This window comes from Bacillus rossius, chromosome 15 (genome assembly GCF_032445375.1).
Source record: "Bacillus rossius redtenbacheri isolate Brsri chromosome 15, Brsri_v3, whole genome shotgun sequence".
Taxonomy (NCBI): Eukaryota; Metazoa; Arthropoda; class Insecta; order Phasmatodea; family Bacillidae; genus Bacillus; species Bacillus rossius.
In genome coordinates, this window is record NC_086342.1 from 9,409,235 (window position 1) to 9,553,413 (window position 144,179).

General features: G+C 38.4%; 6 protein-coding genes across 9 annotated transcripts in view; 5 read left to right on the plus strand and 1 right to left on the minus strand.

Annotated features, from left to right (window-relative positions):
* Positions 1-9,613: 9,613 nt before the first annotated feature.
* Positions 9,614-25,417, minus strand: LOC134539601 (chromatin assembly factor 1 subunit B). The gene is made up of 8 exons (XM_063381773.1): positions 25,304-25,417; positions 25,095-25,222; positions 22,415-22,547; positions 20,403-20,618; positions 18,561-18,657; positions 17,098-17,367; positions 16,680-16,901; positions 9,614-14,401 (listed from the first exon to the last, which is right to left on the minus strand). The coding sequence occupies exons 2-8, from the start codon at positions 25,218-25,220 to the stop codon at positions 12,709-12,711; spliced, it is 2,757 nt and encodes a 918-aa protein (XP_063237843.1). The 5' UTR covers positions 25,221-25,222; positions 25,304-25,417; the 3' UTR covers positions 9,614-12,708.
* Positions 25,418-29,888: 4,471 nt separating this feature from the next.
* On the plus strand, positions 29,889-42,749 carry LOC134539603 (dnaJ homolog subfamily C member 8). Its single transcript, XM_063381778.1, has 6 exons — positions 29,889-30,135; positions 31,886-32,044; positions 32,649-32,715; positions 36,226-36,320; positions 38,937-39,176; positions 40,292-42,749. The coding sequence occupies exons 1-6, from the start codon at positions 30,076-30,078 to the stop codon at positions 40,439-40,441; spliced, it is 771 nt and encodes a 256-aa protein (XP_063237848.1). The 5' UTR covers positions 29,889-30,075; the 3' UTR covers positions 40,442-42,749.
* An 8,503-nt stretch (positions 42,750-51,252) lies between these two features.
* LOC134539232 (sialin-like) lies at positions 51,253-80,388 on the plus strand. Of its 2 annotated transcripts, none has more exons than XM_063381032.1 (10): positions 51,253-51,673; positions 54,913-55,145; positions 59,289-59,522; positions 62,177-62,261; positions 64,380-64,513; positions 66,210-66,356; positions 67,917-68,049; positions 69,310-69,465; positions 74,933-75,018; positions 77,974-80,388. In XM_063381032.1, the coding sequence occupies exons 1-10, from the start codon at positions 51,661-51,663 to the stop codon at positions 78,208-78,210; spliced, it is 1,458 nt and encodes a 485-aa protein (XP_063237102.1). In that variant the 5' UTR covers positions 51,253-51,660; the 3' UTR covers positions 78,211-80,388. The 2 variants fall into 2 exon arrangements, with proteins under 2 accessions (XP_063237102.1, XP_063237101.1); XM_063381031.1 differs by having other exon boundaries at positions 51,257-51,673; positions 64,293-64,513.
* Positions 80,389-80,484: 96 nt separating this feature from the next.
* On the plus strand, positions 80,485-103,396 carry LOC134539233 (putative inorganic phosphate cotransporter). Of its 2 annotated transcripts, none has more exons than XM_063381034.1 (10): positions 80,485-81,327; positions 88,799-89,040; positions 89,999-90,235; positions 91,883-91,967; positions 93,557-93,777; positions 96,611-96,757; positions 98,716-98,848; positions 99,881-100,036; positions 101,544-101,629; positions 103,031-103,396. In XM_063381034.1, exons 1-10 carry the CDS (start codon positions 81,318-81,320, stop codon positions 103,241-103,243), a joined length of 1,530 nt encoding a protein of 509 aa, XP_063237104.1. In that variant the 5' UTR covers positions 80,485-81,317; the 3' UTR covers positions 103,244-103,396. The 2 variants fall into 2 exon arrangements, with proteins under 2 accessions (XP_063237104.1, XP_063237103.1); XM_063381033.1 differs by lacking the exon at positions 80,485-81,327 and adding an exon at positions 86,767-86,968.
* Positions 103,397-121,126: 17,730 nt separating this feature from the next.
* LOC134539719 (forkhead box protein O) overlaps positions 121,127-144,179 on the plus strand; it is a 382,038-nt gene continuing 358,985 nt past the window's right edge. For both annotated transcript variants that reach the window (XM_063381957.1, XM_063381958.1), the window contains exon 1: positions 121,127-122,196. In XM_063381957.1, coding sequence (XP_063238027.1) covers positions 121,678-122,196 — 519 coding nt within the window. In that variant the 5' untranslated portion in view covers positions 121,127-121,677. The remainder of the gene's footprint in view (positions 122,197-144,179) is intronic.
* LOC134539332 (myb/SANT-like DNA-binding domain-containing protein 3) overlaps positions 142,756-144,179 on the plus strand; it is a 5,022-nt gene continuing 3,598 nt past the window's right edge. Inside the window, exons 1-2 of the mRNA XM_063381265.1 lie at positions 142,756-143,873; positions 144,154-144,179. The exon at positions 144,154-144,179 is cut by the window's right edge and continues 195 nt beyond it. Of these exons, the coding sequence (XP_063237335.1) occupies positions 143,573-143,873; positions 144,154-144,179 (327 nt within the window). The 5' untranslated portion in view covers positions 142,756-143,572. The remainder of the gene's footprint in view (positions 143,874-144,153) is intronic.

Genomic DNA, 144,179 nt, shown 5'->3' on the forward strand with positions numbered 1-144,179 from the left:
CAGCCGCTGGTCATTGCCGAAGCTCTAATACCTTCCCGATCAAACAACAGGGAGCGATCCCTAACAGTTCTGTTTTAAATAAGCTCTGGAATGTATAAACGAACTGGAATGCTACTCTCACCCTACCCTGATTGGGCGCACATGTGGGAGGGGAACGTGAGAATGCCGGCCGTAAGGTCGGAACAATCTGGTGCTTCTAGCGCCGTGTCTCCTCCTGAACTTGCGCGCAGTCTTCTCGTCGTGCAACTATGAGTTCTGATTGGTGACAATAACCAAAGTTTGTAAAAAGTAAGGAAGGGGGGTGACTAGACCTGGTGATATGGAATATTTTTTTAATTTTTGAAAGACGAATGGTGACTTTTAAGTGGCCATAAAAACTGTTCCAGTTCCGACGCTGTTAAAAACTCATAAAAAAATATTTTAGCGTTGAACCACTTCTACATAATAGGTGCAGACTTCAAATTCATTATCTGGAATAATAAACACCTGCCTGCATTATATAAATATTTCCTATCCCTGAAAGTGAGTTGGGGGGAGGGGAGGTGCCCTTGACTGTTACATTTTACTTTGCCCGTGCTGTGGTCTTGAAACATAACATATATATTTTTTTGAATTAATTAATTTTTCGAAACCTTGAAATGCAATCTCATTGGTTGCCATTTTTAAATTTCCGTGCACGCGGCAGTAACAGAAACGCGATAATGAAATCCGTCTCCGATTCTTGTCAGTGTAGAACAGACCTGTGAGATCAGAGACATATAAAGACAGTTATGCAGTTATTCCATGAAAACAAAAGGATAGTTTAGTTCTTTATTGCACATGAAAAATCATAACGAACAGCAAGACCATAATAAAAATAATAGCGTTCAAACTAAAAAAAAAAATGGAATTAGCTCGATTGGTAAAAAAAATTATGCAAACTTAGATCGTTTATTTTTAGGTAATAATAATATTTATACTTGAGACCTCATGATAAGGTTTCATATACGCTACCTTTACTGTTTTATAAATGAAATTCTTAATATATACATATATGTATATATTTTCAACTCCACGGAAATTTACTTTTTTTAATTTAGCTTATTTAGTTTGGCCAATCTTCAATTTCGCCGAATTATCATCATTAGAGAGACAATTTTTCACACGCTTTAATAAACTTCTTGAATATCCGTTGAAAATATTTGTGAAATAAAAAAAATGGGAGGGAGGTTTTGTGTTAAAATCTACAGAACGGACCCTAAATAAAAGCAGTTGTTAGAAAATGAAGAAAACGACACGGCATGTGCAACGAGCAATGAGTTTAATTTATATTGCATACCTATAGCTGTATCTTTGGGAGCAAAGCAGCTCCTATTCCTTAAACGGCCTATTCAGGGGCGTATTTGTGTCGGCGAGGCAGTATATCAGGCTGAAGTGTGAGCTCGCTGGTGCTTCTAGCGCAGGATGACAGGCTGAAGTGTGAGCTCGCTGGTGCTTCTAGCGCAGGATGACAGGCTGAAGTGTGAGCTCGCTGGTGCTTCTAGCGCAGGATAACCGGCTGAAGTGTGAGCTCACTGGTGCTTCTAGCGCAGGGTAAAACAGGCTGAAGTGTGAGCTCGCTGGTGCTTCTAGCGCAGGATGACAGGCTGAAGTGTGAGCTCGCTGGTGCTTCTAGCGCAGGATAACCGGCTGAAGTGTGAGCTCACTGGTGCTTTTAGCGCAGGTTAAAAGACTAATGTGTGAGCTCGCTGGTGCTTCTAGTGCAGGATAAAACAGGCTGAAGTGTGAGCTCGCTGGTGCTTCTAGCGCAGGATGACAGGCTGAAGTGTGAGCTCGCTGGTGCTTCTAGCGCAGGGTAAAACAGGCTGAAGTGTGAGCTCGCTGGTGCTTCTAGCGCAGGATGACAGGCTGAAGTGTGAGCTCGCTGGTGCTTCTAGCGCAGGATAACCGGCTGAAGTGTGAGCTCACTGGTGCTTTTAGCGCAGGTTAAAAGACTAATGTGTGAGCTCGCTGGTGCTTCTAGTGCAGGATAACAGGCTGAAGTGTGAGCTCGCTGGTGCTTCTAGCGCAGGATAACCGGCTGAAGTGTGAGCTCACTGGTGCTTTTAGCGCAGGTTAAAAGGCTAATGTGTGAGCTCGCTGGTGCTTCTAGTGCAGGATAACAGGCTGAAGTGTGAGCTCGCTGGTGCTTCTAGCGCAGGATAACAGGCTGAAGTGTGAGCACTCTGGTGCTTCTAGCGCAGGATAACCGGATGAAGTGTGAGCTCACTGGTGCTTTTAGCTCAGGTTAAAAGGCTAATGTGTGAGCTCGCTGGTGCTTCTAGTGCAGGATAAAACAGGCTGAAGTGTGAGCTCGCTGGTGCTTCTAGCGCAGGATAACCGGCTGAAGTGTGAGCTCACTGGTGCTTTTAGTGCAGGTTAAAAGGCTAATGTGTGAGCTCGCTGGTGCTTCTAGCGCAGGATAACAGGCTGAAGTGTGAGCTCGCTGGTGCTTCTAGCGCAGGATAACAGGCTGAAGTGTGAGCACTCTGGTGCTTCTAGCGCAGGATAACCGGATGAAGTGTGAGCTCACTGGTGCTTTTAGCTCAGGTTAAAAGGCTAATGTGTGAGCTCGCTGGTGCTTCTAGTGCAGGATAAAACAGGCTGAAGTGTGAGCTCGCTGGTGCTTCTAGCGCAGGATAACCGGCTGAAGTGTGAGCTCACTGGTGCTTTTAGTGCAGGTTAAAAGGCTAATGTGTGAGCTCGCTGGTGCTTCTAGCGCAGGATGACAGGCTGAAGTGTGAGCTCGCTGGTGCTTCTAGCGAAGGATGACAGGCTGAAGTGTGAGCTCGCTGGTGCTTCTAGCGCAGGATGACAGGCTGAAGTGTGAGCTCGCTGGTGCTTCTAGCGCAGGATATCAGGTTGAAGTGTGAGCTCGCTGGTGCTTCTAGCGCAGGATGACAGGCTGAAGTGTGAGCTCGCTGGTGCTTCTAGCGCAGGATAACCGGCTGAAGTGTAAGCTCGCTGGTACTTCTAGCGCAGGATGACAGGCTGAAGTGTGAGCTCGCTTGTGCTTCTATAGCGCAGGATAACAGGCTAAAGTGTGAGCTCGCTGGTGCTTTTAGCGCAGGTTAAAAGGCTAATGTGTGAGCTCGCTGGTGCTTTTAGCGCAGGATATCAGGTTGAAGTGTGAGCTCGCTGGTGCTTCTAGCGTAGGATAACAGGCTAAAGTGTGAGCTCGCTGGTGCTTTTAGCGCAGGATGACAGGCTAAAGTGTGAGCTCGCTGGTGCTTCTAGCGCAGGATGACAGGCTGAAGTGTGAGCTCGCTGGTGCTTCTAGCGCAGGATATCAGGTTGAAGTGTGAGCTCGCTGGTGCTTCTAGCGCAGGATAACAGGCTAAAATGTGAGCTCGCTGGTGCTTTTAGCGCAGGTTAAAAGGCTAATGTGTGAGCTCGCTGGTGCTTTTAGCGCAGGATATCAGGTTGAAGTGTGAGCTCGCTGGTGCTTCTAGCGTAGGATAACAGGCTAAAGTGTGAGCTCGCTGGTGCTTCTAGCGCAGGATAACAGGCTAAAGTGTGAGCTCGCTGGTGCTTTTAGCGCAGGATGAAAGGCTAAAGTGTGAGCTCGCTGGTGCTTTTAGCGCAGGATGACAGGCTGAAGTGTGAGCTCTCTGGTGCTTCTAGCGTAGGATAACAGGCTAAAGTGTGAGCTCGCTGGTGCTTCTAGCGCAGGATGACAGGCTGAAGTGTGAGCTCGCTGGTGCTTCTAGCGCAGGATATCAGGCTGAAGTGTGAGCTCGCTGGTGCTTCTAGCGCATGATAACAGGCTGAAGTGTGAGCTCTCTGGTGCTTCTATAGCGCAGGATAACAGGCTGAAGTGTGAGCTCGCTGGTGCTTCTAGCGCAGGATAACAGGCTAAAGTGTGAGCTCGCTGGTTCTTTTAGCGCAGGATGACAGGCTAAAGTGTGAGCTCGCTGGTGCTTCTAGCGCAGGATGACAGGCTGAAGTGTGAGCTCGCTGGTGCTTCTAGCGCAGGATATCAGGCTGAAGTGTGAGCTCGCTGGTGCTTCTAGCGCATGATAACAGGCTGAAGTGTGAGCTCTCTGGTGCTTCTATAGCGCAGGATAACAGGCTGAAGTGTGAGCTCGCTGGTGCTTCTAGCGCAGGATATCAGGCTGAAGTGTGAGCTCGCTGGTGCTTCTAGCGCAGGATAACAGGCTGAAGTGTGAGCTCGCTGGTGCTTCTAGCGCATGATAACAGGCTGAAGTGTGAGCTCTCTGGTGCTTCTATAGCGCAGGATAACAGGCTGAAGTGTGAGCTCGCTGGTGCTTCTAGCACCGGATAACAGGCTGAAGTGTGAGCTCGCTGGTGCTTCTAGCGCCGGACAACAGGCTGAAGTGTGAGCTCGCTGGTGCTTCTAGCGCAGGATGACAGGCTAAAGTGTGAGCTCGCTGGTGCTTCTAGCGCAGGATATCAGGCTGAAGTGTGAGCTCGCTGGTGCTTCTAGCGCAGGATATCAGGCTGAAGTGTGAGCTCGCTGGTGCTTCTAGCGCAGGATATCAGGCTGAAGTGTGAGCTCGCTGGTGCTTCTAGCGCATGATAACAGGCTGAAGTGTGAGCTCTCTGGTGCTTCTATAGCGCAGGATAACAGGCTGAAGTGTGAGCTCGCTGGTGCTTCTAGCGCAGGATATCAGGCTGAAGTGTGAGCTCGCTGGTGCTTCTAGCGCAGGATAACAGGCTGAAGTGTGAGCTCGCTGGTGCTTCTAGCGCAGGATAACAGGCTGAAGTGTGAGCTCGCTGGTGCTTCTAGCGCATGATAACAGGCTGAAGTGTGAGCTCGCTGGTGCTTTTAGCGCAGGTTAAAAGGCTAATGTGTGAGCTCGCTGGTGCTTTTAGCGCAGGATATCAGGTTGAAGTGTGAGCTCGCTGGTGCTTCTAGCGTAGGATAACAGGCTAAAGTGTGAGCTCGCTGGTGCTTTTAGCGCAGGATGACAGGCTAAAGTGTGAGCTCGCTGGTGCTTCTAGCGCAGGATAACAGGCTAAAATGTGAGCTCGCTGGTGCTTTTAGCGCAGGTTAAAAGGCTAATGTGTGAGCTCGCTGGTGCTTTTAGCGCAGGATATCAGGTTGAAGTGTGAGCTCGCTGGTGCTTCTAGCGTAGGATAACAGGCTAAAGTGTGAGCTCGCTGGTGCTTTTAGCGCAGGATGACAGGCTAAAGTGTGAGCTCGCTGGTGCTTCTAGCGCAGGATGACAGGCTGAAGTGTGAGCTCGCTGGTGCTTCTAGCGCAGGATATCAGGTTGAAGTGTGAGCTCACTGGTGCTTCTAGCGCAGGATATCAGGTTGAAGTGTGAGCTCGCTGGTGCTTCTAGCGCAGGATAACAGGCTAAAATGTGAGCTCGCTGGTGCTTTTAGCGCAGGTTAAAAGGCTAATGTGTGAGCTCGCTGGTGCTTTTAGCGCAGGATAACAGGCTAAAGTGTGAGCTCGCTGGTGCTTTTAGCGCAGGATGACAGGCTGAAGTGTGAGCTCGCTGGTGCTTTTAGCGCAGGATATCAGGTTGAAGTGTGAGCTCGCTGGTGCTTCTAGCGTAGGATAACAGGCTAAAGTGTGAGCTCGCTGGTGCTTTTAGCGCAGGATGACAGGCTAAAGTGTGAGCTCGCTGGTGCTTCTAGCGCAGGATATCAGGTTGAAGTGTGAGCTCGCTGGTGCTTTTAGCGCAGGATAACAGGCTAAAGTGTGAGCTCGCTGGTGCTTTTAGCGCAGGATAACAGGCTAAAGTGTGAGCTCGCTGGTGCTTTTAGCGCAGGATGACAGGCTGAAGTGTGAGCTCGCTGGTGCTTTTAGCGCAGGATATCAGGTTGAAGTGTGAGCTCGCTGGTGCTTCTAGCGTAGGATAACAGGCTAAAGTGTGAGCTCGCTGGTGCTTTTAGCGCAGGATAACAGGCTAAAGTGTGAGCTCGCTGGTGCTTTTAGCGCAGGATAACAGGCTAAAGTGTGAGCTCGCTGGTGCTTCTAGCGCAGGATATCAGGTTGAAGTGTGAGCTCGCTGGTGCTTCTAGCGTAGGATAACAGGCTAAAGTGTGAGCTCGCTGGTGCTTTTAGCGCAGGATGACAGGCTAAAGTGTGAGCTCGCTGGTGCTTTTAGCGCAGGATATCAGGTTGAAGTGTGAGCTCGCTGGTGCTTCTAGCGTAGGATAACAGGCTAAAGTGTGAGCTCGCTGGTGCTTTTAGCGCAGGATGACAGGCTGAAGTGTGAGCTCGCTGGTGCTTCTAGCGCAGGATATCAGGCTGAAGTGTGAGCTCGCTGGTGCTTCTAGCGCATGATAACAGGCTGAAGTGTGAGCTCTCTGGTGCTTCTATAGCGCAGGATAACAGGCTGAAGTGTGAGCTCGCTGGTGCTTCTAGCGCAGGATAACAGGCTGAAGTGTGAGCTCGCTGGTGCTTCTAGCGCATGATAACAGGCTGAAGTGTGAGCTCGCTGGTGCTTTTAGCGCAGGTTAAAAGGCTAATGTGTGAGCTCGCTGGTGCTTTTAGCGCAGGATATCAGGTTGAAGTGTGAGCTCGCTGGTGCTTCTAGCGTAGGATAACAGGCTGAAGTGTGAGCACTCTGGTGCTTCTAGCGCAGGATAACAGGCTGAAGTGTGAGCTCGCTGGTGCTTCTAGCGCAGGATGACAGGCTGAAGTGTGAGCTCGCTGGTGCTTCTAGCGCAGGATATCAGGCTGAAGTGTGAGCTCGCTGGTGCTTCTAGCGCATGATAACAGGCTGAAGTGTGAGCTCTCTGGTGCTTCTATAGCGCAGGATAACAGGCTGAAGTGTGAGCTCGCTGGTGCTTCTAGCGCATGATAACAGGCTGAAGTGTGAGCTCTCTGGTGCTTCTATAGCGCAGGATAACAGGCTGAAGTGTGAGCTCGCTGGTGCTTCTAGCACCGGATAACAGGCTGAAGTGTGAGCTCGCTGGTGCTACTATAGCGCAGGATAACAGGCTGAAGTGTGAGCTCGCTGGTGCTTCTAGCGCAGGATAACAGGCTGAAGTGTGAGCTCGCTGGTGCTTCTAGCGCAGGATAACAGGCTGAAGTGTGAGCTCGCTTGTGCTTCTAGCGCCGGATAACAGGCTGAAGTGTGAGCTCGCTGGTGCTTCTAGCGCCGGATAACAGGCTGAAGTGTGAGCTCGCTGGTGCTTCTATAGCGCAGGATAACAGGCTGAAGTGTGAGCTCGCTGGTGCTTCTAGCGCGGCGGCGTCTCCAATAAGTCGCAAGGCTCCGAAATAGTGCGCGTTCTTTTAAGTGGCGCATAGGGAAATTATGAGATTTGTGTGGAGACCGTAACGTTATACGGCTGAGAAATGAAGATGAAGGTTCTTTCAAGAACGGGCGTTTTCGCAGTTTTAAAAATAAAAACGAGATGCGGAAACGGGAACCAACTCGTCCGCCCTGGGAGTATTCTTAAGATGCTCGTCGCAAACAAAGACACCACTCGGATATCTAGAAAGTGCTTTCCCCCCACCCGCCCTCCAACAACCATGAATCTCTGCGCACTTCATGTGTGCCCGGGTAAACTGCAAACACGTCGACAGCGCATCGGACGGACGGACGCTGCCAAAAAAGAAAAAATTAAATAAAAAAAACGTTCATCCCCAGTGTGTTGACTTTGCCCGGTAACACCCAGCGCCTGTTTACACTGCATTTTTTTATTTTTTTGACAACGGCATCGCTCGCACATACGCGTTCCCATTTCTGGCCGCCGCTCGGAAGCACGGTAAATTTTTTTTCTTCCCCTTTTCCCCCTGAAATTTCCAATCAGGATGCGAGTTCGGGCGCGGATCCCCCCGGTATCATCCTCTCTCTCTCTCTTTGTTATTATTATCTGGCGGCTGTTTTCGACGCTCTGCCGCCTGCCTCTCTTTGACCAGGTAACGCTGCATGCTAATCCCCGCGTCGCCGACACTGCGGATTACTGGCCTAGCGCCCCGCCCCCGCGCAACATCGGCCCATGTGCCCGCCCTGGCCCCACCGCAACTGGACATTCGTATAGATACCGCGATTCTGAACTGACTACGTGCAACTTTTGGCACGACCAACTTTCCAACAGATGGTGCAGGCAGTGAAAGTATCTACCATTGCAAGGGGTTAAAGACACAAGGGTATACTTAAAAAAAAAAAAAAAACAATTGGTTGTCTGTAAAGTCTGTTTACGGTCGATAGTTTATAACGTTACGTCATAACAAAACATTGATGAAATGATTGCATACTTTTATGAATAAAATTGAATCATTTTTAATTGAATAATCACTATTTTGTATGGATACAAAGAAGGAGTGAAATGAAATCTAAAATTTAATTGATAAATTTACTTTTATTTGCACTCATTAATTCAAATATGTTTATTACTTTAACGAAGAGATTATTTTAACTATAACTTATATACATGTTTGCTATTTAACTTGTTCCAATCTGTGTTATTCTGTTAAGGATAGGACGATGATAGGAAAAGTAGGAAACACAGCGTAACGGGACAATGTGCGTTACGGGACACTTTTTCGTGCGTGCAGCCGGCGTTCATCGATTAGACGTTGTCACGTCAAAAAAATAATAATTCCTGTACAAAGTACACTATTCAATTCGTTTTAAATTTATTGTACAACTATAAATTGTTTGCCTACAACTGTCGTTTGAAATTAGGCTATTATTACTATACGACCAATCATTACTGCAACGGTTGGAATAAAAATGGTTTTAATGACCAAAAAAAAAAATTCACAACTCCCTTAGTAGGCACACTATCAAATCCGTTCAAAACTGCTTGTAAATCCTACAAATATTATCTAAAACTCTTGTCTGAAACAATTTCTGATAAAAATCAAACTATTTCAAAAGGGTGGATAAAGAGGGTTTAAAATACAAAAATAAATTGTTTACGCCCTTATTGGGCACCTCATCAAATCCGTTCAAATTGTTTGTAAATCATGACTCAATAGGCATAACACACTTCACAATTGCAGCAGGCAACTATTAATTATTATTTCATTATTTTGTTGCACTTCACTCAGTAACACTTAAGTAAATGCAGAATGTTGAAATGAGCAAAAAGGAATAGTAGGAAATCTTTTTGTAACATTTGGAAAGGAGGAAGTAGTACAAATAAAAATAACTTTTATTACTTTAATATTTCATTAACCTAGTGATTGAAAAAAAAAAATAGCCTAAGTAATTCTCTGGCTTTTCTATTTCTTCCCTGTTGCTGCCTACTCTGAATTGTAAACGTGATTTTATAAATAACGCTAAAAACTAAATAGAAAATGTCTGGTTTAATTTTGCACATTTAAAGAGGGAAGTCAAAGGCAGTAGGACCTTGAAGATTATAATGAGCTATTGTCAACACGGTACAAACTTGGCACTCTTAAATTGAAGTATGATTTCGAGGCATGGGCAGGAACCGAACACAAGACCTTAAAACATAAATATGATGCCCGATTGAACAAAGCCAATAAATAAATGCCATAATAGGAGAATATTTAAACACACAACTGTTTAACTTGTTTTAATAAACATTTTTACTTGTACTGCGAAAGTCTATAAAAAAAAAAAAAAAAAACACAATTGTCAACTAAAAGAATATATTTATTAATTTTTCATAGACATTTTTATAATTTTTTTTTACAAAAAAAATAATTCAAACACCAATAACATGTTTGGTTTCGACAAGTCGCACAACAGTACTTTAATTTGTATTTAGTGTACTTACGAAAATCATAATAAATGACGTCCAAAACTGTACTAAAAGAATTACAGGATGAAAAATTAAGGAGCAATTGAGTAGGGGAGAAAAAAGAAAAAAGATCAAGGCTTAACAAATGACGTAGGTATCGTAATTTCAGTTTACAGAGAGCTCTGTGAAACATCACGACCACTCCTGGCCCCATTCACAGCTCCGCTCACATTTACTTGCTTCTCCACTTCAACTACCCACGTCAACACTTCAAGGAAAGAAATGCCTAACCCAACCAGTAGTGCTGTACATATTCCTCAAAAAAGCTCTGCAGAGAAAAAAAAAAAACCCACAGCGAAACACAAAGGCCGCATGGTGTCCACACACTACAAAAGTGAAACTTCTTGTTTATTATATATAGACAGTTAAAATAATAGTATTTTTTTTTTTAAATTGAACAAGAGATAATAATTGAGTACAGTACGAATATGAGTGTATCAAGTGAAAAAAAAAATTTTTAACGTCGATAATAGTCAGTTGTTATGTAAAACTGAGTGGTAGACAAACAGCTTTGAGCCTTCACATTCGATCGCTAGCGCATGCGTTGAGTGGCGTCGCCACTAACCCACTCTCCTCTAACTATTCCCCTCTTGCTATCTGAATTTTTTTTTTAACCCTCAAAAACTGATGTTCCCTCAGAAAAAAAAAACATGAAGAAAAATAATGACCTACCTTGGAATCATGCAAGTGTACTTGTTCACGATACAGGAGGATAAAATTACAGCAAATTCAACTATATCCCGTAATGCACCTTCCTTATAGTCTTATAGTAAAAAATTTGTATGTAAAGTAAAATGATATTAAGATCACAGAATTTGAATTTAGTGTGGTCTTTTTCTGATAGTATGAAAATTAAACTCAGTTAAACAATTTAAGTATTCATTAGTAAACCTTGCAAGTTATGTATAGGAACAGGATTATATGGTAAATTGCTATAAAGCTGAAAAGCATGTCCTAACACTGTGTAACACAAAATACAAGTTAATTAACTATTTAGCACTAAAATGCAAGTTAAATCATGGAATTAAGTAGCATTTGACCAAAACATAATACAAATCATAAAAAAAAGGAATCTCTTAAAAGGACTGTCATTAGTTCCGGACAAAAAGCGTACCAAAGTGCTTTCTGAAAAATCAATATATATTGTTTTATTGTGCATCTCTTATTCAAACACTTTCAAACCATAAATGCTAGCTAATCAATTTTTATTGTTCTGAATATATCTGTTTTAAATCAATTTGACACAAATTATTTTATTGTAACAATGCAGCGTATAAATTTTATCACTATTTTGGTGTAGTAATTATTATAAAACTTCTTTTATAAAAATAAAACTATAAATCATATCTCTAGTTATTAGTTCATTTTTAAATTGAGACCTTAGAACATTTATCAAACACAGAAGTACATAGTTAACAGATTTATTTTATTTAGAAATACTTATTACAAATCATTTTAGTGAAAAATTGCATCATGTATCAGTCAAAATGACAATATTTTGGTGAAATTAGTATCATGTGGACATTGAAGTTTCATATTTCTTCAGTAATATACTAGGTATCTTCTTTAATAAACATATTTCATAAAATATAAAAACACAGAAATCTCTTGTTTGAGAAATGAAATTGGCTTGAAATTAAAACCTTAAAATCTTGTCTCTTTTTATGTTATGCACATAGATTGTAAATTTTTGGACAAGGTATCATACAGATAGTGTAAAAACACATGGTGCCACTGAATTGCAAACAAATATTTTACAAGTTGTAATTCTTTGCCACCAAAACTATGCTTAAAGGAGGCTATCAGAATGCCGGGAAGTGAGAAACCATATCTATCCAAGGCAGTAGGAATAAAGTTTCTGGGGAGTAAGTTACAGGATTTTGCAAACATATTCAGTAAATCAATCTAGATCAGAACATCCTGAACATTCATTTTCAATCTCAATACGAAATTTTATAAATTAATGTCAACTAAACAAGAATTTTCGAGTTATGTATTTGAATATTTTAGACCCCACGAATGTTCACTTGGTTAAGTGAATTTATTTTACTAGTCTGGATTCCAACATTTATTTTCCAATGAAGAAATGTAATATTTGAAATATCTATATCAACTGTTTAGCATGAATCATGTACACAGATCACCTTTTCAGTTCAACAGTGACAAAGAGGATAATGGTTTCAAATGCAAACTACACAAGAAATTTTTTTTTGTAAAACATACTCCATTCGCTACGATTATGAATTACAGCACCAAGATAAAATTTTTTTCAACAGCTAAATAATTTTCACTATCAAAAAACACCTGGAAGAAAAAAATTAGTAATGAAAGTAACGTCTCCTCCTAATCGTTTCTCGTCAAGCCATTTAACTGCTGACAAAACAGCCACATTAAAGCAGTCTAACAAAGGTTGTCAGATAAATACATGTTTTAATACGTACATACCTATCACTAACTACAGTGGATAATTTTTTTACACTTTTATAGAGATTAACAAAAAATATTAAAAACACATGTGTAAAATAAAAAGGGATATAATATGAAATTTGTTCAAAGTTACTCAATGGTGGAAACATTGAGTTAAAAATAGGCATAATAATTTCACTGCATGGAAAATGAGCACATATATAACATAACCTATCATTTGTAATATTGGAGAACATAAATATGTTATGTACACTAAAATTCTTAAAATGTTCCAGAAGTACTGACGTCGACCGGACCTACGGTAGCAGCACAGAATGTGGGGGGGAAAAGAGTCTACAAGTTAATATTTTATGACAAAGTGTTTTTTTCCTGTATCTTGCACACAGTCCACACTTAGTATACATATATAAAAAAAGGCGAAGTGGCGATTCAAAAGGAAGGCCAAAGCTAGCACATCCTGCAGGCAAACGTTTACAGGTGGATACAATACACTGGTCCTGACCATGAAGACTTTAATCTCTCGAGGCTGGGTTTGAAGGCGTCGACCCGCGAGAACTCTCACGACTGGAGCAGGCTACGCTTGCTCTTCGGGCTGGACAGGGTGATTAGCTGGACTCTCCTGGGGGTCTTCTTGGCTTTCGGGGCCGGGGACTTGGTTGGTGTCGCGGCGTCGCCCCCCACCGCCGGTCCCGGGGGGGTTTCCGGTCCCGCAGGGTGCTCCGAGGCCGCTCCCGCGGTTTTCCTCGGGGTTTTGTGGCCCTGCTCAGGAACAGCGTCCGCTTCGCGGGAGCCCGAATCTGCCACACTACCGCCGGTATCTTCACTACGCTCGGGTTTCTCTGAACCATCCGCAACACTTCCGTCTGAACACTCAGACTTCTCACCGACTGTGCTGGAACCACAGAGAACTTTGTCCGAAGCTGAGGTTTTGTGACTTGTTCCGCCATCAGCCTCCACGACCTCATCGACGTCCATCCGCTCGACGCTTCCCGCTTTGGCCGAAGAGACATCTTCACTCGCCACACGAAGGCATTTCTGCTCGGGAACTTTATCACAAGCAGCAACACCGTCCGGTTGCACTTGTTCCGGAGTCTGCGAACCGGCGACCGAAGATGTCTCCGACGGAAACGCACCAGACTGTACTCTTTCAGCACACGAATCTTTTGGTTTGCTGTCAGGCGAAGAGCTAACTGCATTTGTCGTAGATTTCTCGCACGTCGTCTCGACGGAAGCTAGATTTTTTTCGATGTCGGCTGAAGTGTCCAACAGCTTCGGGGCAGCACCTTCCGAACTAATCTTCACTAAGGTACTGTCACTATAAACATCCATAACCCCATTCTCACCAGGACCATCATGCTTCACTACAGGTGACTCACCAGATGAAATATCAGTTTTGCTCGCTTCACCGTTTTCGATTTTATCACAGGACGTTGAAAGACTTTTGCTCGGCTGACATGATGTCGCATTCTTCAGTTTTGGTGGACTGTTATTTTCTGTCTGTTTAATAGGCTGAATTCTTCTGATAGCCTTTTCCTCTGCGATTTTTCCTCCAACTTCAGAATCCTGATGAACCACTTTGTCATTGGCTGATTCCAACGAATGCACTCCTGTTTCATTGTCAGTCTGAGCTTGCAACTGGTTGGAAGTCTCTTTATTTGAAATAATTTCCACTATGTCATCATCACAATCAACATCCATACCTCCCCCGTCATCTGGACTACTGTCCTCTACAACAGATGATTGATGAGACAGGGTTTCGTCTTTACTCTTTTCACAATTTTTCAGTTTGTCACAGGATGTCGAAATGCTTTTGTTCTGTGGTGATCCTGGTACGTTAGACTGACCCGCTGTTTCACCCTTTGATTTCGAAGGACTGTTTCTGCTAGTGAGTGTGATGGGCTGGATTCTTCTTGCAGGTTTCTTCTTTGGTTGGTCACTAGCTTTCGACTCCTGAGGTACTGCTTTACCACGGGTCGACTCCGGTGAACACGTTTCGGGCTTGGTTCTAACTCCCCCGTTCTGAGTTTCCTTCGCTGCCTGCACCACAGGAGGTGCAGCGACACTGCTGCCAACCCTGCTATCATCCGACGTGGTGACAACTGGTTTGACAACAGTTGTGTCCTCCGTGGCAGTAGTAACTGCACTGCTTTTTACAGGAACATATTCTTCGCCCAGTTCCCCTTTCGAGAACGTCACGATGGAGCAGAAACCATCTGTCGAAGCCACCACCAGCACTCGCCCATCAGAGGACCTGGAAGTATCACCAACATATAAACAAAAAAATCTCAAACCCTCCATAAGAAAAAAAAACCTACATCATAAGAAACCAGGCTTTCGCTGCCATTATCTAACGCTTTTTTTGCTTCTGGGTTGTAGCTGCGTCCAAGGCGAAGATATCACCGACGTTGCAGTCGCCATCATCAGGGTAGAGTTACGTACTAAGGTTATTACAAGTTCTCCTGCCTTTTTAATGCTCTCGCCTGAGGGGAGTATTTCCTAATTGGCTGCAGCTGTGGGCCAATCATAGTCTTCCTTTCGTCTGGTTGGCCTGTTGGTTTGGCTAATCGGAGCTAAGCCTCTGTGATGAGCTGGGGGTGCTGGCAAATCGTTGGCCTCTTCTCTTTTGATCGGTTGGGCCGTTTGGCCAACCAGTGGTGACCTGTTTTTTTGTTAGATGCAGAGCTAGGTTCTTGAGGTTTTCTGAAGAGTGGATCGCATATTCTACAAAAGAAAGGTTATCACTGGTTGGCCAAACAGCCCGGCCAATTAGAAGAGAACAGGCTACCAATCTGCTAGCACCCCCAACCCATCATAAGAGCCTAGCTCTGATTGGTCAAACCAACATGCCAACCAGACAAAAGGAAGACTATGATTTGCCCACAGCTGCAGCCAATCGGGAAACACTCCCCTCTCAGGCGAGAGTATTAAAAGGCAGGAGAACTTATAACCTCAGTAGGTAACTATACCCTGATGATGGCGAATGCGATGTCGACCGAAACATTGGTGATATATTCATCTTGAACACGGCTACAATACAGAATCCAAGCAACTTCAAACCTACATCATGTTCCATACTCTCTTGAGCAACCAAAAATTAAGGAGTTTTTATATCATCACCCTCATCACTATCAAAGGGTAGAAAACATTTTTTAATATCACAAAAGTACCTAAAGCAAATAACAATGCCAATTAAAATGCATAACAAATAATACCATTGATTGGTTCAATTCTTACAGATAAGCTCCTATTGTCCAGAATTATCTCTGGAACATACCTAACACCAGCATTATATCTGAATTTTATATCCCAACCTTTACTATGATGACTAATCATATTTACTTTAAAAGTTCACTGTAAGACAATAAAATATTTTGATAACTCAAGACCTTAGAGTTGAGGGAGACTGGGGTCAGAGAGAGGGTCAAAAACTCTTATTTCGAGCTATAAGTAATAACTAAGCTTTACGTGTTCCCATGAGGTCGGGGCATTGTGGGAATTTGCCCCAGGGTCGACTGTGCCCCTACGAGGTGGGTTAAAAACCTAAAGTTTTGAAAATTTTAAAAATCAATGCTTTTTCAATTTGGAGTGTTTAAGATCCAAAAGGTTGGATCATGGTAGAAAATGAGCCTGAAGAATGGGGGATGGGGGGGGGGGGGGGGGGTAAGGCCCCTAAATTAAATTTAAAAAATTCTAAAAATATATTCTTTTTGATTTGGTGTGTTTCCGATGTCAGGGCACGGAGGGAAATGTGCCCTAGGTTACCCCTCGAAGGGGAAAAGGCGTTAATACCCCATATTTTCAAGAATTTTAAAAATGTAAGTTTGAATGACACTAATTTGGTGAAATAGCTATTATTTAACAGTAACACTGAGGTCTCTTGTTATTAAGACGAAATTGGCTTGAAAATAACACCATATTCACTTGTCTCTTTTAACCCTCTGAGGCACACAGATATATATCAAAAATAAATTAGAATCTATCGTGTAACTTTCAACAGACGTGGCGGAAGGAAAAAATTAAAGCAGCCAATGTTGCTTGCTCTTTTTAGGATCGCCAGACAGCAGCACAAGGCTTACTCAAGCGAGGTATTTGGGCAATACCGCTGAAACATTGCGAATAGTAACATTTTTTTTTCAAAGTGGTGTCATAGAAATACCACTACAAAACATCGGCAATACCACTGAAACATTGCGAATAGTAACATTTTATCAAAGTGGTATCATAGATATACCACTACAAAACATCGGCAATACCACTGAAACATTGCGAATAGTAACATTTTATCAAAGTGGTATCATAGAAATACCACTACAAAACATTGGCAATACCACTGCAACATTGCGAATAGTAACATTTTATCAAAGTGGTATCACAGAAATACCACTACAAAACATCAGCAATACCACTGAAACATTGCGAATAGTAACATTTTTTTCAAAGTGGCATCATAGAAATACCACTACAGAACAAATGGTTTTAATCGCGTGCGGAAACACGACACTCTAGCTGCGGAGGTCTCAAGGTCTCACCAGGCGAGGTCCGTCAGCCGGGTGTAGTGGATGTTGGAGACAATGCCGAACGGCTCCGGCTGCTGCGTGTCGTACAGCACGACGGAGCTCTGCGTCGCCACGGCCAGCACCACGCGGTAGGGCAGCGCGAACATGGACTCCCCGTCACGCAGCGCGAATAGCACGGGGCAGCAGCGCACCGCGATCGTGTAGTGGTCGGGCGACGGCAGGTACATCACGGGCCTGCCGACACACGCCACAGCCCTCGATTCCTCCAGCGCTAGCCGCATCGCCGTCAATGACCAAACAGGCACAAAGGGATACCTCGCATGCTAACTTCGTAAGTAACTGTTGGATCAGGGGCGCAACAACAGGGGTGGGAGGTGGGGGAAAGGGGAGGAGGGAAAGGGGGGGGCGGGGGAAGGGGGGGACGCCGCACCTGTTGAGCCGGCGGCGCACGAAGACGTGGGTGGCGTTGCCGTGCCTGCCCGTGTCCGGCGACTCGACGATACCGGACGGCGCGAACAGCAGCTCCCCGTCGGGGGAGAAGGCCAGGCGTCGGAAGAACGACTTGAGGGTGTCGTCGTGGAAGAGCCGGAGGGGCCGAGCCTCGGGCCCCGCCTCGCGGCCCTCGGCCGCCGCGGGAAGGACGGCCTTGCTGATCCGGCACGCCACCTTCCTCGTCTGCAGGTTGAACACCCTGCACGTCCTGCCCGTGACAGAACGAACAACCGCTGCACGTCACTCCCGCGCGTCAACTCTAGATCACACCGGCCAACAGGCCTCCGCGAAACTTTCACTAAGCTAGGGGTCGGCAGACTACCGAGTGAGATCAGCCAAATATTAAGTAAACAAATTCTCCAATTTTTTTTTAGAGAGCTGCAACATGTATTTTAATAGTTCTATTGTGGTAAGAATGAAGAGTTCTTAAAACAACAATTGGCAGACATCAACACCGGTACCTGGAATTATATTACGTTTACCAGGGGCGTAGCCAGGGGGGGGGGGGGATTTTAGGGGTTCAAACCACCCCCTTAGCACCAAATCTTTATTTAAATTTCGTATTTATCACTGAAACAAATTTCATATTAAAAATTAATAAAATTTTTACCATTACAATATTTAAATTTAAGTACCGAAACCTGCTAAAATAGCACTATTTTACACCTTAACATCCAAATTTTCCCGGGGGAGGACCCGCTTTAATACAGGGGTGGGGGGGGGCCATGCTTCTTAACACCCCCCCATACACAAATCCTGGCTATGCCACTGATGTTTACAGAAAAACCTTAAAGGCAATTATAGTACATATAAGTTTAATATTTGCTAAAGTCCTGAACCGACATTTACTACGAACTTGAAATATGGTCACAAGTACTGTTTGAAAGTTTGGTGCAAGGCTCATTTTAAAACGACAAAAATATTTTTGGTTGTGGTCAAAATAATATCCGAGGGTGCGACACATTCAGGTAGGTACAGTAACTAGGAAAACAAAAATTTATGGATATTAACCATGCAATAATGTGTAACCTATGTTTACGTTTGTTCCCATCTAGGTTTACTTAAAAATAAACAAAGCAAAAATAATCAAGCCTTTTTTTATTAATTTGCATGTAGCAGTCATACTATTAGGCTTTTCAGATGTTAATTTCTCTCTTTTACTTGGGCTTACTTTAATAAAAAAAAAAATTAGCTTGTTTTACTTTCAAATGTTTGTCAGCATTTTTTTAAATATTGTACCGGCTTGTGTTATTTTACGGTGCTGTCTCTCACCATTTATAGATATTAAATATCCAAACTGGATATCATCTGTTTGTGTGCATGTAACACCTCAACCCATTAAATGTCAGTCAGTTAATCTTTATAGTTCTTGATATGGGAAATTTACTAAGATATACTAACCTGTCGCTGCTTAACGTAGCAACGTACTGGTTCTTGGGGTCCCACGCCACACCTTGTACAAAACCTTTGTGATCTGAAAGAATTGCAGTGTGTCTACCTGCGAAAACAAAACCACAAAAAAAAGTTAGTCAACTTCTTTAAATTTTTCAAACAGGAACAAAATTTTCCTCTTTCTACGTAGGAGATTCAATTTCCCAACTGATGTAATCCCTAAAATAACCTTTGGACAGATTTACACAGCTAAACATCTGTAAAGAAATTCACATGAGCGCACACTTTTTATGACGAAAAAGGCGGAAACCTACCTGTCCTTACACCAGTGCACCTTATATGTTAATGAACTAAGAGTTGTGTAGTCATAGTCAAATTCAGCCATCATACAATAGTCAGTAGACTATTTTTTTTTTTAATTGAGTCCTTAAAAAGTCAAGTTGGGTTAGGGAAAAAAAAGTAGTTCTTATTTGAGGTGCAATAAAATGAACATTAGAATGAGTTAAGCTACATTACTAACTGTCAAAATAAATATTACATACAGAAACATATCTTTTTTTTTTAATTCAGAGTTACAGACTATATTTTTCACTATCTAATATCCTAATCAGTATTTTAAAAAAACACTTGATGGACATATTAAAAATCATTTGATGTTACTATGGTATGGATATTTGTATGTTGTGTTGTCTTGTATTTTTGTCCTACTATTTATTTTGTTCTTGTATTAATAATGTTACTGTATTTGTTTTGTACTTGTCCTAAATGTTGTGCCCACCGTTGGAGCCTTGTGCTGTTGGTGTGGCATGTTACAAATCAAATAAATAAATAGACACAAACATATGTAAAAAAAAATAGCACCATTTCCAACCAACATTGAGAACAACTGAAGCAAAAAGGGCTGTGGAAGCAAGCCATAATCCACATTAATGCATACAACTTTGCTCATGATAAGTAGAGCCCCAGAAATTTCGCGGATTCCTCTGGCCTCAGGATAGAATTCAAAGTTACAGGTGTGCTGACCCATGTTTGCTTTTCCCATTGGTTGATTTCTTAGCGAGAACATTTTTATCCTTGTCATTTGGCACTACCCGATTCGCTTACTTCTCTCCTGGCTGGACATCGCTGGCTCACGGTCGTAGAGGGGCGTGTCCAGATAACTGCGTGTCCAATCGTGAACACAGTGAGGGAGTGTGGAGGTTTGCATTCTAGCTCGCGACTAGACGAACGCGCGAAAATTCCGCGGCTCTAGTGATGAGCGAGCCCAGTAAAAGATTCATCGAGCAATAGATACTGCAAGCCAATGCATGCTTGGATGATGGTATTTGTGCTAATTTTGAGTATGATATAATAAAGAAAATTATTGCTTTATCTACATTAAGACAGTTGGGTTTTAATAATATCTATTTTGTCATTTGGTTAAATATTTATTTAGCCTTTTCTTCATTTATTAACTCATGCTTTATTTGGACGTAGTAATGCAAAAAGGAACCAACCCACATGAAACCTATTCTGAGTATTTCGAAGTTTAAGTTAATTATAAATTGTAATTCTCAAATTGATAACATAATGTGGGTATAATTTTAATGGTCTAGTATAAATACTGATATAATAATAGCAACGATGGTACGATCAACCTAGTACTATTTTTTAATTTATTTTCAAATAAAATATAACAAAACTGTGGGTTGGTTCCTTTTTGCATAACTACGTCCATTTAAGACTTTATTGTTCATATGTTCAAGTTGTTACTATTCATTCATTTAAGGATTGTCAATATATTCGTTGTATAGGTAATTTATTTGATCAATATTGTGGGGAGATGAGCGGGAACGGGACAGCGGGGCCCACCTCTGTGGACGTCCCAGAGGATGGCGGTGTTGTCAACGGATCCCGACACGAGGCAAGTCGAGTCGGCGGACCAGCTCAGGTCGTACACGTCCTCGACGTGCCCGCGAAGGATCCGCACCAGCAGCCACTGCTCCGCCCCGCCCTCGGGCCCCGCGCCCGCCGTCGCCTCGGGTCCGTCCTGCTCCGTCTTCTGCTTCCACACGATGATGGCCGACTCTGCCCGCGGGGGGACAACGCCACGTCAGGTCTCAGCACATCGCTCTGCCCCGAGGGCCCGTTCCTGCCCGTTCCTCCCTCGACAGTAGTCGCTCTGTGCCGTAGGCGTACCCAGGATTTTTTTTCAATTGGGGGGGGGGGGGGGGGGGTTCCTTCCAGATATTTTTCGGGGGGTTGGGGAAGGGGGCTTCTGATTTTTTTTTTAAGAAAAAACTCCATAAACACATAAACACCAAAAAAATAATTGTTTATAATAAACTTTTTTAAGCTTACAAACATTTTACAGAAGAATTTTTTTTTGTGGCAAAATTCAGTAACCACATTCTCCGGGTCGATGTGGATGTCATAGTGGACATTCCAGTAAGGCCAATCCATATTCAGTCTGTCCCGAGATATGGTGTTCCGCAGATAGGAGAGATGTTTTAATCTTCTTAAAGCAAGAAAATGTCCTCCCTCTCCGGAGTTGCCGTCGAGACGGGAATGGTCGCCAAGACTTTTCGGGGGAGGGGAGGGGGGGTTGAACCCCCAAAACACCCCCCCTGGGTACGCCTATGGCTCTGTCCTCTGTCACATTTACATTTCCAACAGATGTTCACCAAGTGTGATATGATAGTGTAGGGTCAATATGACATCTTCGCTTAAAAAACAAATCCGCCTACGCAACATATCTTTATAATTTGCTTTCAGTTTCACAGTCTATGAAACGTAAGCATTTAGAATCTTCTCACAACATTGAGAACTTTCTACTGATATAAAACAAACACAACATTTTGTGTTATGTTTGCAATTGGCAAGGTTTTTTTTTTTTAGTTCTCCCGAAAAATTTGCTTTTTGTCACATAGGCCATGTTGTTTCTTAAGCGACGATATGTTGAATTTTTATGAAACCGAAATAACACCGAAATGCGAGTTAATGCACCACGTAACACCAAAATTCAAGTTAGATCATGGAGTTAAGCAAACTTTAAACAAAAGTTAATAATAATCATAAGCAAATATATTCTTTTAATGTTTGAAATTATCAGATCAGAAACATTAATTCAATTTGTTCTACTGTGCATCTCCAATTGAATCACATTCAAACCACAAAATAACTTATTTATTTTTATAGTTTTTGAATGTATAGTGAAAATGTTCAATCACGTTAGGTTAGCTGGATTAAAAATACTGTCATGTGGTCAGGATAGCTAGGTACATTTTAAATTCATAATTCCTAAGCAACCATTAAAAATATTTTTACATATTTTTTTTTTTTAAATGTAGCTACACTAACCCAACCAACCATCCATCCAAAATGTTTAGAAGGATTATTTAATGTAGCTAACCCAAAATATGAGACTCTAGTTCTCCAAATCACATACACATAAGGCTCGCGCGAAAAATGGTGACGGCCGCGACAATGCACACGCATTACAATATGTGTCATAAATTGTGATTTCTCATAAACCAATAAGAATTCAAAAAATGCCGTTTTCAGGGTAAAAACCAGGAGCGTCTCTAGTGTTTTTTTTTTTTTTCAGAATTTTATTATTATATCGAGGAAAAGTTGTGCTGTAACAATATTACTGCAGCTATTAGTTTGAAGAGGGGGGGGGGTGGGGGGGTTGGGGGGTTTGGAGTTGGGGGGGTCGGGTTTGGGGGGGTTGGGTTTGAGGGGGGTGGGAGGTTGGGTTTGAGGGGGGGGGGGGGATGTGCTAAGTGATAAATCTTTTGTTTAAACACAACTGAGCGAAACTTGCATGCGCAATTGGCCTTCCCTACACCTGACTCCGACCCCGGGAGGTGCCCTGTACCCACCGTCATCCCCGGAGGCCAGGAGCTCCCCCGACGGGGAGAAGCGCACCGTGTTGACTGCCCTCTGGTGGCGCTGCAGATCCGCCGCGAAGCTCACCTCGGCCATGCCGTTCTCCTTCACGCGGAGGTGCCACACCTTCGGAACACACACCCGCCCGTCACTGGGGCCTGCGGCGGACACTAGGGAAGCCTATAACCCTCGTAGTTTCAGGTTCCCTGCAAGAATTTCCCAAAATTTCCGAAGTTTTGCGTTCCGGCACCAACGCCACCTCAGCCGCTAAATCAGAAGTTTCCGATGAAAACAAGCATGTAGTGACTGGCCTGACCTAACCCAACCTAACCCTTAGATTTTTTTTTTAATTTCAATTTTTGAGAGAAATCCGAAGTTGCACGAACGTGGTAGGGAACCGAAACTACGTGAGTTGTAGGCTTCCCGATTGGACACTAGCTTTCTGAGGCGACGTGAATACTGTTCTTCGTTATTTTATAATACATGGGATTGAAGTTAAAAAAAAAAAAAAAAAAAAAAAAGAGGGTGGTGGTGGGGGGTAGTCTGTAAAGCCGGTTTACGAATGATAATTTTACGTGATAACGTCATGAGAAAACATTGATGAAAAATTTGCATACTTTTTAATTTTGAAATATCATTTACAGTTTTTTTTTAAATTTAATTAAAATAATTTGTTTAAATATAATCACTAACAATTAGTTATAGAAATAAACAATGTCAATAAATTGTTAATTTGAAATGACAAAATTGGACAAATATATCAAAATTTTAAATTGCCACTTTAAAAAAAGCCCGCCTTAACCTGCACGGTGGTAAGCCGGTTCTTGCACGCTCGGATCAGGCGGAACGTGAAAATGAGTCATGCTTTTTCGTGAGTGCAGCCGACGTTCATCGATTTATAAGACATTATCACGACAAAAATAATACCTGTTTAACATTTTGAATGTTTTAACTGATTGGGTCCTAAGTATAATATCGTTAAATAAAATTATTAAATTATACCATGCATAACTTTAATATTGAGCATTCATAAAAGCAAAACGGAGAGCCTTCTTTCGATTTTTTTAGGTAACCCAATTCATTCTAGCAAATATAATGAAACGCACACAAAAAAAAAAATATTTTCATGAGTAAATCTTAGGCTTCGCAACAATTGTTAAGTTTCACATCAGTTGCAAAGCTTTGCATCAAAACCGGAGCTTCAAATAAAATGAATAGCAAGTTTCCTGGCAAAGTCAAATCGAACATTGAAAAGATCTTTGATTGGTTTGCTTGGTCCAAGCTTCGCACCGTCCTACCCGTTACTCCTCCGCCCACAAGAGCAGAGTCCTGGGAGGTCAACGCCGAGAGAATGAAACCACAAGAATTCGGTCTGAACGTTTTCAGTATTGTATTGCGTAATAGAAATAACTGAAGTCCCTGGCATTTCCCTGGATCCACACAGAGTGAAGAGGCTTCATTTAGGGGAATGGTGGTTGTTTTGTTCTTTTAGTAAATATTCCATGTCGCACATCTACGTCCATGGATTGATCCTGATGGCATGATCCTGCACACACTGATCCTGAGGTAAATAATGCATGCTGTTTTAGTTTAGTATGTCAAAAAAAGATCCTAGAAGTTACAAAACCTTGTGACCTATCAACGCTAAATGATCTTAAGTTGAATACGAAAGAGAAAATTTTCTCAGCATACAACATAATTTTTTTGTATTGTGATATTTTAGTTTTTGTTGTGGCCAGAAACTTTTGACACAATAACAAGCATCATGTACCTACCACAGGATCAATGTATTAACTTGAATACGTGATACAGGACAGTTAGTTTTTACCCCCCCCCCCCCCCCCCTCAAAATATGAGGTAGACATTTTTTTTTAAATACAATAACTTCATATTTAATTAAGTATTAAAATCTACAGCCACAAGGAAGAAACACGTGATAAGCCCAGGCAATAAAAGGGTTTAGGGTTAGAAAAAAGGGTTGGGGTAAAGTTTTATTGCTGTCTAAATAAGATGAAGACAGCAACTTTCATTTTATTTTGAAAGTTAACTGTCATCTAGAACAAATAACGCTGAAAACATAGAACAAGTGGAGTAAAATGAAGAGCATGATCAGACTAAAATAAGTATCTAATCAATCACATTCGACACATCCATGACATTAGAAGGAAAAATTCGTGGGCACAGACTTTTCAGTAAGATTTTTTATATTACTCCACAGGCACGTCATTTGAAATTAGTAGTCAGTTTTATTTTTGAAAGATGAATTACACAGGTGCATTGTTAATTTATTATTGATGTATTTTTAAGGTCTTCTTTACTTCATTTATATGTGATTCTTCAAAATGTGATCGAGTGTAGTGGTTATTCTATCTGAATGTTAAGTTATTTTTGTTAGTTGGGCAGGAATATACCAAATGTTTACAACACTACTATGATTTGTTCTCATATCACGTTCTTTGTTTACTGTGCTATTAAGATTACAGCACATCATTTGTATTGCACCCACTGCACTATTGAGATCTTAGCACAAAATTTAAGTATAAATGCTAATGCGCTGAAATTAAGGAACCATACATTATTCAGCAAAATTTATTGGGCATCTTAAGCTAAATTAACTAACTACAATTATATATAAAACATCAAAATTTTTGGAATGATAAAAAAATTACAAACCACAACATGGGAATCAGTTCCACCTGAAGCAAGCCTGTAAAAATCATCTTCTTTACCACTCTGAACATCGACACTCAAAACTGGATCTCTGTTGTGCCACGAAATTTCTGGGATGGTGCACTTCATTTCTGCAAACGAAATAACACTGCACCTACATACATACATCTAAAAACAAACTTAACCCAACAAACGTGATTCACAACTCTTACCTAGTTATTTAAATTCGATATCACAAGGACTTACACGAAAACTTTCTTTTTGCTATACAAATTACTTTATAAAACACGACATATATATATATATAAATAAAACTTTTTTCTACCAAATTACACTTTTCGCGCGAAAAGCACAGTGGAGAGTTGGCAAACATTACAGAAATAAATACAAAAAATGTAAAGAAAATTAAATACGTATAAACTAATAATATTAAAATGTTAAATTAAAACTTATTTAATTTTTTGGAATATATTAAGTACTGGCATAAATGCCCGGAGCGCTGACTAACGTATTTAACATGTGCTAGTGTACGGGATACCTCAAGAGGGTGACTGACCATGTGGCTAGAGATAGCGGATGGACAGATCCGGCAAGGACCCTCCCGAGTTATTGGCCACTCATGACGCCATTAACTGCGTAACTTAACGAGGAATAAGATCACTGATTTGGTTATAATGCAGACACCTCCTTTACATGGTGTTGTCTCAGTACCTTGCCTGTTCCACACGAGTGTCGATGGCATGTCCCGGCACACCTAATACAAACTGGTCATGGTGAGTCGCAGAATCGCCTGACGTTTTATCTATTTGATTGCACAGACAGTTCGGATCGCCCCGACAGCAAGTGCACAGTGCGGGATGATGCGGAAAACAAAAACAGTGGATGATAAAATGAACCATGTATGGTGTGGTCCGAGGTTGACACAGTTTGTGGAATCACAATTTTACCAAAACACGACATGAAGTTTAAGTACAGTACACACTACGATACGGGCTTGGATCCCACCGAAATCATAAGTTTCATCAATACAAGAAATAGTTAAACAATTCTCACGGCGACCGTACATGCTGAGAAGTTGGTGACAGTTACACAAGGGGAACCCATCAGTACGAAACCCACTGCAGTCTTCCAAAATGAAAGTTACAAGTTGTATTAAAGAGTTCGTACACTTAGTCCGTAGGTGAAGTTTAGTGTCTCGTGGCTAGACTACACTACCCAAGGATGGGTCCACACTTTGCGGTCAATTTACTATAAAAATAATGCATCGAACCCGACACGTGTTTCAGAGAACTGAAAACGTTAGGCGAAACGACTAGTTGTTTCGGACCTCGCTGTTTGGAGTCTGGTCACAGAGCGAGAAGAAAAACAGATTAAGTAAACTCACTATTATAGCTAGTTGCAGTGGATCCAAGAAGTGAAGGCTCAATGGTGCATAGATCCGACCGGCCTCGGCGCCAGGTTAATGACGACTGCTGCGGCCGCGAAAGGCGCTGCACCACCCGGGGTCGTGTTCCCATGCAAAATACACTGGAAGAGGAAGACGAATCACGAATCAGCCTAAACTTTGAGATGTAGTCGCATGTTGAATGTTGGTTTTAATTTACAAAAACATAAGGCTGAGTAAAAGCTGTTTCACAATTACTTTACTGCACAGTTACGTAGATTAATAATTCACAATCTTATGTAGTGTAATCATTGGCGACTTTGATATGATACTAGGCGATAACCGCACTGGTAGCTGTCGAATAATCGGACCTGATCGGGGTGCTGCCCCACACAACTTTACACTCAATTTTGACATTCATGTTCACACCCTATTCCTAGTGTGGGACGGCAATGGGCACAGCAGACTGTCCGAGTTGGGTGACCCCTAACGGCCGTCGTCAGTACTACCAAGAACAAAAACAAAAAAAATCAAAATCATCTCTAACTTGTTGAGTGAGATATATATTGGGGACAATTGTATGGACAATTGATTTGAAAAAAAAAATGCCTTAAGTTATAAATTATACTATTATTTCAATAATAAAGTTTTTGTTTTTACATAGGGCCGTATTCGCTCCTCTTTGTAGCTAACTTCCATCAAATACTGTAGAGGGAGAATACAGGACAGCTCGCTCGTTTTCGCGAGAAACCGACGGTGCTGCGCTCTCGCGGCTCGGCGTGATGACTACCCCTAGCTGCCGCGACCACGGCCGCGCCATACGAAAACCTCAGAAACTAAACTCGCTGAAGTACAAAGATTAACCGTCAGAATTGAAAGGAATTATTATTAAAAATTTTTTTTTTAAATTCTATTGCCTTATAGAACGTAAAAATTTTCCCCAAGTCAAAATATTTATTTTAGAAAAACATACTATCGTGAGTTGTAATATTTCCCATTTCCCGCTTTCATTGTTAACTAAATATGCCTTATTTCTTGGTTTGTTGATATTATAGTGATTTTATGCTTTGTTTTTTCTTCTTATTTTCACACAATTCCTTTTCAGATAATGTATTTCCTCGCAAAAGCATCGTTTACACCTTTTATAAAACAATTGATTATGACATAAATATATTTGTTTTACGATGAATGTGGGAGAACCCGCAGTAAAGAAAAAAAAAAGAAAAAAAAGTCATGCACATGTAAATTGTATGGAATATCTAGCATAGCAGTGGTTATAAGGTATGATCGGGGAAAATAAACTTCTTGCTACCTATTTAGGTACAGCTGGATAAAATTTTACAAGCATATTTGTCTCTTGTATATTATTTGCCTTTTTCATTTACAATGGAAGTGAATCTTGTAAAACTTGTTCTAGCTCTGGTACCATTGTAATAATGCATTAATTTAAATATTATTATTTTTAAGTAACGAGGTATTAATACATATTTAATATTTATGATAGCTTAAGATGGTGCAATTGTAAGTTCTAATTTAAGGATTATATTGTTTTTTTTTTACATTGTGTCAAACGCTATGTACTTCTACATATTTATGTCATACTGAAATTACGTATTTTTTCATCTCCCTTTTATTTTCAATATTATTTAAATGTACTGACGCCACTCCCGCTGCCTGTCTTTAGCTTTTAAATTTATTATTAATAATGTGAAATATCTCAGGGTTTTTAACGGGGGTTCGGCCTCGTGGCTGCAGGCAGGAGTGCGTCTCGGAGTTTGGAAATTACGTTCAGAAATTACCCGGGCTGTTTAGGCCACCCAGGACGCCTTGAAAATAATTAATGAACAGATTATCAGAACACTGCACTTTATTCAACGTCGATACACTGGATGGTCCTTTTACTGGCCGCGTCCGTTGTCGTACCGCTGTGACACACGTAAACGCCGGCGAATAATATGCGCGACCAGGATAGATTGCAAAGTGGATCGACGGGTTGAAGCTGTGGCTACGTGTCTCTGAGTAAGATTTGACATACAGTCACGGAGTTGCGGATGCAACAAATTATACAGCAAAGTTAACGAATAGGGGAGTCCCTGTGATTAGGGTGGTTTGCAGTCTAGCCTGCGACAAAACTAAAGACTCGAAAAGTTATGCAATCCCGTCAGTGAGCGACGTACGCGTAAAGTCTCAATGCGTGGCAAGATAGTCACTTAAAACACACGTTACCAATTACACTAAAGCATGAAGAAAGTTACAATATGAAAGTTATTCAATCTTTCACAAGATTCTCGATGATAACAATTAATTGGCTACTGGAGCCTAAACTGCGTGCCAATATTACGCGGTCCTTAAACTGGACATGGCCCTACGTATTACGTTAAAACAAAATCACTAACGGGAATTAAATATTAAGTTAAGTGTCGCACGAAGTATCGTGCGACTTAAGTGGGGTCGGCGCCGAGCTAAATGAAGGTTTGTAGAAACTTACACTATTGCTGAAATGTTGAAGAGAAAACTAGAAGTGCTGGCCCGACGTTCGCGGAGCGTCCGACCCCTGGGAGCCCGAGTTCAAGACTGGGCGCGAGACCGCCCGGCGGCCTCGCGCCTAAACGCGTGGAACGCGGGAAAACCGACCCGACCAGTTTTGGACTTAGAAACAAATTACACAACCTATGCTTATAAGACAATTAGACATAATTACCCTTACATGAACCCTTCTTTTAAATTGTTATTAATTTGGTTGTTTTAATTACAAAATAATCAAGTGTTTAATTAGGCGCATTGCCACACCCGGCCGGGCGCTGTCGTCGTCGCGGCGTTCGTTGCGGTGCACTTTCTTACACTTTGTGAAGATCGCGCTCGGGCGTGTTCGTCGCACTTCGGAGCCAGTGTTGCTGTGGCATAACGACCTTTGCGGACCAGAGGGAGCACCGGCGGTTGGCGTCAGTACATGTTATTTAATTTCATAATATCGTGCTCAAATCTCTGTTAACTGTACATATAATTATTATATACGTATTATACACTATATGAACAACTGTACTCATTATATTGCACATATTCATAAAAAAAACTTTTAACCAATATGCTGTTGAACGATAGCAAATAAATAGTATTTAGTGGCTAAAAAATTTGGATAATTTAATTAATTCATTAGATAATTCCCTAAATGAACGATGATTAGCAATAGAATGCTTTGAAAATTTCTACTTCAATTTTCCTTGAAAATATGCTGTTCATTGTTAACTATTTTTTACATCGAAAGCAACTAACTTTTAAGCAAATAAATTTACATCTGCATGGCCGCAAAGAATACGAAGGTTCAACACAATTTTTTTCAAAAGAATCTGTTTATTAGTCTAGGTGCAATGACGAGTTGAATTTAATACATTTTAGGCTTGGAATGCATGGCCGTGGGTGCTGTTATCACGCCGAGCCGCTAGGTAGCAGCGCTGACGCTCTTCGCCCGCGCGGCTGTGCTATTAGTATAGAGCTGTCCTGTATTCTCCCTCTACAGTATTTGCTTCCATCTCCATGACCTCATGTTTTGAAAAGAGTAAATGGTAGACCGTAGACGCCATTCGGGTTTCTCAACAGACAATGAATTCAGATGCTACTTTAGCCCCCAAGGAGGAGGCGTTTAAAGAGTTTTATACAGAAGTGAGTTAAAAATTATTCTGTAACTTTTTTTTTCACTTCGATATTGATTTTTTTTTGTTTTAATGGGTTACGTTTAATTTGAGGTTATGAGGTACTATTTGTAATTTTGTTTTGAAAGTATTACAAGATAAACTGTATTAATTTAAAAACTTGTCATAAATGTTGGAATTAATTATTAATTGTATTAAATCAATGAAGTGTGGGATATGAGAAGATAATCTTAACTAGTTGTATATGGTGGGAGTTTAATGGAGTGTAAAAGCCTTTGGAACGATTAACCAATGTGCCTGCCGACCTCTGTGTCTATCGGTACCACTTATGCTAAACCACAATGAGACTGCTGATGCCCTGTAGACAAACTTGGTATGTTGGACGACTTAATGTACCCGCTCACTGATGCCAGTGGCCCGATATAGCCTAAAAAGTTAGTAATTATTCTTTGCAAAATACTAACTTCCAATAATAATGCAGTATATTGAATTATTTGAATTGATATTTAATCATCGAATCAGCTACCTAGTTACTGGGATAAAATTGTAAAATAAAACTACATTTATAGTTTATTTTAAATAATTACTTTGTTGTTCATTTTTTAGGAAAAGAATTATCAGGTTCTTACGTGTCTCATGTGACACGTGGAGAGGGGAGGGACTGTGGGATAAAGAGCAGTCGTTGCCTAATGCTGCATGTTATCGCAAGGAAGCAGTTGATATTATTTTAATTTAAGCCTTCAAATAATGGTGCACTTTTACAATATAATGATTTGTATTGCATGTCTAACTACTGGGAATACAATAAAAATAAATCGGCATGTGTATGTGCATTTGAAAAATGTACCAACATGACATAATGTAAAAATTAGTTGCTAATAACAGTTGCAAAAGAAAAAAATAAATTAAAACTGTTTAGTAACATTTTAGTACTAATTCTATGTTAAATAATTTACATTCATTGAATTAAATATAGGTACTAAAAATTTAAGTTTTTGGAATCTGAGTTGAGTTTTAATTATTTATGCTAATTAATTTCATGATTTTTATGTTGCATTTGGGTGCTTTATGGTGTAATAACTTGTATTTTGGTGTTATCTGGTGTATTGACTTTTTTTTTGTGTTTTTTTGGCCCTGTCGCCATTCATTGTATAATCTTGTCCGTATTTATTGGGTAACCAGTTAATAACAAAGTTATATATATAATTCATATTTTGAAAATAAAATATATTGTGTCAATGGTACAGTTTTACATCTGAAACAAATTTGACTGCATACTTTATTTTAATATTTTACATTAAGATACATTTGTATATGTTTCGTGGAACAATTGCTCCTGTGGATAGCGTTCCTTATCACATATATTCGAAACCAAAAAATGTTTTGGTAATTGTAAAGTTTAAAATCACACACGTATATTCAACTTCGTACTTTAGTTGAAATTTTTTTATGTTAAAATTCAATTGGATATGTTACACAGAAAAATTGCTCCCGGGGACAATGTTTCTAGAAGTTTTGGACATATTTAAAAATCAAATAATTTTTGTTAATGCTGCAACTTTGCATCACAAATACAACCAATTCCTCTATTTTATATTTTATTTTAAAATAGAACTGGATACACAATAAGGAATAATTACTGGCTGATGATACAGGGAAAAAAAATTTAGACCAAATAGGGAAAACAATAGGGAAATCGGCTAAAGGAAAGGAGTAGGAATCCTGATTTGTTTTTAAAAAGAGGCATACCTTTTTTTCAGGTGAAGGAAATAGAAAAACGTGACTCTGTCTTGACATCAGAGCAGCAAATCCATCGATTGCTCCGTCCTGGCTCTACTTACTTCAACTTGAATCCGTTTGAGGTGCTTCAGGTTGACCCTGACGTTTCGTTGGATGAAATCAAGAAGAAGTATCGAAGGGTTCGTTTGTGTTTGTTAAATGACTTGTTACCATTTACTGTCTTGTCTCACAGGAACCCAACCCAAAGCTAGTTGGCTTGTACCAGCCAGAACTCATTTTTTGAATATACATTGTGAAATAAGCAAACCATGTATCCTCTGCTGAAGTAGATTTAATCAAAACACCTCTTCAAGGGGCCTATGAATATGTATGTTACCTACAAGTACTAGCAATGGGCGAAATAAGGTTATTATTAACTATAGAAACAACATAGATTTGGTCTGCTATCTCAGAGCACTGTTTAAAATTTGAAAATGTTATAATTATGCTCTACACTAATATTAAATCACCTTAAAAAAATTATTTTAATATTTTAAATAATCACTTCATATATATCAAAATACATATTTTTCTTATATTTTATTGTTCAGTGTCAATTGCTTTGCTGAGCAATGTCAACCAGTTTTTTTTTGTTTGCGCAAGTTTTGTTTTGAAACTTGCTAAGTAAAAAGATTTGAACTTGAGTATAAATATCTGTGTGTGTGTTGTGTATATGTGTATGCTTTTATAAATGTGTTTTAGAAAAATATATATTTTAATTTTTTTTTTTTTTTTTTTTGTTAGCTGTCCATCTTGGTGCATCCTGACAAGAACCAAGATGATTCGGAGAGGGCACAGCAAGCATTTGAAAGTGAGTTGATCACATAATTAAAAAATATATATATAGATATATTTTTTAAATGGTTAATATATTTTGCTAACTGTTGTAACCACTTTGTAGTATTTAACTTGGTTTGTAAAATTGCAAGAAGGTTTAGTGTTTGCATTACTTTTTTCCTATAATTAGTCTGTAACACAGTCAACTAGTTGAATATTTTTTTAAACCCTGATTCACAACTAGGTACAGTAAGTCCTCGGTTTACGTCGGGGTTACGTTCCTGAAAACCGCGACGTAAATAGAAACGACGCAAAATGAGCCATGTTTCATGCCACTGGCCGACCACGGCCTAAGGTCGGCCGGAAGCGCTGGCATACAGACGTGACAACGGGCAATTTTATCAGCAAATGACAACCGACAGCGTGGGAAACAAGTCCAACTAGTACTTCTCAGCTTTATAGAATGGTTATTTAACCAGCTGCTTTATTACCTTTATTGATTGAAATATAAAAACAGATATATAGTCGTTTGGAAAATATCTTATGAAGAAAAAATCATAAATTGCAGTTGCAGTGAGCTGATACTGTAGGCCTACTACAAACGCATTTAATCACGATAAAGTTAACAACGGCACGTTTAAAACTCCGGCCAACTCAATGATATCATAGCGACTGAAGTGTAGAGCTGTAGAAAACCGTATGTATTCGTTACTGAGTAACGGGTGCGGCATCTAGTAACGAGTAACGAAACGTTACACACGAATGCATTTCGTTACTCGCATTTTTCGTATGTTTTACGCATGCGCGCGCTTATTCGTTACAAAGAACGATGTTTGTTTATTAAGAAAAGTATAATTTGGAAATTCGTCGTCCAAGTTTTTTACTGTTTATTAAAGGTATTGTGTGTGTAGACAAAGTTTGAGATTGGAACAGAAACAACATAAGAAAGTATTTTTTACAAATTATAAATATGTATGTTTTTGTTTTTTATTATCGCGTATTTTCACGTTTTTTGTTCTTATCGTAAAAGAGATATTATAATAAAGCTGCTCTAATGAGATTTTATTGTTTCTTGGTTAACAAAAGCTGTTAATTATCAAATACTTTTAATTGTTTATATTCGATTTATTATTATTTACGCGACGTCTAACTGTACGTGTACGAAATACGACTCGATTCGTTGCTGTTACATAACATAGCATGTTATGTGGTATCAGAAGTAACGAGTAACGATACGAAAGTAACGAGTACTAATTGTTATAGTAACGAATGCATACGGGTACACTTTTTTTAGTTACTTTTACACCTCTACTGAAGTGCCAAGGAGTTGGACGAAAAGGGGTAGGAGAAAATGCTGTGTCGTTGCGGGAAGTAGATAACACTTCTACGTGCGAGATACGTGGGTGGCCGAGCGGGCGGGCTGGTAGTATTGCATCACCGCGCGGAGAGCAGCGGAGAGCAGGAAGCGTCCCTCATGATGTATGATAAGATAAGGCGGTGAACGTGTAGCTTACGCTACATAGCATAAATTATCTACCGAAGGAAACAAAGAATTATAAACAAATTATATACGGTGTTTTGGTTAAAATAAAGATTTACGGTCATTGTAAACGACGTTATTGTGAATCGGCGACAACTTAAATTGAAACATGAGTACTCAAACATTAGCGACGTTAATCCAAAACGACGTAAATCGGTACGACGTAAATAGAGGACTTACTGTACATAAATTAATACAAATTTTCATTTAATCATAATAATGCAAACTTTAATCGTAGGTATTTCCAATTTCCATGAAAATATTATAATTTTTATAGTGGTACTAGTTGTAGTTATTTAAAGAAATAATTTTTGCTTTTCATCTCTGAGGCATATTTTCTCAGAGCAATAAAAATAAATATGCTAGCAGAAGTGTGTTTTGAAGAATGTGTATGTACCTTCATTGGTTGTGGAATAATGTGAAGTTTATTTAATAAGAATTTGTCAAAGAAACAAAAAAAAATTTTTTTCCCCCATCCACGTTAGCAATAAAATATTAATACATATTAGTAAAATAACAATAGTTTTTAAATGTCCAAGGATAACATTGTACATGCTGTGATGTCCATTGTGGGAAACCCAGGGTTCTTTACATAAGGAGATCAGGAGGTGAGCGAAAAACGTGGTCGATAAAATGTTTGACACTGGTTTTCTGGTCGGACTTCAGTTGCATTCAAACTCTTGGAAACGCACTCACTGAGTCACCAGTTGCGTGTTTTGCAGCACCGACTCTCCACTCGACCGCTCTGATCAGTCGCCAGACACTTTATACTCCAGCCTGGGCCGGTGGAACCCGCTGGGTCAACCTCCTGGGGTGCTTGGGCGAAAGGCTGCTCGCACACAGGCCTGGCCATAAATCCCTGGAACAATAACCCATGTACTACTGGCTCGCTGTAGGAAAGGTTTTGATGGAGATTAAAAACTGACGAAAACTAGCTTCTACTGCGCAGCTTAGGTTCCCCCCCCCCCCCCCCCCCCCCCCCCTTCCCGTCTTTGCGACAGAGAATTTCCGTCACTCCCCTCTCTGTCGCAAAGGAGGGAGGGGGGAACCTAAGCTGCGCAGTAGAAGCTAGTTTTCGTCAGTTTTTAATCTCCATCAAAACCTTTCCTACAGCGAGCCAGTAGTACAGCACTCGCCACAATTGCATGCTGGCACCAGACATTTAGGCTGTACAATCCAAATATTTAATTTTATTATTGAAGTTATATACTTCTTTAGGTGCTACGAAAAATTTATGAGACTGAATTTTTACGATGTGCGCAGCAAAATTTTCACAGGATGTAGAAAAAAGGCTACATACAAATTAAAAATTATATACGTATGTGCTTTTAAATCTTATACTCTAGTGATTAATATTAAATAAAGGTCCAAAAATTTTTTAAAAAAATTATTTATTTTAAATATTAGTGATAGTATTTGCATTTTTTAAACTTTTTCAAGTATATTTATAAGTTCCAAAATGTATAATTAATCTGAATTATATAATATAATTCTTATATTATTATTTAATAAATAATTATAATTAATAAATTGGAATAAACATTCAGCTATAATTAATTTTCATTATTAATTAAAATTTATAAGTATTATTGCACTAGATGAAATAATTAATTATACTTATACGTGATTTATATCAATATTGAATATTTATTTAATTTTTAATTTGATTGAATTTCTACTTTGTTGACCGTATTTATAATATCAATCCAGTCTTTTTATTTTATTTCTATTAATTATTTGCATGCAGGATTATAGTTAGTATTTTCTCACGCCAAGTACATAAGTATAACTTCTAAAGGGTGTAAATAAGAACATGGACCCATTTTTTTGTTTCATGATTTAAATTTCTTGTCATTGTTGCAGTGTATTAACTCACATCAAAATATTTTGCAGTTTTTTTTTTTATTTGTCATTTTTCGTCGTAAAATCATGTTCCTAGCAATAGGTTTTTTTCTGTGTGAAGTTTTTGGCTGACTAACGTATTGTGGTTTCTGTGTTGTGCAGTCATCAACAAGGCCTGGAAGACCCTGGAGAACGAAGAGACGAGAGCCAAGTGCTTGGACGTGGTAGAGGAGGCCCGGGCCAGGACGGATCAGATGGTGAGGGGATGTTCGTGGAGGGGGGTAGAAACGTAGTGAACTCAACGCGGGACTGCTGTCAGATTTGTCAGACTCGAGAGGCATTGCACCGGTCGTTTGCCAGACCAGAGATTTGGTTTAGTTTGGTCATGCACGTCGTCTTGACACTTTGTCGACGTGCGCGCTCTCGTTGTTCTTGCCCGTTTGTTCTTGTACCTACAGCACAATAAGTCTCGTCACGAAATCCAACCACGAAAAATTATTGTCTGGCCTGCCATTTGGGCATCTTTCAAGCGTGAATACAGTAAAACACAGTTTTAAAGAACTTCATTAGAACGAACAATTCATTACTACGAACTATGCCTTTGGTCCCGTCAGACGTCCATATAACATAATGAAAAAAAATTTCACTAGTACGAATTTTCTCGCTCAAATTTTTAAAATATTCTATAAATATTCATTTAAACGAACACTTTTCTGCCTGGCACGGTAAACGATAAACGGATAAAATCGTCGCCATTCACCCACAAACTGCCATCTTATTTATTTTGATACGCGCCATAGATGACTGCAATGGACTAGTGTTGAAATTAATGCACAAAACTGGTGTAGCGACTAAAGCGTTGCATTGTGGTGTTCGCTGACATTACTCTTTGTTCTATGCTCGCACAATGTGTTTAACCGATGCGAAGTTCTACATTGTACAGTATTGCTACACACACATCTCTGGTCGTTTCCTTGTTTATTGTTTGAGAAATGTGGCTATACTATGAGTATAACATATTTTTACTTGTGTCGGGTCCATTTGTTTTTATAGTTTAAAAAAACAGTACTACTGAACATGTCTTCTAGGAAACGAAAGGCGATTGATGTGAAAATGAAACTTGAAATGATAAAAGCAGTAGATGAAGGATTTTTTTCTCAACAATTTAAAAGTGTAAAAATTGTTTCCTAACTTTTAAATTTCATATTTATGATTTATTACAGCATTTTTGCAAACAGCTTGTCTTGATTCCAAAGGTAGGCTTACTGTTTTGGCAAACAACTTGCGTATTTCTGTATATTACATATACATATACATACATGTATGTATGTATGTATGTATGTAGTATGTATTTTGATTCCAAAGTATAGCTGTTAAAGTAATTGATGCTTGTACCACTCATATTGGTATTAGATTTTCTACTTTGTTAATTTAACAAGATCGAGTTATGTTAAAAAAAACCCAAATCAGGCAATCATTGTGATTTCGATATAAAGAACTTCATGTTCTTTATAATGAAGCTCTACTGTACGTAGATGCTTTACGGTGGATGAGCAATGCCGGTCTTGGTGTTCATCTTGCCTCCCACCAACGCGATCAAGGTTCGACTCCCATTGAGGTCACCCCTGAACTTTCACAAATGGGAAATGATGGCGAACATTGCTGTTAGTCGGTGGGGTTTTCTCAGGTTTGCGGCGCCCGCACATTCCTTCAGTGCTCCGTTCATGTCATAAGTCATTTTCTAGAGGGAATTATTTATTAAATAATGTTAAGAATCGGGAAGCAGGTCCGAAATGGTTAGCCCAGTCAATTAAATACAATTTTATTTACTAATATTTACACTGTTGATAAAATTACAACAGTTGAAATTTCTGTCCACAAGTTGATTGTTTAGTTCAAAGTTTACTCTCCCCACTGGAGTTCGGCTCGACAGTGGCTCTTCCTGCTGCTGGTCTCTTACCTCGCACCTCTGTCCCGACACACTACCTCGCACACACAGCACAGTCCCGATGCACCAGCCTCTGGACACAAGGCCCGTCGCTCGTCGTCCGAATTTGCTCACCAAGAGGTCACGTGTCCCCTTCACTTCACTCTGCCTCAGATGTCGGCGTCACTGTTTTTATACCCTAGAATGGTTTTGCACCCCTAATAATTAATAATAATCGTTCGTAAATATCTATAGTAAGAACATTTCTGACCCAATGACAAATCCAAGAGAGCTGTGGGAATAAATGCTTAGGAAAATCCCTAAAAAAGTAATAACATCAAGGTAATTAAATAAGAAATCAAGTCAGTGTGTGAGACAGAGCTTTAAGTGGAGCATATTAAGGGCCCGCCTACCGCCAGTGTGTAGAGCTTTTTTTTTTTTTTTTTTTTTTTTTTTAACATGTGATTTGAAACTGCTGAAGATATTCAAATGGGGTCTCTTTACAAAAAAGCATTTAAAAATACGGTGAGGGCAGACGAGTATTTTTGTTTCCGTATTTCATTTTCAAACTCTAAATTTTAGGAGAGTTGAAAGGGCTAGATAGAATGTGTGGTTTTCAGACATGAAACACCTGGTATAGATTTTTTTTGAAAGCACTCTAGGGATTCGCATTACATCGTTGTCTTCGTATCTCCGCCATCTGATGTTGCAGTTACCACACTCGGATCTCGCACTGACGAGAGGACTGCGCACCAGTTCAGAGGCGATTCCGCGCCAGAAGCACCGGCGAGCGTTGCACTCATAGCACAGAGATACATCCCTGACTAGGTGTGGTCCCCTTAGAAAGAGAGCTGTCGTTTCCATGTTGGAGTGGGTTTTGATGGGGGGAGGGTTCCGTTGGTGATTCGACTGTGACCGACTGCCGGTTGTGTCCCGTGGCGCGCAGATCGTGGAGAAGCGCAAGAAGCAGAAGAAGGAGGGTAAGGAGGCGCTGGTGGACGAGGACAACCCGACGAGCTACAAGCACGCCGTGTACGTCATGACGATGAAGCTGTTTGCGGACATGGAGCGCAAGAGGCGGGACATGGAGCAGCGGGAGATGGAGGAGAGGAAGCGCAAGCGTGAGCAGGAGATAGAGGAGGAGGAGAAGGCCAGCATCGAGAAGGAGTGGCTGAAGAACTTCGAGGTAAGGTTTCCTTACGCCTCGGTAGACTGTTGGATTCGGGTGGGACAAACCAAGGGGACGTCGAAATATGGCAAGTGAGGTTTTTTTTTTTTTTTTTTTTTTTTTTTTTGCACCTGTGAAGGTTGTAACAGTTGCAGCTTGTGGGCAATAAGTAGAATAATTACTTACTGAAAGGTCAGTTATACATATTATGTTAACAACGTACAATCTTTGTTTGAATTGTAGTTTGTGTGTTATTACAATGTAGCTGACCTAATGTAACCAACCCTGTTTTACTCTTGGCCTTAATTTTAAGAAGCAGCAATTTATAACCTTCATAAGTAACAAGATTACTTGTTATTTTTTAATGCCCCTTCAGCAAAAAAAAAAGTGGTATTAAGCCTGGATTTTCTATCAAAAACCTAAGCTAAGCTAAATACTATCTCATATAAAAAAAATTATAAAGATCTGAAGACATCATGGTTCGACTATTGGTTAATTTGGTATAATTTAATTTGTAAAGTCCAGTAATCTGTTATTAAAAAAGTAAAACAATTTTTTTACAAGGTACAAGGGTTGAACCATATCAAAAATTACCTCTTGAGCATTTAATTGTGTGTTCTATCATCACGCCATCGGGAATATTGGGGTTTGGAAAGGAGACTATGTATTATCAACAGTGTAATGCCAGTTGAGTTTTTTTGAAACTTGGGATTATGTTTTACTATGACTATTTTAGTTTACCAAATATATTCCAAGGTAGTTTCGCTATCATAATATTTCATTTGACACACCAATACGTTTGGCTAGTACTGTAACGTTTACGAAAGTGACTACATATATATGGGTTTATGTTGCTACACTATGGGTCCGACATCTTTGTGTCACATTGACTTCCGTTCCAGTTCACGATATTGCTCCTACCGAGTGATGTATACAGAGGAGCTAAGATGTTTACATACCGATAAATAAGTAAAATTCGGGATCCCCCCTTCCCATTTGCGCCATCATGCTTGTTAATACTAGATTTTTTTAGTTACTGTGTGCTTGATCCTAACTTGTGGAAGGTCGCCCTTAAGTGGTGTTGTGGCCGTGCACTCGAGATGCTGCAGTGTGCGACTGGCGTGTTTCGGCAGGAGTCGCGGCAGAACCGGGTCAACAGCTGGAAGGCGTTCCAGGAGGGAGGGGCCAGCGGCAGCAAGGCCCCCAAGGCCCCCAAGGCCCCCAAGGCCAAGAAGATGAAGACGGCGTTCAAGCCTCCCAAGCACAAGGCCGAGTCCAGGTAACCGGGGCCCACCGCCGCCCCGAGGAGGTCTCTGCGTCGCTCTCGCGTGCAGCCCCGCCCCCCCCACACACAAGCAACGGACAAGGAGGAACAGTGACCGTCTTCTAGCCCCCCTTACCTGCCCCCTCTCTCCCCCCACCCCCACCGCCTGTTTCCCTCGGAAGCCGTGTGCGTGGCCCGTCTCGAATCCAGCAGTCGTGTCCCGGGACACCCAGCGAGGCGGAAGGAAGGACCGCTCAGGCGCTTGCCGCGTGCCAACATTTGAGTTGTTCCTCTTTCGTCGGCTGGAGACCCAAACACTCAACCTTCAACCCCCGCAGTGTAACAACCTTTATCCATCAAGTTGTCGGCATTGATTAGACGAAATGGCGTTTGTTTTTAAAGATCTATAAATGTTTGTGTCACATTTCAAAATTGTCTTGTGTGGATATGTAATTTGTTTCACTGTTGCAGTTACTATGGAACGAAGATGTAAATGTATTTATTGTGCTAGGTTAAAAAAAAAATAGTGTTTTGCATGTATTAGAGTTTAAATTTACATTATTCTCTGCAAATATTTTTTTTTTTTTTAGTGAAGTGTGTTCGATTTTTATCTGCTTTGAAAATACCACTACTGGGACTTAGAGTATGTAGTATAGTGCCAAATATTTTATTTTGATTTACTGATACACTGAATGTTTGGTGATTCTATTAATTGTTTTGCATGTTAATTGAAATAAATACTAAATTAGGGAACAAATGTGAATTGACCCCAAATTGAATCTGATAATAATCTTTAAATTCAGCTGTATTTTTCATTTGGTTCCATAAGGATCATAACCAAGTGATGAAAATTTAAGTAAAGTTTAGAAAAAAAATTCAGAACTATGACAATGGCCTGCATCAAGGATGTGACAATTGTAACTTAAACAAACATTTTCTGGCCACATTCTGGCTGGGTTTATGAACTACGCAAGGAATTTTATGCCACATGCAACCGGCATAAGAAAATCATGGTCATTTGTAAAGCACAAAAGTCGCAAGACGGCACCAACAGTACAACATTAAGTATAATGTAATGAACAATATTGTAGCTGTCCGTATACATTGTGTCTGTGTCTTGGAAAGTTTTTCGAAGATTCCACTTCAAGTATGGAGGGCGGAAACGCAAGCCGAAATCGAGAAGATAAAATTTGGTACGTAGAGGAGTTTTTGGAAATTCTTTATTTAACTTTTTACATTTTGTATTTTTTGCGTATTTCAAAAACCCATCCTTTGTGTCCTCGTAGTACTTGGCAGCAGAATGCATAACACTTAAGATGTCAGATGCTCCCTAGGAACATGTGAAGACCAACCATGGTATTTTTAGAGGTTCAGCATTGACATACCATAGTTTCCAGTATGAAAGATGATATGGCATGTAAGGCAACACTACATATAACATGAGATCAGCTTTTAAGTAATGATAAAGTCATGATATGAAGTAAACACGTCATCATTCCACAAAATTTCTGTTTTAGAAGAAATATTTTTCACTTCAGTTTCATTGACAACTAGATTCAGCTGTATGTTGTGTACATGAAGTAAAAGAAAATGGTGATAGCTGTATGTAGATAGTTTTGATTGCTCATTTCTAAAAAGCGGGGAAAAATTGCTTCTGAAACAGATACCAATACTGCAAAACCAATTTTGTCATTCGATTTTTTGTGTATATGTATATTTTATACAGAGGTTTTGCTTTGAAATATAAGATGGCAGTCCCTAATGAAATGATTAATGAAAAATCAATTATTTAATATATAATAGTAACTGTACTGTGACCTTTCCCATTATTACCTTCCACATTCTACAAAAATAGTTATGCCTTACTGAATATACAGAAAACATTTTATTTCTGTTAGAAGCGTGTGTTTCTTTTTAAAAGCTAACTGCATTCAACACTGAATTTTTGCTGTGACTCTTTCACCTGGCCCAACAAAAGATGTAGTACAACACAGCCACAAAAATCATTTTCCCGTTGTAAATTTACTTTGTTCCATTTTTCCCGCTCTCTGTAGGGTACAAGTTTCTCTGTAGCTTAAGTCTCTGTCCTAGATTGTGACACTCGATTGTCAGACATTTTTACTGCTACAGTATTCAAAAAAAATTATTGTGTCTAGATTTTCATGCCCTCTATAAAAACGAGCATGAAGTCGACTAAGTAAGTGTGCTAGTTCTGACCCCAGGTATTTTAATTTTTCCAGTTTGTAGGCAAGCATTGTAACCAAAATTATTTTTTTTTTTAGTGTAAAATAGCTTAACAGATTGCAATAAATTTATTTTGTAAGTAAGTTTTCAGCCTTCTGATTTTTTTTATAAGTAGTAGTTCCCCCCCCCCCCCCCCCCCCTCCAATTTGATTGGCAAAAGCACAGATAAATACTTAGTAGTATCTGCGCTTTGGCCAGAACGGTTCCTCACCCCCTCCCCCTCCCTCAATCCTGCAGATGTGAGGTGGACAGCCAAGCGAGGACTTATTACCTGGATGCAGCCATTTAACTCATTTTCCTACATCAGGGTGGTCACATTCTAGAAATTCAGGGAAATTTACTTGAAAACCTGGGAAAGTAATGGAAATTCCTCAGTGACAGTAATTTGAGGGGAAATGTCTTTGCAGGCGAAGCACGAGAACAGTAAGAGAATAACTACTACGATCAAACGTTAACCTACAAACTATGTCTGTGTTTTAGTGCATAGTCATGCACACTGTAAAATTGCTTGTGCAAGGTATGAACTAGTATAGCTATAGGGGTGGTGGAAGCAGGATTGTCTTTATTTCTTTCAGAAAATTGTAAAATAGGTGAATTTTTCTAACAAAAATTCACCAAGAAAATTGTGTAATTTGGGTCATGGAAAGTCAGGGAAAAGTCAGGGAAATTTTTCTACAGATTTGTGAGGACACCTTGGAATAGCAAATAAAAGTTAATATTTAGGGCGGTATTCCAAGACGTTCTTGTAAGGTAGCGAATAGGCACTAAGTTCTTTTTAAGTTGTGATTATTTCTTTTTATGACCATTAAAGTCTAGAAAATGTATTGCAGGATAGTTTCGCTATCATAAAGTTTCATTTGGCTCACCAACACGCTTTGTACATCCCCTGATTATCACAAAAATAATTATATACGAGTTAATGGCACCAGATGCGTGTCTGCCATCTGAACGAAATCAAAGGAAAAGTGAGCTCTGCGCATGCACGGAATTTGGGTAACAGATAAGCCCTGAATAAGACACTGAAATCCATTCTCTAAAAATAAGGAACTGGCCGTGTCCTATTGTGCACTAGGAACACAGTTAGAGAACAGGTGTAGCGTATTGAACACCTAAACCCTTATTTTCGTGTCTTGGAATACTGGCCCGAATACAATGATACTTAAAAAGTACTTTTAATTATCTGCTCCATGGTCAAAAAAATGCATAAGCAATAATAATTAAAAAAGTATCTGATAACATGTTAACGCCTTTGATTATGGTTTCTTTTAACTCCTGAATCCATCCAAAAAAAAATCTAAACATGATGTTGCTTAGTGGTTGCCAGAGTACAGAATCTGCCGTACAGAAGATAGTCGTGTTAATAACGACAAGATTTATGGTTTTATTTGCCTAGCCAATTTAGTTTTTTAAATAAGATATTTGGACTTGGTTTTTATTTTGAAAGATTCTGTTTTATTTTAAAATGTAGTGTGTTTTAGCCAATATTACATTAAAATGTTCTTTAACCTTAATGTAATGTTGACATTGATACATGATACCTTTTAATGATAAAGTAGTTATGTAATAAAGCATGTTAAGTCAAGGACATATTTACTCACACGATAAAAATATTTCAGCAAGCATTAGTGTGTTCAGAAAAGTATGTCAGCAATGTAAAAATAATTTAATAAAAGATGCAAGGTCATGAAACAAAGTAAATAATATTTTTATTCATTTGGGTTTATACAATTTAGATTTTAGTGGTAAACAAAATTACATTAATTGATTAAAAGATAAAATTTTTGTGTTGTGAGTTGACATTTGTTAAAATGTTGGTTGAATTCATTATTTTAGGTGCTTTTTAGTGCTATTTAGTGTATTAACTTGTATTTAAGTATTATTTGGTGTAATGAATGACATGCTTTTCTGCATCATTTTGGTTTTAACGCAATTCACCTTAAAATCTTATTCCTGTGGTATTTAATATTACCAACTGCTTTGGGGCAAATTATTGCTTTGAGTTGGGATTTCTTCTCTTCCAGGATTGAATTTTTCTCCCAGCATTTTTCTGTTTCTGCTCCAACTATCCCCTCACTCTTCACTAGCTGTGTGAATAGTAGTTTTTTTGAAGTAAAGCAAATTCAAATTGAATTTTTAAAATAATCACCTAGTTGAATCGAATTGCGAATATTGTTCTTGTTGAAGCCATATTACACTTATCTTATAAAATGAAAGATTGAAGTAAAAAAAAAAAATTGTGTAACGTTGTAATGTTCAAACTGATTTAGTGATTAACCAGTTATGCCCTATGTGTGATATTCAATAAAAATTATAAAATAACCATGCATAATGTTAGTATTGAGCATTTATAAAAGCAAATGGAGTCCCACGTTTTGATTTTTTTTTATGTTCAACTTTATTCAAGCATAACATATACAACACAAAAAAAAAACTAAATATTTTTACTAGTGAATCTTAGGCTTCCGTAGTTTTAAAGCTTTGCAACAATAGCGAAGTGTCACATCAGGTGCGAAACTTTGCACCACAACCGAAGTTTCAAATTAAAATGAATAGCAACTTTCCTGGTGAAGTCAAATTGGATAGTAAAAAGAGCATCGGTTGATTTGCTCAGTTGAAGCTTCACGCAGGGCTACCAACTCTTCAAACTTTCCTCATCTCATCCCATCCATGTTGACCCTGACTGGGACGGACTGTAGGTTTTCAGATGTTGTTTGACATGCAACCTGAAATGATTTGCCGTTCCCTTGGGAGCAGTTGGCTGTTGTTTGTCTCTCCGCGACGCTTGTTTCCAACTCTTGGCAACAACCACTCTGCCCTTGGGTTAGGTAATGTTCGCAGCAGAAACAATGGTGGAGTTTTATCTGACACCTGTGTGCGTGCTGGCTCATGTGTGTAAATACAACACAATTTTCTCGGAACTCCGTGAGTGACAAGGCCGTTAACGCTAACTTTCCTACTGCCCAAGCTATTTTTGATGTGATTCATCTTAGCTCTCTGCTCACGGCATTTGCTAGGAATTGTAGTTTCCTGAATGGAATGAAGTCCCATGGTATGGAAATATGTAACAACGGTGCTGCCGTCTGTGGCAAAGTTCACAAAGTCAGAATAAAACTTCATAGTACATATTAACTGTTTAATTCACGCAGATCAAATTAGTTGATAACTCAAGTTTTGTAAGTTTATCACACTCTGCATTATTTTTTAAGAATTCTACACTTTAACTTTGGTTTTTGAATTATTAGTGTATTTGCAACATGAGAAAACGATACAGAGGTTAGATGTTGCACATTTTTTGCTAGTATCGAAAGACTCGCTCACAGTTTTTTTATAACTAAGATGTCATGTTCAATTTCGTTTTCTTCTGTGTGATCCCGGGTTTACTAAATAAAGGCTCTTTAATCTCACATGTTTGGGACCACAGTGGTGTGGTATTATCCATTTTGGCACATTATTGAACATCAATATAGTTTTAACGGGAATAGTACCCAAGAAATATTAATGCAGTGTAGTGATATTTAAAACCTGTCTTTCGCAAGAAAAAATTATACATGAACATTAAAATTAGAAAAAAAAATTAAAATAACACATTGATATTTTCACATCTTCAACCAAGGACCTGAAAAAATCCAAACAGTAGCAGCTACTTCGACGTTGGATGAAAAGAATGAGTTGAGCGGAAGAAATCCAGATTGAGTGCAGACCGTAGCTGGAAGATTTTTGTGTGATTTGGAAGATCCAAGCAAACTATGAATTTCTAAACATATGCTTATTTATTTTTATCATCAGCTGTATGCATTCATGCATTTTAAAAATACCTCTCCAATTTCATGTCAGTTTGGTAGTACTTAGGCCACATATTAAGCAAGGATTTTTTACTAGTGCTATTTGATGGTTACAGTAGATCCCTCTTAAGAAAATTTCCTGAATAAAAAAATTTAAAAATTTTTGCACTGGGCCTTCAAGTACATCAAGATTTCCTCTGTTAATAAGTCTATATTTTCTAAGTACTTTGAGAAACTTCATAAAAGGGATTTACTGCATTCGTGGTTATTGGTGAAGCCAGGAAGCCAGCCGAGAAGGTTCCATTTTTGTTCTGCTAAGGGGACACTTAATTTTTTTCCTTAAAGTGGAGAGGACACTGGGAAATTTAGCAGGCCAGCTCTGCCTTTGCTGACCAAAGGCATTCCTTCCTAGTCGAACAATGAATTGCCTATGCCCATCCACAAATATAAATAAACACTCCGTCGTTAAAACTTCTCATCTCTGAAATGATATGGAACAGAACATAAGAAATTATCATAGATGTATGCAATTTCAAAAAATTTGTGGGTGTGATTCAGATGCAACGTTTGAAACAATTGTGAAGTATTCTTTTCATATATGTACATGCATAATTTTTTTAGTTGTATTGTGTGGGGTTCATTGCGTGTATGCATGAATTTGTTTAATGTATAAATTGTTCTTTTGGGCAAATGTTTTCGGTAAATTTTGTAGTTCATATCTATGTTCAACAAAATGTGTGAAGCAGTAGGGTAAAAATGCTCAGTATTAAACAGTGTTAGTGTCAGTGTTAAAAAATATTTAAAGAAAATTATTTACACTTGAAATAAATCATATGCAATATTAAATTTTTTTTTGTAATACTATTACATTGTTTCATTAGAAGTAGAATAAAACCTGTTTACATTAAGAGATGTTACCATACATGAAGAAAGACTTAAATGTTTAATTAACTGAGGAGCTGTGGTATATTATTGCATTCATTATCAGGCAATTCTTTTAAACAAGACATTTTGGTGTTCTTCAAAAACAGTTTTTTTTTTTCCCCCTTTGCTTGAGATGAACATTAGTAACCGAGATATAGTTTGAGAAGTCATGCTTTTTTATGACCCATTGAAAGGTTTTTTTTTCTCTTTCCAGATTGTATTTTTTTAGTGCGTAGTCATACAAACTGTAATATGAGATAGGCAAGGTTCTCTTTGAACTAAGCCAGCTATGGGGATGGTAGAAATTTAATTTCCTTAATTTCATTCATAATATTGCAAAATATGCATGCATAATAATAAAAAAAAAGTCAGGGAGTTCTGTTATTTTAGTGATGGAAAGTCAGAGACATTTTATTAAAGGTTTGTGTCGACACTGTTGAAATTGACTCCATTATAAGATTATATTTGACAGCATATACGTAAAGATTTCATCAACTCAGTGGGTTTCTTTTATTTGAAAAAGAAACTTTAATGGCCAGTTTGTTTTTTAACCCTAGCAAGAGAACCAAGGGAATGTAGTCATGTAGTGTGCAGCTTTGAATTAACAGTTTGTACGTAGACGTTATTGTAAAACATTTTACTTTTAGAAAACGTTCATAAATATAAAAAAAAATTGGTTTCTGAAAATCCTGAAATCACAATTTTTGAGGTCATTGGTGAAACCGCATATTTTGATACATATTTATAAATGATTGCAAAATAAATAATGATATTTTTTTTATTAAGTTTTGAATCATATGCTTCCTGATGGATAGGGACATGGGGAGGTCAAAATAAAATTACTCATTAACCAAAGATTGCAAGTAAACAATTAAACATTGAAAAATTGTAACAATTTCTGACTAGAGTACGTATGTAAAAAGTAATTTTTACAGGTAGATTGATTTACTTGTGATTAATTACTCCACAGAACTGTTTATTAATTAATTATAAATCCACACCAATAACACAAAAATACAGAAGTAAAATACAGTGTGATACTACCTTTTAACAAGCCTCTGTGTCCCACTCCAAGTTGCTCCCGACTTTTTTTTTTGTTATTAATATTAATTTAGGAATTTCCGTAGGAAATTATTCCTGTAGCTTTCTAGCATTAAATTTTCTCACCAAATATGTATTGCAATGAATAAAAATATTTTAGCTATAAAAAGTCAAGCTAGTGATTTTAATTATGAACACTTGCATGTCTTCTTACCGCTATTAGTAGAGACAAGATTATATGGTTGTATTTTTAGGCCAGTTTCGTTTTTTGAAACAGGATATTTCGGTGTCATTGTTTTTATTTTTTATGAGCTCTGTTTGTTCATAAACAAATGCAACACTTGTTCAATGATACTTAACTTAACTAAAACAGTGTCATGACTGATACAGGATAAACTTTTACATTGTAATAATTTGTAATAAGCATGTCAAACTTCTGGGAACCATACAAATAAATCAGAAAGTATAATATGTGTGTTTGAATAATATATGTAAAAATAAGAAGAAAATAACACACATTTCCCCCAATTTCTTAATTACATATATTTTGGCACTAACTTTATGCTGAATAATTTATATTCATTTAATTTAATATATTAAAAGATTATTTTTTGTAATTTGAGTTTAGTTTTGATAAGTATGCTAATTAATTTAATTATTTTTGTTGCATTTTGGTGTTATATGGTTTCCTTGGCGTGCTTTTTGGTGTTATTTATATTTTATCGCAATTCATCATATAATTTTTTCCCTAGCTATTAGCTAACCCTTGGGGGGGAAAAATCTGTTTAAAAAATTGTAGACAAACAATTAAGTGCAAGGGAGCTAGTGTGATAAATTTACAAGATCAGCCTTTAAATGGTAGTAATGACAAGGAAATGAGCTAAGTAGAGCCAAGATTTTATGGTGTATAAAAAAGCAGATTTAATCATTAAAAGTAGTAGGTTTTATCTTTATCATCTTAAAAAATTAAAACGCATGTAATAATAGATACATATGAAGCACAGATATGTTGATCAACTGCTTCAACAATTTGTGGTGAGACACTTAAATGTGTTCATGAAACAATGCTACGTATATTATTGAGAGTAAGTGAAGAAAAAAGCTGCAACTAAAACAGTTTCAAGGACTTTTCAGGGAAGTTTCCAATTGCTGCATCCATCACTCCCAATCAATAATTCTGATTTTTTTATAAAAAAAAATAATTATGTATTAGTCTATTGCAGTGTTTACTGTTGAAGAGTAGATTTGAGTAAATTTTTCTTGGGTTGAGTGGCAATCAAGACCTACTTTTGCTTTCTAAAGATGGACATTCTCCCTCTTAACTGCCTCCCTGTGTCTGTAAACAAAGTAGTTTCGATGCTAATGACTAAACCATTCTTTCTTTGGACTGTGTCACGAGGCGAGGCACAGCTAGAGCGACGGCGAAGGAAATGTCAGCCAGCCAAGGTTCTGGATGCTTGCGTCCACAAAATGACGAAGGTAATGTATCAAACTGTGTGAATTTCAACGCAAAAAAAAATGCATAGATGTTTGGTAAAATACCTATACTTACACTCGCTGTAACTAGATATATAAAATTGTGACTTTATTCAATTTCATGATGCAATATTTTCTACAAGTGATGAACCATTCCTCAGTAGGTCACTAAGCTCTTGAATCGTATTATAAGCGTAGCATGTATGTGTTATTTATATATTTTTAGCATTCCGAAATAGCTAGCATGTTTGGAACTTTCGTTGGAATTTTTTACAAGGAACCTTTATGTTTGTCTCTTAATATCAATTCATTATTTATACTTGCAAGTCATACCCAGAGAATTGCATGCTGCATCTACTGAAAATAAAAATTATTTTTTGTAATGCAGGGGGATATAAATATTTACAATAATTTTGGCCACATATAAACAAGTCATTTTATGGTAGTAACGAAAAATTTTGTACTGAGACATATTCATTTTCAGTTAATTGGGCCAACCTAAGTGCATTTAGAGGATGAGTCCAGGGGCTCAGTTTGGACTGCTCAGTCCTAACTGACAGTTTGGACTGAACTGAAGCCTTTCCCACACACGAGCAGTTTTGTGGTTGCTGTTGCTGTTGCTGTTGGAAGTATCGTTTCATCGTAGAATATGGAAGCAACTTTGGATGTTGCAGTTTGCGGTTGCACTTTCGGTTAGAAAAAAAAGAAGCAAAGCTACCAAATAGTACAAACAAAGATGTCTGCCATGACACTTAGCTGATGGACTGACGGTTTGGACTGGCTGAACTCTGTTTCCACACACACCAGTTCGGACTGAGGACCTAGAGTCGGGTTTGATGGGAAGCCATCAGTTGGTTAGTCTGTCAGCTCCGACTGATCAATCCACACGCTGCAGTTCTGACTGTTAAGTTCCGACTGGGATGTCTGAACTGTCAGCTTGGACTAATCGTGTGTGGGGAGACTTATATTTTCTTGACTGCTTCTACAAGCATGGTCATGCCACAAAACCGAAATCACAGTTGTTAACTAATTTTTTCCTTTTTCACCATGTAGCTAACAGAATCCATTGCTACCAACGCTAATGTGCAAGTTCCTGTATCTTCTAGATTGCTTAGTTGATACCAATGGTACAATCATGTTAATGTCTCATTTTAGTACGTACTAGCAGTATGTACTTGTTTATGACTCAGCTAACACACGTATCCTTGTGGACTTTCAACTGCATTAAAATTTTACGTAAAAGCAGAAGCAAATGAACTTTTATGCCAGATAACAATGACTTGTAAGAAATGTTTTTGTACGTAAGTGGCTCTCTATCAAACATAATCTCTGTTTTACAACCAGTCAGCTGTGTTCCGATAAAGATGAATTCACTTCGCCCAGATAAGAGGGTCACGAAACGCATCAGATAGGTATAATCTCGTAGGACGTTGTAATCGCTTAAAGAGCGTGATAGGAAGGAGTAGAAAGAGAAGGGGGGGGGGGAGATATCAAGACAAGAGGTGATGTGTTATTGCCCTCCTTGTTCTACTTAAGCATCTACCTGTCCCCCTCCTCCCCTAACCACCATGCCCACGCACGTGAACACCTTCATTTCGATATTGCCGTTACAGACTTGATACGAGCTCTGTGTACATATGAGCAGAGTTTGGACCAACAATTAAGCGACTATTTTCGTTCTGATAAGGAGAGAGCGAGGCTCATGAAGCCACTAACCTTCGCTCCTGTACGTGAGCAGCTTCAGGGATAGGAGAGAGTTCTGCTGCTAGCAATGGCTTTAAGTGGTAAGAATATAATATTTATGTAAACATAGGCAACTTTTATTTAATTTTGTAACCTGTTAAAATTTTTCATGATAAATATGTGCATGTATAAACTAAAAGGTTTGAAACAGGAAATGTTTCTGTTTTAAATAAAACGATTTATGTAGGAAAAAAAGTTCAAACACCCCTTAATTTTATGCTAAGAAAAATTAATTTTGCTGTTTTTGCAAGATTGCTTGCATGATGCAATTTGTGACGGTGAAATTTCTTTTAAGTGTATGCCAATGAAGTATATCTGTGACTTTCAAGCTAAACATGTAAAGAAAACTCAACTTCATTCACATCAGTGTAGGGTCGTGATACCTTGGAGACACACAACCATCACTGCTTCACTGTATGTGAGAGATGAGAGCAGGAAAAGATTATTTTGTTTGCCTTCACTCTGCCCGACTGTAGCTGACTCACTGCAGTGTGTTGTCAGACTGACCGCTCATTTGTTTGCCGGCCAAGTGATTGCAGATGACAGTCGTTGCAGAATCAAACATTAATTAGAGAAGGCAAAGTTCATGTAATCACACAAACATGATAAGTGGAAATTGGTTTTAGCTGCAATGACAAGAAAGAATTTTAGTCAACATGAAACCCGGTGTCTGAATTTTTCTTTTTTTTCAGTTGTAATTATAGCTATGAAAGATATATTTTAAGCTACCCTACTGCATGCAGGAGAAATATAAATAGATTTTTTTATAAATAAAATTGGATAACACAGCAGGACTGATGAGTGCATCAATAATGGTTGGGGTTTGGAGAAGGAGCATTTTCGCCCCAATGAAAGTTATTATTAACTGGTAATGTACTGGATGATATTAACATAACTATCAATAGTTGAATGGCAGTGTCTGATTTATCTCTGTTTGTGATTGGTAAAAAATCTCATTGATTTTAATCTAGACAAAAAATCATAAATGTACACCATGAGAGAGAAATCTGGAAAAAAAAAAAATGTAAATTATACACTTAAAGTATAGCGTGCATTCCGGAACTTATGAACGGAACTTATGAACACTTGGAATCATTATCGGACAATCATTTCTGTCCAATACTTCTTATAATTCTAACTTAAACATAGCTTTTTTTGCATCTTATCCGACTGAAAATATAGGGTGATGAGCAGTTTAAAGTTTTAAAGTGTTAATGATTGGAAGTGATCACTTTGCAAAGTGTCATTAATGTTCTTAGATGCATTGTACTATGCTTGATCGAGTTTATTTGATACTCTAATTGTACTAGGTAATCTGAGGAGAATTAAAGCAGGAGGGGAATTGTTTGAAGAAATTCAGCGGACGTATCGCACTTGTGTGGTGAAGCATAGGTCGTAAGTTAGACCCCGGTCTCTCGGGCAATTCGTACCTGGTTTATGGGCACCAAGTTGTTTAGTCCCCACGTTAACCGTATGTCCCGTGATACAGTCGGATAGAAATATGAAGATATTTCCTAGGCTGTTGCACATCAATCATTTCCGATTTGAAATTAAAAGAGATTAAAGCGAGTGTAAAGGTCCCCAATGATTGACGGGGAAAAACACTAAATAATAATTTTCCTAAAGCAGCATTGAGAAGCCATTTCGAAAGGCAATAAAGATAAAAACTGTGTGCGTATCTTAATTAAGTCTTCATAGTTAATGTATTCAGTACTTAAGTTATGTGTACTAATTTTTGTACTGTTATTCTCCATTGATACATGTTCATTACGTACAACAACAACAAACAATCGTTCATATTGCCACTGCTCAATTGTTGTCCTATCCAAATCACGCTGGCTATACCATGTCAAATCCTTTTGCAATCATTTGTTTTATCAGTTTATAGTGCTTTGCGAGCAAGGTGATTGGTGTGAGGTCGGTGATATACGAATACTGATCAATGAATTGTAGTGAGCATGATTAAAAGTGATTTATGACTTGCTATTGAAAGGAAGGTTCAGTAATGTAGCTTAGATACGGTAGGGAATCAAAGAATAGTCGTGAATGTGATCGAAATTGATTGGCTTGCTGTCGAACGAAAGGAAGGTATGGTAATTTAGATGAATACAGTTTCTGTAAACAAGCGACGGAATGCATCATAACTAGCAATGGGTCAAATCCTAATTTTCTCTAATCAAAATCTTGAATTTGAATCCTCCCAAAGAGTACCTCGAATATACCCCAAGAAAGTCTCAAGGGTCCAAAATAAAATAATATTAAAGAAGTTAAAAATATTAACTATGTTGTTAACTCTGCAAATGTTTAATTCATGAACAAAGTTTCCAGAATCAATGCTTGTAATTATATTTATATAAGCACATGTAAAAAGTACAATATCTTGGGGAATGGTTACAGGATAGCTATGAAGAAAACAATTTACCTAGTAAATTTCAGAGGTTATCAGTGTTGAATTTTTTTAATTGACTTAATTTCCAATAATATTTTTCTTCATATCTTTTTTCCTCGAATATTGAATCTTTCAAATACTAAGGATTTGATGGTACAATTAAACCTCATTAATAAAAACCCTGTTAATACAAAAAATTCATTAATACGAACAATGTTCACAGTCCCTACAAATTACTTAGGAGGTATAGTTATAAGTAATTTGTTTAGTACAAAAGTATATAACACAAATTATTTTTTTACAAATGTATATAATTTTATGTGGTAAAGGATGGTAAATACGTATATTCCAGGATAAGATAAAGAAAATATGTGAGGTTTCACCTAAAATAATCCTGGTGGCATTGCTTTTGTTCAGTGTAGATCGGAGGAAAAAAAGGTTAGAAAGTACATATTCTTCCAAAATGGTGGTATGTCATTTTGTAGGTAGTTTATAAATGTTTTCCTTATTCTTCTGCTATCAATCCTGTAAAAATTTGTATAATAAATTTTTTTTGATCCACAGATTTAATTTTACAATCCCTAAATAAAAAGAACATTTTTTTTTTGCTAAATAAAATAGTGTTAAATTTTCCTTATATATTTTAGGTGTGTTAATTTTAACTTTATTTGAATATGATTTAGAAATTATATATAAAAGTTGTGATTATAATTTTTAGTAGTTTGGTTAATGCAATCCTAATTATTGCAAAGTGACAAAATTATGGTCCGTTCGGGTTTGTGTCATCGAGTTTTGACTGTGTGTGAGGATTTAAAGATCTGATCACAACGTTTGCCGTTGCGCGACCGCACGTCGCGAAAGTGAGCCTCCCCCCCCTCCCTCCCCCTGAAGGCTGCAGGCCGAGAGTCAGCAGTGTGCTGTGGTACGTGGTGTTCTTCGGCTTCTCCATCAACTACATGCTGCGGGTCAACATCAACATCGCCATCGTGTCGATGGTGCTGCCGCGGCTCGGCAAGGCCGGCGACGCGGGCGTCCACGTCAGCGAGTGCTTCGCGGCCCGGCCCGCTGCCGCCAACCTCTCCGGCGACGGCAACTCGACTGCCGCCTCGCGGGACGACGAGGAGGTACGGCCGACCCGACGCCCGAATCAACCGTTACGAATTTAATTACGATTTCTCGCAAATGCGCCGTTCCAGTTTTCCGCTGTTTGTCGTGGGAAAAAAAAAAATTTCAAGTATGCAAATTAAGAAATAAAATTTGAAAACATGAAACCAGCGTAGAACAAGCCGAAATCGGCTACGTCAAACAACGATGAACCTAAACAGGTATCATGGACAACACAACAACGTAACACAGACGAACACATTCTAACTTAAATATCAGACAGCACAAGAATTCCGAGGAAGGAATTTATTTATTTATTTATTTATTTATTTATTTATTTTTATTTATTTAATATTTGTTGCATGCCTACCTACAGCTTATGGCCTTGGGTGTTAGGCACGATACAAACAACACAGATACATGCAGACAGAACAAAACAATACAAAATGCAAGACAACAAAACAAAAACAATACACACAACATGCAACATTTAACAACTAGTAAATAATTTCTTTACAAATTTATAATTTACTAGCTAAACCCGGCCACGCTTTGCTGTGGCACAGTTTAATATTAATTCATTGTTTAATTTAATATTTTACTGTGCATGGCTGTGGAATGTAATAGAAGAAATAAAAATGTGTTTGGCTTAAATATTTTTATTGTAAAGCTAATGGAAGGACTACATTCCTTGTTTTCCCATTTTTTGCATAAACATATAGATCAGATGGTTTACCGACTCTGGAGCACCCGACATATAACTGTCCATGAGAGAAGCATTCATTTTCTAAATTCAAACCGCACACTTGCAAAGATTGTCCTTGTGCTTTATTGATGGTCATAGCGAACGCAAGGTGTATTGGAAATTGAAGTCGTTTGAACTCGAACGCCATATCTGTCGGAATAAGTGGCATTCGTGGAAGTAATACGTCTTCACCTTTATGAAGTCCAATCAAAATTGTTGCTTTAATAAGATTATCCATTAATTTTTTAACTACTAATCGTGTACCATTACATAATTTAGGCTGACAGATATTTCGAAGCAATATAATTGGCACACCAATTTTCAAATTCAAAATATGTGGTGGTAATCCTGGAACATCGAGTGAATTGAGAAATTCCGTTGGAAAGTTCACTGCTTCATTTTGGTGCACTACTGAATCAATAGATTTGTATGTCATTGTTTCACCTTCGATTCTGTTTATAATACTTTTGTTCATATCGTGTACGTCAACATTTTTAGCCGCTAGAATGGCTCTTTCGCTCAACCATGCATGATTTTTGAATTTTGTTTCGATGTTTTGGAATACCTTGTCTACTAATTCCTCTTTTGAATCTACGATGTTGCATAAATCAGATGATAAGCTGATTTTTCCTGTTTCTGGATTTGTAGGTACAGTGCCGTTACCAACTTCAATCAATTGTCTTGAAAATATGACTGCTGTTGGATCGTTCTGAAGTTTAACTCGCATATTCGTGGTTAAATGCATTTTTTTTACTGTGCTCCAAAAATTTGAATATTTTTTAATTTAAACGTATTTTTATCAATAGAGTCGAAAGAATATACTTTCAAATTAAATAAAGTTTTTTATTCTTTCTTGAAATATATATATATATATATTTGTGTAAAATATAGTCGTCAAGGCACAATGGTCGAGTAGCCTGATGTGCTTGAACTTCGACAAAATGGTACAGCATCGTCGAGCGTGGTCACAACTATGTTGGGTGACCATGATATTTAGTTATAGAAACTTTTTTTTCCGACTTTTCCGGTGGATTTTCCCAAACTTTTATTTCATATAAACACTCTTCTGTTAAGATGCAATGTTCTGTAAAAATTTCAATCCAACCCATCGTATACTTTCCGAGTTTTGCGGCCAAATACATACGGAAGCTAAATTTTTATATATAGATAATGTAGGAAATAAAAAAAATTAAGTTAGGTATAGTTGTATTTTTTTAAATTTTATGTTGCTATCTAATACAGGAAAGAACCTTGCATATTTATTGTAAGTTTTAGTGATTCTGAATAATAGATCATTTGTTTTACTTAACGTACAAATTAAAGATTGCTTACGACTATTGTAAGTAGGTATTCTAATTCCAGTATTGTGAAGAAAATAATTACAATTAATTGTATTTTTGTAACAATTGTGTACAAATAATGCATCTAATATTTCTCTTCTTAATAATAAGGAACCAAGAAGGGAGTGTAAATCTATATTTAGATTAATGTTACTTTTTAGGTTTATAATTTTAGTTGTGAAAAAAATAATAACAGCACAGACACACACAGTGGGATAGCGACGACAAGATAGTTTCAACAATAACAGTAAATGCAAGCAGTCAACGAAACCTGGATAATGCAGCAAACGTACAAACACAACAAGGTAGATAGACAGATGTTGTGGACAGCACAAGGATGACAGCATCAACTAACCCGGTAGGTTTCCCGTGACAAACAGTGCAGAACTGCAATGGTGTTTGTTCGGGAAATTGTATTAAATCAAAATAACCCCATTGTATGATACATTTAAAGATCTATCTTGTAGTCTTCTGTGGCCGTGAAAGCTAGCGTGTCGCGCTAATGTAGCGGGGGTCACGGGTTCGATCCCAACACTCACGTGCATGAGCAAGGTTGCAGCAGGCTGGGAAGAATATATATATAAAAATAAAAAATAAATAAAAAAATTTTAAAACCTAGAAAACACAGGGATATTGTCAATACTGATCACAAAACAGTATCTGTCAGTAATTTTTTGTACTATGCAGTAACTTAAGATCTTAAAACCAAATGTATTTTAATCAATGATTCGTATCCGATATTACTAACATTAATTTAACGTTAAGGATGTAAACAACTGTGCATTATTTTGAGGTGTAATGAAATATCTATAGTCTAATTTGATCCAATTGATTAATGTATAATTTCAAAGTTATATCAAACAAATACATTTGTTATCTTTTGTCGGACTGGCACTGCTGGTTACGTAGCATTGATGGAAATGTTAAAAGTGCTAACTGTATATTGGGCAGAAAAAATTTTGTAGTCAATTTTGCATGTTATGAATGTGTGTCGAAACTTTTCCTGATAGTAGGCCTGTGGGAAGCTTCAACTAATGAATTAATCAAAACAATTCTTAATGTTCGATTTGACTTAGCATGGAAATTTGCTATTCGTTTTATTTGAAGCTTCGGTTCTGATGCAAAGCTTCGTGTCATGTGAAGCAGAGCTAAGATTTGCTTATTAAATTATTTTAAAAAATTTTTTGTCTTGTATATGTGTTACTGATCATAATGAAACAAAAGACTGCAAAAAATTCTTCTTCTATTAAAAAATTCTAGCAGAAAAATCTTAGAATAACTTATCCGAACATTTGTGAAAAGGCTGACTTCGAAAAAAAAAATCATAAATATTTTCAAGTGAATCATGAACGTGGTTGCTCAGCTGGGCCGACCTGGAATGTAACAACATCACTGGAACGGGGCGACTGAATTGTTGCCCATTGGAATGGCAGCCCTTCAGGATTTTTCTGACAGTGGTTTATTTGTACAGAGACTGGAAGGGCAGCCCATCCAATTTCTGAAAACACACTCCTTTAAGAGTTTAAATAATCCTGAAAACTTGCCCCTTGGATGGGCAGCCCATCAGGATTTTTCTGACAGTGGTGTTTTTGAAAAGTTGTCTGAATTGTTGCCCCTTGGAAGGGCAGCCCATCAGGATTTTTCTGACAGTGGTGTTTTTAAAAGCTTGTCTGAATTGTTGCCCCTTGGAAGGGCAGCCCATCAGGATTTTTCTGACATTGGTGTTTTTGAAAAGTTATCTGAATTGTTGCCCCTTGGAAGGGCAGCCCATCATGATTTTTCTGACAGTGGTTTTTTTTTGAAAGCTTGTCTGAATTGTTGCCCCTTGGATGGGCAGCCCTTCAGGATTGTTCTGACAGTGGTTAGTTTGTAGTGACCTGACCTAACCTAACCTAACCTTACCTAATCTAACCTAACCTAAATTAACCACTGTCAGAAAAATCCTGAAGGGCTGCCCATCCAAGGGGCAACAGTTCAGCTCCCCCACCAGGACGCTAGCTCGCAGGTCGCGTTGAAACGGCGAAGGGTGGATCGGGGCCCGCCCTCGCTCCGAGAGAGTGTGCCCCTCCCGTGCGCAGGGGCTGCGGTTCGACTGGGACGAGCGCCAGCAGGGGCTGGTGCTGGGAGCCTTCTTCTGGTTCCACTGGCTGACCCAGGTGCCCGGCGGAATGCTGGCGCGCCGCTTCGGCACCAAGCTGGTGTTCGGCCTCAGCAACTGGGTGCCGTGCCTGCTGTGCTTCCTCGTGCCGCTCGGGGCGCGGGCCGACTTCCGCCTGCTCGTCGCCCTGCGCTTCCTGCAGGGGGTCGTCGCGGTGAGGCGTCGCAGTCCGCCCCCTTGTTGGCTCTCTCGTTCCCTCGTCCGTGCCTCCGTGCGGTGACCTGAACCAGTGGACGTGGAGATTCCAAACTTCGGAGTACCCCAGGGGCAGGATTAGAAAAAATAAAACCATGTTTAAAAAAAAAAAAATTGGTCGTCTGTAAAGTCGGTTTACGAACGATGGTTTAACGTGACAAACGTCACAACAAAACATCGATGAAATTATTGCATTCTTTTGCGAATGAAATTTGAATCATTTTTTATTGAATCATCACTATTTTGTATGGATGCAAAGAAGGAGCGAAATGAAATCTACGATTTAAATTGATAAATTTACTTTTTTATTTGCACTCATTAATTCAGATATTTTCATTACTTCTAACTAAGAGATTATTTTAACAGTAACTTTTGTACGTGTTTGCCATTTAACTTCTTCCAATCTGTGTTATTCTGTTGAGGATAGGACGATGATGGGAAAAGTAGGAAACGGATGGGAGTTTTTCAAGTTTAACATGCCTCGAAATAGTCAAATCGATGGTTGTTCCAATCGAGTGGAAGAGAGATAGATGCGGCGCAAGCGTACAATGAGCGTAACGGGACACAACGTAATGGGACAATTTGCGTTACAGAACACTTTTTCGTGCGTGCAGCCGGCGTTCATCGATTTATTAGACGTCACATTAAAAGCCAAAAACCAGGTTTTTTTTTTTTAAACTAAACAACCTTTTTTTTGTTTTGAACAAAACCAGCTTTTTTTTATCATGTTAGTTATTTTAATTCTCAGCATGTTAAAACGAGAGCCACACAACATCCCGCTTTCTGCCGGTCATGTGTGTGAACCAGAAAATTTATAGCATCAAAGAGCTCAAGTTCAGCAAATCTGCACATCTGACCGAGACTTGACTACAGAAAGGAAAAGGGTTTTTTTCTCCCCCCTTTCCCTTTCCCCCCACGGGACGAGGATTCTCCGTAGAATGGATGTTCATACTTGTGACTACAACCCACTGGTTAATTTAATTGTACGCGAGTGTTTAGCCGGGTGTAATTTACAATTTATTCAGATACTTTAAATGGTAAGATCTTGATAAGTGTATAATTTTTAGTTCTTGTAAATCGCAAGAAACATTTACGAGATAATAATAGTAGATAATAATTTAAGGTTTTAAAACAAAACAAAACCGATGTAATAGTGTATATGTATATGGTACGGAAATTATGAATTTTTTAAATTCTACCCGTTTATTTTTTCAACCCCTGCAACAATAATTTGTTTTACCAAAAATTGTTTCCAACAAAAGTTTTAGATAAAAACTAGTTGCCCGACCCGGCTTCGCACGGTTGTATTTATGGGGGGGAAAATGAGACCAAATCTCCTATTTACAGTTATAATAAATGAAATAAAATGAAAATTAATTAATTTTGACAAAAACTTAATACAATGCTTTGTAATGTACCGAAGAAAAAACGAATAGCACCGATGGTTTCCCGACTCTCAAGCACGCAACGTTGTCATGGAAACGAAGTACCCACTGTTTCCCGGGCTTAAACACCAATCAACATTGATAATCAGTTTATTATTAATTATAAATTATTAAGACTATTAATCGAAATAAAAACTACCCTATCTCTCAAGTTGGAAACAATTACACATAAATGCCAATTTTCATCGAAATCGGTTGACTTGGTAAAGAGTTCACTGGACCTTTTTAGAAATCAGATGTAGTTAGTAATTGTCTTCTTAATTTGAATAATTTATATCACTTTCAAATCCCGACCGACTTTGTTCTACCAGTGTATAGTTATTTACCTGTATATATCTAAAAATTGGTGGTCTGTATTTAATGAGTGATGAGGACTACACTAACAATGAAATAGTCGTTGCCATGGAGACGAATGAAGCATCAACAATGCTACAGCCGTTGCCGTGGTGATTTTCTGCCAACTCATACATACATCACATTATAAAACTCTAAAATTATCAGATTAAGACCATTAATCGAAATAAAAACTATCCTATCTCTCAAGTTGGAAAAAATTACACATTAATGCCAATTTTCATCGAAATCGGTTAAGTGGTTTAGGAGTCCATTGAGGACAAACATTGTGACACGAGATTTATATATATTAAGATTATAAGATTTACAAACAATTTGAACAGATTTGATAATGTACCTAGTAAGGGAGTTTATTCAACCCCTAGCAGCAATGGTTTGTCTAATCAAAAATTATTTCAGACAAAAGTTTTAGATAAAAATATAATTTAATAAATAAATTGTACGAATTTAATGTTGTGGCTACGAAGGGATGATTTTTTTTTGTCCTTCAACCCTTGTTTTTTTCAACCCCTTGCAGTTATGGCTGGTCGTATCAAAAAACTTATTCAGACAAAATATTTTGGTATTACTCCTATGATTTATAATACGTTCAAACGAATGTTATATTTTCCATATTATGGAAGTTACAGCGATTTTTCTGTTTTTTCAAAAAACCATTTCCCATTTCTACCCCTTTTGTCAGATATTGTCCAAAAATGAACTCGATTTTCCACTTCTAAATTTATTTTATGTATTTTATGTATTAGTTAAAACTTTTCAAATTTTCCACAGTGTTTGTAGTTATTGTGTACTTATTGCACCCACTCTTGGGCAGGGTTTCGCTTGGCCGTCGATGCACAACCTGACAGCAGCGTGGGTGCCGCCCAACGAGAGAAGCAAGTTTGTGACTGCGTACATGGGTGAGTTGAGATTTTATGAGAGTTTTTATTTTGTATGTATGTATATGCTTTTGTGAAATTTCGGTGTGCAAAATTATTCTTTCCTTTGCACTTTTTTTTTGTAATGTGGAACCAAAAACTGTCTGGCCTGTATCAGGTCCGATATACAGTTTCATTCGTTTAACCTCGGCAAAGTTTGTCTCGGCCAGGGGCGGCTTCAAGCTGGGCAGTCGCCCAGGGCGCCGCGATGCGTTTTACATTTTTGAAGTGAAACTTATTTGCTGAAGGGGGCTGCAATTTTCGAATTTTACGAAGATTCCTATCGCACGAGGGGAATAGTCAGGTACGTGGTGGGGGAACCGGTAGAGGAGGAGAGTGCATCAGCGGCGACGCCACTCCAAAGCATGCATTAGTGGTCGAATAGGAACACGGCAAGGGAGGGGATAGGTACGTAATGTAGCATATTATATGTTGGTTGTAACGGCTGGAAGGGGAGACGGCAGGAAAGAGGTAGAAATGACGCAGCAGTGATGCTACGGAATGCTCGTAATGCTGCTTAGATTGTCTACTTTTTTTTTTTTCCATTTGAGATCATACTCGAATTTTTACTATTCTCACAATTATCATCTCTTGTTAAATAAATAAAATACTGATAATGCCTAATAAGCAAGGAGTTTCACTTCGGTCGCGCGTGGCCTCCACGCACACATTTTTTTATTTTACTTGTTTGTGTAGCGTCCTGCTGAAAATAAGGACATTAATGACAAAAGGAAAATTCAGATTTTATTAGCAAGTACTCTAAAGTGCTGGTCATTACAAATTTCAATTCATGATTTCGTATGAGAAAAACTTTTAAAGTGTTTATCGCCATGCATAATTGCGTTATTTTCACCAGAATTAGATAGTAAACATTCACCCGAGGTAATTCATCAGGAAAAAAATTCACAATTTCTTAACTTAAATTAGCAAAAAGCATCGTTGAAATTTAAGTTCCAGGTTGGTTTAAAATTTTGTTTGGAAGAGAATTATTTTTAAATTTTCCCAGGGGAAGGTGCCTTCACGTAAGTAAATAGCCTGGGGCCCCGCAAAGTCTAGTTCAGCCACAGGCTTTGGCAATATGTCTTTTCTTATATGCAATTAAGACTAGCAGAACTGATTCAGAATGTGGTTAGTGTTGGAATTACAGTAAAACCTCATTTATCCTGTTCAACTGGCACCAAAGGCAATCTGGATAGTCAAGGTAATATGGGTAATAAAGCAAAATAAAATTTTTAAATAAGCAGACTTACCGTATGCCGCGATAAAAAAAAACTTCGCCTTGTAAGAAAATGTCATAGTATACATGTCATTTATTGTTTACAAGTCATTAAAAAAATATAAAAATAACTTGTCACTTGTAATGAAAATGATGTGTTACAGCCTGTATTTATTTTAAATGGACAGTTCCAATGTGATTGTTCTTATTCATTCTAAAGAATATGACAGCTTCCAAACATCATAAAGGTCTTGTGTTGTCTTTTCATTTATGTGTTTGTTTCATTTTTTCGATGGCTGTTTGAATTTTGGGGTACACTTTTTTTTTTATTCTTCTTTTTCCCTTTGGGTTTAGGTCTTCTGCTAGGCGATGAGAAATGCTTAACTTAGACTGACACGGCAATGTAGCACGGTGTTTTCGAAACAACGCCCCGGGAGTTGCTCGTGTGACGGTGGGAGTCCCGGTAAGTCCGTGCGTTGTACCCGCAGGCGGGCATGTGTAGTTTTGCCTAAAGGTGTTTTGCCTAATTTTAGGCAAAACACCGTTTAGGCAAAACGCCGTTAGGCAAAACGCTGTTAGGCAAATCGACGTTAGGCAAATCGACGTTAGGCAAATCGACGTTAGGCAAATCGACGTTAGGCAAATCGACGTTAGGCAAAACGCCGTTAGGCAAATCGACGTTAGGCGAATCGCCGTTAGGCAAAATGCCTTTAGGCAAAATGACTTTAGGCAAATCGCTGTAACGAATTCATGTTTAGGCAAACCGCCGTTAGGCAAATCACCTGTTACTCCCGCAGGCAGCTCGGTGGGCACCGCTGTGACCTTCCCCCTGTGCGGCTGGCTCATGAGCGTGTACGGATGGCCGTCCGTGTTCTACACCACAGGCATCCTCGGCACAGCGTGGTTCTGCGCCTGGTGGCTGCTCGTGTTCAACACGCCCGCCCAGCACCCCACCATCTCCACCGGCGAGCGGGAGCACATAGAGGGCAGCATCGGCCAGTCCAAGGCCAGCAAGAAGGTGGGCGGATCTTGAGGCCCGTCTACAACAGTAATGTCCCTAAACTGTGTCCGAAGGACACTCGTCGCCGATTGGTCCACGTGTGACCCTCTGACGTCATGCGTCAAGTGGGCGAAGGGTCCGAACCTACCTGGTCCGAAGACATTCGTCAATTTTGAACTTTTTGTCCCCGACCTGTGTGTACTTCGGATGCAGAAAAAAAAAAAGAACAGAACACTCACGATTTATTGAATTTCCGGTTCCCGTTTGAAAACGTTGCGTTTGTTTCTGTTACTGAAGGAAATGGAAGGTGTTGTAAGTCACTTATAACTTACATAACTTTCATTAAGTTCAATCTCAAACTGCAAAGCATCAAAACAATAAACAAAAAACATTTGGTTTGGCACATTTGCTGTGCTCTGGTGACAACTTTAGAAATCAATACATTCGGTCATTGAACATCGCAATTGTGGACAGGGCAGTTTTCGGTGAGACAATATGACGTCACTCGCATTCGGATAAGGACACGGACCACGCACAGGTTCGGACTATTGTAGACGGGCTCTTACTCTCCGTGTCTGCAAGACGCGAAAGTCGTTGAAAAAGTCCTTAAATAAACAGCAATGGTGCTGGAGGTCACGAAACTAATTTATAGCAGCTTTTCGCTACCTCATTTTGCCTCGCCTCAGTTTTTATTCACACTTTAAATAGACATAAACAGTTGGAGACGCTCCACTCGAATCGTGTGGAAACAAAGTTGGGCCTTACGATGCGTCCGTCCGTCCGTCAACAGGCCGAGCGATTCACAATGATCCACACGTCCATCAAATACTTTTACATTTTGATGCTGCCAACAGACTAGAAGACTTGAATTGTGGTGAAAATTCATCTCGTATATTTATATTAGAATGACGATCATGAAAGTTAAGTACTTCATCGAACAAAAATTTTATCTTTTTCTGTGGTAAACTCTGTAGAATGTAATTTGTTTAGCGTGAATTTTGTACCGAAATGTATTGGAACAAATTAATATCACATTTTTTGAACTTGCATCTCTTATTAGTAACACTTTTTATGTTAATAACATTGGCACATTTTTCAAACACATAAAAATTTGCAGATATATATTTATTTTTCTGAGCAATTCTGTTCTAGATATGCTTTAGCAGTTTAGTACTAATTATTTTATTGTGTAAGTGCATTAGGTGTCAATCAAAATGAAACTATAATAATATTGTGATTGACACCTGATGCACTTAAAAATGCAGTAAAATCATTAGTAACAAGCATGTCGAGAAAAGAACAACTCAGAAAAATAAAAATAAATCAGGACATTTTTGTGCGTTTGAAACATGCAAGATCAAGCAACATAATATTAATTTATTTTCAATCCATTTAGATGATGCATTTTGGTACAAAATTCATGCTAAAACGAAACTACATTCATGATTTTTACCACGGCGAAAAGTAAAATTTTTTTTGTAATTAGGTTTAAGTTCTGTCAAAAGGCTGATTAATTTATTTTATTATTTTTTTTTTTAGTAAAACATTTTGTTGCTGAATGATATGTTGTTTTGGCATGCTTTGCGGTGTTGTTTCGGTTTTGTCGCAATCGACCGCACAGTCTCGTTTCTGCCAGTAAGTCGTGGCTGGATGTTAGTTTGTAATGAGATGTGGAGAGTGCGCCGCGAAACACGGCCGTTGCCTCCTCGCGCAGATGCCGACCCCCTGGAGGCACATCCTGCTGTCGCTGCCCATGTGGATGAATGTCCTGTCCCAGTGGGGCAACATCTGGGGGCTCTTCACGCTGATGACGCAGGCCCCCACCTACTTCAAGTACATCCACGGCTGGGGCATCGGCATGGTGAGTCGCAGCGCGTCTTGCTCTGGGAGAGCTAAGTGTCCCTTGACCAGTGCGCAACAATAGTGTTACTTATCGCCTCAAATCCACATATTAGTGTCCTGAGTTTCCATTAAGAAATTAGACCAGCATCATGGGCGTCGCAACCGGGGGGGACGGGGGGGACACGTCCCCCCCAATAATAAAAGTCTTCAATTTCGTCCCCTCCAATAATATATTTAGTTTCGTAGTTATATAAAAAATATTATTCTGTGATATAACACATATGTTGCGCATGGTGCATTTAGTCCAATCGTGGTAATGTGAGCACTTTTTAATTCGATCTTCATGTAAAATCAAAATCAGATATGTTAACTGTGTTTTTACAAATTTGTTCTCTGAAAATAATTTTTAGAAAAAATAAATTATATATTGCAACCAACTATAATTAGAATATTTAGGAAATAAAAAGGCCTAAAAACCACATTTCTGCACTTTCAAACCCCAAATTTTCCCGTTGGAGGACCACCGGACCCCCCGCTATTTTTCCAGGGGATGGATATTCCTCAACAACTAAATCAATTCAAATCCCCCCCAAAAAATATATCCTTGCGACGCCCATGCCAGCATAAACATTGAAAAGAAGAAAAAAAATAAGACTTTTTCTGTTTTTAAATATTACTCGATAACCCATTTTTAAATATAGTTACTTCTTAGCTGAGCTTATGAAAACTGTTGAGTAATATAATTTTTATATTTAGTGTTCATTTTTATTAGCAAAAGAAATAAATTATTTGTCCTGTTTTTAAGTGTGGGACAATGCGGTCAGTACCTTAATTCCACCTCAAGTTAAAAATAACCTGAGGAGTAACAAGCCGGAAATGGAAAGCTGAGCATCACAGCATGTCACCAAGCTCTAATGCCACACATTTTGTTCCGGTGGAGTGGGCCGGTGTCAGAACGCTGATTATTGAAAGGCACTGCCGATTGCCCTGGTTTCTCAGGGTGCAACTAACTGATTGTTTACGAAAATCACCAAACTGCAAGTAAAATGCACGGTAGAGTCTTGCTAATCCGGACTGGCTGGGACTGGATAACTCGGAAGTCCGGATTAAACGTAACATGCCTTCAAATGCACATAATGCAAGTTTTAAATGGGTAAAACTATAAAAACCAATTTTTTTTTCTTTCACAAATACAACATCCTTGCGATTAAAATTCAAACTTTTATTTATTGATTTATGGAAGCACCAGCGAGCGTCGCGCTTGTCGTCCCGCCTCGCCGACACAGATACACGCCTGACTAGGTGGGCCCCTTGAAAAGAGGCAGGCCTCGGTGAATAGGTCGGGAGTGGAAGCCTTGAAATGGGTTCCGGGACTTCGAAAAATTATTGGACCCCCGAGACCCCAAAAAAAACAGGTTCCAGCGATTCGAAGTGTCTCGGGCTTTTGAAATGTTTCTAATTTAATAAAGAGGCAAGCCTCGGTGTATCTGTCTCGGGGGGTGGCGGCCTTGACGTTAATTAGGTCTGGGGTTTTTGAAAATTTTTCTCATCCCCCCCCCCCCTCCCGCTTTGGTTCCAGACGGGACTGCTGTCCGGGGTGCCACACGTGTGTCGCATCATCACGGCCTACCTGACAGGCACGCTGTGCGACTGGCTGCTTCAGAGGAACCTCATGCAGCGCACGGCCGTGCGCAAGCTGGCGACCGCCATCTGTGAGTGCCGACGCCTCGCCACCATCCCACCCCCAACCCTCCAACCCCCGGGCAGCCGGGAGGAACGTAGGAAAACAGGGAAAACTGAGAGAATTGAAAAAAAAAATAATGCTCTAGTTAAATATCGGTAAAACACAAGAAATAGACAAAACCCCTTGGTTTGCAAAACAGCATCAGTATTTTTTTTTTAATACTGTTATCTGTCTCGTACAAATCATTGCAACACAGAAGTAAATGGCGTCCACTGTCGTCATATCGATACTTGTCATATTTTGCATACCATCTTTATATATTAGTTTTAATTTTTTTTTTTCTTTTTTTTTTAATTTTCAATGTTTGTTGATTATTCTAAGACCTTACTGTCTATTGACAGCATTATTACATTTATAATTCATTCTGAAAAAAAAAAAAGTTATTCAGTGCTAAGCACTAATTATTATTTCACAGAAGAAACTATTTATAGCAGTCTGTCACTATCAATATCGAGGCATTCCACAAAATCAGGTGAGCAAAATTATTATTTTTTATTTAATGATAGAAAGAAAACTGTTGATGAAAACAGCTTAAACCAACCAGTTTCTTTTCATCACAACTCCTTAGAAATAAAAATGTAATATGATCTGATGATGATCTTTGTGTAATACTACAGTAAAATGTATTTCCTAAATTCTCAATCCAAATTTTATTTTACAAAATCAGTGTTTCAGGTCCTTTTTTAAAAAAAAAAAATTGTAGTTAAATTACAAAGTTGTGTCTAAATATTTTGTGCTCTATGGTGTATATCTGGCAACAGAGCATACCGGAACAAGTTCAGCGTTAATGGCATTAATTGTGAATTGTAAAGAGTAAAGACAGTAATACCCCATTTAAATACACACTGAAACTAAGAATGAGACGCGCTGTTTGCAGTGTCCTAATGGTATGTACGTATTTAAATCGTAAATTCACGAGCCATTAATTATACGAAAAGGATACAAACAACAATGTATTGATTGCAAGCATGACCAAATGTCAATGTTTAGTAAATTTTATTTGTTAGATGGTTTTTTAGACTGACAGTGTTGATACTTGAAAAAATTGTAACAGCGCAAACTGTGTATTGTAAAATATTTGTAATGTTTCCAGATAGATGGATGCAGGGGAAAGTATTTAAGTGGGTCAGGGTAAACTGGGAAATATCAGGAAAGACCGGGAATTAGGTTTTGCCCAAGAGAGAGGCCGCCCCTGACGGGCGTTCTCGTATCGCGTTTGTGCCCACAGGCTGCATAGGACAGGGGTTGTTCGTGCTCGGCCTGGCGTTCAGCGGCTGCAACAAGGTGGCGTCCGTGGTGTTCCTGGCACTAGCCACGGGTTGCAGCGGCGCCGTGTCAAGTGGCGCCCTCGCCAGCCTGATCGACCTCAGCCCCAACTTCGCTAGTGAGTCTGCTTCCCCCGTGGTTAAATCCCTACGTCAGCCCAAACTTCGCTAGTCTGCATTCCCCGTGGTTAATTCCCTATTTCAGCCCGAACTTCACTAGTGAGTTTGCATCCCCCGTGGTTAATTCCCTACATCAGCCCAACCTTCGCTAGCGAGTCTGCATCCCTCGTGGTCAATTCCCTACGTCAGCCCAACTTCGCTAGTGAGTCTGCATCCCCCGTGGTTAATTCCCTACATCAGCCCGAACTTCGCTAGTGAGTCTGCGTCCCCCGTGGTTAATTCCCTACGTCAGCCCAACTTTGTTAGTGAGTCTGCATCCCCCGTGGTTAATTCCCTACATCAGCCTAACTTCGCTAGTGAGTCTTCATCCCCTGTGGTTACTTCCCTACATCAGCCCAACTTCGCTAGTGAGTCTCCATCCCCTGTGGTTAATTCCCTACATCAGCCCAACTTCGCTAGTGAGTCTGCATCCACTGTGGTTAATTCCCTACGTCAGCCCAAACTTCGCTAGTCTGCATTTCCCGTGGTTAATTCCCTACATCAGCCCGAACTTCGCTAGTAAGTCTGCGTCCCCCGTGGTTAATTCCCTACATCAGCCCAACTTTGCTAGTGAGTCTCCATCCCCCGTGGTTAATTCCCTACATCAGCCCAACTTCGCTAGTGAGTATGCGTCCCCCGTGGTTAATTCCCTACGTCAGCCCAACTTTGTTAGTGAGTCTGCATCACCTGTGGTTAATTCCCTACATCAGCCTAACTTCGCTAGTGAGTCTGCATCCCCTGTGGTTAATTCCCTACATCAGCCCAACTTCGCTAGTGAGTCTGCATCCCCTGTGGTTAATTCCCTACATCAGCCCGAACTTCGCTAGTGAGTCTCCATCCCCTGTGGTTAATTCCCTACATCAGCCTAACTTCGCTAGTGAGTCTGCATCCCCTGTGGTTAATTCCCTACATCAGCCTAACTTCGCTAGTGAGTCTGCATCCCCTGTGGTTAATTCCCTACATCAGCCCAACTTCGCTAGTGAGTCTGCATCCCCTGTGGTTACTGCCCTACATCAGCCCAACTTCGCTAGTGAGTCTCCATCCCCTGTGGTTAATTCCCTACATCAGCCCAACTTCGCTAGTGAGTCTGCATCCACTGTGGTTAATTCCCTACGTCAGCCCAAACTTCGCTAGTCTGCATTTCCCGTGGTTAATTCCCTACATCAGCCCGAACTTCGCTAGTAAGTCTGCGTCCCCCGTGGTTAATTCCCTACATCAGCCCAACTTCGCTAGTGAGTCTCCATCCCCCGTGGTTAATTCCCTACATCAGCCCAACTTCGCTAGTGAGTATGCGTCCCCCGTGGTTAATTCCCTACGTCAGCCCAACTTTGTTAGTGAGTCTGCATCACCTGTGGTTAATTCCCTACATCAGCCTAACTTCGCTAGTGAGTCTGCATCCCCTGTGGTTAATTCCCTACATCAGCCCAACTTCGCTAGTGAGTCTGCATCCCCTGTGGTTAATTCCCTACATCAGCCCGAACTTCGCTAGTGAGTCTCCATCCCCTGTGGTTAATTCCCTACATCAGCCTAACTTCGCTAGTGAGTCTGCATCCCCTGTGGTTAATTCCCTACATCAGCCTAACTTCGCTAGTGAGTCTGCATCCCCTGTGGTTAATTCCCTACATCAGCCCAACTTCGCTAGTGAGTCTGCATACCCTGTGGTTAATTCCCTACATCAGCCCAAACTTCGCTGGTGAGTCTGCATCCCCTGTGGTTAATTCCCTACATCAGCCCAACTTCGCTAGTGAGTCTGCATCCCCTGTGGTTAATTCCCTACATCAGCCCAAACTTCGCTAGTGAGTCTGCATCCCCTGTGGTTAATTCCCTACATCAGCCCAAACTTCGCTAGTGAGTCTGCATCCCCTGTGGTTAATTCCCTACATCAGCCCAACTTCGCTAGTGAGTCTCCATCCCCTGTGGTTAATTCCCTACATCAGCCCAACTTCGCTAGTGAGTCTGCATCCCCTGTGGTTAATTCCCTACATCAGCCCAAACTTCGCTGGTGAGTCTGCATCCCCTGTGGTTAATTCCCTACATCAGCCCAACTTCGCTAGTGAGTCTGCATCCCCTGTGGTTAATTCCCTACATCAGCCCAAACTTCGCTGGTGAGTCTGCATCCCCTGTGGTTAATTCCCTACATCAGCCCAACTTCGCTAGTGAGTCTGCATCCCCTGTGGTTAATTCCCAACATCAGCTTGAACTTCGCTAGTGAGTCTCCATCCCCCGTGGTTAATTCCCTACATCAGCCCAAACTTCGCTGGTGAGTCTGCATCCACTGTGGTTAATTCCCTACATCATACTTCACATTATTTAATCTTTTATAAAATAAAATTTAAATAACTAAAACTGTTGAAAGTTCATCCGAAGCATTGTGTATTTTTGATGGTAAGAAATCAAGGAAATAATGTAGTAGCTCAAGGAAGACTGAGGAATACCAAGAAGGAGATGGGAAGAACAGATAGTTAAAGGAGTGTGGGAGAGAGGAGAAGACTGGAGCAGAGTGAAGGATGACGTATGGTGGAGAGACAGAAGATGATGGTGGCATTTTACTTTGCTGACTCGGCTGCAGTTTGGAAGCAGTTGATGATGATGATGAATGTAGTATGTCTGCATGTCGAATTAAAATGGCTGTTTTGGTGCCTCTTGAGATATTTCATTTTGTTTAATGCTATTACTTCGGTAGGGGGAAAAAAAGACAGTAGCACAAGAACTCGAAAGCTGTTAATCGTAAATAGTCTTGCACAGAAAAAGGAATGAATTTTGCACAGATGCACTGTCACTTGGTTTACTTTTTTTCTTCCCTCAGACATTAAAAACATCACAACAGTGAGCCCATACAAAAATTTTTTCCTCTGTGTGTTTCTACCTCCCATTAAATTTTTTTATGATTTTCCTACCACATTTGATAATCATAATGTTGGTGAGTCATGAAGCTAGTTGAAAAGTGAGTTAAGTGAGTTGTCACATTTTGTAAATGGACAGACTGTAGGAAGATAAATGCTTGGAACAGAGCTTTTTAAAATAATGAGTTAACAGCACACTGCAGTCCAGCTAACTACTAACATGAAAATTTTTAGTTCCACTTCTGACAACTATCCCTGTCATTCAGTACAAGTTTTTTTTGGCTAAAATTATGTCAGTTATGTTGTTTAGCTCAGTAGGGAACAAGCCTTTTTGTGAGTGAAACCCAATAATTAATACACAATTTCATTTTGGAGAACAACATGATCCTATAAATAAAGCAAAGTATGAAGGATCAAGCATTTTGAAAAGTATCACATAGTCTGAATTATTAATACTGTTGTGAATATGTAAAAAGTATAATGGCGTGGTGTTAGTAATGTTTAGGTTTTTGAAGTCTAAGCCTTGACAAACAGGATTTTTCTCATAAATTTTTGTTTTGTCTTCCACTTAATTTTGCCAATTACCTTTTTGACGTAGTCTGGGGTGGTGACCTAAAGGTTCCTTAGTATTGGTGTAACTGAGCTTTACGAGTTTAAAAGTGAGCACTGTCTTATTTTGTAATAAGGGCGCCAATCGAAACGCTCATTATCAGATTTATTGGCTTCCGGCTGTTGATCTTAACTCTTTGGTCTCATTACTGCACTTTGGGCGTTTATAGCTCGTCCAGTTTATCGTTAATGTTGATTTTCATTTCAGTTCAGATTTTCTCATTTTCCAACAAGTTAAGCTGGGATTACAATTGCCTGTCGCCTCTGTGCGCCTGTCATTCGTCCATCGGTCACATGACCTACAGCCAATCAGAGGGCCTGAAAAATTTTATCTTTCGGCCCATCAAAAGTTGGGCGTACTCATACTTTTGACGGGACAGACGGATGGATTATATCTGTGGTTTCAGCTGCGGATGTAAATTTTTACCAGAAAACAAGCCTGTGGTGTTTGTATTTGGTCGTTCAGGTGTTTTGTGTAGTAACATTGCGGTTCTTAAAACTCATGTCCAAACAATTCAGTCATCAAGACTCTGAATTTTTCTGAGAGTATGCTTGTACAATATGTAAAAAATAAATGACATAAACAGTAAACAACTGGAAATAAGTCTCTAAGAGAAAAACACTGAGTGTTGGTAGCACTTACTTGGGAAAATATTTTGACGGACGGGTGAATTCATGTTGTAAATTGCTAGGCCAGCTGAGTGGCGTGTTGACGGATGAAAAAGTGACAGATGGACAGAGGCAACGGGCTATTGTAATTCCGCCTTTACATCTCACATTCCACATTTCACTGGTACATATCGCGTTATGATTTTATTAAGAAGAGATCTGAATCATAGGTGCTACATATCAGAGACTTGACTAAACCAGGGCTCATTCGCCTCCTTAATTTTCTTAAAACGACCTTAATTTGTCTTAAATTAAATAAGGGCCCTTAAAAGTTTTTTTTTAATTTTTTTTTTTATTAACAATGACTGGTATTTCGCAAGGAATGAATGCATGCAGGAATTTTTATTTTTTACTTTGGAGCAAACAATGCTTTGTGCTTGCTCGACACAAGTGGCAAATTTAGGGTTAAGGGTATTAAATTTTATGCATAAAAACATTTTGTATATTTTTTGTATTTTTTATCTCATCGTTAAACTAAAAAGGTGTGTTTTACTGTCTTACTTTGAACTTATACAGCAAATATAATTAGTAATAAAATTAAATGCTATGTCTATAAATTTCAGATATACACTATGCTACACGTGTTCCAAGGATAATAAGTATAGATAATAGGGTTTTATCCTTTTATCTGTAAGAATTTAACTACCTAACCGACAAAACATGTTTTTTTTTTTTCGTAATTAACTATTTAACATTGTTATTTTCTTGAGGTTTCTTATGATGTTACAAATAGTTTTCTACCTCTTGATAGTGGTGAAGGCGATGAAGTTTAGTGGTCCTTAAAAACTCCGTAAATTTTGATTGCACAAGTGGGTACGGACCATGTAAACAGTAACACTCATCTGTATTTTTTCTATGGTATTCCCGTTAAAAGTATATTGACATTTGATAATCCAGCAGGCCCCTTGTCCTGAATGTGCCAGATTAAAGACTTTTCACTATGCGACTTAAACATAGCCTGGCTTGATATTTTGGATATGTAATGTCTATGTTTTGTATTTCTTTTTATGCATTTTATATTTTTATGTTTATTTTTAACAGTTATACATATTTTAACTTTACTTGTTTGTTTGTATTTTGTTTGTATTGTTTATATGTTGTCCTTGTATAATATATGTGTCGTGCCCACCACTAAAGCCCTCGGCTGTTGATGGGCATGTTACAATATTAATAAATAAATAACAATATTAATAAATAAATAAATATTTTAAATTTTTGTTGCCTTCTTGCCTGAAAGTAAGCACTAAGCAAAACTCATATTAGATCGACTGGACTGTACTTTTATTCATCTTTCTCTCTCTTGCAGGTATAATGTTTGGAATCAGCAACACAGTCACTGTTGCGCCAGGAATCATTTCACCCATAATTGTGGGAGTTCTCACGTACAATAACGTAAGTAATCTGGCCACAAAAAATAAACAACTGCATTCCACTGCCAATACTTTAAGTTGCACATAGTCATTCAAAGCTGCGAAGAAACAGGTTAAAGAGAGGCGCGTAGGAAAGTGAAGGTGTACATAGGTATTGTCGAAACAGTATTTCTAAATATTTTTTTTTATTATTGTATGGCAAAACTCTTTTAAAATAAAAATTTCCAACATTAAATGTTTTAAATATGTTAAAACTTCATTTATAAACACAAATATGTATTATTTTCCAGTTAATATATCTTTTGACCCACTAGAAACATCTTCACAGGAACTCACAGTATATATTTTTAATTTTTTAACGACTAATCAATGGATTCAATAGTTCAGTAAAAATTTTCCTGTTTTGTATATACTTTCATTACTAAATAACAAATCTATTTTTATTTTATATTCAGTGTTATGAAGGTGTTGATCTTGAGAAAATAAAAACTGTTTTGGAAACAGGACTGTCTGATGATGCACCCAAGGTTTGATTAGTGTATTTTCGAAATGATTTTACTGCTGCAATTCCCTAAAATTGCGATGCTTGGTTATGAGCTACTCGATTTATCATCAGTAACAAAAAATATATGTATATTTTTTTTATTTTTGTTTTGAAACTTAAGTACGATAGTTCCCCGTAAAATTCATAAAGCATTTATCTATGGCTCATATGGTCTGCGGTGCCTCAGTCGGTACAGAATTGGGCTCCTGTGGCTCAGCTAAGGAGCTATATCTTATCTCAACTTTTGGTGTGGCTCATACCTGTTTATGAGCACACAGTCAGTGGTTCGGGAACCCACATCCAAAACCATGCCCAAAATCATGACGAAAAAGATTTGCTATTACGTACAATTTCTATAATAACCAAGTGTCGTGTTTGTACTATCAAATTCCATCACTTGTTGGATACTTGTTTGGAATTCAACTGCAAAAGTTGATTTGTTTGTCATGTAAATGTAAATATGTAGTTTCAATCATTTTTCTGTATCTTAAACATTTAGTTACCGTAACTATTTTTTCTCATATTTTGTAATTTACAAGTAATCATTATAAAAAAGCAATAAAATGAAAAAGTAGGCTAAAAGTTTGCCAGTTTGCTACACAACTTTGTGTTATCAGTGGTTATGATTGTGAAAATGGTTACTGTATTTTTTTTTTTGCATGTCATAGATATTTCTGCTCTAATCCATACTTAAATCCTCCTTTACATGTAGTATCACAAATAAACCTTTTTAAATTTAAAAAGTTCCCAATTAAGGTTTTCTGCTTAGTATTAAGTATATTGATCTATAAACACACAGTATTTGATCCTTATAAAATAGTTTTCTTTGGTTGATAAGTTAAAAATATCTTGTTCCTTGATAAGCTTATTATTTGTAGTTTCATTTTTATTGTCTAGTTTAAACTTTTACATTTTGGCAACTCTTTTTCCATGCTGCCATGTTGTATGCTTAAATAAAATACCGCCATGTTTAAAATTTCCAAAAACAAGTATGCTTAAATAAAATGCCGCCATGTTTAAAATTTCCAAATACAAGTACGTATGCTTAAATAAAATGCAGCCATGTTTAAAATTTCCAAAAAACAAGTATGTTTAAATAAAAATACCGCCATGTTTAAAATTTCCAAAAACAAGTAATGCTTAAATAAAAATGCCGCCATTTTTTAAATTTCCAAAAACAAGTATGCTTAAATAAAAATAATGCCATGTTTAAAATTTCCAAAAGCAAGTATGCCTAAATAAAAATGCAGCCATGTTTAAAACTTCCAAAAAACAAGTATGCTTAAATAAAATGCCGCCATGTTTAAAATTTCCAAAAACAAGTATGCTTAAATAAAATGCTGCCATTTTTAAAAATTCTGAAAAACAAGTATGCTTAAATAAAATGCCGCCATGTTTAATATTTCCAAAAACTAGTATGCTTAAATAAAATGCCGCCATGTTTAAAATTTCCAAAAACAAGTATGCTTAAATAAAATGCTGCCATGTTTGAAATTTCCAAAAACAAGTATGCTTAAATAAAATGGCCGCCATGTTTAATATTTCCAAAAACAAGTATGCTTAAATAAAAATGCCGCCATGTTTAAATTTTGAAAAGTATGCTTAAATAAAAAAATGCAGCGTGTTTAAATTTTGAAAAGTATGCGTAAATAAAATGCCGCCATGTTTAAATTTTGAAAAGTATGCTTAAATAAAAAAATGCCGCCATGTTTAAATTTTGAAAAGTATGCTTAAATAAAAAAATGCCGCCATGTTTAAAATTTCCAAAAAACAAGTATGCTTTAATAAAAATGCCACCATGTTTAAAATTTCCAAAAAACAAGTATCCTTAAATAAAATGCCGCCATGTTCAATATTTCCAAAAAACAAGTAATGCTTAAATAAAAATGCCGCCATGTTTAAAAATTCCAAAAAACAAGTATGCTTAAATAAAATGCAGCATTGTTTAAAATTTCCAAAAAACAAGTAATGCTTAAATAAAATGCAGCCATGTTTGAAATTTCCAAAAACAAGTATGCTTAAATAAAAATAATGCCATGTTTAAAATTTCCAAAAGTAAGTATGCCTAAATAAAAATGCAGCCATGTTTAAAACTTCCAAAAAACAAGTATGCTTAAATAAAATGCAGCATTGTTTAAAATTTCCAAAAAACAAGTAATGCTTAAATAAAATGCAGCCATGTTTGAAATTTCCAAAAAACAAGTATGCTTAAATAAAATGCTGCCATGTTTAAAATTTCCAAAAACAAGTATGCTTAAATAAAATGCTGCCATGTTTAAAATTTCCAAAAACAAGTAATGTTTAAATAAAAATACTGCCATGTTTGAAATTTCCAAAAAACAAGTATGCTTAAATAAAATGCTGCCATGTTTAAAATTTCCAAAAACAAGTATGCTTAAATAAAAATGCCGCGGACTGTGGCTTCCCCCGCAGCAAACGGTGGGGCAGTGGCAGATCGTGTTCCTGATCACGGCGGCGATGGCGCTGACTGTGGGCGTGAGCTACATGTTCTGCGCGTCCTCCGACCTCCAGCCGTGGAACGACCTGAGCCCGGAGGGCGCGCTGGACCTCCTGCGCGGCGTGGGCGCGGACAAGGCGGGGCGGGCGCTGCTCGCCGGCGCGGCGAAGCAGACGGAGGCCGGCGGCAAAGCGAAGGACGACGCTGCGTGAAACAGCGCGGCGAGACGACTGTGTGGGCTGAGAGGACCGATGGTGGCCCCGTGATGAACGGACTGCAATCCGTCCACGATGAGACTCCTTGACTACCAGTGGGCCCGTTTCGAAGCACTACCAATTCTTCTTATCACCTGAGCGCTACATCACATCATCAAACAGCAAGCGGAATCACCAACTGCACAAAAAAAAAAAAAGGAAATTGAAATACCAAGAAAATAAATTTAAATTTTTTTTTTTTTTTTTTAAATGTCATGATATTATTTAAGAATTCAAATCTTAACCGTTACTCGGCGTGGAATGATGGTGTAAAATGGTGTTTAGCATAGCTTTTGTTCACGTCTTTTAAAATTTTTTTTTTTTATCTGCCGTAATTCACGTGGTTGTAAAAGATTATCAGCGACTCGCGATTTACCGATATCAGTCAAGTGTAGAGTTGTTGTATCGGTCAATTTGAATGAAATGATCATTCTTAACTAGTGTGTGCCCGTTAGTCTCGTGACGCGTTGGGGGAAAGTTTTCGAACCCCCGCAAGTGTTAAAAAAGTTTTGGCTTGCTGTGACACGTATTTTCGTTTCGAGTTCCTGCAGTGTGTAATTTGACGAGCATTCCGGTTTGGTGATGGTGTGAACAATGATGGTGAATGAGCCAACAAATGTGCAGCAGCTTGGAAACTTTGTACCGTTTTCACGTCTTGTGGGATTCAGTATTTGTATGATATACGCTTATTCAGGTGCAGCATATTGTGGCTGAGAATACTGTTTGGCAGTATGATCATGCTGAACATGCATAATGTTAATTTTTGGATTCAGCCTTTATCATGCTTTTGTGTGAAAGAAAAAAGTAATTAATTACGGAATAACAGCTTCAAATTATTAACAATATTGAGTTGCCCAGAAAAAGCTCAAGTTAGAATTATCAATAAGTTATTGTATTGATTTGTAGACTGTATGTGTGTAAGTAAGAAAGTAAATAAGCAGGTAAGCAGTTAAGTAAGTGCTGTTCTTAGTACCACATTCAAAACATACAATTAATTACCTAACCTATACTATTGTAATTTGTTTAATATTACATAAGTACATACAGTATCTTATTTACACCTCGTTTGTTTCCACTTATAAATATCAAATCTCTTTAAAATTCTTAAACCAACCAAACGTAACATAGGAAAATAAAATCTCTACATTACAAAATAAAATAACTTAAGGAACAATAATGTTAGTCAACTATGCGTATGATAATAATTAAAACTTAGTAATAACTATTTCAGCATTTTAATGACTTTTTTTCAAACTTTTTTATACTACAGTGTATTTTTTTTTTAATATAAAAATCAACGTTAAGGAATAAGAAATATATCTACTATATTTTTCTTGGGAGGCTAAACCCTTTCAGAATTATTTCCATGTGATTTAATTTGATGAACAGTATTCAAATATTTACATTAAGGCATTTCAGGTGTGACTAGTAACTGAAGTCAGACGTCAAAAAACAGTGCATGTAAATTAAATTTTCGTGACTTACAGCATCATTACTGTTTATTGTAGGGCTTTTTTTTTTTTTTTTGCAACTTCTCATGACCATTCCTTCAGTTTTGTTACTTTGTGACGTTTGTGAATTTCATGACTTGTAGACACACTGAGCTAGGATAAAATTGAAGGAATGGCAATGGATGCAAACTATGTGCAATTTTAAATGTACCTACATATTTAGTTGTATGTATTCATCAGCATTATGTCAGTTGTGTTATCCAGCTCAGAGAGCAAATCCAATTAATATATATTTTAATTTTGGAGAACCACATGTACCTATAAATAAAACAAAGTGTGAAGCATGTTTAATTAAGTATATTTTGAAAAGTACCACAAAGCCTGATTATTAATATTATCAATAGTGTAAATAAAGGATTTTGGCTTCGTATTAATAAAGATTAGGTTTTTGAAGTCCGAGCCTTGTCAAACAAGAATTTTTTCATAAATTATTGTTTTATCTTCGTCTAAATTTTGGCGATTACCCTTTCGATATAGTTTGTGGTGGTAACCTAAAGGTTCCTTAATACTGGTCTAGTGAGTTTAAATCTAAACACTGTCTGAACAATATTTGCTTAAACCTGATAGAAATGTTACAGACATGCTGGGAATCGCAGTAAAACTACGAATAAAATTTTTAAGTGTGTGTGTGTGTGTTCACTATTTTTTTTTAAATTACCATTTGAAACCTGGAAAATTTCGGCAACATTTATCTACAATTTCTGAGGCGGTATAAAAAGTTCTACATTAGGCATTTGATGGTAAAACCTCATTATTCCCGCTCCCTTTAACTTGTATCTCTGGATAACCCATTTTCGCTTGAATAATCAGTTGCCCGATAGCTTGGTAAAACTTAGATAAATAAATATTCCTTTTTGGGTTGGTGTATTGGAACATTTTAGGGGTGAGCATGCAGCAGTGTCATGTAGGCTAGAGCAGCATGGTAAATGTTTTTTTTAAGAGTGCATTCAGCAGTGTAAATGCCTCGGGGGGTCAGCGGACTAATGTTTCCGGAGCGGATAGTAAACGTTGAGGTAGTAAAACCTTTGTGTGTGGGTGGCGTAAATCTTTAGCGACCGTCACTTCACGAGGTAATTGAGTGGCTGGGCGGGCGAAGGAGGTGGAGGGGCAGAGGAGCAGACTGTTTGTTAAGCAGCTGGAATAGAATTCAAGGTCGGAGCTGACGGGACCGGGGCGTCGAGAGAGGACGGAAAGGTTGAGATAGAACGCCGCGACGGCGAGGAAGTGAAGCGGGGCGGCGGAGGTGATGGCGGGGGATCCCGGACGCGTGGCTCGCCGCGGAGGACTCTCGGGAAAGGGTAGGGCAGCGCTGCTCTGTGCCCGCGAGTAACGTACCTGCGGCCGGCGACCGGAGACCAGCCTTGTGCCGGGATAAAGTCCCGCATCGCAAACCGCTCGGCGCCCGGAAGTTTGCTACCTGTTGCCGATCGGTCAACCACGCGAGCAAAGTTTTCGTTACCACAATCCAATCCTCATTCTGAAGAAACATTCAATGGACGAGAGATCAAGTAACGATCTGAAGCAGAAACGTACAGAAAACGCTTCGCAGGAAATATGACATTTGGTAAAGTTTTTAAATTTTTATTATTATTATTATTTCTGAATTCAAACATACTTTTTTTAATTGCATAATGTTTAAAACTGTTAATATCATCAGATAGAGTAAGTTTCTGAGTAATGAAAAATTACAATAATAGTACAGATATGCACACACTGTTTTCGGATAATGATTCCCATTTGCAGTTCTGTGATTGGACGGTAGGCCTGTGCCTAGCTTCTAATAAGAGAATCATTTGAAGCTCTTTTTAAATATTCAATCTTAACATCGCCAGGAAATTTGTCATGTGTTTCATTTGAAGCTTAAGTTCTGATGCAAAGCTTCATGTATGATGTGAAGTTGGTCATTTTTTTGCGAAGTTTTAAAACATTAGAAAGCCTAAGATTTGCTTAAGTAAATATTCGGTTTTTTTTTGTGTGTTGCTTGAACAAAGGTGGTTACTTAAAAAAATCAAAAGAAGGCACTCCATTTGCTTTTATGATTGCTCAATATTGTTATTTTTTTAATTCTTATTGAATGGCATTATATATAGAACCCAATTGGTTAATCAATACAAAGAGGTGTAAATAAAGGAAATTTAATTAAAAAAACACCGGGCAATGCATTTTCTTAAACCAGTAAATTATAAGTTTGAAAGTTGTTTTGTTGATCACGCTACATACATAAAATAGAATATTATTAGTAATTTTAAATCATATTCATCGATTGTTTGTTAAATATAAAGCAATGTGTGAATAATTTTGCAGTAAAAATCTAAATTTTTCAATAAATCATCTTAGCCTCACACATGTTACATTTTTTTTTTCCAATAAGTTTTTTTTGTGAATGTGTCTATCAAGTTGGAGGCGTATATATTGGTAACAAATAATTAAAAAAAAAAAAATTTGAAATGTGCAATCGAATATCAAATTATTCATGAATATCAAATATTTTTCGAGTTATCGCAGACCCCTAAAAAAATTTTTAGTATCATCCTATGAGGGTAAACACAAGCATTAAAAAAATTTTTTTGTAAACTCAACCGAGACCCATTTGGTTCCCGGGCCCCTGGGACTTCACTCCATCTGCCCCTTCGTCTTGGTGTATGTACCTGCATCATCACCTTAAGTATCTGTGCATAGCCATGCGATGTGAATCATTCTATCTATCAATCTATCAATCATTGCATTCCTATTGTTGAGATTTGGATTTAATTTGAATAAATATATATATATTTTTTTATTCATATAATACAAAACAAAAATGCTGCTACATATGCGCCAATAATTAGTGTGTATATGTACATACATAATGCTAACACAAACCAACATCATACCATTATATACCACCTAAAACTTTATGCAGGATACCTCAATTTCTTTCTTTTGTATACTGAATTTTTTTTTTTTTTCTCAGAAATATGTGAGCGTTTTAAAATTCTCGATGAACGTTTGAACCGAGACAACTCAGTTCGCCGATGAAATACCACAGCCATGACAGTATCATTGTAATGTGAGCAAGTACAGATAAACGGTTTGACGTGGCGGGGGATTCGTTAGAGTTAAGTCTTGGTGAAGTTAGCGGGCGCCACCGTGTCTTGGGGGGGGGGGGGGGGGGCACGGACCCGGTAGACACTCTGCTCCCAAGCGTGATGTCTCCCGTGTGGGGACGTGACTTGTTTCTCCCGCGCACCTTTGCAAGGCTGCCGCAACGCTGTAACAATATTGCTCACGCGGGCTCTTACGACGTCGCACACAACGAAAGGTACTCACAGACACACGTGCAGTCAGACGAATGTGAAAAACATCATATATGTGAAACTGATGTTTGTTACACGGCGCTCTGTAACACGTCTCTCGTACAATAGTTATGACTACAAAAAAGTAATCCTGCAAAACGCCTGGCGGCCCGACCAGCTTGCGGAGAGTACAAGCCAGCCCGTGGCTGTACAAAAGGTTCGCGTTGAGCGGACTGACACATAGCTAAATTAAGCAGTTACGCCCCCGAGGTAAGCTCCGGGGGATACTAGCATGCGTTCAAAATCAAATGAAAGATAATAGAATTACTACGGCCAGTTGATGCAAATGATGAAGTCCCCGGAGGGGCGATGCGAAGCGACCGGGGAGAGACACGACCGCCGAGGTGGTTCGTCAGCGCAGTGGCCGAACTGAAAGTACCATCAGGCGAACCCGAGTTTTGCTGCTGATGTGCGTCATTCAAACACAGAATCCTTCCCTCAAGAAATTGCTATATAATTAATTGAGACTCAAAGAAACGCCTTTATCAATTTACGTGAAACAATTAGTACAACCCAGAACAATAAATTTTAAGATGGCCTTCGGCAGTCCGGGCTCATTGCTGCTGAGTAATAACTTAAATATAATAACATCTGATTGCTTATAACACCTGGAAGGACGTGAACACTATTAAAGTAAAATAAAAGTATAAACAAAAAAAAATTAAGTAAAAGATAAAGCTTGGCTATTAATTAGTTATCTATTTCACTGACACAACTGTGCCCTCTTGCAGTAAATCGTGGGCTCACGCATGCATGTTGCCGATGGGAAGTTCAAGTGTCATGAGGATAGGGGGGGTCAGGAGGGGCGGTGACATCGGGTTCTGTGGGGCGTGTCCCCAGACGATGTCAAGTTGATGTGCACACAAATATAATTGTGATATGCTATGCCTATGCAACACATGTTGAGTAAAAAAAAACATGGTTTGTGTTGAAAACAGTTTGCGACTGAAGCATTAAGAAGAAGTGCCTTTATGGAAAATTTAAGTACTTAATTGTAAGCATCATGAAAGAATAGTTTTATTGGTGTAATTGTGAAGAGCATAAACATAATTCCTAAAAAATTGTATAAATGTGTAAACATTGTTCATTACTTCCACACTAAAAAGTTACTTTTTTACTAGAAAAAAAAAACAATCAAAAAATTATGGAATCACTTCTAATTTTGGTTTATACACTGCACTGGACATTTTGCAATTTGCATCTTGTTTGAATTATATTTTGTAAAAGTTCTTTTAATCTTTAAGTACACTAACTTTATCTGATTTAAAAAAAAAAATTTATAGTCACGTTATTCAAGTGTTTTCTTTTTTTTTCCATATTTATGATCCAATATTATGCTAATCAAAAATTCCTTGCATTACTGAAAACCCATAAATACTTTAAAAAAATTTATAAAGCATTAATATGGACAATAAATAGAACTGGACTCAGATGCGAGAGAACGTTAATGTGAACCGGACAAGTAGTGTAAAAAACAACCTGATAAGGTAGCTGCTGTAGAATGGTGATGTCCTTGAACTTGAAATCTTCAAAGAGAAGTCAACAGTAAATTTGTTGTTCGTTGCCAGAGCTTTTCCTTTTTTTCTATTTGTTAAGGACAATCTTTACAACATTACAAGAAAAGGTTTCCTTCTAGAGAATAAATCCAGAATTTTCTGGTGTTCAGTACAAATGTACATATACTATTCGTACAAGGCTTGCTTTGAAAGGAGCGTGACTTGTGAATGCTAACACCAGCAATAAATTTTTACATAATCTTTGAATTTTATCACGTTTTTTAAACACAGACAGATTAGGAACACGTCTTTCAAAATACTACTTCCTTCTCGTTCCAAGTTTTTTTATCAGGGCAAGGCACGCGCAAACACAGTGAATGTGTTTGGGAACGTGATGTTGAGTTGTGAAAGTTACGTAATTCGGTAATTTGTTTGTGTTTGGCGTCTGGATTACTTTACGAGGATGTTGATATTGCATACTGAAGGGCAAAGTCAACATTTTAATTCATCAGCATATATTAACTTGAATTTTATTTTAAAAATTTGGAACTATAACAAAGTATTACAAACATGTTAAAGGTTTAAACTTAAACCTCTTAGGTCATAGTTGCCACGCAACGGCAGGCCTGGACTTTGCGAAGCCCTAGTATTTTAGAAAGGGGTCATGGTTATGGAATAGCTCCCCTGAAAATTGAAAAAAAAATATCTCTTAAAACCCATGTTTTTTTTAAAGTGTACCTGGAACTTAAAAATTTCAACCAAGGTTTTCTTTATTCATCTTAAGAAATGATATTCTTTTGTGATAAATTAAGCTTTCAGTCACATTTTGTCAATTCCTAAGATATACCTAATTTTAATTTATTTTTTCGTAGCTAAACTACATTTTTTTTGTGTAGTAAAAATCCTAAGCTATAATAATAATATTAATATATCATTTTAAAATAATTAATAAAAGTCAAATAAAATTTATTTATTTAATAAAGTCATAAAGTAGGATGTCCACTTAACCGTCACATTCAAAGTTTGATACACTCCATGTATCATTGAGATAAAAATTGTCCACTTTAGTGGATGAATAGACTGAGTACATGCCCAATTGGTAATGATATTGGCACCCCTTCCTAGCAAATCACTGGATCTGTCTTTGAAAAGAGTGTTAATCAACACTCGCAATTTAAGTCTATCTTTGGCACTGATCAGTCTGCTGCACTTGATTAAAGGCTTTTAGTTAAGGGTCCCGCCTGGTCAGGCATGTGTCGGTGTTAAGTAGGATGATAGGAGCGACGCTCGCTGATGCTTCTAGTGCGGTGTCTCCTCCTGAACTGATGCGCAGTCTTCTCGTCGTGCACAGGACAAACTGTGAGATTTAAGCAGTAACAGTAATATTATATGGCTGAGAAATGAAGATAAAGGTGTAATGCAAGTCGCTTGGGTGCTTTCATGACTCTGTACCGGGCGTTTCATGCCTAAAAATTATTCTGAAAACACGCATTATAACTGTTCTCACTCCCCCAAAAATACAGTTTAAAAACTTAATCAGAAAACAGTACCACTCATCTGCCCTCAGCATACTCTTAAATGCTTTTTCTCATTGACAGACACCACTTGGATACCTTGAGCAGTTTTAAAATTGCGTGGTTTTTTTTCCTGAAGCTCAGCGCACCATATGTGTGCCCGGGTAGGCGCCAGGCCATTAACAGGTGATTGGTGGAACATGAAATAATTTTTTAGTACGAAAATAAAAACTTACATAACACATAGGAAAAATATCACACTAACAGTGAGTTAACTCTTTGTTCCTTGCAAGAGAAATGCAGATGTTGTTTTATTTAGGGTTAATACCTTTTAGACAGCGTAGTCATTTTGAGACTGTAACACAACTACAAAGAACAGGCATATTAAGACAGGAGTCAGCCATGGAATTAGTTTTAAGGAAGCTTCCAAGTATTTTCCTGGAGGGATTTTGGAACAACGGAACCAGGACAGCCGGACCGGAATACGAAGCCGGTTTCAGCGTCTTTCTGCTGCATCGCCTCGCTACATGACTCAAGTTACAATCGTCAGGAGTTTTTCCTTGGAAACTACGTGCAGCGAAACTAAGAGATAGTTTCTCAGCGACCTCAAGTCGATTCCGAAATTTCAGCATTGACCTCGAGGTCATTACCACAGTTTGTAAGGGGGGAGGGGGAGTCTAGAGTCTGCACGTCTGCCGAGACACACGGCACATTTCACTTGACTGTCGCTCCTCCGATTGTCTCGCGCAGCCCCTTAAGCTCTTGTTTGTCTGCGATCCTGATAAGGTTTCGGAGTTCTTTGAGCCAACGGCACCTTGACACTGGTGGTTAACGCACGGTCTTCAGGATGTCTCGCTGCGGTAAATAATTTTTAATTATTGAACTTACCTTTTTCAAATTTATTTCTACGCCAATGCACGTTCTCGATTTATTTAACAAAATTAATCTATTTTGTATTTTTTTTGTAAAAATTTTTTCACATGTAGTTTTTAAACAGGTAGATTTAAAACATATCAGGGAATAATTATTAATCTGCCAGTCTGACGGGATGTGTAATTTTAAATTGATAACATCTGCGTTATTTCAGACACAACTTTTAGCCTTAATTATGTCTTCCAGTTCCATTTGCAATTTCAATGTGAATCCTTACTGGTAGATGGTGAGATGTGTAAACTTCCCCAGTAGCTGTTCTATCTATTGGACTGGTAAGTAGCAAGATATTGGTTGAGTCCAGCCATTTCAGGCTTGGCCTAAGGGAAAAGTTAGCATATTAGAAAAATTACTTTAAATACATAATATGTAAATACCAGTACTGTACGTTAAATATGAATACAGTCAAACCTCTGTATAACATCGTTGAAGGGATTTAACTTCTGTGTGTTTGCAACAGAGTTCTTAATAAAGCGGGTAAAGAAGAGAAAGCTACTAATAAGTCTACAGTATCAATTTCCCTTGATACAAAACGTTTAATTTTGAGTGATTATCTGCATCGCATGAAGTAACAAAAAAAATTAAATCTAATTTTTATATTATATACATACCAAATTTTAAAATGCTATAAATGTGTCAGTAAACTGTAATAAATATACTGTGAAATAAAAATATTTGAAATGAAATAATTATTAATTTTTCTTGATGTTCTTGCTTTTTTTTCTTAGTATTATCATCAATCTTCAGTACATATTTGTGTCATAGTTTTGTATTGTTCTAGTTCTGCTGTGAATATTTTTATATTATTATATTATTTATTATATATATTCTTACAGTCTCATCAAGTACTTAAAATAGTTGTTTATTTAGTTTTCAGCATAATTGAGTAAATATTAATAAATTATGACTATTCTTTAGAACAAAATAAGAATTGATTCTTTTTTTTCTTTGTTGTAAATGAGTTTTCAATCAAAAGCAAAGAAAAATTGTTGTGGACTATAGGTAGAAGTGCCTTGTGTTACAGGTTCAACTAGAACATAGCAAACAGTTTTATTAAAGGAAGTCTTTATAAAAAAAAAAGGTGGGTCCATGTTGCTATACATTAATCAACAAGATCAAAAAGAAAAACATAATTTATTGAAAAAAATGTAAACAATAGTTTCTAAGGAATAGTCACGAAAGTAACTGCATCTCCTTTCGCTATTTGTTTATTTCAAAGTTCTAAAAAACCAGCAACCTACCTGTCAATATTTTTTTTTTTAGAAATATGTTATTTATATATTTTTTTTCTCACTTTGGAAAGGTGGGGAGGGGGCCTTTCTCCTCCCCCCCCCCCGCACCCCTTCTAAAGAAACTCATATCAACAAGCTTAAAATAACAAATATATGGCACTCAGTTTATGGGCACTAAATATTAAAATTCTATTTTTGAAGTAGTAGTACATAGTGCAAAGATCTACCGTTCCTAAGTGTTTTTTTTTATTAAAAAATTTCGCGTTTCAAAAAAAAGCACTTGACGGTCATCACATAGTCAAAGTGCGTATTGAAGCATCATCTTTTGAAATTTTTTTTTCTGAGGAAGGAAATTTGGACCAGCTGCTTTTCTGTGAACAACGGGAAGGGGGAGACGGGAGCGTTCCATACCGCTCCCCTCAGACCCCCCAAAGACTGGCCTATCAAAAAAGTATTCTGGTTATAGCTTATTCCCAAAAATGCTGGCCACGTCCGCGCAACACGCAAATAGGTTGTCGTGCTCCGCAGGCTGCGAACCCTCGGCGGGCGCCGTCCTCTGGTACGTGGTGTTCTTCGGCTTCGCCATCAACTACATGGTGCGCATCAACGTCAACATCGCCATCGTGTCGATGGTGCAGCCGCGGGGACGGCCGGCCGGCGAGACGGACGCACGGGTCAGCGAGTGCTTCCCGGCGGGGGGGGACGAGCCCTCGCCGCCGAGGGGGGGAGCCGCCGGAGGGAACGCGTCAGCGCCGCGCGTCGCGGAGGAGGTCAGTCCTCGGGAGCGGGCGCGGGATTTACCTTCGTCGGGAAGTACCGTAAAACGGGGTGAATAGAAACAGAGGGGTGAATAGAAACAGTCTGCTAAGAAGGTATTTATGAATAAAACCATTAATTTTTAATACTTCTATTTTTAGAGTAATTTGCCAACATTGTTAAGAATGATTTTTCATTGAAGATTTAGTGTTTCTGAATCTCTAAATGGACAGTTTCTATTCACCCCGCTGTTTCTATTCACCCAGTTTTACGGTACCGCTTGACCTGCTGTTTGCTTTCAAATTCTTTCCATTTGTGAGAGGAATACATGCAACACTTGGCGATGCAACATTTGAGTCACGAGATACATAAAAATTTTTGGTGACGACAAAAGCGTTCAATTGCTAACTCTGGCGGGACCTTAGTATGGAAATCTTTTTTAAAAACAACAACACCGACGTGGCTTGTTATCGAAATGAAATTGGTTTAAAGATAAAACCTTTGAATATATATATACTGTATAGAAGTCGCCAGCCCAGGTTAAAATTGAAATACGGTTTTGAGGTAGTTGGTTAATTCACCGCCGCAATCGCCACCATCTCTAGGGCATCGACTTGTGGTGGTCCCTAGCGGACAAGTGTCGAACTCTTCAAACAACCCTTCCCCCTCCCGTTGAACGACGTTGAGCTGTAGTGAATGATGGATGGGGGGTGCGGGAATGACAGCGGGCTACAGTGCTGCGCTCTAACGTGTAAATAACAACTAAGACGATACAGGGCGTTACGGCAGCGCACTGCAGCGGTGAAGTTCCCAAGCTGCTCATCATACGCTCCTGAAAAACGTAGAGTAAATCCTATCCACTCGCTACTTCTATACAGTATATATATTCAAAGATAAAACTGTGAACTCTCGCCTTGAGCTGGGAGTTGCGCCGGCGACGACGTGTCGGACTGTTGCGTTGCTGTCTCGCAGGAGCCCGCGCAGTTCCCGTGGGACGAGCACCAGCAGTCCCTGGTGCTGGGCGCCTTCTTCTGGGCCCACTGGGCGACCCAGCTGCCCGGCGGCGTGCTGGCCCAGCGATACGGCACCAAGCTCGTCTTCGGCCTCAGCAACTGGCTGCAGTGCCTGCTGAGCTTCTTCATCCCGCTGGCCGCCCAGCTCGACCTCCGGATCCTCGTCTTCATCCGGTTCCTGCAGGGCCTCATCGCGGTGAGACTCGGGGTCTCCTGCGGTTCGTCTTCATCCAGTACCTTCAGGGCCTCGTCACGTTGAGACTCTCGGTCTTTTGGGTTTCCTGCTGTTCATCTTCATCCTGTTCCTTCAGGGCCTCATCACGTTAAGACTCTCAGTCTTTTGGTTTCCTACTGTTCATCTTCATCCATTTCCTTCAGGGCCTCATCACATTATGACTCTCTGTCTTTTGGGTTTGCTACAGTTCATCTTCATCCTGTTCCTTCAGGGCCTCATCACATTAAGACTCTCGGTCTTTTGGGTTTCCTACTGTTCATCTTCATCCAGTTCCTTCAGGGCCTCATCACATTAAGACTCTCGGTCTTTTGGGTTTCCTACTGTTCATCTTCATCCAGTTCCTTCAGGGCCTCATCATATTAAGACTCTCGGTCTTTTGGGTTTCCTACGGTTCATCTTCATCCAGTTCCTTCAGGTCCTCATCACATTATGACTCTCGGTATTTGGGTTTACTACAGTTCATCTTCAACCTGTTCCTTCAGGGCCTCATCACGTTAAGACTCTCGGTCTTTTGGTTTTCCTACTGTTCATCTTCATCCAGTTCCTTCAGGGCCTCATCACATTAAGACTCTCGGTCTTTTGAGTTTCTTACTGTTCATCTTCATCCAGTTCCTTCAGGCCTCATCACATTAAGACTCTCAATCTTTTGGGTTTCCTACTGTTCATCTTCATCCAGTTCCTTCAGGGCCTCATCACATTTAGACTCTGGGTCTTTTGGGTTTCCTACTGTTCATCTTCATCCAGTTCCTTCAGGGCCTTATCACATTAAGACTCTCTGTCTTTCGGGTTTCCTAATGTTGATCTTCATCCAGTTCCTTCAGGGCTTCATCACATTAAGACTCTCTGTCTTTCGGGTTTCCTAATGTTCATCTTCATCCAGTTACTTCAGACAGTCATCATATTAAGACTACAGGTATTTTTTTTTTTTTTTTTTTTACGGTTCATCTGCATCCAGTTCCTTCAGGGTCTCCGTGGTGAGAAATGGAGTCTTGTGAGTTTCCGTCGGTACATCTTTTCTGTTTCCTGCAATGCTTCATCACTATGAGTCTCCTGGTCTCTCGGGTTTTATAGGGTTCATCTTAATCCGGTTCTTGTTGGGTCCCATCATGGTAAGACTTCTGGTCTTTCCTGTTATCAACAGCTTACTTTCTTCTAGGTAATTCAATCAGTATAAAATTGTGTACGGTATTTTTTTATTTTATTAAATTTAATTTACATTTAATCATATTTAATTAAATTATATTACTTTTAATTAAAAATTTCATTTTAATTAAAAACTGCTTATCAAAATCAATGAATACCACTATCATGAAAGATCAACTATTATTAAAAAAAATTATTATTACTTATGTCTTTGACTTTCATTTACATTATTTTTTCGATAAAACTGGACAGATATTTCATACATCTGTTCAACAGAATTGTTATTATATATATTTTTTTGAAAACAAAAATGTTATTCTAATTTTACACTCAGTTTATATCATATTACATAATTTAAATGTAAATGCATAAATGGTTTCCCCAATAAACGGTTCAAATTTCTGGGGGCTTTACTCAACACTGCAAGTGTACATCGTTAATAATGACAACGATATGTTTGTGAAGGGTTTCGCCTGGCCGTCCATGCACAACCTTACGGCGGCATGGGTCCCACCCAACGAGCGGAGCAAATTCGTCACGTCGTACATGGGTAAGGAAGCAACCTTTTTTATTTTTCCTTGTGCGGTGACGTAACCAGCTTCCAATTTGGGGGAGAGCAGAAGACTGCAGGGTTTTTTATTTTATATATATATATATGTGTGTGTGTGTGTGTATGTATGTGTGTGTGTGTGTATATATATATGTGTGTGTGTGTATATATATATATATATATAATTGGCACAGTGGAGCCTTGATAATACAGAACTTCTGTAATCCGAAATTCAGTTCAATCCGAAACCGAAAGTCAAAAAGAACTAAAGTTCCAATAAAACCAACAATGCCAAAAATAGACTTGTTAGGTCAGTTGTACCCCTTTTCTCAGCCAGGCCACAACTCTCCAACTGTCGATCACTGTGACCTGTCGGTAGGACAACTTACACTACTGTACTAGGACCAACTTAATCCATGATATTTTGTTATGTTTAAATATACCTTAAAAAATAGACTGTGTAATCACACGTAATCTGTATAGGTAAATAAAAATTTAGATGTTTATTCGTTCAAAATCTTAAAACTCTGAAAGTTCTTCTGTACCTGTGTCACACTTGTGACAAGTCAAAAGATAGATATCAATATAGATAGGTGAAAATATAGATTTTTAATATTTTCATTGCTATAGAGTGACATAGATATAGATATTGGTATATAGAGGACATAGATAGACATATGGAGAAGGATATATAAACATAGAGAGAAATAAAGAGAGAGATATATATATAGATATAGAGAGATATAAAGATATACATAGAGATAGAGAGATATAGAGATATACATAGAGAATTAGAGAGAGAGAGAGATGCTTTATATATGCATACCTACTTCAAACAAATTACAGGAAAAAAAAATGTTTGAAGCACTGCAACGCATACCAGGCATTAGCTAGTAATAAATATTAATTTAATCATACATTATGTCATTTAAATTTATTTTAAGAATGATTTTTCTTACTCCAAAAAATTTGTTAATCCAAAAAGGGTCTGTCCTAATCAATTCATATTATCAGGATTCCTCTGTACATTGAAAAATAATATCTTATTGAAAAGCTTTTTTAACACATTTCTTAAGTCTTAAAAAGTCATCAAACTAGGTTAACAACACCCCCACCCCAATCCTTCTCCGTTTTGGAGTTTTTTTTTTTTATGTTATACTTCTTTAGATGTGTTATGAAATCATGATGAGAATGTGCACAGCATGCAACAAAAATTTATAAGGATGGGAAAAAAAAGCTTAATACAAATAAAAATTATACATGTGCTTTTATATGATATACGTATACCTTAGTGATTTTTATTGAATGTTCTGATACATGTAGTTAAAAACATTTATTTTTATAAACTTCTCCAAGTGAGGTTATGTTCCAGTATGTATAACTTATTTTCATTATAAATTATTACATATTTTTAATAAATAATTGAAATTAATAAATTAGATTTAACATTCAGAAAATTAATTTATTTTCATTATTAACTATAATTTATCTCAGTAGTTGTAGATTACTACTGTGCCTGGTTACGTAAAGTCTCCGATCTGCGAAGGCGATGGTCCAGGGTGTGTGTGTGTGTGTGTGTGTTGTCGCAGGCAGCTCCGTCGGAGTGATGGTGACGTTCCCCCTGTTCGGCTGGCTCACGGGCGTGCACGGCTGGCCGTCCGTGTTCTACGTGACAGGGGCGCTGGGCACGGCGTGGTTCTGCGCCTGGTGGCTGCTCGTGTTCGACACGCCCGCGGAGCACCCGCGCATGTCCAGCGAAGAGCGCGACCGCATCGAGGACAGCCTCCGCCACTCCAAGGCCAGCAAGAAGGTCCCAATTTCACTTTCTTTGTGCACGTCAAGTATTAGCTCTTTCGAGATGTGCTGGCAGCATGTTTTTTTTTACTTCAATTTTCAGATTTCTTAAAAGTTGTATTTTTTCATTCCTGCACATTAGTGTGCTACATGGCAGGGGCGCAACAACTAAATTTCCAAAAGGAGGTGCAATATACCTTTTTATAAAGAATCATCGATCCCCCCTATCGAAGCGGGGGGGTCCGGGGGTGGTCCTCCCCCGGGAAAATTTGTATTTCAAGGTAGAAAATTGTGCTATTTAAGCAGTTTTATTATATAAAATTTGATTACACAGCACTTTCTTTGCCCCCCGTTTGCCCCCACTTCAAGGTTTCAGAGGGGTGGGGGGGGAAAAATACCCTTGCCCCCTCCTGTTGTTGCGCCCCTGCTACATGGTCAGTAGGTGTCTGCAAGTATTTGAAAAAAAGGGGTTGTCTGTAAAGTCGGTTCACGTACGATAATTTTACGTGATAACGTCATAAGAAAACATTGATGAAAAATTGCATACTTTTTAATTTTCAAATATTATTTACAGTTTTTGCACATTCAATTTAAATAATTTGTTTAAATATAATTACGAACAATTAGTTAAAAAGCCCGCCTTATCCTGTTTGATGTTATAGAAGATTTTCTCGCACGGTGGTTGGCCGGTTCTTGCACGCTCGGCTCAGGCGGAACGTGACAATGAGTCATGCTTCTTCGTGCATGCAGCCGGCATTCATCAATTTATAAGACGTTATCACATCAAAAATTTTTAATATTTGTGAATATTAAATCAATAATTATTTCCAAGTGGTACTCGTTCACAAAAATTTAAAATAAAATGAAAAGAGTGTTACATATAAATATAGCCAAGAATATTTATTAAGAAAACTAGACATATGCTTCTTATAGGAAACATATAATCTGTGAATATGATTAAAAATTATTAAAATATTTGTGGCAGAACTGCAAATGCAAGGGTGTTGAGTTAAAATTTTATTAAATTAGGGATAGGCCAATCAAATTCTAAAATCCTCAATATCATAAAATCCTCTGTATTTGAAAGATTCAATATTCAAGGAAAAATATTTGCAGAAAAATATTAGAGGAAATAAAGTAAATTCAGTATTCAACATTGATAAGTGATAAAACACTAAAGTTTACTAGTTAAATTATTTTCTTCATACATGACATGTTATATATAAATAAAATCAAATACATATTGATTCTGAATTCTTAGTTTGTAAAACAATCATCTAAAGTGTTGAATGTTTCACCACCATAGTAAATATTTTTAATTTTTTTAGACCTAGGTTCGGATTCGAGGAGTACATTCGAGGTACTCTTTGGTATTTGAATTTTGGATCTGTAAAATTGTGATTTGATCCATCACTATTTAAAAACCCTTAAATAAAAGTAATGACAAAAAAACTTAAGGAAAAAATAATTTCAGTGAGTCTTTCGGTACTCGCCAGAATATGTGTAACATCTAACCTCTGTAACATGCAAATTCATGTTTTCTTATGTTTAAAATTAATTGATAATACGAAACTCATACTTTGAAGAAGCACGGTGGGCGAGTGGTTAGAACACTCACCTCACACCAAGGCAAACGGGGTTCCAATCCTGGTGGGGTCGAACCCAAATTTTCGCAAGTGTGAAACGGGGCGAACGTTGCATTGGCCAATTTATTCCATCGCTGCTCCATATCCCATCTCATCTCACCCCATGCATTCTCCAGGCTGGGCATAATGACAGGCCCGTCCCTTGGGTAGGACTTCCACAAGTCTGAAATAATTCCGAGCTTGCACAAATACATGCAAATTGTGTTTTCAACTACATTTCTTGACGTGAATCACACGTAGTTTCGGCACCCACCTTCGTCGTCAGAGCAGCTGCGTCAACTATCGAGCCATTTGATTTACAGCCCGAAGTTTTAAATTATATAATGAGATGGCTCCGATAAAGGGGAAAAATACTTGGAAAAAAATACCAAACCCAGGCTTCGGATCTGATGTTTGACAAGTTAATTTCACTAAAAAAAAAACTGCCCATCCTGTTAAAACTCATTTTTTTCGCAAATAAATCTGAACGCTTATTAAACTGCATCAAGTTATACTCACACCAGCGGTATCTTTCTTGTGATTGACGGACGTCTACCAGAGAAGTTGATGCCTTATTTGACCGAGCCGCTCAGGACGTGTTTGCTTCCGCACTGACTCACTGTGACTGGTGTTGTTGTAACAATCAATATTGACCTGAAAGAAACTCACCCAATCACAAGACACAGACGATGCTACGGCGTTGTAACTTTCGGCTAGTCTCGGAATCTTTTCGCGAATAACGCACGCCCCTACACATTAGACAGTTGACATTAAAAAGATTCCCATTTGTCTTTGTGAACTTCGGTTTGAGTCATCCGCCCCAGATGTCAGCATCGCGGTCACGCGTCTCCGTTCCACGCGACTACCGTTCCACTCGCGAAGTTACTCTCGCCAGATGGCGTGTGCCGAGAGCCGAGATGTTACGCGTCGCGAGACGGAAGGACGAGTGAATCGTAGGCTTCCCGTCGAGGCGATGGCTAACCAGAGCGTAACGAAAATCGCAACACTCGGGAGTGAAACACCGGATGGTTAGAGAGAATACAGAATGTCTATAAATGTCCCGTTTTAAATGGCATCATATTTAACAGTTTAATTTTGACTGTTTACAACAAACCAAAAATAAATTGAGGGTAAATAAAGTAAGCTAGTTTTTTTCTTACAAATGCTCAATTTTTTGCGAGCCGGAGCCTCGAGCAGTGTGTGTGTGTTTCTTCCCCCCCGCAGTTGCCAACCCCGTGGAAGCACATCCTGCTGTCGGCGCCGGTGTGGATGAACATCGTGGCACAGTGGGGGGACACCTGGGAGATGTTCACGCTCACCACGCAGGCCCCCACCTACTTCAAGTACATCCACGGCTGGGACGTCGGCATGGTGAGGCCTCCCCCCCGCGTCACGGGGTTCCGTGTGCTCTGCCGGCGGCGATAAAACCGAAATAACACCCACACAATGTGTCTGGCAAGACGTAAAAACCATTAAAACTGTCCGGCTATCGAGGTAACATCATTTTTTTCATGGGTCTCCAAGTAACATATATAAAATTTTAGCTTTTATACTATAACGAAAGTATAATTATAATTTATTTAAGTTGAGGGGTGTCTGGCAGGGGGTAGCAACTGTCATAAGTGTCCGGAAATGGTTGACGAGGTTTCGAAAGTTATACTTAATAAAATATTAAAAAATTGAGCTTTATGCTTTAACGAATTTAAGAGTGTCCTACACCGCTTGACACAGAAATGCAAGTTACATCGTGGAATCAAGCAGCATCTAACCAAAACTTTATTCACATCACAAAAAAAAATTAACCTTTAATGTTTGAAATTCAAGGAATGTCATTATTTCCGGATAAAAATCGTACCAAAGTGTGTGTATCAGAAAAAAAAATTAATTTAATTTGTTTTACTGTGTATCTCAAATTTAATCTCTTTTAAACCGCAAATGCCTCATCAAGTTATTTTTTATTGTTCTGAATGTTTCTGTTTTAGAACAATTTATTACAAAATTATCTTATCGTAAAAATGTAGCTTACACTATTTTGGTGGAGTAAGAATTACCATACAGTATTTATAAAAATTAAAACAATAACATCGAAATCTTCTGTTTTAAAATTGAAATTGGACAAAAAATAGAACCGTAAAATCTTGTCTCTATTAATGAGAGAACTTAAAACATGGGCCTAAGTGTAGTGTGTGCACTGTGAAAACAGTTTTAATCTTTCAGCCACACTTTGTATATTCCTAAGATATATACCTAATTTTAATTATTTTGTTGTTACTAAACTATTTAATGGATTTTTTTGAGGGAAAAATCTTACTCTATAATTATAATATTATTATGATCATTATATAATAATTAATAAAAGTAAAAAAAAAATAGCCAGTCATGGGGACTGTCAACAGAAGTGAAAACTTAAAACTTTGTTTTTAAATGTGTAATATTACATCATTTCTACGTCAAATGTAAGTAAAAAAATGATTTTGGTATTATGTATATCAGTACAATGTCAGCATGATATCATTTATCCTTACATAATTTTTTATTCACAACAGATGTCAGTGGTATGTAAAAATTATGTAAAAATTCATTACCTAGCTATGACTTACCAGTGATGTCAGACCTAGGTCATGTATTCACGTGGTCAAATTAACTTCACTTACTGCTACTACAGCATGTCGGTGATGCAAACTCACAAGATTTTTACCCATCCAAAAAAGAGTCCAACACGCACATGATACAGTCGATTATATACAATGTGATAGTATATATATGCATATACATGTACACAGGCCGCTGCGATTCGCCAGTCTGGCGCAACACGTCACTAGCATGTCGGTGACGCGAACCCCGTAAGTTTTGCCCCTGCCAGAAATCGCTCAACGCGGCTAAAGAAGATTCCACTTCAAAAAATACGTATTGTCTGTAAAAATTTAATATTAATATAATATAGATTAAACCTAATAGTAACAAGCTTAACCAATTAGTAAATTATTTTAGTAGCACTTGCAGTCAACTCAATTAACAGTGTATCTTTGTTTGTTGGCGTTCAAAAATTTACTATTATTCTAAATTCACTAATTTTCTGTATTTTTGAATTTATTAATTTTTTTGTTTTTAATTTTTTTTTGTTTTGTGTCCCTTAACTGTGGTGTGTCTCTTGTGTATTGTGTTTTTTATTTTTTGTACCGTGCACCCCCCCCTTGTAATCTCTCTTCTCAAGAGTGTTGGTGTGCATGTCACAATTTATAAATAAATAAATATATGCTGTTGGCCATCTCGGATTAGTTTCGAAATCGGCGTCTGCCGGCCGTAACTCCGGTTTCTCTCGGCCGCAGACGGGCCTGCTGTCGGGACTGCCGCACCTCTGCCGCATCGTGGTCGCCTACTTCATGGGCGTGCTGTGCGACTGGCTGCTGCAGAGCGACGTGCTCCCGCGCACGGCCGTCAGGAAGATCGCCACAGCCGTGTGTGAGCAGCGCCCCCTTCCCCCCGCCCCCTCCGGCTCTTCCCTGCTGCACTGTGGCAGTGGCGTAGCCAATATTTGTGTATGGGGGGTTGTGTTAAGAAGCATGCCCCTCCCCCATCCCCTCCCCCCCCCCCCCACCGTATTAAAGCGGGGGGGAAAAATTTGGATTTTTAAGGTGTAAAATAGTGCTATTTTAGCAGTTTTCGATACTTAAATTTAAATATTGTAAATGCTAAAAAATGTTATTAATTATAATGATATGAAATTTGTTTGAGTGATGAATAAGAAATTTAATAGATTTTTGGTGCTAAGGGGGGGGGGGGGGGGTTTGAACCCCTAAAACCCCATCCCTGGCTACGCCCCTGGTCTCTGCCCTCTGGCTGAAGTGTGGCACCCCTCATCGCGCACAGTAATTCGCCATAAACATTACGATTCCTTCTTTTTTTCTGTGAGGATTTTTTTGTTGCAGTTTCCGAAAAGTGACGAGAGTAACATAAATTAATACACTTTACGTATCATTTTTTAAAGTTTATGAAAGACATAAGGTAGGTACTGAAATTAAGACCTTGTGAGACATTGTCCTATTAAAAAAAATATAAAAAAATATAAATAGAATGAATGCGTTCATTTATATAACATTTACATTAAATTTCATGTTTTGGATGGCAAAACCATTTCACAAAAAAAAATTGTTTGAATTTTTTTTTTCTTTCATTTTAATTTACATCACTCTTTAGATGATTTCTTTCATCGGCTGTAAAATGCTTCTAACAGGCCTTGAATGTATTTCTTGAACTAAGTCCATCCTTTTTTTTTGTGAAAATTGTAAGAAGAACAATGCTTGCTGAAATATGGTCTGCAGTATCTAAAAAAACAAAACTTCCTGGCCAATCACAAGCGCGGCTTCAATAAATTGGCATCTTGTCTAAATCTACTAGTATTAAGTTAGTAGTATATACATGTATTGGGAAAAATATATAACTTGAAACGTAGGAATGTATTTCTTGTCACGTTCGTCCTGTCGCCGGTTGCAGGCTGCATCGGCCAGGGCGTCTTCACCGTGGGGCTGGCGTTCAGCGGCTGCAACAAGCTGGTGTCGGTTGCCTGCCTGATGCTGGCGACGGGAATGAGCGGCGCCATCTCGAGCGGCCCGCTGGCGAGCCACATCGACCTCAGTCCCAACTTCGCGAGTAAGCGCGGCCGCCGTCACTCGACGTGCTCCCGTTCGGAGGGAGGAGCACATATTTGTTTCATAGTGCACCTGCCTTTCCAAGTAATGCTTAAAGTCAGGGCCGGCGCGACCACACAGGCGAACCAGGCGACCGCCCGGGGCGCCAAGTAGCTGGGGGCGGCGACACATAACAACTGATATAACATGTTTATCGATCATTGAAACTAGATGAAAATGGATTTTTGTAACGGTTTGGAATGCTTATATCGATATAAGTAATTATTTGAAGTCCACGGTGACCTGTTTATGATTTGTAATAAGTAAAAAAGTAAAGAAAAAAACACAAGCCTGCTTACATTTGATTGTTGACAAAATCTTAGGCTTACGTGATGTATTTTGAAGCAAGGAAAATTTTTTTTGGGGTGTCCGGGCAAGGGGGGGGGGGATCAAGGTTTTTCGCCTAGGGCGCCAATTTACCTTGCACCGGCCCTGCTTAAAGTTCATTCCAGGAAAAGACAGCGTAATCAAATACTTTTTTTTCCCATTAGAGTGTATGTTAATCAGAATAATTTAATTTTCCAATCAGGTAATTGTGCCCGTTGACAACCAATTTTATCAATACACTACTCCCATTCAGATTTATTTACAGTACAACTGGATGTTGAAACACATTTCAAGGACATTTAAATAAATGTGCAATAACATTTTGAGGTTAAACAAGCTAAAATTAAATATTTAAAAATTCAGGTACCACATGGTTTACATAATAGGACTTGGGCATAACATTCCTAAGTAGGTGCTAACAACATTTCTGAGTTACAAAATAATGTTATTAATATAGTACGTATATTTTTGTTCTAATAATTAACTTAACATTTTCTATTTTTGAAAGAGTATTTAACCTGTTCAACGACTGTTGTTTACTACACGCGTGTCTGCCGTGATTTGCCTCTAGCGCATCCTATTCAGCGTAATGTAAACTAGCCCTGAATGTTTATAGCTTTACTCTCCAGAACTGCTGCTGACATGTGGGATGGCTGAACACACGGGCGTCATAGGAGATGAATACGCAATGAAGGAAGCGATCAGCTATTAAGGAGAGAGCAAAATATTATTTGTTGATCCGTCACATCAATAATTCATTGCCTTGTATTTAGTGCTACCAAGTGCCACTGCCATTGTGCGTGCACTGAAATAAAAATCCACGTAAAAAAAAAAAGCTCTACTTGAAAACTGCGTAATCAAACAACGTTACATCGACAGGCGGATGTACAGTACAATGTCTACCTGAGGACACACACACAAGCTGTATCCGAATACATAGGAACACAGTAATATTATTCTATGACTTAATGAACTACTACGTTCATTATTTTCTGTGAATAAATTGCTGCATAGCTTTAACCTCACAATTTTAATTCATGTATTTGCAGACATTCACTGAACACCTTATTTGGAAATTTGAAAGGAAGTGTGCTTGCGGAACTGCTTGAAAGTGGTGTGTTTTGACTTGCATTGTTCTGCAGGTATCCTACTCGGCGTGGGGAACATGATCACTGTAATCCCAGGCATCATATCGCCCATCATTGTCGGCATCCTCACGTACCACAACGTGAGTAAAACATTCAACATTCTGAAGTATTATTTATTGCAATTATTGTTATTCTAATATTGCACTAGAACCTCACCTACCTGCAAATTATGTCAAGGAGAACAAACGGCTCACATTAATGACATGTGCGTGTTTCACAATTTAATATTAACACTTTTGAAAGTTTTTTGATGTGAAACTTCTTTGCTTAAGGGGCTACAATTTTTGAGCGTTACGAAAATTCCGATCGCATGTAGGTACGAGGTGGGGGAACCGGTAGAGGAGGAGAGTGCGTCAGCGGCGACGCCACTCCAACGCATGTGCTAGCGGTGGAATGGGAAGACGGCAGGGGAGAGTTATAAATGACGCAGCAGTGATGCTACAGAATTATCATAACGCTGCTTGTGTTTGTCTACTCCTCAGTGTTCGTAACGGCTAACGATTGACACTACCATATTTCTTTTATTTTGATTATGAACTATTTATTTATTTGTGTGGAAAAGAGTTACTGATTTGTGCAGTAAGCATGTCGAACTTTTCCGAACAAATAAATAAATCTGTTAAGGTATTTCTGTGTTTAAAAAAATGTCCTTGGGTTGTAATGTAAAAAATGAGTAACAAATAACGGTTGCAAGATTAAAAAAATGTAAACTTTTTCCAAATTTCTTTTTTTATTAACTCATGGCAAATAAAATACTTTTCATTAAATATAATATGTATTTTAAAAGACTAGGTATTTGCCATTAGAGTTGAGTTTCAATTGAAAATGCGGATTGGTTTCGTGATTTTAGTTGCATTCGTGGGGTACTAACTTGAAGTTCGGTGTTGCATGGTGTACATATTGGCTTGCTTCTCTGTTTTATCGAAGTTCACCATACAGTCTTGTCCCTAGCCCTTGGCGATGCCAACAGCAACTCGTGGCTTTGAATATATATATATACTGTATAGAAGTCGCGAGTGGATAGGATTTACTCTACGTTTTTTAAGAGCGTATGATAGCAGCTTGGGAACTTCACCGCTGCCGTAACGCCCTGTATCGTCTCAGGTTGTTATTTACACGTTTAGAGCGCGGCACTGTCACCCGCTGTCATTCCCCCGCACCCCCCATCCAACATTCACTGCAGCTCAAGGTCTTTCAACGGGAGTTTGGGCGTAGGGATGAGAGGTGGGGTAGAGGGTGTGTGGAGGACAACGCGTGTTTTGAGGGAGGGTGGGGGAAGGGGTGTCTGAAGAGTTCGACACTTGTCCGCCAGGGACCAAAACAAGTCGATGCCCTAGAGATGGTTGCGATTTGCGGCGGTGAATTAACCAACTACCTCAAAACCGTGTTAGAGATTTTGACCTTGGGCTGGCGACTTCTGTACAGTATATGTGTGTTCGAAGCTCGTGGTGAGGGTTGCGGACTGTGGTTTTCCCCCGCAGCAAACGGTGGGGCAGTGGCAGACGGTGTTCCTGATCACGGCGGTGATGTCAGCCTCGGTGGGCGTCTGCTACCTGCTGTGCGGGTCCTCGGAGCTGCAGGAATGGAACGACCCGGCGCCCACCCAGGGGCTGAAGCTGCTGTCCGGCGCGGGGCAGGCTCTTCTGCCCGAGCACGGCACGCCCACGGCGCGGCGCGGCGCGGAGGACGCGTGACTCCCCGCGCCGTCCCCCCCCCCCGCCTCCCCGGGCTCCAGCCGGCTGCCTCCCCGCGTCTCCCTGCGCCCTCAGGCGGGTCTGCTCGAGCGTTCTTCTCGGCGAAGCCGCGTCACGCCCAGGGGCGTAGCCAGGGATGGGGGGGGGGGGGGGGTGTTTTAGGGGTTCAAACACCCCCCCCCCCCTTCCCACCAAATCTTTAATTAATTTCTTATTAATCACTCAAACAAATCTCATATTAAAAATTAATAAAATATTTACCATTACAATTTTTAAATTTAAGTACCGAAAACTGCTAAAATAGCACTATTTTACACCTCAAAAATCCAAATTTTCCCGGGGGAGGAAACTAGGACCCCCCCCCCCCCCCCCCCCAATACACAAATCCTGGCTACGCCACTGATTACGCTTATCTTACAAAATACACAATTGATTGAACTGATTAAGTAATCATAACCAATTGGTCCCTGTGCATAACGTCGTTCAGTAAAAAAATCATAAAATAAACATGCGTAATATTAATGCTGAGAATTCACGAAAGCAAACTTGAGTGCCACCTTTTGATATTCCAGCGAAACATGTGCAACACAAAAAAAAAAAAATACTAAATATTTTTTCCGAAGCCTCACAAAAAAATGTGAAACTTCACTTCAGACGCGAAGCTTTTGCATCAGAACCAAAGCTTCAAATAAAAACGAATAGCAAAATTCCTGGCGAAGTCGAAACGAATGTTACAAAGAGGTTCGATTGATTCGTTTGGTTGAAGCTACGCACAGGTCTGCTCTTCGGCCAGGAATATAGTAGTGTCTGGTTCACTAACTGGTTTCCACTTAAGCTACTTTGGGACCATGAATCAGCAACTTCAGCATGAGACAAGTATGCTTGGAGAGGAATTATGACATGTGAAATACAGCAACATTCCACAACTTACAAATGTTTAGAAATATGTATTTCAGGAGATCAAAAAAACTTTAAATGTATGTGTAAAAAGTGGGTTACAGTAGTCCATCTCAACCTTAGATTGCAGTACAGAGCAAAATGGCACATTGCAGTACAGAGCAAAATGGCACTTACTGTTGCCATATTGATACTTACTACATGGCTTGTTAACATTAATTTTTTTTTTGTATACCATCAATAATTATAATTAGTTTTAATTTTTTTTTAATTTTACTCCTTGTTAATTTTTCTAAGACTACCAAATTATGTCTTTTGACAGTATTATTACAGTTACATACAACCTGAAACTTAAAAAATTATATCAGGTCTTAAACATCAATTATTATTTCAGAGGAGAAACTATTTTCAGCAGTCGTTCACTTATAATAACTAGGCATTCCATTAATTTTATGTTGCAATGGTCAAATAGAGACAAAATTTATAATATAAAATTGTAAAAAAATATTTGATTACAAAATTGTGTTGAATACAATATGGCATCTTTCAGTTACATCTCCTTAGAAGTAAGAATTGAATGTTATGAGATTGATGAAATACGACAAGAAAAATAAATTTCCAAAATTCTAATTACTTTTTTTTTTTTTTTTTTTTACAAAATTAAAATTTTTTTAACTGCATTTTAAGAAGTAAAATTTTTTTTTAAACTTTTGTGCTTGTTAGATAAATTTGGCAACACAGCACACTGAAACAAGGACAGCACTAATAGCAGATATAGTGCATTGGAAAGAGACAGTAAATGCCCATTAAAATGCACACTGCAAACCTAGGCTGAGATACGCTGTAACAGATACAGGTATAAGTATTGTTCTACCAAAATGGAGATAAAATCAGGGGCACAGCAAAAAATTTCATTTGTTAGGAATAGAAATGCTTGCTTTGCCACAACATTTAATTCCCTTGGATTAAACATGACTATGTTTACACAACTGGTCATCTACCATCATAAAACTAGACAAAATAACCCTACATGAAACGGGAATAAATCTGAATAAACATGCTGTGAATCTTCAATAATCATAACAAAAAATCTGCTGATGTATAAAATTTACTTTTAACATAATTCTGTGGGGGAAGGAGAGAAATATTTTTTCGTGCCATTGTCTGCCAATAATAGCAGTGAATGTTTCTTACTAATTGCTTTTAATTTGATATATAAATGTATAATCTAAGAGAGACTGCAAAATTACCTTATTTAAATGTAGTAGCCAAGGAAATTTAGAATGAATGTAGGTGCTATGCACCTAGAAAAAATAAATTGTACTTACCAAATCTGTAAATGCATAAACTATTTACAGTATTAGTACACTCTGAATTTCCTGACTTATTTCAGGTATAAGAAAAATATCATTAATAATTTCACATTATATTATTCGAAGTACATATTTATGAATGATGAAAGAATACAGAATGCAATGCAAAAATTTACCTAAATTCTTGTGTGTCTGCATTCTTTATCCAAAGTGGTGCGTTCTTGGTTCAAAGCAATACATTCTAAAAAAAAATTTCAAAGGGTAAACTGTTACGTGTGTTGAAACTTATGTCCCACATTTTAAAATGTTCATTTTTTACAGGATAGAAATAATTTATATTTAAATGTGAATGTGGAATTTTTTTCTCTCTTTGATTTCTTGCCTTTTTTTTTTAAAGTCCAACCCTAAAGTTTTGGCCCTTTTCTCTTTAAGTCCAAGAATATGATTCAGAAAAATAAATACAAATATATGGTATTTTGTGAAGCATGTTTTTTGGAAAAAATTTAAACAAAATCGTAGCTTTAATAAAACTATAATTTTTTATAGTTTTCATTTGAGTATTTAGTTTTCAAGCCTTTCCTTAAAACAGGCTATACCTTTGAGTAATTAAAGACTTATTATTTTGCTTGAAAAAGTTAGTGATTAAAAATTACCTGATTTGATAACATTGAAAACAGGTTTTGTTAAGTTGTGTTTTATTTTCAAACACTTCCAACATCAAATAATGCAACAGCCTTAAAAAAAATTTCTGTTCTCTGCTGTTGCTACAAAAAGTGACTCTTTGTTATCCATATATACTTTGCTCATTTTGCTATAAACAATTTCATTAAAGGAAAACATACCAATGGTGTTAAAAATGTCAATTTTATTATAACATAACTATTGTATAGAATAAAGCCTTTAGTTTTCAAGCTGGTTTTGAATTGTACTAAATAGTGATGGGTGTACACTAAAAAGCATTAAAAATGTTAAATATGTAATACATTTTTACTTAAAAAAAAATTCCAGGAGGACTTCAAATGTCAGGTGTAGACTGAAGCAGATTCTTTTTTTTTTTTTACATGTATTTCTAGGAGGTGTATTGGAGGGTGGGAGGAAGCGTTAACCTCCATCACCCCTCTCATAGGACTGTCTCTGTTACGGGCTAATTATAATAAAGAGATTACTATGGTTGATCACATAATTGGTGTGTAACATCTTAGCTCTCTGTACACTGCATTTGTTGACGGAAGTAAAGAAACGGAAATGTGTAAACGGTGCTGCTGTGTAAGGCAAGTGGCGCGAACAAAAATAATTCACAAAGCCAAAGGGAAACTTTATAGTATTAACTGTGTAATGACTTTTACCAAGATGGGCAGTATTTTGGTAAAATTCCTTGTTTGAAAATTAGGTCTGAAGACGGGGTTAAGTATTTTTTCAAGTCTTTTGTTAGCTTTTATTGGAGTTCTTTCATTATATAGTTTAACGTTTTCGCTGTGCAAATCGAATGATTCGATAATTGACATAGCTGCTCCGTCAGTGAGTTATAGCCACGGGTAGGGAAACTACATGTCATTCACATCAAGAAATGTAATTGAAAAAAAAAACAATTTGCTTACATCTATCATATTCTGCATTATTTTAAAGAACTCTTTGTTGAATTTTGTGTCAGAGTTTCGTATCGTAAGTGTATCTGTAACATGAGAACCGTGAACATGTTCGTTACCGAGGTTAGATGTTACATATCACAGGCGAGTAGGTACTGAAAGACTCGCTCACTTTTTTTGTTGTTGATATACGCTTGAATTTTACAGAAGACTGTTGTAGGTGAGGCACTCTTTGTAGAACCCTCAAAATGAGATGGACAAACACCTGCATTGAATGTGCAACAAAAGGTCATGCTTATAGTATGACATTTTTACTTAAGAGTACATGCTGTTAAAATGTCTACAAGTGTTTTTGGGGCAGCTGTTGGTTGACACTAATGTAAGATGGTGCTCCAAAATATTTTTATTGTGAGTGTGCTATTTGAACAGCCTGATGAATACAGTATACTTGAAAAGAAATTTGTGGTGTTGATTTCATTACCTTGGGCTCTGTTATCTTTATCTCTTTGTGAAACTTCTTAGAGTGCATATCACTTATCTGATATCTAACTACTATATAAATGTGATAGTCAAATTTTTGTATTTTATTTACCCAATTATGACTCTAATAAGTACCTACTGAATAATTTTGGATAAAAACTTATACCACCACCGATAACGGGTTTCAGTTAGCTGTATGAAGGTCGGATTCCTTTGACACGGCTGCGACTGACTGTGTTTCCAAGCATCAAATGTTTATGAATTATCTTAATGTAATGCTTTTCATTAACATTTTAATGGCCCCTTAAATTTCTGTTCGACCTTTCGATATGCTCCATAACATTTTTTAATGTGTCAACAAAGTATGTCATTATGTAAATCATAACCCTTTACTCAGTTAATTTGGCACATCTCAAAAGCTATAACTCATTCACCCATTTGAGTATTCGTAACGTCTAGGCATCTGGCCTTGTCGCCTGGCTGGTTATCGCAGTCTGATCGACACGGATACCAAGAAAGTTCCAGTAATATATTCAATATTGTGATTGGAACAAAGATACTGGATGCTGTACTGGGTAAACACATGGGATGAATATTTACGAAGTTCCACCCATTAGGGGATGGAAAGGTCTAAGTTCAGTTCCATGCAAAGAAACACATCTCAAAAGAATTGAAGTGATAGGTAAAATATCCTTGCTCCAAGAGAATACAAGCTGAAACCCATGAAACATGTATAAGATTGTAACAATGGAATATATTGTTTAGTTCTTGTCATGCCTAAAGTTTGTACAAATGACTCAGGATTTTAATGATATAAAAAACAGAAAATTCAATTTAGCAGGACTAATTTACCTTCACCAGATCTTATTGGTACCTTCCGAAAACAAGTGCACACTTGCGACTAACAAAAATTTATCACCACACATTTAAGTTCCTTCCCACAATTTTAAGTGGATAAAACAAATTTAAAATCAACTGATTTTATCTTAATACTTTTATATTTTAGAAACGCTTGTAAATGTAATGATAGGAAATGCCCTGCAGAACTTGATTGGAAAATATAAGTTTTATATTCTTATCGGTAAAACTTCATTCTTTTTTTTGCCTTGTCCGGTTACATTCCGATGCCGATTTTTATTTACGACGCGGCCTATAAAACTGACCAATCATAAAGTGGGTAACTGCACAGTAAAACAGCCCTCTCGTAGATCTGCTCCGAAGTTTAATGTTCGCGGGAAGTGATTGGTTGGTTTCCGAGTTACGTTACTGTGCGGCAACCGTTTCGTCTTCGCTTCGTTCCGTTATTCTCTGTCAGCAGTTTTTCGTGAGCGTCAAACGGAACGTTCGCAGGCATTGCGCGTTAGTGCCTTCGTGCGCGTAACGCAACTAGATTCTAGCTTGCAGCGCTGCGAGACTCTTAGAAACGTGAGAAAAACCATTTCCCCCTGGATAGCCATGCACCGGTAAGCTGGAATGATTGAATGGTGGACTACCTGCAAGGCGCAGCTACAACACGGGGAAAAATATCGAAATATCAGAAATTCCGAAATAAAATTTAACGATTCTATTTTAATTTATGTCAAAATAATTTAAAAATTTTTAATACTTGCCCAGATTATTTCATAAACTACAATAAACGTACCTAAAGGATGTTCGTGCTTAGTTAAAACTTTTTTTTTACGTTGTAAAATATACACGTACAGTAATTGCTCTGTTTAAAATTAAAGAATCACATAAGGGATAATTACGAATAACACTTAACAAATGAATAAAGAAATCCGAAAATACCACCTAATTATAAAACTTGTAATTATTTCATCGATTGATTTACCAACACCCATTAATATTTCACCTTCAGTAAATTTGGCCTCCACCACTGTCGTTAAAAGTGAAACTTCACAGAGAGAGGGTTATGAAATTTTTAGGGTTAACAAATATGTATTTCAAAAGCGTGTAAAAGCGTAGAAGTACGCGAGTATGCAAGTGTACAAGTTTGCAAGTATGCATGTATTCGAGTATGTGAGTATGCGAGTGCACTGAAATGCAGACATGCCATATAGCGTTGTGTTCAGGAAGTAACTTTGATTGGCAAAAATATCGCACACAAATTCGTGTCGTCACCAGAACACAGGCCTGTGGAGTTCGTTCGTTCTGGTGCTTTGCGTTAATGACGTAACGGCTGTTAACTCACTTCCAAAACAAGTTAATTTATCATGACTCCGAATTTTTTTTTCCCCGAGAATTTTCTCATGCAATACGTAACAAGAATACAACTTAAAAAGAACAAATCAACGTTGAGACAAGTCTCTGAGGAAGAAAACACGCATGGGATGTTGGTAGCACTGACGAGAAAATATTTTTGGACGGGTGGACGGAGTCATGTTGTAAATAGTGATGGGCAGAACGACTCATTTGACCGAAACGATTCGTTCGAATCGGTTCCGTGCAATGATTCGGCCAAAAGATTCGTTCATACATTTTCGTCCGAATCGCTAGAGCGGTTTCCGAGATGCTAATATATGTATATATGTGTTTATGTATGTATGTATGTATGTATGTACGTACGTACACACGCACACATACAGTAATTTCTCGTTTGGTAGTATTAGATATATAAACATATTAACCAGTAATATTTTGTTCTAATTTTCTTCCGAACAGCTTAACTACAGTCGTTGAAAAATCTGGCTAGAACAGCCGACACAAACATAAACCAACTTCCGCCATATTGGTATGTGAAAGTCAGAAGAGAAAAATGAAAAAAAAAAAAAAAAAAAAAACGGGCTTCACGTCCGACGGCTAATGGGGCAGCCTTCTTTTCACAGACGAGAGAGCCAAAACCCGAAGTTCATGTGTTTTTTTTCCGTATCTTAACGTAACTATCCTAACCAAATCAACCTGTCCACAATGTTTTAAAGTATTTATAATGTAGCTAACCTAACCTAATTGACCATTAGTCTCCTTTTATCAACACCGCCATATTTATTTACAATGAACAAAAATAAAAAACAACCGAATATGCACGATCGGGCGTTTGGCTCTCTCGTCTGTGAAAAGAAGGCTTCCCGGCGTGGACGCTCGTGACAGTCACGTGTCACGTGTCACGTGTCACGGCGAGGACCACGGCGAGTCGACATCACGGGGAGCTGATCGCCGCTCAGCCAATCCGGACCAGGTAAGATGATTCTGCAATGGTTGTCCGAAGCCTTCCGCATTCCTCGAGGGGACTCGTAAAACTCCGAACGCCTTTTGACCTATCGTCACGAAAGTTTGGCACATGAAGTGTTTTTTTTTTTTCATGAAGGTTTATTTATGCTATCCTTTTTTTTTTTGACGTGACAACGTCTAATAAATCGATGAACGCCGGCTGCACGCACGAAAAAGTGTCCTGTTACGCTGTGTCCCTTTACGCACATTGTTACGTTACGCTCACTGTACGCTTGCTCCGCATCTATCTCTCTTCTACTCGACTGTTTATAAAGTGAAGTGAAAAGTTAATGTGGTTTTCATTGCTTATTACAACAACAATTTCGGCAATAAAGGTTAATTATTCTTGCATTTTAAAAAATATGATTACTAGACTACTAGTATAATCTCAAGTATTTATTCTTTTATTATTAAAATACAAATGATTCAATTTTATCCATAAAGTATGCAATCATTTCATCAATGTTTTGTTATGACGTCACGTTAAACTATCGTCCGTAAACCGACTTTACAGACAACCAATTTTTTTTGTAACTCGCCGCTAGTTGGCGCTGCAGCGCATCAACTTCCAAACCGTTCAACCGATCGTATTGGGTAAAAAGAAAATCATAGGTCATACACATGCAAAACAGCAATTGTGTTATCATTTTTCTATATCCTCCACACTGTCATATAGCGCTATCCGTTTTGCTTTAACTCGCGGACAATATATCACCCTGTGTTCAGCCAGGTACTGCAGCTAGTTTAATATCATTATTATAAACACCATTTAAAACTGCTTATAATTTCACTTTTAAATAAATTTTACAATGTACTGCCTACAATTCCACTACTTTACAAATGAAATTATGATTATTCTCTACTAACCATTTTTGTATCTCTAGGAGTGTTTTTTTAATATATAAAACTTAACCGTTTTTACTTCGAGCTTTATGAAATATTTTGCACTGTTTACACGAGATTTTCCCACCCTTTAAAGCAGAATTGGGTGAATCTTGATGAAAGTTTTCACACTTGGCGTTCAAAAATAAAACGCGTAATTTCCAAAAGAAACTACCCTCATACTCGTTATTCCCAGCTCTTACCCCTCCCAGTACCGCGGTCCATTTAATGTATTTTCCCCTGTGGCCACTAGAAGTTTTCATTTCTTAGATAAAAAAATACATTTTTTAAATTCGAATTACTTTCCAAAAGGTAGGTATACATAAATTGAAGGAAAAAATGTGGTTTAATATTCTTGAAGTTACACCTTTTTAGGCGCGTTGAGGGTGAAATTTTGGTATTCAACAATTAGCGCTCACAGTCTTGCATTTGCCATGTGTGTCAACAAGGGACATGAGTAATCACTATCTGGGGCAGTGTTGACTTGGAAACTCAGTTTTTTTTTTTTTTTTTTTTCCACGGCTAGCACGGCTAGCAGACCGAAAGTCATTTGACCGAAATTTTGTAGAAACGCCTCTGGTCTAGAGCCTTTCGGTTTTGATGTATTTTGGTCTGGTCTGTTGCCAGAGATAAAACATATTCCCAGTGTGATAAATTTTCACTTTTTCTGTCTTAGTGCCTGTTCGATCTCGTGCCTTTTCGGTATACCTACTTAGTGCCTGTTCGGTCTTGTGGCTGTACGGTCTAGTGACTTTCACCCTAGTGATTTTCCGGCATAATGCTGACTGCTGCGTCCCTTTTTTTTTCCACGTGGGACAAATATACATGTGGCTTGCTCAGAAGTCGGCACGCAAGATTCTTTGTTCACTCTACGGACGGACAAACATTGTGCATTGTGTGCCCTCAAATATTTGCAGTAAAAAGTTCTAATTACGTAAAAAAAACTGGTTTAGTTTTTTGTTTTGTTTTGTATATATATGAAATCTACAATTTTTATTTAGCTGTAAAATTTTGCACCTTAGAGCTAAATAAGACGAAAGTCACTAAGTGTAAAGCCTAGGAAACGCCAGGTGCTTCAGATAGTAATACCTATATAAAATAAAGTTTATACAATTACGCGTCCAGAAATAGAATCCGCTCCCCCCCCCCCCCCCTTCCCACAAGTCGTCTCTGATTTCTCGATACAGCCTTCCGATGCAAGGGCGAAGCCAGGAATTTATTTCGCTGGCTGATATTTTTTTTTTGTTATTGTGTGCCAAAAATGTATAACTGTTTTTGACGTGATAACGTCTTATAAATCGAGGAACGCCGGCTGCACGAACGAAAAATTGTCACGGTCCGCCTGAGCCGAGCGTGCAAGAACCGGCCAACCACCGTGAGAGAAAATCTTCTATAATATCAAACAGGTTAAGACGGACTTTTTAAAAGCATCAATTAAAAAAAATTGATATATTCGTCCAATTTCATCATTTCAAATTAACAATTTATTGACATTGATTTGATTTCAGTTTATTTCTCTAATTGTTCGTTCGCGATTATATTTAAACAAATTATTTAAATTAAATTTGGTACAAACTGTAAATAATATTTGAAAATTTAAAAAAAATGCAATTTTTCATGAATGTTTTCTTATGACGTTATCACGTAAAATTATCGTCCGTAAACCGACTTCACAGACAACCACCCCTTTTTTTTTATTATTTTACATCATGTAAATATAGTGATATTTTTACTCATAATAAAGGCCAGAATCGTAAAAATTAAGTACCTGAAATAATCCGATCACGAAAGCTAAAGCAAAAATTATGTAACCTTTCCGCGGAATTTCTTTAGTGTGGGAAGATTTGGGAGGGGGGGAGGTGGAAGGGGGAGTGGTTTCCGAAACTTCGTTCTTGTCCAGACGCATGCTTCAAGACGTTCTCCACGGACGATTTCACATTTCATTGCTCGAACTCTTTATCCCTCCCTTCCCATCACGGGTTACGAAAAAAAAATCTCTCGCTTGTCCTCCCCCCCCCCCCCCCCCAATCTTCTCCTGAGAGAGCTATAATAAAATAAGCGGCGGGCGAAGGGGAAAGACAATAGCAGCCCCGGGACAAACTTTTGTCCACCGTCGAGCATAAAACCACCCGGGGGGGGGGGGGGAAGGGGCGTAATAGCAGGAGGGGTCAAGCCCCCTGAATTTGAGGAGGGGGAGGAGGGTCCGAGAGACGGCATCGGTAACGGCCCTGTCACGCTGTCAAATTTCTGCCTCCAATGGCTTACAATTTTCATCCATCAAATATATTTGTACAGACAACCTCAACAATTTTTTTTTTAAATAATGACATACTATCAACGTTTTTTTCTTGGTCTGACTGTATCAAACTGTCTAATTTTGATCTCATTTTGAAATTAAACTAATGCATCATATTGCTGGGTGGAATTTTTGAAATCGTTAAATTTTTTTGTGCATTTTTAAACTTTTAAAACATCTATAAACACTTATTGCTTGGTAAAATTAATTAACTAACAGTAATTTTTAATTTAAAACTTATAGAAACAAAATTTGCTTTATATGTATTTTTATTTATTGCGCATGCGACAGTCGTACCAACATTATTTTAGTTGTTCCAAAATCGCCCGCATGTTCCTTCGCCATTTTGAATATTCTTTGTGGCGGAAAACGGACGTCATTTACACTTCAGCTGGGCATGATTCCGATTGTCTGATCCCATCCAAAATATCTACATCACCCATCCTGCACGCAATGTATTTGACAAAAAAAAAAAATTCTCGAGTCATCCAACTCGCCGAACAAACATGGCTGCGCTGATGGCATGCTCTAGGTGACGTCATAACCCGCGAAACTTTTATTTGACAAAAAACGTATTTTTAAGTTTCTGGACGCGAATGTACAACGGTGTGACAGAGCCTTAAGGAAGTAAAAAAAAAAAAAAAAACAGAGCCCTAGAAAACAAAATACGATAAAATAAAGTTAAGACTTAGGACCAACCAGTTTTTTTTTTTTACTGCCTAGGGGGCGTTGTCGAACCTGAGGGCCGCTGTATAACAATCCTTGGAAGGGAAAAAAGGGGTGAGAACATTTCCTATTTCTTCTCCTCCCCCCCCCCCCCTCTTCCAAAGTCCAAACACGGCGCCGTCATTAAGCACGGCGCGCGGCGTCTTCAAGAGGCTGGCCAATCAGAGAGCCGGAAAGGAACTGGCCAATCAGAGAGCCGGAAAGGAAGGGTGAACGTCCGGCCAGTGACGTGTGAGCCAGGGCCCTGTCGCGCCGTCAAAATTTTTTGTGCTTCCAACACTGTATTAGAGCCAGTGTAATAATCATATTTATATTTGTAACAACCAGTGAAAGAAAACGATCTTTGTATATGTAAATAACATCAAGTGTAAATGGAATTTGGATATATCCTCACAGCAAAGACATGGAGCCAAGGAGGCCCCAAAAAACAATACTAACGGTTTTTTATTTTCCTTTAATTCAAATCCTGTTTTTTACGATTACCAAATTAGAATTGTAAATATTTGTGAACATAGATTAGGCAAAAGAACACTGAGTGCTGGAGTGTCTTGATGTAAACACGAAACCTGTAAAGTGAAGTATGTGAATTATAAAAGCTTATTGAATTGAAATGAATTGAATTGACCACGTTCCAGTGTGTCGTGTCGAGTGTCGAAGTTGGAGTCACTGTCGCGGCCATGTTTTTTTTGTTTGGCAGGTTGGATAACTTGGAGACACCGTCAGATATTTTGCACGTGGGACGGGTTCTTAAAATAAGTTTGGATGTCGGATGCGATCGGCCAATCAAAATCGTGCCCGGCGAAAAGGGAAAAGACATCCGTTTTCCACCTGAACATTTTTTAGATATGGATAGCACATGGCCGATTAAAGAGGTTAAAAAAAAGGAAAAAAAAAATATGAATGCCGTATGTGAAAACATTTTATGTGTAAAAATTAAATTATGTGTTTTATAACTTAAATAAATATCAGAAAATTGATTTCATCACATAACGAATATTAATGGGATTTAAATTTATTCATGTTCAAGAATTTTTTAATGCACGCTCATAATAACAAGTTTAAAAAAAATTCCATCCAGCACTGTGATATATGATTTAATTTAAAAATAAAAAATATATAAAAGTTTGAGATAGATCAGACCAAAAATAAACTTTGTTAGTGTGACATGATTGAAAACAATTAATTTTATATTTTAATTGTTGTTTCATTCAAGCATTTTTTGTTGTATCATGCGCGCATTTATTACTGAAACAGCTATTCAGAGAACATTTTACGAAACTACTTAAATTTATTGGAGGTACTGGGATAGCACAAAGCATGAATTCCCGGGTTAAGAATCCGAACCCAGTACTACTGCGAACGCTATTTTGTAGTGATACAGTTGTTTCGTTGTAACTTTAACAATTTACAAGTGGCTGTACTTTTACGTGAATTTGTCTTCCTGATCCATTTACAAAAAAAAAGGGGGTTGTCTGTAAAGTCGGTTTACGGACGATAATTTTACGTGATAACGTCATAAGAAAACATTGATGCAAAATTGCATGTACTTTTTAATTTTCAAATATTATTTACAGTTTTTTTTGCAAATTTAATTTAAATTATTTGTTCTAATATAATCACGAACAATTAGTTAAAAAGCCCGTCTCAACCTGTTTGATATTACAGAAGATTTTCTCGCACGGTGGTTGTGGCCGGTTCTTGCACGCTCGGCTCAGGCGGAACGTGACAATTTTTTCGTGCGTGCAGCCGGCGTTTATCGGTTTATAAGACGTTATTACGTCAAAAAGAAATCCACGGTGTACTCGGGTTTTTGAGCGGATTGAGACGTTTCGCGCGATCCCGCTCGTAGAGACGTGCCATCGACAGTGACGCAGGGTGTCCACAAGGAAAACAAAAATATTTCGTACCAACTTAGGCGAGAAAAAAGTACTAGATTTGAAAAAAAAAAAGTACTAAATTATAATTTGTTATGGTTTTAACAATATAGGAAGTTATTATTACATTGCAATGCTCTAACTTAAATATCACACCACACAAACATACATTCCATAGTTTTTGAAAATTATTACGCTTAATAATAAAACATATTGGAGTTACTGTAATTTTATTATATTGAAGAAAAAAGTACTAGATCTGAGCGTAAATGTACTAGACCACTATAAAGTACTACATCTAGTAGGAAAGTACTAACTGTGGGAACCCTGCACAGTGGCGGGCCTAGGGGGAGGGGGGGGGGGGGGTGGAGCGGGACCGGATAACCCCCCCCCCCCCCCCAGGGCTAAAAATATTTTAATATTAAATTCATAAAATTAAAAAAATAAATATTTAGTATGATATTAAAATAAATTCAATGACACAAGCATAAATGTTTAATTAAACTTAGTTCACTTTCCATTTTAGATAGTCTAAATCAGCAATATTGAACACGTATTTTTCAGAATTTTCCCGGGGGAGAACCCCCGGACCCCCCGCCTAGCTGGGGGGGTATTCCATACACCCCAGGCCCCCCGGAAAGGCCCTAGCCTTCTGCCTGACACCCCCCCCCCCCCTGAAAAATCCTGGTCACGCCACTGACCCTGCGGTAACGCGACCTTGCGGATGACCGCTGCCTGATGGCTGCCGCGTGGGTGTCGCCGGTGCTGCCATCTGCAAGTCATCGCGCCGAGCCCGCGAACCTCGCCTCAGAGTCGACGACACCGTAGAAGCGCGGCACCGGATCATTCGTTCGAGAGGGGGTACATTCCTAAATTATTTTGACGTGACAACGTCTAATAAATCGATGAACGCCGGCTGCACGCACGGAAAAGTGTCCCGTAACGCACATTGTCCCGTTACGCTGTGTCCCGTTACGCTCATTGTACGCTTGCGCCGCATCTATCTCTCTTCCACTCGATTGGAACAAACATCGATTTGACTTTTTCGAGGCACATCAAACTTGAAACACTCCCATTCGTTTCTTACTTTTCCTGTCATCGTCCTATCCTTAACAGAATAACACAGATTGGAAGAAGTTAAATAGCAAACCTTTTAGAAAGTTATAGTTAAAATAATCTCTTCGTCAAAGTAATAAACATATTTGAATTAATGAGTGCAAATAAAAGTAAATTTATCAATTAAATTGTAGATTTCATTTCACTCCTTCTTTGTATCCATACAAAATAGTGATAATTCAATAAAAATGATTCAATTTTATTCGTAAAAGTATGCAATCATTTCATAAATGTTTTGTTATGACGTTGCCACGTTAAACTATCGTCCGTAAACCGACTTTACAGACAACCCATTTTTTTTTTCTTCTACAATGAAACCTCGATAATAAAAAACCCTGTGGATAAAAAAAACACTCACTAGCACAAAACAGATATCTACTATTCACAGGATAATGCCGATTATTTTGTTAGGACAAATAAAACGTTTTCAGAGATAACTATTTATCGACTACAATCGACCCACCCCGGATGCGATCTACTAAAATGGCGTCATTTAGATTTAGTGAGTAAGTACTTACAAGTATCAAGTTTTTGTAGTTATAAACATACTGACACGTACTGTGCATAACTTAAGAATTTCTTTGTAATAAATATTGTCATCTTTTTACTCCCAAGAAATTACTTAGGATTTCGGTAATATTTTCAATACCAAAGTGTGGTTTTGTGTATTACAAAGTTGCTTTTGTTCCCAGGATAAACAATTAATTGTGGTAAATGATGAAATCCTTCTGAGTGTGATACCGTGGGGAAATATTTTTTTTTTTGAGACACAGGTGAAGTCATCCCGAAATTATATTATACAGGCCCTCTCCCCAAACCCCCCCCCCCCCCTTTTTTTTCCGAAACACATGAGCGGAGCCTCTCTACTACGCTACTTGCATCGCATCGGAGATTTACTACCGACCAACCCAGCGCAACGGAATTAGCTCGCGCCCTTACACATCACACGGAGGAGGAGGAGGGGGGAGGGAGGATTGTCCAGAGACTACAACCTACCCCCCCCCCCCCTTTTCCACACCACGAGCTGTAAGGGAGCGCTTCGATTAAACGATTTGTAGAGGGAAGAGCTAGATGTCTTCGGCTACAGGTTCACATGCTTATTTCTCACCCTATTTCACTCCCAGCAGAAACGGAGAACCCGTTTCTTCACCCTCCTACATCTCCTCCACTTTATTTTTCCCGCCCCTCCAAAAAAAGGTGGTTTGGGTTGGGGGGGGGGAGGGGGTCCGTCATCAGTAAATTTGCGGAGTAGAGAGTAATCGCTTCTTGCTTAACGTACAAGCAAGCAACAAGACATTTTAATGCATCTTAGAAATTACAGTAAATTTACAGACTTCTGAACGAAGAATCCACCTCAAATGAACGAAGAAATTTTTTTTTTTCTTTTTCGTAGCCCAATACCAACAGCTCTTCGTAGTAATTATTACCCTGCATTCCAAATTCAGAAATTCGTCATCTGTCGCAAACAGTGTAAGTATGCACGTACAGGAAATGAATTGTAGATTTATATGTATGATTTGGTCTGTGCTCCAAGAAAATTGTAAGTTTGCGTTAAATTTGAGTAAACCGAGCATTCGTAAATTTACAATAATAACCGGAAAATTCACAAAAAAAAAATCCCCCTTATTATTTTGTAATCAGTGTTATAAGTAAATTTAAGGTGAATGCAATTTTTAAACAGTGATATGCTCATGAGATATAAAAGCTTGTGGAGCGATGGAATTACCCTTGGCGTGATTTAATTGTATTTATTTATAAAATTCTTGATGGAGACGGGTCAATAGCTAGGTATGGCAAATTTTTTCAACACATCGATGTATCGGACTTTCGATATATCGTTTGAAGTACATCGATACCATTAAAATATCGGCCAGAAAAATCGATATTTTCGATACATATATTAACTATTATCACATACTAACTTTTACCCATGCTTTCCTTATTATAATTTTATTTAAATATATGTTGTATTCAGTTCTTGATATATGTAAGCTAACTTAAAGAAATTACCTAATACAAGTTTAACTCTTAATAACAAAAGTTAATAAATCTAATTTTTAATTGATTTCAATTTTTTATAATTTAATAATTTTTCTCCAACTTTTTTTAAAAAAAATAAGTAATTTTCATCGTAAGTTATTGCTATAGACTTCTGAGGATAAGGGAAAAAGAATTCACCAAATATGTTGCCATTTTACTATTTTTTCTGCAAAATTTATATACAGATAATTTCAATAAAATAGTCTTTACTTGAAAAATATAATTTTATTAAAATTAGATACTACCGGAAAAAAACATATCGGCACTAAAATATCGATACCAAATATTCGATATTTTTAACCTGATATACTAATATTTACTACGATTTATCGATGTATTTTTGTCATCCCTGTCAATAGCTGCTATGCACAAAATGCATTTATGAATGTTATTTGCTGCTCTTGTCCAGGAATAAATTCAACATAAATATAAAAAATTGTGTGCCAGTCGTTTAGTCATGCCTCGTTGCTTTTATTTTCAACACGATTGTGCAATCCATTTTTTGATCAAAAATGCAATCTCTCAATAACTTCAGTCTCGTATTGAATACAAGGGGGGAGGGGGGATTTGGGCTATTTTCAAGTTGGTTTAAAGCTTTAATTATACTAAACGTTCAGCATATAGAATGGCATATAGTGCTATTTGACATTTTCCCTAAGTTTTTTTAATTAATTTCTTATTTAAGAATGTTATAATTGTACAGCGAAAACTATTCAGATATTTCAACATCAGATGGAAGGATCTTACATTTTACATCACGATATTTATTTATTTTTTGTGGCGAAAGTTTTAAAACATTGTTTTTTAAGAGGGGGGATATTGTAAAATTAATAAAATCAAATTGGAATGCCTTTTAAATTATGTTATCGTTTTTTGGAAATCTCCAAAAACATGACATCAACGGCAGTTGCAGATCAAAAAATTCAACATGGCGTCCGCTTTCAGTCGCGGCGACAAGAAGCGCCCGCGCGGCGCGCTCGCCTCCCGTGTTTATTTCAACCGCTTTGAAGGTCGTCTGCCGCGCGAATTCCGGGCGCGCAAACGTTCCGGGAAGGAAGGCGGGGAGAGCCGGCCCATTCATGCAACCCAATAAAAACAACTACGATGTTGTGTTCGCTTCGTAGTAAACAGACGGTAAACAAACCCCCCCACCCCGCGCAGTCCACACCCCCTTCCGGAAGCAGAGTCGCGTGGACGGGTGTCTTTTTTTTTCCCTTCCCCCGCACGGAATGCGTTCCCGGCGCTGCGCGCGCGCGCGCCTTTTTTTGTTCCGTGCCGGTGGTGCCATCTCGCGGTCGTCCGCGGAACTGCTTCCGAAAACCCTCGGCTGCGAACTGCGCATGAAGTTGTCCGCCGCGTGACGGGGAATGTCGAAGGCTGGATCAAGGGGAAGAGCGACGAAGAAGAGGGGTGGGGGAAGGGAAAGAGTTGGGAAAAGTAGAAGTATTCGTTGGTTGGTTGGGGAAGGCTGCCCGTCCCTGGTGGAGCGGGAGGAGGGGAAGCGGACCTGCGCCCCCCTCTCTCCTTCTCGCTCGACGGGAGTAGGAGGAGAGGGAGGGAAAGAACGCGAGAGAGAGAGAGAGACGGAGAATGACGTCACATGGGCTAGCGGTCGACCTCGTGGCGCGCCAACCAGCCCGAAGAAGTGCGTAGCGTATCTCTTGGGCGAGGGCCACGCGGGGACCAGCACAGGCCAGCAGAAGGCTCCCGGGAAGCGAGCAGGTTGGTCGTCGTTCTTCGTCGCACGCACAGAACCTTTAATCGCGACTCCCGAAGACATTCTCTCTCGCGCGCAACGAGGGAACATGTGCGTTGTTGTTGTTTGAAAAACCCCGAACGCGCGCGTGTGTGTGTGTGGTGTTTTGCCAGCAAGCCGGTTGAAGACTCCTTACGATTTCCGCGGTCGAACCGAAAAGGAAGTGGTTGTTAATATATATATATATATATATATATATATATATATATATATATATATATTAATTTCTCGACGGGGATTGAGGCGGGACGGACGTCGTGGATGGTTTGGGGGGAGGGGAGTGTGTTTGATGGTGTTGTGGCGTCGCGAGGTGCCGCGCAAATGTTCTCAGTCGCCGACGTGAAGCAGGAGGCGGTGCTGGGGGGAATCCCGGGCATGATGGACGCGCCGCCTCCGCCGCCGCCGCCGCCGCCGATGGGGCAGATGGCGCAGGAGCCGGCGGATCCCGGGTTCGAACCGCAGACCCGCGCTCGCTCCAACACGTGGCCGCTGCCGCGCCCCGACAACTACGCGGACCCAAAAGACGAGGTTGTTCGCCTGGAGACGTGCCCCGAGACGGAGATGGGGCTGCTGCTCCAGCTGCCCTCGTCGGCCGGCTCCAAGAAGAACTCGAGCCGCAGGAACGCGTGGGGGAACCTGTCGTACGCCGACCTGATCACCCAGGCCATCACCTCGGCGCCCGACAAGCGCCTCACGCTGGCGCAGATCTACGAGTGGATGGTGCTCAACGTGCCCTACTTCAAGGACAAGGGCGACAGCAACAGCTCCGCCGGCTGGAAGGTCAGTCTCCCCCCCCCCCTTCCCCAAACACTAGGTTCTTCCGTACTTACGTCGCTACTTGCGAGTACTTTGGCTGCCTTTTCATATCGCCGGACCCCATTCCAGGGTATATGATACATGTCAGATATTAGGGCCTACACATAATATATATTTAAAAAAAAAAAAAAAAAATTTTTATGTTCTAAATACGTTAAAAAAAATTGTTTTCAACTGCTAGACTTATCTGGTGTTCCATTATTATTACTCTTGTGTCTTTTATTTTTTTTATTGTATTGTATATTTATTGAATTAAGGCCAGTTTTCTGTGGTGTATATGGAAAACTTTTGAAATTAGTATTTACGTTACTTGTACATACGTGCGTTTGCAAAAAGTGGTGGATTCGATAGTGAAATAAATATGTTCAGTTCGCTCGATTCCCGTTTTCAGTTTCCGTGACGTAGAACAGCAGGCCTAAAGAGTATTAACTAGTGATTGGTCAAATACCAATTTCCCCCCCCCCCCCCCCCCCCCCCCAAATCCGAATGTAAGTCTCGAAAGGTCCGAAATAAAATGAAACACGTTAACTATGGGTGTTGAAAACATCTAAACATTATATTCATGAACTAAAGTATCCAGGATCAATACATATTGTAAATTATTTATTTAATTGCACGTTTAAAAGTAAATCTTGAATGAATGGTGACAGGAAAAAAAATTGACCTAGTAAAGTTCAGAGGTTATCAGTGTTGAATTTGTAATGTGCATTGTTTTCTCTAATATTTTCTCTCGAATATCCAAACCTTTGAATACGAAGGATTTGATTGGCACATCCCTAATGTTAACACGTGGGTTATAGTGTTAGGGTTATATAGGGTTATAGTTATAGTGATAAATAGTTCAACACAAAACTGGTACAGCTGTCTGGCTACGACGGAAAATAGCCTTAACCTCATTCTTAGTTTTATTTTAGTTTTTTTTTTAATTTATGTTGCTGTTGGTAATTTGTAAAATGTAAATAGAAGAAAAAAATTGTATTAGCAGAATAAATTCCGCGGCAGCACAGGAATCGCAAAATTAAATGCATAGACAAAAGAAAACGATAGCAGGTACAATCTTAACACGTGCATTTTCTTATTTATTAAATAAATGTTCTGAAATGACGACGTAGCTGGACGTTCAGAGCTTCTAATAAGCAAGGTTTATAACCTGCAGCGAATATGTGTACGAGTTAGCGAGACGTAATGATAATTGCGACTGGTTGTAGCGCGACATCGTGTGAACTGCGCGCGCGGTCTTGCCGTCTTGCATTCGGGCAGCTATGACATGCGGGCGATAACAATATTTTACGGCGAAGAAACGAAGATTAAAGTTGGAATGTAAACCCCTTCCCCTGCTTTTTCAGTGAATTCTATACCGTGTGTTTAACGTCTAACAAAAATTACTTTTAAAACCACACAACTGAAAATTTGGTTTGAAAACGAAATGCGGAAACGGACCTACCCATCCGCTCTCAGAGTTTTTTTTTTAATAGTAAACACACAACCCTTAAATCTTTTTATCAGTATTCATATCGCTTGGTTTCTTTTCTGAAGATCTGCGCACCGTAGGCCCCTGTAGGCTGACGTGAATAAATTCTTATCGCAATGTAGCTAGTCAAGATTGAATTTAAGAGTCCAAAATGTTAAGAATAAGACTGGATTTTATTTTATGAAAAGCTTAATGTTGATTTGTCTGGGACTAAACATGTACATTCTCAGGGAAGCTGGCATTAGTCAGGGACTTTTACTGGAAAACTCGTTGAAATTCCCCAGTGATATTAAATCCTCGAATGCAATACGTCAGTCTGCTATCACCCCAATGATGTTTGTTTACTGTCATACTTTAATTTGCTTATGCAGGTTTCTGTTCGATATAAAGTAAATTGAGAGATTACTAGTTCAGAAATGGGGATGGTGGGGGATGGATTTTCTTTAGTTCTTTTCAAAAATATTGCCAAGAAAAGGTAATTAAAAAAAAATAACCAAGGAAATTTAAAATTTTGGCAAGAGAATAATTTTGTAAATTTTATCACAGATTTGTGTTATCACCCTTTGTCCTGGATTTCTAATTTTCATCCATTAGATATTTATGTATGACTAAAAACATACGGAAAGTATAAAGACGGCCATGAAGCCACGAGTTCTAATGGACATCTTACTGTAAAGATAAATATTTGGGTCGTTGCCTGGCAACAGTCCGGTTTGTTTGGCTTCACTTTCCCTAGCACATGCTCAGGCTGATTCTTCCAACATCTGTGATTTGCGCAATGATATTGGCACACGTCGGGTTATAAAAATTACAACAAAAAAATAATCTTCCAAATATTGAAATCACTACGAGTAAAGAAAAAAAAATCCACGAATGAGATATCAATGCGCCGTTTGGCGAAACAACATAGTATTGATTCTATAATGCCGATAAAATTTATTTAGTTAATTTAACGCAATTGGTTCCAATCAGTAATTATTTTCCACATTTACCTACTTTATTAGTTTTTTTTTTATTAAGGGTTGTATGTATGAAAATCTTGCTTTATAAGTAGGAAGAGCTTTTTTTCTAAGTTAAATTTACAAGTAGCATATGTAATTGGCCCTGGACATATTGACAGTCATTCCTGTGAACAACAGCTTGATATTTTACGTAGAAAAAGATTCTGCCTTCGACCTCTTCCTACTGACCAAATTGCAAGGATAATAGTTTCAACTTTTAAAAGGGATTGTGACCTACTGTTTTGCAATTTCAAATATTTTTGTACCACTTTCAATAAAGCTTCCGTGCTAATTTTTTTTTGGGTCGACTTGGCTACTTGTTGAAGTGAACACTTGTGAACTATTGTAATTATCTTGAAAATTGTAGTCGCCCGCATGAAATAATAATTTATATCCTCACGGCACTAACAGGCTAGAAAGAAGAGTCTGCTAGTAAAAATGTGGTTACAACAAGGTACAGAAGGTATGGGAGGTATGATTTTTGCCTTGACATGCCTTTTTTTTTTATCAAAAATATGGGAAAACACTTAGCAAGAATTCAAGTGTTCAGATTCACTGCCATACTCAAGATCAAGTTGGTCGTGGTTATCCAGAGGATTTTCTGGATAGAACTAAAATAAAATAACGTAATTCCGAAAGTGGAGTGACCTGATGTAAGTATTCAAAACGTGTTCATAATAAAACGAACTTCAGCGTTTTCGAATTTTATTTTCGTTTATTTCGGTAAAGTCTCCTGGACCTCCACAAAATTATTGCGTCGCCGTTACCAAGTTGGTCTATTCGTAATTTTGTAATTAGATAAGTTTTCGAATTTCTGTGCTTTCGACGTTCACTTGTTTCGCATTCGTAACAAAACTCCGATATGTTTGATGCTAAGCTGTTTTCACGTAGATTTGAAGGGTTTCAGTACCTATTTCCTCACAAATTGTTTACTTTGAGGTAATCGTTAAGAGAATGGTTTGATTACGCAGCCAAGCCCAATTTATTTTCATCGTTCAACGTTAATTACTTGATAATTTCAAAATAAGTTAGTAACTCACGTTAGTAAAATATAGCGGATTCATAATTTCTGTAAAATATAGCGGATTCATAATTTCTGTAAGTTTTGTCATATACTAATCTGAAGGAAAAACATATTAAGTACGTAGTTATATTTGTTCGTAAAATCGGATCTTTCGACCATTTTTGTCGACAAATTTTGTCTATTCGAATGAGGTCTCGGCCAATCAGAGCTTTGGACGCAAGCGATGTGTGCCGCACGATTTTAGGACGTTGTGTTCCTTCCAACCGCCAACGACTGGTTGTAAGAATAGTACAGTTAAACTTCGTCTACGCGAACTAACTGGGACGAAAAGGAAATCCAGACAACAGAAAATCCGGATATTAAGATAATTAGGGTAATAACGCAAAACCAAATCCTTAGATAAGCATACGTACCGTTTATTACGATCTAAAACTAAGTTTCGTAACATAAATATATCTAGTATATTGTTTACAAGACATTAATAAAATATATGAAAAATAACTTTTGAAATTTCTTAATAATTAGACCACTCTCTTCTGTTTCAAACACGTATGGCGATTGAACGAAGCACGTTCACGTAAATGCTTTATCATCAATAGTTCAGATGGAGCTTTGTCGGGTTTAACCTCAACAAAAAACATTTTACTATCGTAATTATTCAATCTATACAGGGAGTGTACTTTGAATGAAACTAAAAAGTATGTATTTGCCGTGCGTACAGTGACGCTCTTGCTAACGTAGTTAAAACGTTTTACGTGAACATTAAATAAAATGTCTACATATCTTATCCGGATATACGAGGTTTTACTGTAACTGTTAAGTTTTCAACAGAAAATCACGCGAATTGTTGAAGTTTTGTATAAGAATGTAAAAAAAAAATTAGTTTGTAGAAATACTGATATTAGTCACGATTAATGAAATTTCACATTTGTTTGTATGGAAACAAATCTATGACCATACTTCGGTATAATGTCATTTTGTACTAACGAGAATATCTGGCAACATGTTACGTCTCGACGAAGGAAAAACAGCGGAATAATCGCGACGCAATTGTGAACCCGTTTTAACTATGCTGCTAGCCTAATATGGGGTAGCTTGGAATCTGGTTTTGAAAACACGGCACGCTGAAACGACGCCATTTGTGTTCCGTAAATTCTGCTCGGCCTTGTTCGTTCTAATTGGACATTATGCGGCGTCGTGTGTTCCGTTTTGAATGTAACGCGTGAAAAAAAAAAACACGTGAAATCAGATAATAGTTAAAAGTACGCCAATGAGTCGTAAATTCTGAAGTGGTTAACGACGTTATCATCAGCAGCAGCGATGAATTTTAAGAAAATATACTTCTTGGCGTTTTTTTCTTAAATTTTAAACGAAGTATGTACTGCAACGCTGTGGTGACGTACACTAATTAACTTCTCAATTTAGTTTATGTTCAAGCAATTTACTTACCTTGTATTTTCTGAGGGTTAGGTCTATTATAGTTTAGCGTTACAATTTCTAAATTCGCAAATTTCTGTATCGGATTTATAATATACTTACACTATACTACTTAAAAAAAAATAATTCGAAAAATTTGAAATGTGACTAGGAAGCTTGTTTCTGGGTTTTTTCCCACTCTAATCACAATCACTTTTCCATTGTGTCTGTGACTTCCGCACCGGTATGAATCGTGTATACATAAAGTGAACTAGTATTGTTTAAACATTTGTGTCCGTGAATTATATAAATTTATTATTATGTGCTTGTAATGATACGTTAATTAGGGGAGTGGTTATAACGTTACGTGTTAGTGTGTTTCATTTGTTACAAGTTTTGAAAAATAGCAGTAATTATTGTATAAAAAAAACTGTGGAGTACTGGTTTTAAAGAAATGGAAAAAAAAAAAGTAAACTTCAAGATAATATGGTGGAATTATAATTATTATGATTTTATAAATGGGTTTTTGTTCTAATGTATTTAAGTAAATAATATAACTTTAGGACTTTAAAGGTTCTCAAAGCCGTTAAATAACACTCGTTTAGTTATCAACTGTAGTTTTATTAATGAATCAGTTTAAATCATGAACAAAAATACAAAATTGTAGGTGCATAATAATCTAGAAAACGGCCTCCCTTGAGGCTGTGTTTATAAGCTTCCGAAAAACGCAAGACGTACCTGACTACCGCAGTCGTTTGAAAGTTGCAAATAGGTCGTCAACCCAGGCGTTCAAAATCGTAGAATATTGGAGAATTTTCTTCGTGTTGCTTTTATATAATTCATGTTTGTCGTTGCTGGGTACGTGGAAGTTTAAGTTACTTGTAATAAACTGGTAAGAAATAATTTCTGCCTTCAGTGTACAAAAAAAAGTAAGCTGTAAAAACGCGATAAATAAAGTGAAAGAGAAAACCTAACATTTCTATACCCACAATGTTAACCACCTTGAATTGCTTTGGATATATATTTTCAAATTAAGAAGGTGAAATGTAAGAGATTGAAAAAGTTGGTATACTTTTCCGTAGCGTTCTTGCACTAGCTTTTAATGTATTATTTAAATGCGTAACTATGTCTTATATCGTGTGTTGTAAGAAATGAAGAAATGTTGAGATTAGCTTTGTTGGAATTTTTCATACATTTAACCAAGTATTTGTTTAGTTTCAATTTTAACACCTTTCGACGTTCATATGCATAAATAAATGTTGCTGTAAGTGTTACGGTATAATTTAACTATCAAAATAATACGTAAGAGCTGTTATAAGAAATGCACAGCCTATAAAATCGATTAGGATCTCGACCCTGTGTCGATGAACTAAAATAACTATAGAGAGGGGTGGTAAACAATAATTTTTATTTAATTCGTTTACAGTAATACGCGTTTGTTACTTTTGTTTTAATTTTCAAACGTTATGAAAACATCTAAAGATGAAATTTAATCATCACCTAGAGTTCGTAATATTTCAGTACAGGAGTTTTCAAACACAAGACTTACCAAAAAAAAAAAGTTTCGTTTACTTATATACGTGCACTAGAAATTATACTTGGCGTAATAAAAAACTAACTAATTTTGCATGCAAATAATAATATGAATAAAATAATAAAAGATTGTAGTATTATAAATACGGGTGCAAAGTATAAATTCAATAAAATTAATAATTTTAATTACCCAGTATTCAGTATTAATATAAACACGTTTGTAAAGTTAATTAATTTTAGTAAAATAATCTAAATGAATGTTTATTTATAGTGGAAATAAATAACTTGCTGAATATTTATTCTGATTAATTAATTAAATGATTTATTAAATAATAATTAACTCATTTTTTTCATAACGCACCTAAAGAAATATAACTAAAAAAAAAACCTGTGCCCTTGGATTTTATTTGTTTTGACTCTCTGCCAAGAATCAAGCATCAAAACAAGATCAGCAGTTTTGCCAACTAATGCACAAACCTCCATTTATCATGCGCCAGATTACGCCTGCACTGTTCCGAGAAGGAAATATTTACACGTCTTGGAATGCTGCCTTAAGTGTATAGATACTTTCGTCATCTGTGTAATGACTTGTGTTCCTCTGATAATGGAAAGCTAGTAGCCTGCCTTCTTTTGTCTTTTATCACATTGCCACGTGGAACGTTCCTAGTTACGTAACAGTTATCACTTTTCATTTTATAACGGAACCACCAAGATTGTTAGAGTACAATTTTACCAGAGATTAGTTTTTTTTAAAATTTCTGCAAAATTCAGTAGCCACAACAATTAATAATTGTATTTGCAGTAGCTCACATTAACCTAGTTTTATTAACCTAATCTGTGCTTCTACAGCAGCTAGCCAGTTATATATTCAAACCTATTTATTTTAATCACATGAATTTGTCTAAACTTTGGTTTTTTGTGTTCAAAAAGCGAATAGCTTATGTTAGTTACGCCTAATGTAGATAAAGCCACCTTTAATTTCTTTTTTTTTTTGGCTACTTAGAGTTTATTTTGAGGATTAAAGTTTTTTTTTTATAAAATCGTTGGTTTTTTTTAAGCCTAAAGCTTTCTAGTTTTAATTTTGTTTTGTAGCCATGGTCTATGTATATCTGAACTAATACAGAAAATGCAGAATTCGTGCGTGTGAGACTCAGTACCTACCTGAAGTTCAAATTCCTCCGTACTACGTTCCTACTCTGTAGAACATTAAATATAGACTGGCCCCACTATCTAATCAGTCGATTCTCTTATCTTGATTACCTCGGTATTGTGAAAGTACCTTCTAAAACCTTTTCGTACAGACATTTACAGTGGTGCGTATCCATTAGAGAGCGAAATAAACAAAATTTAAAATATCCCAATAATTATGTTTAGTTACTTGTGGCCAGCCAACAGACTTAAGTCCAGAACAGCTGGCACTATAAGAATAAAAAAAAATTACAAGCGCAGTAATAAATAAAACATACAAAAACAAATGTAATATGCTAACAAACATATCGAAACAGCCAGCCAAGGTCACGTTATAAAATCAATACCTTATACGAAAAAAAAAAACATAAATAAAATGAGATTGAAGTTCGAGTAATTATATTGTGTTAATATTTTATATCAAAACTAGCTGCAAGTACCCGCTTTTCTGGTTTTTTTTTGGTCGTTATTTATTTATAATACTATTTTTTGTATAAGTGATATGTGTTAAAGGACTATCTTACACATACTAAGTTATTTTAAAGAAATCTGATTATATAAAAAATGTTTGGAGTACTTCAGCATGTACAATATTTTTTAGTCATAATTTGTGTGGTATTGGTATTTACTGGTTTTCTCCACAACCTGACCTAGATAAGGCAAACATATAATTGTCCGTGGGAAAAACGGTATTCTCTCAATTTTTTTTACTGAACTTAAAAAAAAAAACTGAGGCACAAAAATCAAGATGGAGTGTTTCTGATACCATCTCTTTCCCTTACAGATATATTAATGACTGGCAAATCAGTGAAATTCACTTGGAATACGTTATAATTGCACGGTAATTTATTGCAATATAGTAACGAATCTTTTCCTAAATCATTTAACCTCCTTCACTAAAATAATCTGTCGAATTCACAAGTACACAAGTAGAGAAATTTTGACAGATTTATTATCAGTCGAACTTCGCAGTTCGGTCCAATGTTCCAAATGTAGCATATGGACTTAAACCAAATTAAATAGTAACATAATATTGTTAATGATCATTCCACTTAGCCCTTGCCAGGAACACAACATCGCGAGGAGCCCTCTTGGTCAGTGGACCAGTTATAAACTCTCGTGTTTGCAACGTAGTTAATATCTGCAAAGTAGTTAATATCCGCATCGTAGTTAATATCCGCAACGTAGTTAATATCCGCAACGTAGTTAATATCCGCAACGTAGTTAATATCCGCAACGTAGTTAATATCCGCAACGTAGTTAATATCCGCAACGTAGCTAATATCCGCAACGTAGCTAATATCCGCAACGTAGCTAATATCCGCAACGTAGCTAATATCCGCAACGTAGCTAATATCCGCAACGTAGCTAATATCCGCATCGTAGTTAATATCCGCAACGTAGTTAATATCCGCAACGTAGTTAATATCCGCAACGTAGTTAATATCCGCATCGTTGTTAATATCCGCAACGTAGTTAATATCCGCAACGTATTTAATATCCGCAACGTAGTTAATATCCGCAACGTAGTTAATATCCGCAACGTAGTTAATATCCGCAACGTAGTTAATATCCGCAACGTAGTTAATATCCGCAACGTAGTTCATATCCGCAAAGTAGTTAATATCTGCAAAGTAGTTAATATCCGCAACGTAGTTAATATCTGCAACTTAGTTAATATCGCTACGCACATCTCGAAACGCGGTCAACGGGTCAATTTTTTTTCCATCCATTCCGTAACACGACGCCCTTGAAGAGTTCACAGCAGAGAGAGAATTGCGTAGCTTGCGTCTACGTCATTTGCGTGACGTCACGCATGGAAACCCGCCTCAGAAATTGCGTTCATTCGTTATTTTTTCCCGCATTTCTATCGGAGCTACAAACAGAATAAAAATTGATGCCAGTAAAGGCTTCTAGTAGTGTGTTCACACGGAAAATGTGAATATTTCATTCACGTATCCGTCCAGGCAAAAATCAACATTTGGCAGTTTCACAATTGATTAATTAAGAAACTGAACACCCGACATAAACTGCTCCAAGACCAATACCAAAATAGCCATTACGTTAATAACCCTAAAACAATATAAATGCAACATGACTTCAAACAAAAGCAATATTGGCTTAACAAAAAATATTAATATTGCATTAATTTCATTGATACAAACGATAATTATTTATCTCTTTAAGGAGGAGAAATAGTTGCCGAAAGACGCCATGTTGGTTTCAACTATTTTTTAAGTTTTATATATATATAAACTTTTAAGGGTGTATGTCATATTCCAAATCATAATTTTATATTTACGTTCCACGCTGTTAAACTGGCCGACTTTTTTGAGTGGCTGAACTTTCACAAAATTAATATATATATATAAATCGCATTGCATAATTATTTGGCAAAGTTGAAATTTTTTTACGTTTTTGTGCAGTATCGGTAAGGAGAATACGATATAAAATGGAACTTTTAAGGCCTAAAGTCAATTTTACTGGCTTACATGCATGTATTATGGTTTAATTACTTTTTTTAAAAAAAAAAAAAAATTAATTTTAGCATTTTAAAATCGTCAGAATTTTGATGATTTTAAAAGGCTAAATAAAATTAATTTTTTTTTTTTTAAATAATTGTATACCGTACCACGCAGTATTAGACAAATGATAAGGTCAACGATTAATTCGAATTTTGAACTATTTATTCCGATTTTAGGCATTCCAAGGCTAAAATCGTATATCTCCCAGACCTTCTGTACCTTGTTGCAACCACGTATTCACCAACAAGCTCCCAGTCTAAGCGCCGGGAGGAAATAACTTTTTTTTTTTCTTCCGCGGGCGACGGCATCTATCATGATGACCACACCAGTTCACAAGCGCTGACTTCAGCAAGTCGTCAAAGCTAAGTTCTGCAACATGTCAAAAAAATTTCATGTAAGCTTTATTGCAGGTGGTATGGAAATATTTGAAGTTGCAAAATGGCGATGCCTAATCCCCCTTGAAAGTCCCGAAGAGGGGGGGGGGGGGGTAACTAGCCAGTTTGGTGCCTGGTACGTAGAGTCCTGTAGGCCCTAACACACTGTCAAATTTTCGCTTCCGACACCTTCCAATATGTTGTTTCTAATAAATTTCGAGGGTCATGTCACCAAAAAAGTCACTTCATAAAGAAAGTCACTTCACCAAAAAAAAGTCACTTCACCAAAAACGCTACTGGTGCAGCCATGTTTTTTTTTTTTTTTTAAGTTTGCATGACTTTGTTTCCGTAAAATATTTTGCACTTGGACAGGTTCTAAAATATCGTGCCCAGCGAAAATGGAAATTACTTCCCTTTTCCGTCTGGACGATTCAATAAAAGGGCTGCGCGTGGCTGATTAAATAGTTAAATAACCAAAATAATGCTAATATGAATGTAGTTTGCGAAAAGAAAAAAAAAATTATGCTTAAAAATAAAATGTCTTCAATTTTTTTAAAAAAAAATTCCATGAACATTTATTTCATTCTGCACAAACATAAGTTCAATAATTTACGTACAGCATTGTGATGTATATATTTTTTTTAAATTCAAAATTGGAAGAAAAAAAAAATGAAAAGTTTGAGATAGCCCAGATCAAAAATAAACCTTGAATGTGTGTATATATATATATATGTTATTTGTCCAAATATATTTGATGGATATAATTTGAAGCCATTTCCCCGTTGCGCTTGAACTCTATTGTCAAATATATCTGGAGACAAACATTTGACATTTCAAGGCTTTTAGTGACACACACACACACACACACACACACACACACCCCTTCCCCCTTCTTCTTGATCGTCTCGAGCTGTGGTTGGGTTTCGGCATCAGAAGTAGCCTTTGCCCGACCACGGGCCATGGCTGTGTCGCTGGGATTCTTCGAACTGGAAAATGATTTCGGAGGTATTTCGTCCCTGGCACACTCGCCCCGTGCGTGACGCAGGCGCTAGTGGACTCCGGTTCGTGGAACCTCCCTGATGATGGTTCATGGTCTCGTGACGGCTCGCCAGCCGACAGGTCAGGACTCGTCTGGGAATCCTTCTTCTCACAGACGAGAGAGCCAAACTCCCGATCGTGCATCTTCGAGGGTTCATTTTCTTTTGTAACCACTCACCACCAGGGGCGCTTGCGTCCCTGGTCAAATATTCCAGATACGAATAAAATTCAAAGCGGACCACGAGTCCAAGTGCCCAACCCCCGCATGGTAGACTCTTTTCTACTCTGTCCAACACTTCATCCAGACCATCCTCTGTCTACTGTAAATTCCTACGCGTAATGCATGCCAATTTGCATCCCGTACGAATGTGCCCAGGGTTTTTCCCTGTGTCTGTGCAGGTTTTACCTGGGCCCAACCTATCTCTAGTTATAGTCTAGATTTAAGAGTGAGGGAAGTTAGTCATGGCGCCAATCGTTGCCATGGCTGGCCAATCCCCTCCTAGCACATGATGCATGCGACCCTCTCCCTGCATGGCTAATCCCAGCATGACTAGGCGTATAGGCTTCGGCCTGAGACGCACCTAGGTCCCTCCCTAACCCGGACCCCTCCAAAATACACTTAGTTTTAGTTAGGTTAGGAAAAAAAACATTGTAAATAAATATGGCGGTGTTGATAAAAGGATACTAATGGTCAATTAGGTTAGGTTAGCTACATTATAAATACTTTAAAACATTGTGGACGGTTGATTTGGTTAAGATAGCTACATTAAAGATACGGAAAAAAAAAAACCATGAACTTCGGGGAACTTCGGGTTTTGGCTCTCTCGTCTGTGAAAAGAAGGCTTCCCGACTCGTCTGTCCGAGGCATAGAACAAGGAGGGAGACACAGAAGTGCGACTCTTTCAGTGGGAAATGAGACCATGTTTCCCGCGACGTGTGACGCTATCTGTTGGGTGGGCCCCATAACTACTAGCAAAAAAAAAACTTGGGTTAGATGTTTAAATCCAAAGTTTTAGTTTTTTGAAGTAGTTTTGGGCCCATCCGCTAGATGGTAGCATTCATAATGTATTTATAACACGGCTAAAATGACTGAGAATTAATGCAGGCTTGCCAGGCACACAAACTACTAGCAAAAAAAAACTTGGGCCGGATGTTGAAATCCAAAGTTTTATGTTTATAATGTTTAATTTAACTACTTGACGACTTATTGCTTAGTAAAAGAGACTTAACTGTGCGAAAAAAATTTTAATGGTGTTTTGTAATTAAAAAAAAGCATATTCTATATAAATGAGTAGGAAATGCAAAATTTCTGGTGTGCTCCACCACAAAATAGGGAACCGAAATAAAGAGGATTAATTTTCACTGGTTTGTGTCTGACAAGCCTGCAATAATTCTCAGTCAATGTAGCCATGTTATAAATATATTATGAAAGCTACTATCTAGCGGATGGGCCCAAAACTACTTTAAAAACTTGATCCCATTCTCGGCAATTAGAGTTTCTCCCCCATGGTCCAAGGAAACGCAACGGAATGGGCATATAAATTAAAATATATAAACTCTTATCGCCAATTTTGATTAAATAAATAAATAAAGTGTTTGCCTTACTAAGGACAGTTGTATAGATGTTAACGAGAAACTTTATTTTGTGGTTCTCTGTCGTCACTGCTGTAAGTTTTTTTTAATGGATTATCGGAATAAAGATAAAACGTGCGCGTTTAAGGCGAGCTGTAGGCGCGCGTGGAATTGCTGCGTTGATGTTATGTGGTTATTCACGAATCGTAATCTGAGTACGACAACGAAGCTTTGAGTGGTTGGCTGGTTGGTAATTTTTCAATAAGCTGGTCGGTGGACGAGTTTTGTGGTGACGACGATCTAGGAGAATTTTTCATTTTTGAAATCTATGACGCAAAGGGGGAAAAAATAATAATAATAATTTTTCTACGAGGTTATCGCAAGTGGACTGTGTCATCTATCACGTCTGAAGCAACGCATCGCCATATTGCGTCAGTTCTTCTTAGCAGTTGCGTCACTAGAGTAGCTTTGGCACAAAAAGAAAGTAGTTGACAGTTGGGGAAATACTTTTATTTTTCATCTCAAATTAGAGCCGATTCCCGGTGTATGAAAATCATACGTGGTTTTGTAGTTTCGTGGCGATTTTGTTCCCGTCGTTAAAAAAATATAAAAATAAAAATGCGTCACTTTTCTTCCACAAGTATTCGTTACTCAAATAGGTAGGAATGTATTCAAATAAATGCCAAATATATGGAAGCAGCCAGTTATTCCGATGGAAGAATTGTAGAAAGAGTCAAAAAAAGGTGCGCAACATTCAGAAATTGTTGGCGCCGGTTTTAGAAATGTGCATAACAACTAACATTGGCGACGATGATGATGATTGTGTGTTCTAGTGACACAAAGCACCTAGAGGTTTACCTGGCAAGTTGTTTTTCCAATTGGTTTTATGTGGCACCGAGGGATGAAAAGGATCATAAAAACTCATCAGTCCCGTTCCTTTGGAAGGAAAATAAATCCGGCCACAAAAATCGAATCTCGTGAGAATCGAACCCCGGGACCTTCCGACCCACCGCCATTCGATCCTGAACGGGAGACCTAAGATACACAATTTTTTTTTCTAACCTAACTAAAACTAAGTGTATTTTGGAGGGGTCCGGGTTAGGGAGGGACCTAGGTGCGTCTCAGGCCGAAGCCTATACGCCTAGTCATGCTGGGATTAGCCATGCAGGGAGAGGGTCGCATGCATCATGTGCTAGGAGGGGATTGGCCAGCCATGGCAGCGATTGGCGCCATGACTAACTCCCCTCACTCTTAAATCTAGACTATAACTAGAGATAGGTTGGGCCCAGGTAAAACCTGCATAGACACAGGGAAAACCCTGGGCACATTCATGCGGGATGCAAATTGGCATGCATTACGTGTAGGAATTTACAGGAGACAGAGGATGATCTGGATGAAGTGTTGGACAGAGTAGAAAAGAGTCTAACCATGCGGGGGTTGGGCACTTGGACTCGTGGTCCGCTTTACTAATTTTCCAGTACTGGATTTAGTGACCAGGGACGCAAGCGCCCCTGGTGGTGAGTGGTTGCACTGACCACTCACTCCGCCGCCAGTCAGCACCTAAAAAACTAAGAAACTAAGACAGAAAACAGATAAATGACTTACAAACTAGGCATTTCGTTACGAAATATGCAAACACCCAACTCATGGATGGACGTGCAGTGCTTAAGATAAAACTACAATAATAAGTATAAATATTATTTTTTATTATTATTATTATTATTTTTTTTTTTAGTTATTTTAAATTATTAATTTTGAAATATATTTCTTTTTATGACTATTACTTAGTATCTAGGACTTATTACTAATTTACAAATCTCTAATATCTACTACTATACTACTAGTTAAATATAGAGGAACTGTCGGTGTATAAAGTTACAGGTGAATTAAGTCAAGACCTATTCGCATTTTGGTATTTGTTGCAAGCTTGTAATTCAAAATCCCATGCCTTTCAGAAACACAACCGGCACTGGAGGTGAAGCCTGCCAGGCGGGCCATGCCCATCGGACATAGGGAGTCAGCCCTAACAGCACAGGCAGTGAACTCCCGGGAGTCAAACCTACACCTGCGTGCTTCGGACCATTTTGAATTAGCAAATTATTTAATTAATGTCTATAATTTAAGTTTCAACTCGCGGGAGACTGATTGGCCGGTCGCTCAGCCAGCCACAGCACACTACGGAGGTCTGTGAGCCAAAAGATACACATAAAGTTCTGCCATCCTCGATTACACCCGAACAATTCACCTTCGGCCAACTTCGGGATTTGTTTTATTTTTGCGCAGGAAAAATGAATTCAAATATTAAAAGTGGTCGGTCAGTTTGGCTACATTAAAACACTTTAAAATCACTATGGACGGTTACTTAGGTTAGTATATAGCTACAATAAAATAAACAGAGAAATAGAAATATATATAAATAAACCCGAGGTTGGCCGAAGGTGAATTGTTCGGTTGTAATCGGGAATGGCAGAAATTATGTGCATCTTAGGCTGGGTTCACAATTAAAAAAATTAAGCGAGTGCATAGCAAGCCATGCACACGACCTGTGCACACGACCTGTGCGAACTGCGAAATCGGTTCACAATTGAATTCTTACTGTTAATTTCAGCCAATGAAATTTCGCGAACTAGGCGACATCTGTTAGCAGTGTTAGTAAATAAACATATTAACTTTCAAAATAACTATAATACTATTATTATCTCGACATTTTCTTACCACAATATGGTTAATAAATATAAACATATTTCTAGTCCCGCCAAAAAAGCACCCTGCTCTTCTCTCATTGGCTGTTGTGCCATGCGTACGCGACCGAAATAAAATATATTCATTTCACTCCTATGCGCACGACCTCGCTCCCATGCACACGACCAACTTTCTGCTATTGTGAATCGTTAGGTTAGGAAACATGGCGTTCATATCCTATGCACACGACCTACTGTTACTGTTATTTTTTCAATTGTGAACCCAGCCTTAGGCTTCCCATCCTGAACGGTCGGACTCGGGACTCGGACTCGGACCACGCCGGTGCCTGCTGCTCTGTGACGTCAGAGACGAGGCGAGCCAGAGTCCAGGGATCACACGGCAGATTCCAGCCTCGGTTGTGGCCGGGGGGGGGGGGGGGGGGGGAGAGCCTTTTTAATTGGGGAAGCCTACAACTCACGTAGTTTCGGTTCCCTGCAAGAATTTCCGAAGATTTCCGAAGTTTTGCGGTTTTGGTATTTCGAAGATTTCCGAAGTTTTGCGTTTTTGGTATTCCGAAGATTTCCGAAGTTTTGCGTTTTTGGTATTCCGAAGATTTCCGAAGTTTTGCGTTTTTGGTATTCCGAAGATTTCCGAAGTTTTGCGTTTTGGTATTCCGAAGATTTCCGAAGTTTTGCGTTTTTTGGTATTCCGAAGATTTCCGAAGTTTTGCGTTTTTGGTATTCCGAAGATTTCCGAAGTTTTGCGTTTTGGTATTCCGAAGATTTCCGAAGTTTTGCGGTTTTGGTATCAACGCCACTTTCAGCCGCTAAATCAGAAGTCTCGCATGAAAACAAAGCATGTTGTGACTAACCTAACCTAACCCTTCGATTTTTTTTTTTAAATTTCAATTTTTGAGAGAAATCCGAAGTTGCACGAACGTGGTAGGGAACCGAAACTATGTGAGTTGTAGGCTACCGTTTTAATTGGCGTCTGGATCGCGGTGTGGCGTTGGCGACACTGGTTTCACTCGTTACGTCGTCCAGTAGTGCCAATTACTTGTTTTCACCCTCCCTCCCACTTCGTCGGATGGTGAAAGTAAGGGGGGGGGGGGGGTAAAGAGGTTGATGGTGAACGGAGTGGGGGGAGTGGGGAAAAAAGCTTTTTAATCGACTGTAATGCGATATTTATACCGGGGGGGTTTCGCTCAACGAATTACCAGCGCACTTGCCGTTAACGCGCGGTCGTGATTTGTTGTTTCATTTACGCAGAGGGGAGTAATTCGCGCCGCGAAAACTCCCCCGCGGAACGGCCGTTTGTTCGAATTTTCGAATCGGCCGCATACTTCGCGGGCGCATCTCCGCGACCGGCGGAGCGGTTACATCGGACGAGTTTACCGGGCCATCCGTCGTTTTCCCGCGGGGGGAGGGGGGGGGGAACTCGGGTTTGTTCGCCCACCAAAGAGTTTCGCGCGGAATAGAGCTCCCTGTTCTTGTTTCTTGATTTTTTTTTTTTTCCACGTGCAAATCTCTCAGCTGTCGGCGCACGGCATTTGGCGGGAGTTAAATTTCCTTGACGATGGAACGTGAGCAGATGAACGTAAATGTGTTGGAAAGATGGGGGACCCACGTGTAGCAACATGAACACTCTGTGTATGGTAACTTTCGCAAACATTTATGGTACATACCAAACGTATTGTTGTGCCGAATGAAAATTCATGATAGTGAAACTAGCATGGAATATATTTAGTAAACTAAAATACTCATGGTGAAAGGTAGTCAAAAGTAATCACACATTAAACTGGCATTACAATGATTATAATACATATTCTCATTTTACATTCCCAATGGGCTGTGTCACAGCGGTAGAACGGGCGCTTTTTAAACTCAAGGGGCGTGGCTCGAAATTCGTTACGGTGAGATTTTTTTTAATAATTCTTTCATATAATAATGTTTAATCAGCTCAATGGGGTTAAGGTTTGTTTGTGGGAAGTATTAAAAAACTAATTTCAGTCGTTTAAGCAAAAAACAAATATACAAACATACCTATAGCTACTTAGTGCAGAAAGTGTGTGTGTCATTCGCATCCAGAAATTTTGGTATTTGAAAAGTGACTGTTTTATTTATAAGTTTATGTATCACTCTTGGCATTATTTTAAAGTATTCTACGTTAATTTTCGTGTCCCTAGTTACGTAATATATGTTTATTTGAAACATGAAAACACGTGAGGTTAGATGTTGCACATCTTTAGCGAGTACTGAAAAATTATCACACGTGTTTTTTCTCTCCTTCAAATGGTGTTTTTGTGGATAGTCATACACACAGTAAAATGGTATATGCGAAGTTTAGTGTGGACCAAGCCAGGATTTTCTATATTCCTTTCAGATAATTTCAATATAGGTTATTTATTATTGTTTAAAAAAATATTTGTCAGGTAAATTTTAAATTTTGGTCAGGGAAATTCAGGGAGATCTTATTACAGATTTGCGTGGCTACTGTGATAAATATGCGCGTGATCCCACAGACGAACCGAATATTTATTTTCTTCTTGTCTCCCACACAGATGAGTTCGTCGGTGCCAGCAGTCAGACTAACCAGGCGTGAAGTCGGGACGCTAACCTGCGATAATTCTCAGTTAAACATTAAACCATTTGTATTCATTGATGAGTCATTCTTAAAAAGTGCCCCATGTTGGCCAATCAAAAGACGAATTTTTCTGATCGCCGTTCGCCTGTTTTATTGTGTCAGTGCTGTTTTGTTACCGCCGTCTGTTTACGTGATTATACAAAATTACATATTTCTATTCATAACAAAATTATTTTGAATCGACATTCAGTTAAGGAAAAATCTCTAGTAAAAATAATTGGTACAATTTTTTTTTTTTAATTTTAAGCTACCAATAGAAATGTTGGTCACTTTAACATTTAATTTCCATTGGACATTAACATTGTGCTTCATATCCATGTATATTTTAAATATTTTATTTCAGATTGAGCATTTATTTGATATGTTTGTTTGGTAGGTAGGTGCAATTTGACGCAATAAAATATCGTGATTAAGTGGCGTTACAAAAGTAAATTATGTATGCTATGACTCTGTTAACTAACACACTGATGCAGAGGTGGCCAACCTTTGAATAGTGTACTCTGTGTATACGTTCGTGTACACAATGTTTAAGAAAACCGTAGCATATATATATATATTTATTTAAAAAGGTGGGGTTGATTAGAATCGAAAGACGTAACAGTTTACATGTCGGAACCATTTTTTGATCGTTTAATATTGAAAGTGTGCCTTCGTTAAGGCAGAGAGCACACATTAAGAGATGTAAGACCATAACATAGTTTATTGGTCTATTGTAAATTTACGGATACTGAGTTCACGTACATTTAACATGAATCAACAATAATCATATTGTATGAATAATACTTGTTGAGTATAAACTTGTTGAGTCTACAGCGAAAACCTTCTCTTTTTTTTCTTCCACCTGTTTCCACATTGTTTACAAATAAACACATAATTCTGAAGTCGGAATCCAGCGTAATTTTCACGAAGATAAAGTTATCTCAGATTACGAAAAACTCTTCGTTTATTTCAGGTTAATTCTTCGTAATAGTGCGTATATTGACTGCAATTTATAACAATGTAGACGTTACCCAGAAATGAACTCATTGCAAGACGCAAATGACTTCAAGGAGTAAATTATTTGTAGCAGCTAGTCAGTATTAATTTCTGGCATTACTAGTGCTTTAACGAAGATAAATGATAAAAATTTAACGATACCAATTTGTAATGCCCTGAAAAACATTTGTAACTATTAAGGCGTGTGTTGGTTCCTATCCCTGTCATTCAAATGAAAATTTTCGCATCTTTTCGGATGAAAATTTGTTTATTGGTCGCTTAGTAGCTTGCCAAACTTTTTTGCGGGCCACAAATTGGCCGCTCGTGGCACGGTTAGACGTGAAAATTGTGAACATGGGATCAAAAATGTTGTCTCTAGTACATTCAGGGAAGTAATAAAAAAGGGGGGGGGGGGAGACGGGGCATGTGCCCAGGGTGCCATATTTTGGGTAAGGGGGGGGGGGGGGGCTCTAAACTGGCAGAATACTTTTTACGGTAGATACTCACTTGAATATCTTCGTGCTAGAACACTAAATGTTGGAGGGCAGATGAACTGAATTGCTTGCAATGCAATAAAAAATGAAATTACTGCAAATAAAATCTATTTATTTACCGTACAAGTTGAATAAAATACATTTGGAATAGTGGAATTAATTTGTGGTGGCGATAGGAGGTGTTGTCGAGAAAAGGGTGTTTGGATGGTTTTGAAAAAAAAAGTGGGGGGGGGGGGCAAGAAGAATTCTTGCGCAGTAGAACACTTGTCCGTACGTCCCTGCTATCGCAGTTTTTCAGTGATGTGTAAGTGTATAAGGCATCTGCAAGTTGATAACAAAAAAGCACGTTATAACGCCTTATCTGATTGTACGTTATCAGCTTCCGTTAATTTTGCGCCCGGTATCTCTCCCGACTTTTTTTTTTTATCGCACGACAACGTGGTTGGTTCACTTCCATTGAGCACATTCAGAGCGAGTTTTCAGTTACTTTATTAGCTGCAGTTGCATGCTTGTTTCAAGAGTTATCTACAAATCTCGAGGAATTAAAATTTTGAAATACGTAGGTAGTTGAAACTGCTCGAAATCAAAATGATTTTTTTTTTTTAAATGGTCTTTTAGAATGTGTGGATAAATGTTTTCTAACTTTCGTAACATCTAATTATTGATTTACCAGTGTTTTTTTTTTTTCACTAAGGCTCGTCTCAAGTCTCGGTCTCACGCCATTGTTGCTTTTTTTTTCGTTTTGTTTGTCATAACTTTTTCCAACGGCTGTTTATAAAATTTAAACTCAATTTCTCCCTTGCATTTGTTGCAATGTCACAAATATTTTCATCACTTCGGAGCGCATCCCGAGATTACTCGTATGCGTATCCACTTCATATCAGATTTTATAGCTCATATCTTTCAAATCAAAAATATTTGGGCGATTGTACTGTTTCAGATCACGAACCCATTCAACTGCTTGCTTAATTTTAATATTTTATGTTAAGAGATACAATTGGACACGCTATACAGCAACAATTTCTTCCGGAAACAATGTTCCTCAAAGTTTTGTACACGGCGTTATCAAAACAAAATATGTTTCGGTAATTCTACAGCTTTGCAGTACAAACACAACCAATTTATTTCTTTATTCTATTTTAAAATACAACCAGATACGCAGTAGGAAACAATTACCCTCTAAGGGCCGGTTTCACCAGTCGAGTTGAAAATCCCGATGATGTTATCGAGATAAAAAGTTAATCTTCCATTTCTATCTCGATAAAGTTATATGTGTTTCACCACATATTATCTTTCTCTGAGAAAATCGAGATAAGTTTAACTCGATCTTCTGAAATTATCGCGATTTTCTGTTTGTAAACACCTTTCGTTATCAAAGTTTGGCTAGAAATTTCGTAGGCTATTATGGCGAGCCAAGGCTGTAATTTGTCAAAGAAGCAGAGAAATAAAAATACATCGCAGCAGGAGAAATACATTCTTTTAGATTTAGTAACTGAACATTTCAATATCATTGAAAATAAAAAAACAGATGGTGTTTCACAGCAACAAAAAATGAAGCAGTGGCAAATACTTGCAGATACTTTCAATTGTATGTCTGGAGAACATCACAGGACTGCAGAAAATTTAAAAGCGGTGTGGGAGAATCTCAAAAAGCACACGCGAAAGACTTCTGCTGATCAACGAGTTCAAGTATTAACTGGAACAGGTAATATATTTTTTGTCTGTATATCCTGGTACATTATATTTAGGTACAGCAATAAATATTGTATGCATTTTTATCCATAATGCAATTTTACGAATTGTAAACATGTGCAATAACAATTTTTTTAGTTACTTGAATTAATTGTAATATATTAAAGAGGTATCTTGGGTGGAGTTGGAATCAGAACTATAACCTTTGCACTGTCAAGAAGACACTTCGCACTATACCACCAGTGGATATGAAATATACACCACATAACTAAATTAATTCTGTATTTTTTCAGGTGGAGGTCCTTCAAAAACAGTTAGT

Coding starts and splice junctions, on each gene's coding strand:
- LOC134539603 (XM_063381778.1), top strand. CDS start 30,076: ATGAATTCAGATGCTACTTTAGCCCCCAAGGAGGAGGCGTTTAAAGAG. Junction 32,045..32,648: donor TCAAGAAGAAGTATCGAAGG/GTTCGTTTGTGT, acceptor TTTTTTTGTTAG/CTGTCCATCTTGGTGCATCC. Junction 39,177..40,291: donor AGTGGCTGAAGAACTTCGAG/GTAAGGTTTCCT, acceptor GTGTTTCGGCAG/GAGTCGCGGCAGAACCGGGT.
- LOC134539232 (XM_063381031.1), top strand. Junction 68,050..69,309: donor CAAGCTGGCGACCGCCATCT/GTGAGTGCCGAC, acceptor TTGTGCCCACAG/GCTGCATAGGACAGGGGTTG. Junction 69,466..74,932: donor CCTCAGCCCCAACTTCGCTA/GTGAGTCTGCTT, acceptor TCTCTCTTGCAG/GTATAATGTTTGGAATCAGC.
- LOC134539233 (XM_063381033.1), top strand. Junction 93,778..96,610: donor ACTCCAAGGCCAGCAAGAAG/GTCCCAATTTCA, acceptor TCCCCCCCGCAG/TTGCCAACCCCGTGGAAGCA. Junction 98,849..99,880: donor GAAGATCGCCACAGCCGTGT/GTGAGCAGCGCC, acceptor CGCCGGTTGCAG/GCTGCATCGGCCAGGGCGTC.
- LOC134539601 (XM_063381773.1), bottom strand. CDS start 25,220: ATGAAGTGCACCATCCCAGAAATTTCGTGGCACAACAGAGATCCAGTT. Junction 17,368..18,560: donor GCTACGTTAAGCAGCGACAG/GTTAGTATATCT, acceptor TGTCACGGGCAG/GACGTGCAGGGTGTTCAACC. Junction 16,902..17,097: donor GTGCGCCGCCGGCTCAACAG/GTGCGGCGTCCC, acceptor GTGTGTCGGCAG/GCCCGTGATGTACCTGCCGT.